Source organism: Acyrthosiphon pisum, chromosome X, assembly GCF_005508785.2.
Source record: "Acyrthosiphon pisum isolate AL4f chromosome X, pea_aphid_22Mar2018_4r6ur, whole genome shotgun sequence".
NCBI classification, from domain to species: domain Eukaryota; kingdom Metazoa; phylum Arthropoda; class Insecta; order Hemiptera; family Aphididae; genus Acyrthosiphon; species Acyrthosiphon pisum.
In genome coordinates, this window is record NC_042493.1 from 72,160,404 (window position 1) to 72,272,352 (window position 111,949).

Genomic DNA, 111,949 nt, shown 5'->3' on the forward strand with positions numbered 1-111,949 from the left:
TTAGATTAGATAATCGAATATTAGATTATAAACAATCGAATATTATATTATGAGTATACGTTTGTAAACGAGCATCGAACCAGCCGACCAAACTTCTGCAGCCAATATTAATTTTTTTCGTAGTTCGTGCCTATTGAATTTATTCCACTTGTTTAGTCATTCTAAGAAGTAAAAAAATCTCAATATAGGTCGACTTTAGTATTATACCTACTGAAGTTTAGACTTCGTCACTTTGGCATATTAGCCAGCTATAGCTGATAACTGACACGTCATATTAAATTATGGTACCTATAAGCACACGGTATATCTAATAAGTAATATACGAGAGGCTGCCGATTTAGGTATAAAATATATTAATGTCACAGAAATTGTCGAAGAAATATTAAATTTTAAACAAGCAGCATTATCAGACATCAGTATATTTTCAAATGTTAAATTTACTTAATTTTTAAATTGTCTACAAATGATTCATAATTATAATTGTCAAGAATCTTACCAATCTGAATATTAAAATGGCTATAAGCATATTATCATCCATGCCAATTACAACAGAAACAGGTGTGAAAACAATTTCAGGAAACTATTAATTTTATTTATTTATTAATAAGACGGGCGGAAGCCCAGTTTAAATACAGAAACATAGATAATATTTACATTATTAAGATTACAAATGATAACAACCTTACAGCAATATACAATTACAACAGAAATTACAAATAAGCTAGAGTAAATAAGAGAAAGAGGGGTCAAGATTCGCTTGTCTCATACAACGAGTAAGGGGTTCGTTAGACAGATAGTTGGCGCTTACTGTTGGATATAGCGAAAGGAGCAACGTTACGAGTATGGCGTGCAGGGACCCTGAAATGAATATGTTGAAGAAGAGAGGGCGAATCGATTTTCCCACAAATTAGGTTTTGGAGGAAGAGTGAGTCGTGAGCAGAGCGGCGATCTGCTAGCGAAGGTAGATTCAACCTACGCGATACCGGGCCATAATCATGTGGGGGATGGTAGATATTAAGCTTAAACCCAGCAAAGCTGAGAAATTTACGTTGTACACGTTCAATAGATTAAATTAAAACACACAATCAAAAGTGTTTGTAAATAATTAAAACGGCAAGACAATTAATATTTTATTTATTGAATGATTACATATTACTATGAAATAATAAAAAAAAATAATAATAATAAATTAAAATCTAAAATTTTATATTGAAATTTAATACAATTTTAAAAATTGGATCAATTAGTTGAGTTTAGTTACTTCATTCTAAAATAAAATTAATAAAGTTGGATTTACTTAGATGGGGGGAGTCAGCCCATTGTTTAATTTTCACCTCATGTTGAATGATAATTATCGCCACGATACTGTTAACGGCTCTATCGAACAGTATTATAATTCATTGGTACGCGTTATAACAAACTTCATTTCCACAGACCGAAATGAAGTTTGTAATAACGAAGAAGTTCTGCAGCTGAATCTCTCCCGTAGATATATTAAATTTATTCGTATTGACCCCCACGCTATATAGTATTTTCTTGTAAAAGAAAGCTCAGTATAGGTATCGTTCGGTACCATACCTATAGGTATAAGTACTCCTATTTAGACATTGCCACATAACATATTGTATTTTGGCCAGCTGCAGATAACAACGATACCAGCTATTATACATTATTGTATAGGCAGGTAATAAGAGATCGTTCCATTATAGATTCAATCGAATTTCGATCAAAACGGCTATGCGATCACAATATATATATTATGTACGTATGCAACCGTGATTTTAATTAAACCTATACACATCGCTGAAACGACCTCCACTCGGTTCGATAAAAACACGCCCACGAAACCCTGACTAAACTTTTTATTATTTTTATTCCAGATAAACCGTTCAACTTATTATATATTCGTGTTTTTTCCTATAACATTATTATTACGATTAAGCAGACGTTAAGAGAGAGGCTATATAATTATGGATATTTTTTAATCCAGCTGATTCCAAAAGTTCAATACCGATCGCACCGCCGATACTAAAAAATATGTTAATTAATTAAAATTGAAGAGGAAATCGTCCAGGAAGTATAACACAATAATAATATTATGCGTATTCGTAGACCGTAGTGGGTCAGTGGGTGTACGCACTGTTCAACTGTAAAATGTGTGGATGCATATACCTAAATGCCACCTACCTATTATAGTATTCCATTTTAACAATAAAAAAAACTGCTCTGACAAATGTACATCATTTATTTATCGTCTTATAATTCACGCCGTAGAAAAATAGTCTAACATAATATATAGGACGTTAAAGTATTGTCGTTCACGCGTGTCGGGCTGGCCACCGTTCTAGACGAAAGCCAGAGATGATGATGTGTAGGTATAAAATAATAATAATAGCGTAGACCTATCGGCTACGCGTATAATATTATAATATTATGACCGAACGTTAATAAGACGAAAACGCCCAACTCGACGGCGAGACCGTTCGGTTTTCATCAAAAGTTTATGTATAACATTATAGTGGCCGCGTGCGTTCGTCTTACTCGTGAAACGTTTATCATCGTGATAAAAACCAAAAAAAAAAAAACATCTCTTACACATCGGACACGAAATCAAACACGAAAATTACACGTTATTATGCGGTAGGCGCTTATTATTATTATTATTATTTATACCTATATACAGGTACTCGTTTCGTTTATCCGGTAGAATTGTACCTATATTAGAACCGGGAACCACCTAGACACGTCACATATTTTAGCTTTTCGGTCGTCCACTTGCGCCCGGCAATGGTAAATTTAAATTAAAAACAAAACAAATCTATATATATACAAACCGTAATGCTGTACATAATATTATTATTATTATTATTATATATAAACGGCCGCGTACGCATAACGAATTAACAACCACATAACTAATGATCTCTCCGGCGACTCCGGTCGGTCAATCCGTAACAATCGATATAGATTATTAATATACCCACACAAGGGTCACGTTATTCGGAGGGTTTTCGGTGTGCTTCCTATTATATTATAGGTACGTATATTGGACCGCCGGAGTAATTGTTTCCAGTCTAAAAACATTTCGTCCGTGTGTAATACACTATAATGTTATTCCTACGCGTTGTATACCGCGAGCGTTAATACTATAACACGCCGTATTAATGATTTGGTTTTTTTTTTTTAGAAAAACTAATTTAGATGTTTGGAATTTGTTCCGACGCTTTTGTATAACACTGAAATGTGTATCTAATATTTTTGAAAGGTAAACTTTAAAATTGAAGTGGTATTTTTGAATGCATATATGAAAATTATAAATAAGCAATAGGATTATAGTATATACTCATCACTTATGGTATAAGTATAATTGCGTATATCGTGTGATTTTATATAGGAAATAAAATTCCGAATTCTCATATGAGTCAGTAAAATGAAATTTTATAAAATAAAAAAAATATATATATATATAGGTAATAATAAAGATGACGACGTGCAGTGAGTGTACCTATATCATTTTTTAATGTAAAATATATCAACGGTAGTTGATATTTAACTTGCCTATAGGTTTATGACTTTTGTCAACTAAATTATTACTTATGGACTCTGTACAGGCATATTCGATGTAATGTAAAAAATAATATGTTATGACAATTGATAAGGCTGTTTTTCACTGTGCTTAGAAATGCGTATATGAATGAGAAGGACAATTATTTATTTATAATATATATATATATATATAGGTATATAGGTAAGCTTGTATAAATTTGTTTGAGAGATATTATTTTATTAGTTGCTTCAGTTTGAGGTCCTATATTTTGTGAAAATGATCTGTTCAATTAATTGTTTTATTTTTTGATTGATTTTATCGAGTACTTAAGATATGTTCATATTTTCAAAATAATAAATAACATACAGCGTAGTTGATTTTGGCAATACACAGTGGCGTACCCTGGATTTTTAAATGGGTGGGGGGAGGGGGAGGGAAAGTAAATCATAGAATTTTATATCTATTACCTTATATTAGGTCGTTATTACTATATCCGGTAACCACGATAACCCCTAGTAATAATTGATAATACGCAAAATGTTTCTTCAAAAGCGTTTTCAGAAATATTATGATTTGTACTTTGCCTTTTATTATATAAGTTTATACCATAACACTGTCAATGAGGGGGGCTTCAAGCCTTTTTATCTCTCCCCCCTCCCCCTGAGCACGCCATTGGCAGAACAAACCTATGTTGATGGGTACTAATATTATAAATGTTCAGTAAATAATAACATATATAGGCGGGTGCATATTATAACCTTGCAATTGGGTTAGGTACCTATATGAACTATTCAGTTTAAGACTTTAATTTTAAATTTAAAGTATAACTATTAACTCTTGACGAGAAGTATGATATAATAAGGTAATTATTATGTATAATTTCGTTTTGTATTATTCTTGCTTTTTCACATCTAAACGTAATTTTTACTAAATGATCTCCCCTAAACGTACTTTTTACATAGTTATTGAATAATTTTCGGGGGATACCGAATTATAAACGACCAAATAACCTCACAAATAACCTCACAAAATGCAAGCGTCTAGCACAATACTATTGAGAGCAGTACTTTATAGACCCTAGATCATTATTAAAAGCAGGGCTTGCAAATGTTATAATAACGTTATGATTATAACGTTAAATTTGACAAAAAAACGATCGAAATTTGTAAACGTGGGTAATAATAACGAAAAGTGATAATCAAAAATAATTAAATATCGAAAAACAAAACTTAATTTATAGAATTTCTTTGAACGAAAGTCGAAAAATAACTTAAAATCCATTTATTTATAATAACGATCAACTCAAAACTTGTATAACGTTTAATTCTAAATAACGATAAATGTAAGACTTGTATATAACGTTTTAATTCTAAATAACGATAAACGCAAACATTTTGTAACGTTTTAATTCTGAATAACATATAACGAAATTTTTTTTTTCAAATGCAAGCTCTTATTAAAAGTAACACTAGTAACGATAATTTAAAAATAATTAATTTTATCATTATTTAAATGTATAATTTACCTTTTTTTTATAAGTCTAATAATATGATATATTAAATCTAAGTAATGAGTATTTATTGATATCCATAAAATGTATTTGTCATTTATGACGTATTCGATTAAACATTAGGTAGGTACAAAGTTTTTGGATTTTTTTTTGTAAAACTCACAGGTGGGGAGTTTTTCAGTAGAAAAGATAATAGTTTATGAACAGTACGATAACTGATAATTATACGTATTGTATGAAGTCTTTCATTTTTCGGTGGTCTGTTACGATGAGACTTGGCAGATTTTTTTGGTTGAGTGATTTGAACCCTCTTGTTAAGATCATTCGGCCAACACACTAGAAGAATTCGGGGAAAAATATTCACATCTCGCATGATTGATTTCAAAATAAACGTGCGCATGATCGACTTCCCAACGAAATTTTGAAACACTGTTTTGAAGTAGCTGTGCATGTTTAACGAAAGAGTAGTCATACCTACCAGTCGGGCACATAATAATATACAGTCGGTCATAAACACAAAATCCAAAATATTAACGAATGCAATTGTCTATTGTTGTGTGAAATATATAAATGCAAGTGTGGATATTAAAATGAAAAAAGGGGAAAGTAACTAATCGCTCTGTACGTGTAGAGTATATCTCTATATTAACAAATGAAATAGGTATAATGTATATCCAAATTTTACCAAAGAAATTAAACAAAATGAAACAACCGAAAATAAAAATAAAATAATGTTAACACAACCGCAGACTAGTGACATAGTTGTTAAAGACTTTCTTCTAAACAAAAAAAAAAATCAAAACATGAACAAAAAACATTATCATCAATAATATAGGTATACATTTGAATTATATCTTAGATACTTGATACTAATAATATTTAAAAAGTATAGAATAGAAAATTGTCTGAACACATTTACTTAAATATTTTACAACACGTTTTACACTGGCTATATAACGATTGAGAATGTTTAAACCTTTTTGGCTGAACGATTGTAAACACTAAAAATTAACAAAGAACTTACCACTGACCCAAAAAAAACCCTCAATAAAGAATACTATTGAGAACGAATTTACGTGCAACGTTGCCATATAACTTATTATTTATTATTTATTTGGCCATTGAAAGTACCTAAAATGAAAAAAGTCATAAATTAATATTTATAATCTTATACAAATATATAGGCACCTAATAATATGTAATATATAATATATTAATATGAATAAAACATGTACAATAATATGCAGAACATATAAAAAATATGTAATATACAGAATGATTTTTTAAACATGATCACCTCCATTTATTCTGATTTTTAGAATTTTTTAGTATACCTGAAGAACATATTTTCAAATTTATGATAATTTTGTACTACTCAAGGAGTGTGGTTATACAAACTTTAATTTTTCAAATGAAAATCTTCCTTAATTATAGGGTGATTCTCGTTAAAATGTTGATGTATCTAAATCAAATTTCTAATAAGTAGTTTCTGAGTTATTAAAATGTTCATACTATGTTTAATAATCCCTAAATATGGTTTTACAAAAATATAAACTATATGTAATATCAGGTGTAGTATTCTGAGTATTCATCAAACTTAAATCATTTTTACAAAGATATTTAAATATCAACAGATTATCGTGCTCTAAAGTCAAATTATCGTTCGATTAAATTTTGCAAAGTTGGAAAAAAATTAAATATCGAGCGTTCTCAATTTTACCTTTCTCAGTCGTATTTTACCGTGTACACTATATATATTGGAGTGTATATACCTGCTCGCTTTACGATATATGTCATCTCGTTGACTAAGGATATAGTCATAAGGGTCGTCCTGCATGTCCTTTACAATGCGACCGGCGTATACGCCACCCACGTGTAAATATATTATTTATATTATGTTAGATGATTATGTACCTGTATATATATATATATATATATACATTTTTAAAGTACAATGCCGAGTATTAGAGTTTCATCCACTCGCAATGTTTGGAGGGGGTTGCAGTGACTCGGTGCTCCACTGTATGAAATCGGACGTACGGGCTAGCGATAGATCAGAGTAGTAATCATACTTACTTCCTCCTTTTTATCCTATATACTGCAGCGTTTCTCGAATTGTAGGTCGTGAGTCAATTCTTGGCGTATTGCAAGAAGTTTTTTGAATTATTTAGATTCTAGGAAATGTATTCATTATAAGCTCACCACTATTATATTCATTATAATTTATAAATTAATTCAGTAATAATAATAGTAACCAAATTTTGTTTTTAGAACTAATTTTTAATCTTGTAAATAAACTATGTGGTTCGGGATAGATTTTCGGGGGTAAAATTGGGTCATGGTCCTAAAAATATTGAGAACCACTGCTATATAGTATATAATAATGCATTTAACTCAATAATCATTTATGGCATTTTTAAATATATAGGTACTTAAAGATTTATCAAATTTTTTTTTCAAATGAGAACCACCCTTTCTCAATCGTAAAGCAGACGATTTTTTTGAAAATTTTCAATCGAAATTTGATCTGGAAGTATCTGAGTTATTAAGCAATCAACATCATGTACTTAAGATTATTAGGAATAAATTAGTCAGATTTGTATATCCTTTAGACTTCGTAAATTATTTAATACCCGTTTTATACTTTTTTCTCAGTTATTTTAGGATTTAAAATTAAAATATCAAAAATAGAACCTTTTTATAGAACCAGATTTGAATCTTCTCTACAATTTTGTTCAAGTGTTTTTACAATAAAACCACTACTGACCCATGTTCTTGGAACGAACAAACATGTTTTTAAAGGAATTTTTCGCGTATACCTACGTTTTGCTAACACGTCCTTTTAATAATGGTTGTATATAAAATATTTTATATTAAATGTAATACATAGAGTTTACACATTTAGTCTACTACCCTAGTACATTATAATATTATACTTGGACACTTTTATAATATACATAATTAATAGTAGGTAATATAAGATTAATTACTATAATGTTCAAATTATCATTAACACTGATATAATTTATATTAAGCCTTTATAAATAGTTAGCTATTATCACAGTCTATTAAGAATTATATTATTACCCTTAAGTACCTATACTGAAAGCTTAATAGCTCGGTAACTACCTACTCATTTGAATTTCGACATCAACATTTTCAGAAAACCATTTCCTTAACAGTTAATAATAAAAAAAAAGGAAGTGGTCCTAATTTGAAATAAATTAAATATGTTTGTATCGCTACCTTGGCACTACCATTGAGTAGTATAAAATTAAAAATACTGTACTTAAATATAGGTACTTAAAAAATGTAGAATTTTCAAAAGTTCATTGTTAAAGGAAAAAAATGAGGGCCGATGTGTTTGTCAAATCACCCTGTATTCATACAAAAAGCACGCACAACCGTGCTTCGTCTGCCGCAATGATTTTCATTAATTTTCTATTCGAATCACACGGTTCGGTGCGGATGTCTTTCGTTCAAGGTATTCGGTGTCATTGTATATTTTGGCATATAATACGCATTGCGCACACGCAAACTCTGTAGGTCATTGATTATTCTTCAATTCAATTGATGTTTTCGAAACGAGAGCAAAAATATATACATAGCTAATATTATAATAATATTATAAGATAAAATGACTGCAAATGTGGTGTATTGCCGATATTTTTAAATTATATTTGTTCGTCTTTATACTATATTTGTATTCAATACATGTCTGGTTTCAAACAAAATCTAATAATACTATTGTACAACTAAAGTATACAGCTACGTTAAGGTAAAAACACATTTTCTCACTCGTCAAGAAATTCTTAAAATATTACACACGAAAGTCAAACAAAATATACTTCGTAATACGAATAGTGTATAATATTATGTTAAAGAGGTACGTAACATATTATTATGAATAATATATTAAATAATCTATACGTATATTGCATAATCTTTAGGACAATGTGATATATTTACTTTTTTGGACTGAGATCGTGAAATCTGAGAATCTCTCGTTTCAATATAATAACGCACATTAATGAATAAATAAATAATGGTCCTTCCTAATCCTCACGCTATTTTCCAATTCTATAATAAAGACAATATTAGGTGGATCACGATTCACGGTACCATACATATACAAATGAGTTTTTACGATCTCGCAAGTATATACAGAATACAGGTAGATACTCATCAACTAACTCGTCTTCGCGTCGTTTTATTATTTCAACAATAAAGTAACGTCTATATAGTATTATTAGTTTTATGATTACTATATGAGTTGTAACTTGTGTTTTTCATTGTGTGAAATCCGAATTTCAAAAAATGTTCATGTATTATACACATATACTTATTTATACTACCATTTTACTACTAATAATACGAGTTTTTGTTAGTGGTGTCTTATACTCTTATTGTTATAAAATATTAGTCACTTTTAAGTGAAAAAAAAAAAGGTGAATACCGCTTTGCTGTACAGTATGTTATAAGTGGGTCACTGCTTAATGGATGGTGTTATTGAATTCAATAATATAATAGCATTGTATGCGTGAAAAACGATTTTGAGTGGAGACGGTCTGTCGGTTAGCCTTTTAGCCTATATCATAATTCATAATAATATTTTTAAATTACAACAAAAAAACTAAGTTATTCGGTTAAGCATCTAATTTCGTAAAACATTTAAACTTAAAATAGCAATAAAAAAAATTGTGTTTGTATAGTTTTAGATTTTTTAGTGACAGTATGAACTACTTATGAGATACCTTGTTTTAAATTTTCAATCCTTAGCTGCTTAATAAACGTTTTATACATTTTTAACTACAATATAATTTAAACATTTTCGAGATTTTGACGAATTTGTAAAATTTAAAAATTTAAAAGTTTATAAAATAAAAATCATGCATATGTATCTTTAATATGCTTTAACAGTGAAAACTTATGAGGAACATTATAATATTATATTTTCAAGATTTTTGATCCAATGACAAAAATTGTATTGATATCTAATTAAAATTGAAAATAAGTCAAAATATTTTGAACAATTTATCAAGAACAGAAAATGATAAAATAAACATCTGGTGGAAATTTAGTGAAAATTTCAAATATCTACGGTTATTCGTTTTTAATCATAACAAAATAAGAAAATCCTTGAAAATGCCATGTCAAAAAATTATAACTTCAAACGCTCATAAAATATTAGTTTAAATTTCAGGAGACTTTTTTTGTTAAAGGTAGGAAAACTTATGAGGAATTTGTGGAACTTATGAGTTTTTCGGTCCAACAAAAATATTTGTATCAACAATAATTAAAAAAACCTATAAAATTCAAAATTGTCTTATGCCTATAAATAGCTCATAAAAGAGTCTCAATATTTCGAAAATTGTATGGTGTATATAAAGTACTAATATAAATATTCAATGACAATTTAATCAATCTACAGTTAATTTTTAGATATAAACTAAAAAACAAAATCGATTTTTTTTTTTTTTTAAACCTGTTTTGTGTAAAAGCCAAGTATTCCTTCATTTTTTGTTTATTTTCTTGACGAGTTTGAAAACTTTTAATCCTCCCCCTGTAGTACCAACTAAATAACAAACAAAAAATTCAAAGTACTTTTCAAATTTTCGTGACTGATTAGTTATTTTAAAAATTCTAACTTTAGACGTTTATAAAAATTATTGTGATTTACGCTTAACTTTTTTGAATTTCCAACCATTATCAATAGCTTATGAATAACTTAAATTAATTGTTCAAGTATTTTGATATTTAAAAGTATCTACGGTTATTAGTTTTTTAGTTACACCAAAAAATCCAAATCAAATATGTCAAAAACTGATTTTGCACGAGAATCTCCATTTTCCCTCAGTTGCTTCTTTTTGTTTTTCCCGGAGCTTTTGAAAACTCTTGAGAATTTTCCATCTTGATATATTCTTAAGTTCCAACTAGATTCACTTTTCCACTATTCCACTTATTCCGACTAGTTATCGTGTACACATTAAACATATTATACAAACACGAAAAAAACACACCTCATTGTCAAATACTCAAATCAATATACATTCATCGCTCAGTTTAGAATCTAAAAAAATGTGTAGGCACCACTTAACCTATTAGGTTACTTATAGTTATAGCGTTACATAGAATCGGCTGTATTCTTTATTTAAATTACAGTATACATATAGGCATACTTACCTTGTAATGCAGTGGCGTGGCGAAGTGAAATATTTTATCAGGCAATTCATTTTTTGAATGATCTACCACCCCTTGATTACTTAATATGATACTTATTACTGGAGTTATTATTCTTATTGCCATATTCAGATGAAGTCAGTGTTGTACTTTAATTACATACAAAATCCAGTACTCACCTACCCACATACCTAACACTTTAAAATTATCGGGCAACTGCTCTTTAAAATCTCAGTCAACACGCCACTGTTGTAATTTTACTGTTACAATATAATTACTCGTAATTCATATGGTAAATAATATGTATTGAGTATCGTAATTTGTAATATTGAAGGTATTGTGCAGTGCGGGCAACCAAGTGTTATCAACGTTTCTAAGACTACAGAAAAAAAGTAACCATTAGGAATTATTTATTGAGTTTACCGTCTTAATAATATTGGCTGTACGTGTTTTCGTTAGACCTAACTACCTAAGGGCGTAGGTAATACGAAAAACAAAAGGATCTTCGATTCTTCGCAGACACCCCGCCTGGACTATGTGCAGGCGCCTCTGCGCCGCGGGAGTTAAGACGAATAAGTACTTAAAGCGGCTAGGATATAAAGCGCTTTCTAAGATAATTTACCAATTTAAGGAGGTGGAGTTTATATATAATGACATTTATAAATTATCCTACCATATTAAATTGGTAAATCTTGAAGGGACACTGCGTGAACACGCCTATTTGCTCACATTTATATCTATACAGTATACACATATATACAGAATCGTAAATTTTATATAAATTGCTTTTCCCGACACTGACGCTGATAGATAGTAATGATATTGTGATAACGGAATGTTTATTATTATTGTATGTGGATACAATATCGTGGGTATACATCAGATTCTGTTTTACTGATCGTATTTTTACTTCTCGACGATCATAATATTATATAAGTTTGATATCAAATACAATAATAATTATTAGGGACCAGATATCGATGCTTTAAAAAAACAGCAAAAATTCCCTAAAAATGCATTTACGACATAAAAAACGCAAAAATTACCTAAAACAGAGAAAAATGTGAAAATGCAAAATAAAAACAAAATGTATAGATTTGAAACACATTTTAAGCTAGAAAAGCATCATCTATCATATTCAAAATAAATATTCAAAATTTATCAACATCCGGACCCTAGCAATAATTAGTTTATTAATAATAGTTTATTAATATTGCTGTATTAGGTACTACAACTCTATACAGATATTATGGTGTGAAGTAGGTAGGTATGTCATAAATGTAAAGTTGTATTGCAATTTTTTCGATTAATTCCGATTGTATTATAATTAGTGCACGGATTTTAATGCACTAAAAAGTGTCAAATATGCCATATAATATGCAGTTAATATAGTGAATATATGCAATAAATATACAAGAAAAAAAACAAATTAAATAACTTATAATAACAGTTATTGACATCTACTTTTTAAACAAAATATTTTGTAATTTGTAATTTAATATTATTAAAATGAATAATCACTTAGTGCCTACAAAATGTATTATTAAATATTTGTATGATTGACCATATATTATTTCACACGTTGTTTTTAAATTTTCGCTTCAATATGTAATATACATTTTGAATTTTTTAAAAAATATGCAGAAACATGCAATAACCATTAAGTGTGCAGTTGTACGCAAAATAAAACCACCTTCGAACTTTTAGAATTCGTAAAGATTACTAACGAAAATCCAAAAAATGTTGAAAGGAAAAGAATAATAAGCATTTGCATAAAAATCTACGATCTAATTACTTAATATAATATATTATGACGTGGCGTTGTTCCTGCACTCTGTCAGCGATCTCATTAGTTAAGGTTTCGTGAGAAAAAACATAGGTAATACTGTACGTTATACACGAGTGATCTATATTTGTTTTTACTAAATTTGAAGCGTCTGACAATCGAATGCAATACAGACAATATTATGTCAACGTGAGCTGAGATATACGAACGGTATTTATATAGTAGTAACCAGAAACGATTAATCACACGTTGTTTGAATGTGTTTCTCGTCATGTCAGCTTAATATATTATTCATAGGTAGGTATATTGAATTTGATTATAGGCATTATAATAGGTATAATATCCCATATTTTAGTACACATTATAATATTATATTGTTATGAGAATATTAGAAAACAAAAGACATTTTATGATGTTTAGTGGCGTATAGAATTATAAGCAGAACCTATAACACACTCAATCACACTGTTACAACACTAAACGTCATTGCACTTACTAGTTAATATTATAGTAGGTACTACATATACAGCCGTACAGGTTATGGTATTATAAAGATATCGTATTATCGTAGAATTTAATCACAAAAGCAGCACAGAAAATTAAGTGCGAATAGGAGCGAAAATATTTTTCTTATGAGGTGCCCATTGAAAACTAATTATATTTTTCTTGTTTTTCAGATTTAAAAATGTCTTACAGTTAATAATTATCCAAGACTAATGGAAAATTATTTTCCTGAGCAGAGATATTATCATTCGTATAAATAAATACTAAATATAAATAAACAATGTATTAATATATTGTATAACGATGGTTTGATTGGAAATAGTTTTATAATAGAATCAGTTTTTCTTTTTTTCATTTGTCCAAATTCGTTGACGATTTCATCAACGAATTTAACAATACTTTTATGCATGGGCAACAACGAACCTGTCAATTTATTTTGTCCCATTCATGGCCTCAACCTGTTTTCAATCAATAAAAAAAGGATAACAATATTGCTACATTTTAAATTGCATATAGAGTTTGTGAAAAAAATAATTATAGCTTTATTCACCATCACTATGCTCAATACTAATATTTAGTAATTATAATTTCACAAGCCAATTACATTAGAAAGTAATAAAACATCTTATGGATAACAATTTAGTAAATAATGCGTATTATATATCAATTACTATACAGCCGCATTATTGATTAAATATTTAAATTGATTTCAATACTACAATAATCAGTATCACAATTGTAACGACTATTAAATATTTCATAAATAAATATAAATGCATTGAAAAATGGATAGTAGAAAAATCATTCAAGTTAAGCATAAAAGCATTACGGAAAGTGGAGTACGATTGTTTAGCAGAACCGACCATTATTAAATGCAAGAGAAAAGTGTGTACCTAAATATTGATAACAAAAAATAGATAATAATATAATATTTACACCCATTCACTTTAAGTATTTCACCCGTTCATTTTAAGTTATTTTTTTTTTTATATATTGTAACTAATGCTCAACTTATTGTAAATTACTATAGTTACTATTGTGTCACTATTGTAAATATATTTGAAATTGGACAATTTGTCCGTAAATAAATAAATAAATAAATAAATTCCGTAAACATTCTATGCTACAACCGAGTAGATAACTAAATTAAATAATTACAATGAGTACCTTAAAACTACAAACCACGGTCTAGACAATTAATAAGTACTAACTGCTTAGAAAATTACATACAAATTAAAACAATACGATAATCATATCTTCATTAAGTAACTACTATAATAGCTATAGTGATAACTGATAATACTATATGTTTAATATTATATTATACGAAACGTTTTTTAAGCTCACATGGATCTAACAAAAAAAAAAATATACGAACGAATTTACCCCGTCGCACCCCTAAAATACGTTGTTATTATCATATCATTGTTTTACTGGAATACATAATATTTTATATCGATAAAAAACTGTTGGCGACTGTCACTCACATTAACGTCCCTCCCTCCCTCCCGCTAAGACCCACGGAGAAGGCACGACGTAAAAAATAATAAATCCCATCATCGCGGATCCAGAAGTCAACGCGTTATCCGCATCAGCTTATGATTTATATTATAATCTACACGCCTCGACCTACGTTTCGTTAACAATTAAAAAAAGCGAGGGATTTTTTTCCCCCGGCTCATATCATTGTGTTTTTCCGCTAGACCGAAACGCTGTGGTCGTGATGGGTAAAAGGCGCGCCCGCGTATATAATATTATATTACGGGTTGCAGGACAAGATTATTATATTTTATTGTTTGCAGTATATTTGAGGCCAATTTTTGGGGGTAATGTGTTAGGGGTTGGGTTATAGGTGTATACCTATCTTGAACGAGTACACGTAGTAATATACAAAAACTGTAAATTAAAAGCGATATCAAAAGAAAATGGAAGGAAAAACACATTTGTACCTCTCAAAGTAAATCGCGTACAATATAATATTATATTACGCGTTGCTCGCAAAAGAAGATTATTATAATACTATATAGTATTATCGTTTAGATATCGGGGCCAATTTTCGGGAGTATAGTAGCTCGGTTAGGGGCTAAGTTATATAGGTAGGTCTTTTACGTGTGCATAATAACAATAATATAAACCTACGGTGTGAATTGATAAAATATATATTCTCTGCAAAATAAAATGAAAAACACACTTTCAAGTATTATTTCGACCTCTCAAAGTACGATTTAGGTGTAGGTTCCATAAACCGCGCGAACCTTATTGCAAGATTTGCGATATTTAAGGCACACATAACGCACATTACCTAATACGATTCGACTTCGTATCATAATATAATAATAAGCCGGCCACCGTATGTGTACCTATATTATTATATTATAATATAATATTATTATTATGCATATTAAACTTGCGTCACTATATAGCGTGGTGTAGTCGGCATTTCTCGTTCGCGTTCATATCACAAATTTTCTTTTGTCACACGCTCGTGCGAGCGTGCATTCGTTTCGGGAGGTTTATTTCGTCGTTCTGTTTTGTTTTGATATATATATATATTTTTTGCTTGTCGTAACTAACAATAAACGAACATATACGACGCATTACAATAACAATAACGTATTAAAAACATTATACATATACATACCTATTTATATTGTATAGGTACGTTTTCTCGGAATGCAAAATTATATATATACCTATATAATATGATACGAGCGAGCGCACAGTGAGTTAAAAAACGCAATTAAAAACGCTGCTAATATTACCGAGGTACATTACCACGTATCATATACCTGTATGTATGTAATTCCCGTGTGTGAAATATACCTGCCGAACACGACAGCGGCGGCGCATAACCGGGGGGCGACCCGCTGGTTTTCGGCCCGGCGGCCCATTACCAGCGATATATATTATATATCTATACAAAAATAAATATATATATAGGTATACAATATAATGCCTGTATAGGTATATAATATTATATGCCTATATATCGTAGAGTATAATATAATATAAAAGACACATTCCGCCGACACGTTAAATTAGCTTTTGGATCGGACGGGCCTATATATATATATATAGGTAGGTATTCTGTGCAGTACAGCTGCTGCCGGTGAGCCTATTTCATTTCTGTTTGACAGTTAATGAAGAACGAAAAAAAAACATACATATATATGTATATATAAACATCAAGAAAAACGTATAGGCCGATTGACGCAGTCACGTGACTGATAATATTGTACGTCATGTAACCGTATATGGGTAATAACAAGTACCTACCTAAACGTATAATATCACTTATTACATTTACGACATTATTATCATGTAAATCAGTAAATATATAATATATAATATTATAATAAAAGACAATATTAATAATATAGAGATCAGATTTTGATCATTATGGGTGATGTATGCAAATCTCGCTTACTAAATAGTATAATGGGGAGTTCCATAAAGAATGAACTGATTTTGAATATGTATACATTTTTATTGGTAGGTAAGAGATATTATAAAAACATGTGCAGGACACTCTCACAAAAGTTTTACGTGCTTTAGGCGAAGATTAGGTTGAATTTTTATTTTGTGGGAGGGGTGGCCAAAATCTTCCTCCATAAAATGAATCAAGTAATGACAAAAAAAATAACTATGATTTCAATTTTTGGGGGTGGTGGGTAAGCTTAATCCGAGCCCTGCCGGGTATCATCACATGGATGATATCAAGAGGCTATTCCATTTTGGTAATTCCTGCCATAGCATATCAGGTGTGACAGAAGCTACCGTAGCTGTTTTGGATGGTGGAATAATGGAATGAAAACTAAGTTATAACTGATTAAATCTATCTGATTTATATCATTCGCTTCTAAACTCTATAGATCCATATATTGGCATTTGTATGAACGTCCAATACAAAAAATAACCGGAAAAAAGTTTCTCAATTTTTTTATTTTAAAATGTAAATGACCAAAATTGATACATTTTTATGTGGTACGCCCCTGCAATATTATTATAAAGTATAATTGCAGGACGAGCGAGATTTGCACACGCACCACCCAAACATTTTAAATTATTGGGCGGAACTTACAATATGTTATTATATTATATTATATTTGAATGACAATAATGTTGTATAATTACTTAGCCAAATACCTTTAAACGTCCCTCAAACTAATACTCGCGTGTGCTAAAAACGTTCTTTGCAACTACTTATCGTCAAAATTATAGTCTTTTCGCTCTGATCAACAGAACGTTAATCTCAGGTAACTCAATAAACGATTTTATTTTTTTCCATAATAACTTAACCAGACTAAAATCACTCATTTAATTGTAGCAGTAGGTACTTATTAAATGTATTAAATGTTTAAGATCTATAGATAAGCATATTATGTTGTTACGTATAATTTTATTTATGTTTGTACAATTTGAAAATAACTATTCTGAGCCCAAATAATTGGGCGTATACTTATTAATATATAAATAATTAAAATATAAATGATGTCGTAATAGTGATATTATATAAGACATACTTATTTAGGCATATAGCCACACATATTATATTGGATAGGCATACATTAACCACCCTTTATGCGCCACCCTTTAATTTTATTGTAGCACGCTACAATATAAAATTGTAATTATAATATGACATGATATAAATTATAATAAATTAATATGATGTGAGCCGTTATTATACTGTTATGTTATTTGAACTTATTTCGATGGTATTATTACATGGCTTACATTTAAAAAGAATTTCCGTTTTATGTTATTTACAATTAAAACGTTACACAATTTTCGTGTTTATTATTAATTAGAATTAAAGCGTTATACAAGTTCTAAGTTTATCGTTATTTAGAATAGTGTTAATACCTATTTAGTTTATTCATAATAACTAATGTCTGTATGCATGAAATAAATATTTCTACGAAACCAATATAACTTTTGAATAAATGGATTTTAAATAATTTCGTTTTGCGTTATGTTTTGATTAATGATATATTGATATATAACATATTTTCTGAATCGTTTTGCGGTATTTAATTATTTTTGATTATCGCTTTCCATTAAATAATTATTTACAAATTTCAATAGTTTTTCGTCAAATATTACATTATAATCATACAATTATTATAATGTTTGCAAGCCCTCGCTGCAATAGTATAATATTATATTACCATATACGACATTCAACATTTATCTCATGTTTATTGTATACGGGGACGACTCCAATTGGCTTTAGGTACAATCTTGCAATTAAAATTAGTACCTAAGTATGTACTTATATTATAAATGTCTATACGATTATACGATACAATACATATGCGTTAGAGCCTGCAAACGATTCGATTGAAACGCCACGGATGCCACGTACGCCAATTTAAGAGAGCAGTGGCGCCAATTGAGTCTTTTTTTAAGATGGGTGCCAACATTTAAGCAGTCCAATTTTTTTCATCGTCTTTCCAATTTTTTTTCATCAAAAGTAATTGTATGCATTTTATGTATAATTAGTATGGAAGGGTAAAATATTTAATATTTGTATGAATTAAAAAAATTGGGAAGTTTGAAAATGGAAATAGCTGTTGTTCTTTATACTATTATCTAATTTTTCATGATACCAATAAATAATAATGTTATAAATGATAAATATATATTATATACATTAGGTATTTAGATATACATTAGGCTATTCATATTATATTATACCAAACATTATGATTTTCGTGGTGTATATGAACTTCAATGCACGGCCGTGATTGTAAATTTTATGATGGGACAATAAGACGCAGAAGAAAATAGTGGTGCCGAAATATACCATGTCACCCCCAAATACCGCCACCGTATAAAAGGACAAACAATTTAAATCTTTAGTCGTCTTTTCAGCGCTCTTGGCCATACTTCCAATGTGCACCATGGTGACTAAACATCACGTTTCATAATACGTTAACAACAAACTCCGATATATTTTCTATCCGTGGCTATAATAAGGGTGGTACTGGACTTGTGTGACCTACTATGGTATACTCGAACTGTACAATATATTATAACAGAAAACGGTAGATTTCACTATATTGGCGCCATTTATGAGCCTCTGGCAGACGCCTGTTATTGTTATTTGTGATGCATTCGTATAATAATATTATGATTGTCCGATGGTTTGGGTGGTAATTCGTGATAAATACCAAAACGAAAATTAATTGTAGATAACTTTCAGATTAACTCAAGACAACAGCGTTTTTCAAGACCGATAATTTGTCTTCTATAGCATTCACAAAATTCGTCTACATTTATTATTTACTATAATTTATATTACCTAAAGGTATTTCGTGCACCGGTTGTGCAATTATATGAATTGATTAGAAAGAGAGGGTCTCGATAGGAGTGCGTGTGACAGAAAGTCATGGTCCATGGTAGTCATTGGCGTATCTGAAGAGAGCGATGGGCGGTCCCATAGGGAATGGGCCTTGGTATTTTTTTATGTATTTATAATTTATTGTATCTGTAATGGTACAATTATCAAGTTAGCATTAAGTAAAAATAAGAAATAAATTAATACTACTGTTAAAAAAGATGAATATTACTCTTAAAAAAAATTCACAATTATTAGTTGATTACTTATGTGGGGCACTGTGGCGCGGAGGGGAAACCCTCCTAATCATGAGTTATATTAAAATAATTAAATCACCATACCCCCCCCCCTTCATCGTTTGACAGGCTTACAATACGCCACCGGTGTGAGTTTGTAAATGAGCATGAAAAATCGTATAGGCATCATACCTGTAGACCTCGTACGAATTGTTTCGGCGCAAGTCACTATATATATTATAATGATATTAATGTTATGTATATAATATATAGGTAGGCATGTGTGTATAATACATAATAATATAGAAGCTGTGAGCAGCTGATGCTGCTGTCGCAACGACCGTATACGTTGTTGGAAAAAAATAAATATTAGAATATATTTGCGACTCAAAACTGCGGGAAACCGAAACAATATATTATCATCATTATGATATCCACTGCAGTACAATAATAATAATATTATTATTGTTGTCGTCGACGTTTACTCTTCCTTTGACAGTTCTATACGCGTTTACGTGACGTGTATAACGGCGTATAATACACGTGGTATATTGGTATATACGTAATATCTATACCACATACCGCGGGTGCATAATATTATTATTATTATTGTATTATCTGACTCCTCTCGTTTTATTTCTTTTTATCCGTTGTCATTTTTCTGCAGGTGGACAGTGGAGTTGAACCAGTCTCGTCTTTAACGCAAAGTCACAAAGTCAAACCTCTACGGTAGACGATAATAAATGATTCTCATCAGATCGAAATACCGCGCTATATATAATATACCTAGTACCTAAATGGGTTAATACCGCTGATATTGTTATACTGACACAGCAGACCGAATCATTCGAGATTAGCTGAACAAGTGTCGATATCGTTTCCGAGCTTTAGTGCATCGCGTGGTTTGTGTGGGAATATAATTTTAGGCACATATTATTATATTATTATTATTATGTACTTACAATATATATATTGTATAGTATAGCTAAAGTGAAATTTCGAATGGTAAAGTGTTCACATAAATAAATTATAATTAATATTATACTCAGCTGCAGGTGTAGTAGGTACATATAGGTACATAATATATATATATAGTGTCATAGTGTACAAGTGTGTGCACTTTTATTTTTATTTACCTTTTGTTTTAGAACAATGTATTTCGGATGCCGCCCTAAAATAATACATTTTAACAAATACAAATACTTGTAAAGAATGTAAATGTATATATATATAAAAAAAAGCACAATCATATGGTAGGTACTCGTCTTATAAATTTTAAAGGTATGATAATATAGCCGTATAGCTATATAGGTACACTGTAAATAAATAATGCGAAAACATAGTATACATATTTTATAAGCTTTGATATAATATAATATAATTAAAATGACTCGAGTACGCGCAGAAATCAATAACAGTTTCTACTAATTTCCCTCTAGTAATATGTAGGTACCTATACATTTTAAAAAGTACTCACATAGTATAGGTACACTTAAATAATGTCAGAGCTACAAAAATAATTAATAGTTTAGCTAATTTTTACTAAATACACTTATGATTTACTCATAGGTTGAGCCACGGGAGTTGCGGAGTATACATCTATAAATGCCACAATCGCCTCAAAAGTCAAAGGACCGCTTTAGTTAAGATTGAGGAAAAACTTAGAGGCATAATTTAATGCATTGATGTGAGAATGAATTCTGAGTACAGCACATTTAAAATTTTTTAATACAACTTTACATAACACTGTTTGTTGACAAAGACGTTATTGATAACATGTGTGGTGTCAGTATATGACTGACTACGTGGTTATTGCTTGGCGTATATCATGATATATTTATTTATGTTTATATATTTTTAATTAGAAATTATGCAGCCAGTTTTACGATTGATAAACAAAGTTAGTACTTACTGCATTGTATATATATATATATAAACTGTTCTTATAATAATTATAATTATATATATTATGTCTATAGGTCTAATATACAAATATTACATAATTATTTAAGTGCACTGTCAGACCAATTTTGAATTACAATATTCAACTATTGTAAGAGCTCAATTTAAAAACGCATATTAATGATTCTAAATTATATGTTTACAAATTAGATTTTGATAAATATTGTTTATAATCCTAATATAATTATTTTGACTATGTTTTAACATAAATATGTTTTTGGGCTGAACGGCTGGATAGGTACACATTTTGTTGTTTCTGACAGATTTTTCATAAGATATCCATTATCGTGGTTATACTCATCAACAAAATGTATAGATTTTCCTTATAGAAGAAAAATATCGAGTAGCGTTTAGGATAATTCAATAATTGAAACCATATTTTATTTATTTGTAAAGTAGGTATAGTAATAATATATTAAAATCACTATATTATAATTTATATTACTATAAAAATGATTTACCCAAATTGCATGATTTAAATATAACTAATCATAATTTTGTTTTGAACTTAACTCTAAAAATCACAAAACGCAACTTTTAATTCATTAAATAAGGTAAAATAAAAATGCTGTGCGTTAAATTTGAATTAAGATAATTTTTGTCAACAACTTTTATCTATATCTAATTGAGCAGCAAATTCGAGTAGGTATACAGTGTATATTGTATATAAATAACGTAATAAAAATGTAATTGATTTGTTCAGAGTGTGCACAAATGTCAAATAAAATAGCCGTAAAATATTTAAATTATGTAATATAACTTACACAAACGTTTTATAATGTATAAGGTATACGTTTCAAAATATTCACAAATATTTGAACGGTTAAGGCTATATAATATTATATAGTGACAGTAACGAGTAATAGTAGGCACCTATAGTAGAAAGTCTTGTAAAAAAAACTCGAGACATTTATTTTGTAATAGTTCGAAGGAGTGTAATGTATTATGGATGAGACACTTACAAATAAGAAGGGGAGTAAATATATTATTTACATCTATATCTGTATATATATGTAGAGCCTTTCAAATTGCATGTGGACAAAACTGTAATAAAATTGCATAATAATCTAATATAAATCTCCCTCCCTGATCACCTTCTGCGTAATATATGAAATTTAGAAGACCTGCTCGTAATTTATTATGTTATACAAAGTTTTATGTCTTATGATATTATATAAAGAGACATAACTAGGTTCTAATTAAATGCGAGACGAACACAAAAATAATGTTAACCTGAACATAATAATTTATTTGTTCATTATTTAATTGTTTTTATATTTCAAATCTTAATAGGCAATGCCTAGTTGAAATTCTAACATTACACCTACAGAATAACCGAAAAGTATCCAAAATATAGTAAAAATAGTAAAAAAAACTCACATTCATAATGATAAAAAAAAGCAGGTAAGTGAATGTCCCTCTGCTGTACAGTAGATTACAAGTGGGTCATTGTATAATGGATTGCATTAGACTTGAATTCAATGATATAATATCATTGTATAAGAAAAACGATTCTGAGCGGAGATGGGTTGTCAGTCTGGATATTGTGTATTGTTATTATTTATTTTATCATGTAAGTTGAATTAATATATTAATATTATAATTTTTTATTCGTTTCTATGGTAATAAACAAAGCGTTAGAAATTAAAATCCCATTTTTAGCGTTTTTTCGTAATTTTTCGGTGGTTTTTCCCGCGGCATTAAATAACTTTTGAGAAAATTGAAAAATAACCTCTTTAAAGTACCATCTTGATCCAATTTGCTAAAAGATAAGGTACTATAATATGTTGAAATTAAAGCACTCTTTATGGTAGAAATTTTGTATACAGGATATAAAAATAAAAAAATAAATAAATAAACACCATTGTAAAAACAATAGCTTCCTCGCTCCGCTCAGAATCTAAATAATAATAATAATAATACATTTTAATTTTTTATAATATTAAACAAAAAATAGGAGAAAAGATTTATTACCCAGTAATTACCTCTCATTCTGGTTCTCTGTTTTTTTTGTCTCTATCTTTTTTCTCCCTCTGTGTGTTAATGTATAGGGGATTCTAGGGCCCCACACGAACATATTCATTGAGTGGGGCTTATTATATCTACATAAAAAATAAATAGATTTAAAATGTATATACACGTCATATTATATTTTTGTGAATCCATTTTTAATTCGTGAATTTAAATATATTTTTTAATTTTCTTCTCAGAATTCTAAAGTACCTACAGTGTAGGTCCTACACCATTACACCTATTAATAGTTAATATTACAAGCATTGACTAAAGAATTTAAAAATAGTTTTGGTTATCAATACTAAACTAGGTATGTAATACTATGTATATTAGTTTCTAAAAGAATTTTTAAAAATTAGTTTAGTAATTAATATATATTTGAGAAAACTATTAACCAATATAAATAATTTATAACTCTTATAAGACTAGTCATAATAATTCCTTTTTATTTTGAAACCTATTTTTGAAACATTGTAAAATTCTGATATCAAAAAGTTTTTTTAGTGCAAATTCTTAAGTTTATTTTGGTACCAAAATCATGTTTATACGACCAACAATAGCATCACAAACACCATGGTGGTAATGTGTATCACTTCATGAGCTCATTATTATTATTATTTATTATTGATATAAAGAAAATTCTGAAATTAGTTGCTAGTTTTAAATGTTAGATTTTTTAACTATAAAATTCACAAATGAATGTGCATAATAATTTTTGGGTAAAACAATATCATAAAATATAAATCATAATAAGATACTAATTTTCTGATATACTGTTTATGAATATTGGTTTAGTAAATCGATTTTTAAAATTCTTTTTATATTTAGGTATTTTGAGGTACTTTTAGAGAATTTAGTTTGAGTAATCAACAATACTATTTTTAAATACCAAAATGTAATCTCATTTCTCATTTTTGGATAAATTTTTCGTAATAATCAATGTATAATTTTGATTAATATATAATATGTGTAAATGATTAACTCCAATACACTAATAAAATCAATACACCTCGGTGGTGAATTAGACCAAACTATTTTGTATTTTATTAATATATGTATTTCTTTAGTAATATTGTAAAATATGTAATGTAATTAACTGTATTTTTTATTTCTGTCTCGATTTTGTCTAGTAAATTATTATATTGTTATATACTTATATTGTTTCGTCGAAGTAATTTTAAAATTAAATTTTTATCAGTTTGAAACTAGATTTCAAACTATATTCAAGTGCTTATCTTATTATAAGTGGTTGAAGTCGCTCAAAATAAGTGGAGGGAAGGAAAATGTAAATCATAAAAATTGAAAGAATGGAACCCCTCCTCGTATTCCATCACCACAATTTCGACCACGGCTTATTATATAATATTTATGTTTTCATATTTCATTAAAAAGTTTCGGACTTTGTATACGTCTAGGCTGCTATGCCTAATGTAAAGTGTCTACAAAACGGGACAATTTCACTGTTTTAATGCTAGTTTTATTTAATAGCAAACAAAATAATACTAATATTAAACATCCAAAATGTTTAAAACACTTAAATTTATATACTACATACTTAAAAATAACACGCAATAAAGTGTTTAGACATGCATCTCTTTATAATCTTGTAACAATTTTTGAATAGAGTTCCTTTGATGTCGTTTATAAATGTTATCTAAACACTAAATAATATAGAAATTGATAGAAATTCAACTGGTATTTGAATATAAACAGATTATGCACCAATCTAACAATAGATAATAAAGAATTATTTATTAGCTGTGTGGAACTAACCATGTACTACTATAAACAAAGGAGAAAAATATGTTTTTCACATACCCATGTTATAAGTGATTTATTTTTAATAAAACGTTGACGCAATAAATAAATTTAGTTTCGTTTTCAAACAACCAACCAACCACCTACTTGTACTAACATTTCAGTAAGCAACAATCGTTACAGAAGAAATCGGTTATCGTTTACCTGTCTAGTGCCAACAATAAATATAATAATATGTAGGAAACAATTTTTCCTTCATATTTTAAGCTTTAAACTTTAAAATGAAGACAATCTTAGCTAAACTTATTTAGCTTATAATATTTGTGTATATTTCTATATTGAACACTTAGTCGCATATATATACCTACATCATAATCACGGCATATTACACTATATTGCTATCATGGCCAATGGGCATTTATAGTATATACCTACCTAAGATCGTAAGACAATATATCATTCTATAAATGAACTTCACATTTTAATATTCAATTGTAGTTAGTATACATTTAGGTCCTTAGTTACTTGTGGGTTTTTTTATACTAAATATTATAATAGTTGTGTTATGGTATAAAAAGAGGAGAAATGGAAGTCTCTAATCAGTATATGCGCCATTATAACATTGATAGTGACGTATTGATCATAAGTCATAACTCACTCATAACCAGGGCTGTGATTTGATATATTAAAAAAACCAGTAAGGCAGTAAATATCCATGGACTTTTACTTCTAAAAATACTGAAATATGCTAAATAAACTTAATGACATGGTAGGTACCAACCAATAAATAATATGCGTACAATACCTACTTAATAATATTTAATGAAATCCATAAATTAAATTAAAAAATAAAATAAATATTATGCTTCAAGAAAACAATTTAATTTTTTGAAATAACTAATGAAAAATATTTATAATATTAAAAATGTTTCAATCTTTAATATTCAAATATTATACCTATATTTACGTAAAACGCAATGTTGCCATATCCATTATTACCTCCAAAATATGCAATAAAAACCAGTTTTATGCGCTCATATATGCTTACGCTTGTGTTTAGAATGGTATTGAATTGCATCAAATATGTATATCTCACTTATTTTGTATTCAGAATTAAATTCATCGATATCCCGTCATAGTCTTGCAGTTTGCAGATGGGTAGTTCATATTATTAGGGCACGCGATTGAATTTTTTACTGGTAGGTCTAAAAGAATGTTCATCAAGCACGAAATTCGTTTCATAAAAGTACATTGTAGAATTAAAAATTAAATTTTTATTTTGTATTTTTTAGCATTTTTAGTACGTTTTATATTTTGTTTATTTTTATCTACAAATAAGTAAAATTCGATCAAATTGTATCTCGTCTCCTCTAATGAAAAAAAGCTTTAAATGTTGTTGGCAAATTTATTATTATATTCCTATAATGAACTCAATTTAAATAAACCTCAAAAAAAATTTAAAAGCGATAAGGTATTTAGTAAGAATACCTATTAAAGTAAAAGTAAAATTATTTATTGTTATCCGAAATCACTTTTTTATTTAATAAAGTCATTTTTTATCAATATAAATTATAAGATAAGTGCATCATGTCCATTTTTCTTGTTTTTAGCGTTAAAATCCATGTCCTATACTTTGTTCAGTGTTTATAAATTATAAGTTAAGAAATGTAGTCGGCAGGGGCGTGACAGTATTACACATTTACACGGCAGGTATACCCATAATAATTGACTGAATGAAACGGGTGTTGCCTGACTGCAGTCCGACTACGATTCTTAACTTGAACAGAGCATACTTATAACTAAATTCATTTACGCAGTCCAAAATTGATGCAAAAGATACATAACATTTTGGTACATCATCAGTGTTCCGAAACTCGTAGCAATATATAATTAATTTTCAAGACCATCTCTTGTACGGTTGTAGTCGTGGATACCTACATTTGAGGTTTATGTTGTACCTATATATTATAACACGTAACTAATAATATAACTCTGTGTCACCCACGCGTTTGAATAATGAGTTTTTATATTTTTGTCACACGGGAAAATACCAACAGGATATTTTCTCGTTGGGTTCTATAAAAATTCCATTGAAAACACTTTTTGAATAACAACAAATATTCACTATATATATACGGTTAACTTGCCGTATGACACCACCGGTACAGTCCGACAACAATATAATAATAATAATACAATAGACGCGTATCACGATGAACGCAATATAAAAGCGCATAAAAAAAAACACGAAGGGATGATAAACAACAATCGATGGCCGTGGAGAAGAGACGTTTGCGTCGAAACCCTTCGCCGTCAGTGATACCTATATACACTGGCGATATAGAGATACTTAACCAGTATGGCAGTAACAAATAACAATTAACCATGTATACCTATACTTTATTTAATTTTTCAGTGTTTCGACTCCGGTCCCGGATCATCCGCAGGTCACTACCGACAGCGCCCGAACGTTGGAATGTTTAGTATTAATCAGGGACTTAATTCCGATTCTAAAAGAACTGGAACCTTTAAGATATTAAGAACCGGAACCTGAATCGAAACTTTTGTTTTAATAAATAAAGTACCGGAACGGAATCAGAATTTTCATTAAAAAGGTTCTTTTAGGTTCAAAAATAAAATAATTGTATTTATCATAATTTAATGGTATATTGTTTCGTGTATAAACTATGTATGAATGTATGATCATATGAGTTATCTAATATTTTTCATACTATTAATTAAACCCGTATTCCATAATTATAAGTATTTAAAATTATTATACTTTTCGGTACATAAAATTATCTGGAATCGGTAACAAAATTATTTGGAACCGATACCCTTATTTTTTTTTATCAAAAAACTATAACTGAACTGGAACAGTTATTTTGTTTTTGGAGAACCAGTACCGGAACCGATACCGATAAATTCAAAAGGTTCCAGTCCCTGATATTAATTTATCATTAATACTATTTACCACAGATTAATATTCTGCTTAGATAATAATAGGTATACATACTGCGTTTAGTGCTTATATACTGCAATATTGATCAATATGACCATTACCCCTCCATCCGCCCTATGTGATTTGTATTACTTACCACTGGCGATGAGCCTCTTCCATATTTTTAAGGGGAAATTGTGTACTTACAGAGTCCGATATTTTGCGTGGTAAACATTCGTAGCCGGTGAAGAATAAATAAGATTTCTATACAGATTTTAGTAGTTACACGTTGAGTAATACCTATATAAAAACACCAGCTATAGCTATAGCAATTTTGAAATTCAGAGCCTATTTCTGTTTCGGCATTGTGACGGACTTATTCCCAATCGGTTTTGGTTATAAGTATGGCTGCATCGTCTGCATAAGAAAAAAGTTTGCCATATAGATATAAATTTGCTAATGAAGTTATATATATTAGGTATAGAATGGGTGATAAGACTGTTCCTTGGGAAACTCCAGTGGTAATGATAATTTCCTTACTATGCGAGTTTGATATTCTCACTAGTTATTTTCTATTGGTTAAGTTTGATTCTAGTAGAAGTAGTGGGTTATTGACTATCCTGATCGATTTTAAAATATCTATTAATGTTTGATGAGGGATACTGTCGAAAGCTTTTCTAAGATCTAAGAAGATTCCTAGTGTTCAGTTTTTTTTGTTTAGATATCCATTGATGGCTGTGTGCCTGTGTGAAGGCATCTTCGGTTCCAATTCTTTCTCTAAATCCAAACTGGGGTTTGGTAGTATTGTATTTTCTTCTAAATAAGATAATAATCCAGTTTTTATGGTTCTTTCAAACATTTTGGAAAAAATATGTAATTAACTGATAGGTACCGAGCTATACTTCTGATCAAGTTTAACGAGTTAAAAAGTTTAAGTTAAGTTAAAAAGTTGATTTAACTTTTTAACTTAAATAGTTACTTTTGGCTTTTCATTTACTTAACTGATAACTTACTAAATTACTTTTTTATTAACGAAATAATTTTTCATTTTAAGAAGTTAGTTAAGTTTATTTTTTTTGTTTTTAATTGTATTATATTTCACTATTTCAGTCTATTTCGTTTTCATGTCAAAAAATATTTACCGTGAATTGTTTTAAGTTAAAAATGTATATCATTCGAATCTAACTTATATGGAAATACTGTATAATGTATTATACAGTATAGGACATAGGTACACTATAGTTTATAATTTAGTTTTGGATTGGAAAAAATTTAAGTACGCTAGCTTTGTATAAACAAATTAACTTTTTTTTAACTTAATAAAAAGATAACAAAAAATGTGTATTAACTTTTAACTTAACTGAGTTAACCTATAGTCAAATTAACTTTTAACTTTTTGTTATTGGTGCATATTAAATGAACTTAACTGAGTTAATAAACATCATTAACTTCCCCGGCCTTGGTAAAATCTCATTGAAATCATTTGAATTTTAATCGAACACATCCATTGGACTGACCTATACTCAATGACGACGTATGTACACTCGACACTTATACTATACAGCAGAGCGGTAACCTATATATACATTATACATACATGTATATTGTATATATACTTGCCCACTATTTAGTTTAAGCACATTTTCACAATTTTTTATACCAACTTGGTATAACGCTGATGATTAAAATCTTACTATGCCTTTTGAAAAACTCTAAATACTCCTTCGGTTTGTTTTTTTAAACACGACGAGATTAGTTTTTCTTAATCGGCTTAGTATGGCTCTTTAATAATACAGTCATGTCTCGATAAATCGAGTGTTGATAACTCGTTAACTCTTTTTCTTGCCCATTGATGTTTTGGCGAATGACTCAAAAAATATATAAGTCGAATTGTTTTTTATTCCTGTTGCGATTTGAATTATCGAGACTAGACTGTATTGATGTCAGACGCTCGATCGTCGTTATTTCACACTCGTCGATCCCGTCGGAAAATCCATTCAGGACTGAGGATTTCTATCTATACGAGGGGTGTATATAGGTACAAAGGTTACCTTATGTATCGAGGTAGGTATATCTATGAATAACAAAAAACAAATATTCATTTCAGTAAATCTTTTTTTCTTTATTGATATTATAGTATAATATTGACCTTACAATAAAACGAATAAGTACAAAAATATCAATATAATGTGTAAATAATAATATAATATATTGTTACATGTTAAAAGTTCGTAAATGTATAACCACTGCCTAACGATATGATGCGGTGGTTATCTACTTACAAATTATTATAAATGTTCAGATAAGTATAATTTTTTTTTTATAATAAAGTGCTGCGCAAATACTTTTCACGTCACCGCAAATTTGCAAAATACGACTAACAACAGACATTGAAAAACGAAAAAAAAATGTATTATTTACTTTTATATAATATGTGTATAAAATAAAAATGGTGTATTAATGATGGCAATATTATACCATATTAATGTCAATTTTGTTTTGGTACTATTATATTATGGCACAGTAAAAAAAAGAAAAACATAGCAAACATGACCAGATTGACTCAACTTATACATCTAATATGAAAAGTCTATGCGTTTATTGTATATGACCGACATAGATTTAAAAGAAAGAAAACGTAAGCGTATTTTCAAACGAAATTTTAAGCGTTTGAGTCTTATCTAAGTCCTATTGTTTTCTTTACGGGAACACATAAAACTTGGCATTCGATGTACGAATTCGTTAGTCTATAAATATTTGTACTAATTATTACCATTAAAAAAAAAAAAAAATAGTAAAAAGTTAAATAATCATAGCTTGATTTTTACGGCTTGTATTAAAGAAAGCACATGACAACATAGTGAATATAATAATAATAATAATAATAATAATAATAATAATAATAATAATAATAATAATATATCATATACATATACATAAAACTGTAATATAACATTGGAAAAAAAAAACAGTGTCCTAAATCTTTACTTTATATTTTCTTTAATATGCTTATCAACTATATCATATATATGTATGCATATGGAAGTATGCATGTAATACATATCTGTAGACATAAACCTAATACAGAAACAGATGTTGTATGTTCTCTACAAGACCAAAAATATTAATATTTACGATTACGATATACTTTCAAAAAAAAAAAAAAAATTTATAAATATATAATAAATGAATAAAATGAAAACATGGTATTATAATCTATGTTATATTCCAAATATTTATTTGACTATTTCGGTTGGTAACAATTCTAAAAAGTATTTCCACTTCCTTATAGACACTCAACAGTCGTAAAGGCTGTAGAAATAAATCGGGAGAAAATAAAAGTTGAAATAGCCCGAGAGGAAAAAAAAAATATATTTTAATATATATATATATAAATGTAATAATAATAATAATAAAAATAAAAACAACTGCGTTGATAACAGTGCAAAACTATAGAGATTAGTAAAATCTTTTTTTTTATGTTTTATTATTTATATTTATATAGAATTCAACTTGGGTAGTTATATATGTATATATATATAAATATATAATATAAATATGTATGTATTAAATAATATTATATAAATTTTTCCCTAAACAACTAAAATTCACCAAATGGCATATATTTTATTATATGTATTATACATGTAACATCATTATAATATTACATAAAAATGTGTGTATGTGTTTGTGGTGCGACTTACATTCTAAAATAATTATAACGAGGCCGAAACGTTACGTTCCCCCCTTTTCCCCGATTAACTATATCGGATTTTGCCGTCGGGACGGAGTTATATTATATATTTTTACACGCGGTTCGGGACACATCCAGGACTTACATATTATAATATACGTTACTATTACTATTTATTATTATTAAGTATTATACGACTACTACTACTACTACTGTGGAAAAAAAAATAATAATAAAAAATAAATCAACTTGGAACTGAGGTATGTGTGTAGTGTGCGTGTATAAAAAACACGTTTTTTAAATATTTTTTCGTGTTTTCTACCTATTTCGTCCCTCCTTGTCCGAGCCGTTAACCCACGTCCCGTCGGTATGTATATATATATATATTATAATCCACACAACAAAGCTAATTTGGGGGGAGTGGGGAGAGACAAATCTCGGGAAGCCAATGGCTTCGCGCGGATTTGAGGCCTGTGGAAGACGTGATTTCTATCGTTTTTTTTCGTAGATTTCTCTCCGAATTTTTAAATAATGGATAATGGAGAGGGGCAATGTGAATAATAGAACAACGGTGTATGCTACATACTTAAAAATACATGTTATAAAACTCTTACCGTTAACAAGAAAAAAAAATATATAATAATAATAAAAATAATAAATTAATTAAATTATATCGGTATTCCCAGTGGAGCATATATAAATCTTAAATTACGTTAATTAACCTTTTTAACCATATGTCTGTATTGTTATTTTTTTTGTACTTTTGAAACAGAGTGAATATAAAAATAAAATTCGAATGTGTTGAATATGCTTGAAAACTTAATAACACGTTCTCCGTGTTGGGATCGGAATCAATATAATATGTATAAGATATGTGATCGTCTTTCAAAACTAATATTAATTATTGTAAAAAAATATTATGTAAAGTTGTATAAATTATAAATGTTCGGGAATACAAAGAAAGCTACAATCGAGAGTGATATTTTATTTATTAATGGAAACTTGAGCTTTTTATTTAAATATATATATGTAAAAAAAAGACTGCCGACACAAGAGATCTTTAAAAAAAATGTCGCACCAACCATGTGCTAAACTCTGGATCGGCGAGTCTACCTTAAACGCTAAAAAAAAAAGTAAATAATAATATATATATATATTATGATAAAATAATATGTAATAAAATAACTATCTATTTTGATATAACTTAAAGATTAATAAAATTTTAGGAATCTGTTTGTTATATAGGTAGCCATACCGGCACTTTGCTGTACATTTAAATTGAATCTCGGTGACGCACACGAAAACTAATAAAATATAAAACACAATTTTGTACGATATACGTTATAAGTATCGCGTATACGCCCTCCGCGATCGGTTGTGATTCACAGAATCTATTTAGGATGGGTTTCTATGAAAATTTAATCTTTAGGTTTTGGATTATGTTGAGCTTTTTAATGAACATTGGTTTTAAGATATTATATGGTACATAAACAATCACCATTACACTGTTTAATATACCGGAGCTGCAGTGGATAATAATAATAATCTTATTATAATAACATTATATGTACGGAAACATGAAGCGTATTTTATTGCCTTCCCCATTAAAAAATAATAATAATAAAGTCAAAATAATCATAAAACCTAATCTTAAGACTACTAATCATCTTATTACAGTTTTTCTGAAAGTCAAAAATCTTACCATATGCGAGTACCTTAAACAGTATTATATAGGTATGCTAGAGCGTTTTATAAAAATTGTTGTTGTGTGTAAAAGTGTTAAATAAATGGACCGATGATTTATCACCGATTGATTTTGGAATAAGTGAAATTTTCTGAAGTGGATTACATAAAAATAATAATAATAAAATAAAATCGGAATAAAAATTGTTTTGTTTTTTTTTTCAGTGTTGTTTTTTCCCTCGTAAATATATTGTTTTGTAAGTCTGACGACGATCTTAAATCCAACAGTTTGTGTTGTCGTCCGACTCGGCAGTCTTGTCGTACGGCTTTTCGTACATTTGGTAATCCATTTCTTTACGCTGTCTCTTGTGGCTCTCGACCATTGCTTCGATTTGCTCTTGGCATGTCTTCAATTCCTCCTGGGGGAAAAAAAACGACCATCGCGCGATTAATGAAAAGCTCTACAAACGCATGTCAGTCGGGGGAGGGGAGGGTGATCTTTTAATCGTCAACCAACGTAGTGAAGGTGGTGGGGGCGCAGAACAAATGAAACGGATCGATAATTAATATCGCACTAGAATAAAATATTTCGGCGGTTTGGGACGTGTTGAACGCGAAGATTTAATAAATTCATATCGTCATCGGTGGCACGGACTTACCAGTAAACACCATTAGCGCGAAACACGAGGTCTGCAGGAAGAGTTATTATTATTCAGTGTATAATTTTAATTACATATCATTATATATGTCCGTATTACTATATTATAATCGAGTGTGTGTGGCGACGATTGGTGGGAGGGGAGAGCTCGAAATTTAAATATACGTGTAATGGCGACGAATTGCGACGGCGGCATGGCAAAAGCAGGATTGTGCTGTTAATTAACAACCGATTGAAGTCAAATGAAAACATCACACGCGGGCTGTGATAATGGCAATAATAATAATATTAATTATTATTTTTACTATTATAATTATACCGTCGTCGTATTGTAAATTATAATATGCATAACTGAGGCAATAGGTATATAGTTGATGATGTATGTTATGATGATATTATAATATTTCCGTTTGTTTGCTAAAACGAATGTTTAGTACACGGCAAACGACCATCGGACATTTAATATAATATATAGGTACCTTATACACGCACGAGCACGCGATTATCATTATAATTTACAAATCGTCGGGGAAGGAGGAATCTCGTATAATGTCAAACAGACACAAGATGTAAACATGATATTATTATGTTAAATCTAGAGGAAGAGATGAATTTTGGGGCGTACCCGTCTTATAAACTTGAGCAGTTATGCAAACTCTATTTGTGTCAATAGGCTGATTAGGGCGGTATCGGCGGATTACGGCAGCGTTATTGGTTAATATAAAGCATTACGATTTATATAGGTACCATAACCATCGACGTTGTATAAAAGTCATGAATCTATGAAGTTAACGCTAATTTTTTTTAATATTCGAATAGTATTATATAATTATTAATATAGGTAATTCAAAAGATTATAATTTTGAAGTTTCCTAATGTTATTTATTCCTTTCTTGAAGAGACAATGCATAATCGTAATTTGGCTGGTTTATTTGAGAGGTCAAGGGAGACAGTTGCGCCCCTACATTTTATAGTATGGGCAAAGATATTGTTTTGCCCCCTGGCTCAGTTACAATCTCTAATTTATTGAATGTTACAAAACTTCTTTTTTTAAAAAAAAAACATTTGAGATTGAATATTATTTTTCTGTGTGCATTTTAATTGCTAATTATATTTTAGTCTTAAAGTTCTCTATAATATTGATAGTATGTACTAACTTGATACTATATTTTAACTATTTTTATAATCTTACCAAACTTCAAGGACGCATGTATTATAAACGGATTTATTTTCGGCAATAATTTATTTCCTCGATTGAAGGATAGGCGTGTAATTTTTCTCTCCTACTATATTTTTAGAGACAATAGGCGAAAAAAATATATTATATTTCTCCCCACTCAAAAAAAAATTACTTTAAGTTACACAGACAAAATCGTCATAATATTATTGAATGTCACGTGTTTTCTTAAACATGTTTCTTACATTTATTTCACCTATATTATATTATTATAGTAGGTTCGTATGTTTTATCGCCCCCGTTTAGTGAACACACGATATTATAATATTATTGTTGAAAAACGCTTACCTTTTTAGAACCAGTGATGGCGTGCAGCTTAGTGAACAAGTCGTACTTGTAAATGGCCGCGTATTCCAGTCCATTGAGAGCAGCTGCGATGCTGGCCCCGGCGATCACGCTGGGCTTGTACGAGCAAAATTTATAGTCTGAAACACCGCAAACGACATACGTTAATATCATGATATATTAAAAATAATAATATAATATTGTGTACTGCAAGACCTCTATAGACTATATAGTAATGAAACACAAACACAATATTATTTTATAACGTTAGAATACAGACACAATATGGGATTATATACATTATTATTCTATACAATAAATTATGCAAATGCGCAGTGGGTACCCTTAGCATTAAGTATAATAATATTATTATACTATGATAATATTATAGTGTTTTGTAAACGTTAGTGGAAAAATAACGGAAAAGACTTAGATATTTCGCGGACGCCTTTACCGCGGATAGGAACTCATCGTCGAGGAATACATTTTGACAAACAATAAAATATAATGTAATATTATGTTTTCCTCTCACGTCACCCTTCGGCCGAAAACCTCTATTAAAAAATACGACGGAGACCTATACGAGACGACCGTGTACACGATAATATATTTTCAACGTTTTCGTATAATATACTTTATACTATTATAACGTTATTATTATTTATTATTATTACGTTATTATTATTGTTATTATTATCATTATTATTATACACTCAGCTATACCGAGACGCGGCGATGGTCGCGCGGCGCCCGGAGACATGATCGGCCGTCCTCCCCGCCGCAGCAGACCGCAAGAACAGACCCCCTCGCGCCCGTTTATTAACGGCGCTACTCCGGGGGGCACTCGGTAACGAGACGAGATGTTTAGATGTATAATAATATTGTTATTACGACGCGTATATACATTATTATTGTTATTAATATTATATATTGTGTGAGCGCGTGTGAGTGGACGCGATGTGGAAATCGACCGGTGCGTGTACAATATTTAAATATATTACATATCATATTTATAATACACTCGCGCCGTCGCCGTTGTTGTGTGCGCCATGTAATACAAGTGTTGTTTTTTCGGGGACTCGGACACAATCCGTCAGCGGCCGGTATACCTATTATGATCTTACATTATGTAAAATATGTAATACACGCCGTCGGAGATCTGCGCCGCTACAATAATAATGATGATACGATAATAGACGCGTGTGAGTACAACTACGTAAAATAATATATTACATGGAGCGGCGTCGAGTTTGTCGACGACAATAATAATAAAAAAAAAAAGAACTTGTCAGTGAAAAAAAAAAATGTGTACAGTTATGCATATGGTGTTGTGTGCAATGATACATATATCGGTCATAGGCGTATCTAGCGGATGGCGGAAGGGGCTTAAACCCAAAATATGTTCAAATGACAACATTATCAGATTGCTACTAGGGCACGGATGATTTGCTATACAACTTTTTAAAAAAGGCTTATTTTTGACTGATTTGTATCATATCGGATCATTCCCTAAACTTTTTAAAATGGTTCAAGTACGCGGGGTATAACATTGCCCGTTTGTTCAGTGACATGTGACAGTGGTCGTTTTCGGCTACCTATGCGAAGAATCAAAAATTGTCTCTAAGATAAACTCTATGTCTTAAGACGGGTTTTAGTACTTGGCAATTTATTTTGGCTAGATATTGTGAATATGGAAAGAGATATTGATTTAGACAAAAAGATTAGCCTTGCTAAGCCTTGTAGCTGGTAGGCTGAATAGAGCTTTAGATCTTATCGCGCGTCTTTTGAAGGAAATTTGCGAATTGCACGCGCACAGAATTTCGTCAGGATGAAATGCTGCGGGATCGGTGACAATGTAGTTTTTAGACTGTTGTTTTCACATTTCACTCCAATTCTCGTCAGAAAACGCACGCGCTTCGGGTCTATTCGGGATACACATACACACACACACACACACACACACACACACACATACACAAACATAGTCTAGACGCCCGGGGCCAAAGTGGTTCGGTCTCTCTCTCCTACACCGCGTCATCACTCACTCAAAGTAGCTCTCTCACTCTATATCCCTATCCCTCTCTTTTACACACAAACACTCTCTCTCTCTCTATTTCTTCCGTCGTATACGTGTATAATATATAATGCCGGTGGTCTAAATCATATGTTGCGCACCGCATTCTTCTCAACGACCGCTGCCGCCGCCACCACCACCGTCCTTTGTTTCGCCAACTCGATTTTTCTCCATGCTCGCGCGCGCTAGAGAGATCACACACACGCACGCGCACGCTCTCGGTAGGTCGCTCACTTGGGGATGTCGGGTACGTGACTGAATTTTTTGTATTAACGAAATATAAATAATTATATGAAATATGCGTCACGCCATAGGAGGGAGAAAAATATGTGCCTGTGATTACTTAATAAATCTCGACGATATGGGACCGCCGCCGAGTTAGTATATATATATATATGTGTGTGTGTGTATATATAATATAAAACAATGCGACACAGCGCCATAAATTTCCACGCAGACGCGCGAGCGTGCACCGGTACTGGTTAGTGGCAGAGTTGTAGTCGGTGGCGGTTGTGGTGGTGGTGGTCGTCGGTAACGGTGCAGTGGCGGTGCGACGGTGTTATGGTAGCGCATAGCGTTGGGAGCTGCCGCCGGACGAGAGATAAACGATCGAGAGAACGTCGTGTGACAACTGACAACCCCATGACAAGAGGGGAGGTGGTGACGTACCGCCGCGCCGTTCTCCTCCTCCAGCGAGACGGAGACATCATAATCGGCGGCGGCGACGGAATACCACCGATGAATCTCCGCCCTTATACCACTACTACTCCTCCTACCAACCACCCACCACCACTGATAGTATAATGCTCACGGGAAACGATACGTAATAATAATAATATTATATAGAGGTCGTCTTCTTCTCGTCGGTGGCGCAAAACAAATTAAAACCACCGCCACCACCACAGCCGCAATCATGATCGGGGAAAAAAACGAGCTTAGCAATAACAACTCGCCGTCCGTGTGCAGATCGTATACGGGAAAGAGAGAGTGAGATGGAGTGAGAGAGTGAGCCAAAAACGGATTCGAATGTGTGCTGTAGTGTTTGTTTTCTTATCGAGAGATCCAAGTGAAACCGCAATTCCGGACACTATATATATTGGGTAGGTACCTATACACGTCGTTTTGCTGTTGTTGCGTATATTATAATATATTGTATGGGTCGACGGGCAACGGTCAACCGGGCCCGGGGTACAAGTTTTTTCAGCGGCCATAGGCCGTTGGCCGGGTATATATTATCATTATAATATTATTATATACTTTTTAGGTATTTATTTTTTTTACTCGAATATTGCGCCGTACGCATTCTGTATGGCCATGGGATGATCAAACGATAGACGACGGTGCACACCGCCGCCTCTCTCGTCGGAGCGGTGTATAGGATAACCTACCTACCACTTTCCTATACCTAACCTAACTGTTGTGCGTATTATATAGGCGCAGGCAGGGGTCGTCTCGTTTACACGCGTCGTTTGGGCTAAAATATCGTCTCCCGGTTTCGTCCAAAAAAAGTCCGTACCGCATACCGCGTCGCCACACCAGCACCTCAGCCACCGTGTATTATAATATAATATATATATATATATTTATATTACCATATTATATCATGTATATCAACCACGACACCGCCGCCGCAGCCGTCTCGGATAGCCCGTGTATAGAGGCCAGTCACATAATTTCGTTGACTTTCGAAATATCGTTTCGCCGCGGTTCTCTTTGTACTTGTCCCGCGCGCGTAAACCGATTTCGTGAATGAAACGTTTGCATAATAATAATAATATGGTAAGCCCTAAACCGTATACCTCTACCTGTATACGTATATATAAACAATACATGTGCACCGACAGCTAATATTGAATATCCCGATATTGTATTTCACAAACGATTTGACCAGAATATTCCGGTCGTCGATTAATATCTAACTCTCGTCTCGGACGACAACAGGTGGGAGGGCGAATAATATTGTCTAATAACGTCGCGTTCGATTGTATTCCGATCGTTTCTCGTCGCAGTGTATACACTCGTCGACCGCATATATAATAGTATATTTTATAGAAATAATTAAATTCCTCGGGAACACCACCGAACGATGTTTTTTTACGCATGTCACGACACTGGTTCAGTTACCATTCGTGTACGTTGCTGATATGACGATCGTACATTATGCAAAGAGGCGGTGGAATTGTAGTAAGACCTGAGCTCAAAAAAAATAATTTAATTTACTCTTTGAATTCGACGCAATTCGAACAGCGTTTACGATGTGAAACGACGACTAGTCTTCGTGTTTTCGTATTTATTAGCTTTCGAATCATTTTTTTTATCTCGAAGCAAAATAATTTATGGCCTATAGGGTTTTAGCCTTCGGGGTTGTGATCGCATGATTATCTAAGATACTGTTAGCCACAAATGCACAGGGTTTGGTTACAGCAAAAAAACCTATAGTCTTGTGGTGGCAGGGTGCGCCATAAGAGGGTGGTTGGGTGGGAACGGTTGGGCGCGGAATGTTGAAGGACGATGGGGTCGACGGCGACGTAGTGGAGGGGGGCTGAGAACGACCTAGGGGAAAAGCGATCGTGCGCACATTCGTATAATAATAATAATTATATAACATAATAAATCCCATGCGTGGCCCCCGCTGCTGCTCTAAACCATGCGCAAACATCACGGACGGTTGTCGCAGTCAACCGGTGGGGAAACAACGGGTGGAGGGCGGTGGCACTACTGCATGGACGAAAAACGCACGTACACGGTAGATGAAAAAAAAAGGTCGTTAGCCAGGAAGAACAGAAAAAAGCACATCGAATAACACTTAAAATCGTACTGTCGTCGATATATATATTATACAATGACAAGCCCCTCCCATATACATCAATTAGCCCAATCCCGTGTACATGTTACGATGGACTATAAAACATATTATAATTGTGAGAGCGAAAATAATGAACTCACTCGTTCTCCCCAAAGGCCCCCCGAGGACGACGTCTGTCGGGCACGCGAAAATGTAAGCCCTTGCGCAAGCACGTCTAGTGTGTCTGTGTGTGGTTGGAAGTCGCCCTTGGACCCGTTGCCGCCACCGCATCGAATATATAACACAATGTAATACACAGACACAACACTGAGCCGCCAATCAAAATCGAGAGAAAACAACGAGCGACTCACGGTGGAGCTGTCAAGTCAGAGGACAACACACGCACGCACACGCAGTATTATTTTCATCGTGTTATTATTATTTTATGTATGTCAAAAGCGTATATTATTGGAGGCGCCAACTAGATCGTATTATCATTATTATTATATTTATTATTATTACGTGGTGCTATTGTGTTGTGTTTTGTGTTGTCCACGTCACGCGCATTGTATATAGGACAGTTAGTTCAGCTGGTTAGGCCGACCAACCTATGAAACATTTTTATGTACGTTTTACCTTTTTAGAGAGCACTGCACATACGTGGGGTGAGTTGACTAACGCAAACCTCGCAGCATAGTTCAATGAAAAAAATCTTCAAACTCAACATAATAGTTCAATACATTGTACCATCGAGAAGGAGGGGGGGGATTGTGGAGTAATATAAAACTTTATATAAATATAATATTTATCGAAATTATATAATATAGATGTATAATATTATATAAATAACAACTTATTTAAATTTTGCAAAACTCAAAAATACGATACCAAACCTCAAGCGAGTGCTTGATATATCACATGACATTCACAACATAATATTTATATCATACACACGGGTTTTAGTAGATAAAACTACATCTATAAAGATAATGTTAACCAAAATATGTACAAGAAAATCCGAATTCACTACATTGTAATGAACATGTGATGCGTTCGTGTTTTTCATATTTAATGTTGTTTTATAATGTCCAAAATAATGTAATATATTAGTGAATAGTGATCATTAAATGTTTACGTGTAAGGAATTTATTAAGATATATACACTGTTTTATTATGTAGTTGGTTCTAAAATATTTGATTATACTTTCTAGAATTTCATTATTTGATGTTTGAATATATTAATTTTGGTCGGAAAACCTTGAAGTTCGTCCAAACAACTTTTAGTTAATAGACATTACCGAAAACAGGAATGTTTTTATAGTTGTCCAGAAATACGATTCACTGATAACTGACCTGTGACATCGTAGGGTAGTGAGACGTAGCCTTCCAAAATGTGTACTTCCGTTTTAAATGTAACGTCTGATAAACTAAAATGCTTATCGCAATTAGACACGATAAAAAATAAGAAAAAAACCAAATAAAGTATGTAAACTGGAGATTTTACGGATAATAATCAGAGACGAATGATAACAGTATTTACGACAAATGCCGACAGTATAATCCCATAATATCTTTCTAGTATATATATTATATCATAAATTCTTTCCCGAGGGCCCCCACACATAAAAATGTACACATTTTATTATGATATACTCTTGTAATAAAATACACATGTAAGAGGCTCTCGCTTGAATGTTATTAGTATTTTATTGGTCACATTTTTGTGATATTACCTTGTAACCAGCACCGTCTTTGATATACAATTATACGCTTTATTTAAATTCGACACGAAATTTTTTTTTTTTATAAATTGTTAATAATAATAAAACACAAAAAAAAAACCAAGAGAATGCCTTCCGAGATATTTCTAAACGATTAAATGTGAACGGCAATATATATTTATCCAGGTTGTCCCTGATAATTTGGCGTTTCGGGTCTGGGTCATTTTACCTGCAATTCAACCCAGATAATAATTGGGTTAAGAGTATATTTGCAGTCATCACGGACGGGAAAAGTATTTGCAATAAAAAAAAAAAATCAATAAAAAAAATTGTTTCGTTGGACTAATATAGTTTTTTTTTGTAGATTATTGACGTGTATACATATCTATTATGTATAAAAATGTTTTCAAAAATTATGATTACCAAAGAACATTATAAAACATGGAATGTCTTCTGTCGATCAGAATTCAATATCAATATAATATAATACTGGGTAAATAACTGAAACAACCAAAAACGTGTTCACTAAAAATTATACCTCAGAATTATAATATTTTAAATTGATAATTAAAAAGCTAATCTCGGCATGTGTTTGGTTAAATTCACACATTCCTGTATATTTTTTTTATACGCACATAAAATTCAATACGTACATAATGAATAATTAACAATGACTACCGTTTTTTTCTGTGTCAATTTTACCCACACAGACGAATGGAATTAAATCAATGTGCTGATATTGGATTTGGAAAAAGGACCATTCGGGTTTTATTTAGCCAACTATACATAATTGTTAGTGTGGTACAGATATGATTAAAAACGATTGTCAAACGATCGTTATGCCATTGATTATAAATACTTGACTAAATGGTTTTGCGCCGGACTCAATATTGCGCTATTCATATAGAACCTAATAAAGTATATCATACAAATTGCATTTGCCTTATTTCTCGCCATGCGAATAAATAAATAAATAAATGAGCGTATAATTTATAGTAAGTACCTAGGTATAATGTAGCATTAGGTTATTGTCGAAAGTATGATAAAAAATTACAGACGATATTTTGTATACGACTTGAAAATACTGTCTCATGAAATTTCTTCGGGCCGTGTTTCTGTACAAACACACAACACATTATAAACATAAATACGGTGTGGTCGCAATGTTATAATATGTGGTGAGAATGTCAGTAGGTTTTCCACAAGATATCATTACGTGACCGCCATTTTGTTTTTGAGAGACATCCAAGGGGGTTGTAACGAGGCGGCAATGTGAAACCGTTGCACCGAGCGCAATAGTAATAGTAAGATATAAGTAGGTAGTACAATGCAACGCTAACAAGTTATTATTATGCAACGCACAAATCCTGTAAAAACAAGCGAATGTTTACGTTGAGCGTGCGTGTAAGAAGAAAAAAAGTGATATCACGACTTTTTTTTCGAAAGAGACCTTGAAGGGACCATAATATAATATATTATATTATGGTACTTTAGGTAAAGGTATCCACCAACTCCCGGACGTCTGGAATGTCAACAAAACCTGAACCCCGTTCAAGGACTATAGGTTTCCGAACAATGCCACCACACTGTCTCGACTATTTTCAGAAGTCCACCGTCGGCTGGCTATATTAGATCGCATTCCAATTTATCGGTAATTGTACGTGTGGCTTTTTTTTCATCTTCTTTTTCATTATATAATGCATGCGTATATACTAGATATTATTATTATATATATACGTACAATGTATTTATTAAAACCGAAAAGGAGAAACTAGTTGCCCGGACATCGCTACTGCGCCAGTGTCAACGTACTTTGCTTTATTATACGTAATTGACCCTCTTTAGATGTATAATCATATTATGGTATAAATAGTATATAATACTTAGGTATATATACATTTAATGTATTAATTACTAAAACGAATGATGTCGATCATAAATAATTTTGAATATATTATAATAATATATTATATACATGTATAGTGTATACGAATGTAGAGGTCCGACATTTGATAATAATTCAGTAGGTATAATAAAGTTGTCATGTGTGCAACAATGAATTAATATGTTGATAGTCAAAACTAACTATTAGGTATATTATTACCTCATTGGGAAATAACTTGAAAAATATTTAGTACCCCATTTACAAATCATGTGTAGATACTAAAAAAAAAAATTCCTGACGTCAAATATTTTAATTCTGGGTCTGAAAAGTTTAATAGGTTGAAAATGTCTATATGTAATAATGAAACGTTGTATATTTTTTACAGGACCGTTTTGTCAAACATATAATAAATATATATATACAAACACGACTAAAACGTATCAACAACTCAATTGATGTAAGAGGAACCACGGTTGTTCGACGCATACATAGGTTTTATAATATCCCTAAGCTCGTATTGTCATACCGTTATAAAATATAAACTCAATAACAATAAGACGAAACAAGTTATTAAATTAAACTATAATATAATATTACTTATGCAGTTTAAAATAATAAATTGTATGCGCGCGCGTGTGCATTTATTATATATGTATTATGTATATATATTATATAGGTATTATACCGGGCGTTATCCGAGCACAAACACCTTTAGCCGGCCAGATAATAATCCTGGGAAATAAAAACGGATAATAATTAACACGAATAAAATTAATATTCATAGTATAATAATGCCGGAGAGACCACCTCGGTCGCGGCTCCATATACGCGTAGTATACGTAATATTATTACTGTACCTCGTACAGGCGCGGAGTTGCGGGGCGGCCGCGTTTGATGCCATCAGCATGTGATGTGTGTGCCGCCGGGGTAAGACGACACACACACACACACACACACATGAGATAACGACAACGTGTGACAAAATAGAACGCGTCTACCGCCGACGACAACCCGAGAGAGTGTATTTTGTGGTCGGCAGCTCTCTCTGGGTACATATTATTATTATTATAATATTGTGATAGCGGGAATCACACGCAGACACGACTACCGAAATACCGCGTGGTAAGCGACAAAAACGGATCGACGGAGTCCATATTATTATGTTGTGATGATATTCTGAAATCCAAATCGTCAATGGACGGACGTGTCTGTCGAGCGAACAGAGTCAATAGTGTAAAATAAACAAACGTCGTTGTCGTCAAAGTGAAAAAAAGCGGCGCACGAAGGTTTATTATAATCGTTATAGCTGCGCAGCAATGCAGAGGTATACCTACAACTACAGCCGGTTAGTGATTGACAAACATATAGGTATATAATATTTATACGAGTGTTATGTTATTCAAAACCTTTATGGGAAAAAAATATAAAACGTGGATAATGTAAAAATTATAACCGTCGCTTTTGAGTAAAAAATATTTTAATATGGATTATCCGAGTATTAAGTAATATTATTTTTATTGACCAGACAGGAACCGGAGACGACAACCATTTAATTTACGCCGCTGCTATTGCAAGGCCCGATTACGTATTTCAGTTTGAAAATTATTTTTTAAATAGCTAACGTCAAAAGCGATGTTATTATTATATTTATTGAGCGGTTTTTTATCCACGCGATGCGATATAAGCCGAAAACTGATGTGAAAACTTGTGTCTGATAATAGATCGGAAATGGTAACATTAAAACGATACAGCATTATGATCTATGCACTATATGTATTTCGTAAAATGGGACCTCCTCAACCAGTCAACAAACCGGTTGGCGTCGAAAAACCGACGAAATGTCATTAAGTATTTTTTTTTTTTACCGTGACGAACAGAAGAAAAAAAAATCGACGGGCCACGAGCGACGGCGTCGACGAGCATTCAGCTCGATTTTACGGTTTTTCACTAGGCCCCACACGGACGTGCGTTGCTGCTGCCGCTGATACGACATACGACGACACAATATCACATAAAAACCGTGCAACGAGCACATATGTTGGCCGGGCAAAGATATTCCCAAGATGACACGTTGTATGTATATAATGCGCACATAAAACCGTTGTATGCGTACGGTGCAGCAACACATGTACGAGCGGAGAAAGACATCGGAGACCGTACTGTATGTTGTTATATATTATAATATATTATGAACAAAAAATTGAAACAAAAAAATATTTAAAAAAAAAAGCAGAAAAAAAGTTGAATATTATAGCGCAGTTACTCGGGTTTATTATTTTTTTCACCCTCCCGCTAATCGAAAGCGCCTGTTCGTACAACATAAGAGACGTATAAGAATCGCTGCTGCATTTATCTGTGTCTCACTATTTCTCTCTCTTTCGACGAATCCAAATACTGTTTGTAAAAGCCATAAAAAAAAAATTCAAGGCGTTCTCATTGAAATGCCGGGGCCTATACACATCCTCCATTCATTATTGTAAGTATTAACGATGAACGGCAGTAACAGCGAGGGATGAATATTTTTTTGTATATGTTACGACATTTACACACACACAGAGACACGAGCACACGCACGCACGTCGGATGACCCTGCATCATTGAACCAGTCATCGTCGTCGTCGTTGTCGCTGCATACAGCCTATATGTGCGACGCGTCTCGTCTCCTAGCTAATACTAGTTCCCAACGGAGAAGAAAAAAATAATAACATAATGACGCCTCCACAACCCTTATTTTTGTTTATATCCAAGTTGTTTGACCTTGCGGACAGATAATGAAGAACAAACCACCCGAAGAATTGTCGGTCGCACAAGTAGTTTCCGGTTAATAATGTAAACACAAACCACAATATATTATTCCACCGCCGCCATGTATCTATATTCTATGTATTTACGTCATATTATATACACGGTTTTATGGGAGGCCTGAATAATATTATATTTTCGAAATTAACATTTTTCACGTGTTATACACATTTCCTAGGGACATGACCGTATATTACAAAATAATATACGCAGTACACATAGCAAGGACGCGTTACGAGCACGACGACCGTTGAAATTATAATTTAAGGGGTGACGAGCGCGGGGTGTGTGGCATATAAAATCAAAACCATGACATTAAAACACAACTTACATAACCATCGCCGATACAATTATTTTAAGTACGCTTAAAGTGTTCATAAACGTTCAGAACGAATGTTAAGTGCGTTGTATCAACGATGATGCCTTGTGCGTGCGTGCTAGCGTATTAACGCCCGTCGCATCGCCGCCTAGTATTGTCTTGAAAATGTTTTATTGACACTTTTTGAGGTTACGTAAATTATTTTTTTTACATTTAGTATTATAACGACGACAGAGCAGTCCACAATATATATATAATACACACGCACGTACACACACACACACACACACACACACACACACACTGCAGGTATATACCGTGGCACTGCTGCAGTGGCAGCAATAAGCACATCAAAACGTTCGCAAAATGTGTAACAAATTGCAATCGGCAGCGGCCGCGTCGGCGACTTAATCGGTGGGAATAAGTATATAATATTTTGTAGATGGTGCGAATATGATACATACGCGTGCAGGAGGGAATGGAGGTGGTGGAAATAATAGTAATAATAACCATCATAATAATGTCGTCGTTATTATTACTATTTTTATTAAAAATCATTATCGTAAAAAAGAAAACCATATTTCATTCGGCACATTTCCTTTGAGATTGTTCCGTGGCGTTTTCTACGAAGTAATCGCATATAGACGTGCGAGACAATGAGACGCGTTTCGGACGATGCGAACGGCAGCGGCGGTTAGTACCTACACATAATAATATATCAGCTATATAATATAATGTGTACGATGGGACCACCTCTATACACGGATAAATGTCGTCGTGCAGCAAGAATCAGCCGCCTGCGATTATTTTTTTTTTATCATCATTATTTATCGTTTTTATTACGACGTGCGCTATATCGACCGTGCGAATCCGGCCAAGGATTAATATTGAAAATACGGTCCACCGGAGACGACGCGGACATCGTCTGATAATATATAATAATATCGCCGATCGCGTCTTTCTGCATGATAATGTATAATATAATACACCAAAAGGACGGAAACTTCGTTCGCACGCCGAAATCGTATGATAATATCGGCTGTGAATAGATAATATTGTAATCGTCGTGAATGCGCGGCACCGAAAAAAATGAAAAAAAAAAGCGTAGTGTTTACCTATGTTCTGATATCTATTATAATATCGTCGGCTATATTATTATAATGCGGTTGGAGCAGCATTCACAATTATTATTAAGCACATAAATAATTAATAACGAAATGCCGCTGCTCTAGCTGACTCGCTTACGGCGGGGGATGGATCTCGAACGCGACGAAACAACTCGACACGTTCACACGCCGTCCCACGATTCCCTTTGTACGACCACCGCTCCATCGACTTTATAATATTATATAGGCATTATTATTATTCTTTGTTAAATTTTGGTACATATATAATTATATGCAACGGCGATGGTCTTTGGTATATAATTTTGTCGTTTTATTTATTAATTACTATGTTACCACTATCGTGGAGTGGAGGTAACAGCCGTCACACGATTACAATATTTGAATTTTCATTAATTGTTTAGCGTCAAGCGAATCCTAGAGTACAAATCCGAAACCCTTATGCAGAGTTTTTATTCAACTCACATTATACCCACACAAACGCACTTGATGCCGAGATTTTTCCGAGATAAGATTGCAAGCACGGTTTGAACTACCACCATGCCATCGTAAACCGGTCCCTCCACATCATACTACCGCGTTGCAAGAAACCAAATAAGGTGGAGATAATCGAGTAAACGTATATTATACATATGCATAATACTCGTGCGTGCCTTTATTATATAAATAAATAAAATATAATTATTATTTCCTTCGAAATATTTATAATTCACTTGAAACGATAATCTCGTTTAAGGTTAAAAAAAAACTAAAAAAATTGAAATCCAACAAAATATATTTCGGGAAGGCTCGGGAACAACTGGAGAAGTCAAAAACACTTAATATAGTATGAATGTATGATGTAAACCCACGGACTTGGTACATTCGTGTGGCTCGGATTAGGTAAGTTCTCACAAAAAACAAATGATTCCAATATAAAATGAAAGTCCTCACACAAGTTCATAAAAAAGCACCTATAATACGTAAGCTTCTGCATGGAAATAAAAAACTGTTACGAAAGTTACTACAAAAGACAAAAAATCAGAAACGTAAATTCTCACACACAAAATTAAATGCATTACTTTAGGTACCTACCGTTGTATATTACGTAATATTAAGCCAGATCCATCTTAATTCAGATGTTTTTAAACCTGTAAGTAATGAATAGTTTCTAAACTATTTTAAACAAATACGCATATTAAAATAAGAACCAGCGAATTGTACAGAATGATTAAAAAATAAATTAAAGATATAGGAATAAAAAAAAACTAATAACACAGCATGACTATGTCAAGTGACTGAACTTTCGCAATAAGCTAAATAATATTGTATTTTGTATTAAATTATTATCTATAGATATCTATTATTATGTATAAATAAAATCAATAGCTAAATGATTTTTGAATCTACAACTTACAAAAATTGCTGGATTGAATGCATTTAGAATCAAGATGACAAACAAATTTAATCACACCAACCACATCATTATACAAGTCCCCAGTCCTAAGTATGATTTAAAGTGGTATGTGGAAATTAGTTTTAATTTAAATGGCATGAATCAAATTATTATATAAATATATAATGCATATAATGACAATTTATTTTTGTTAGATTTTCTTATACTCTCACCCCCTTTTAGAAATCCTAGGTACGCCACTGTACACAGCATATCAATTGCGATATAATATCGTGGTGTACCTACATTACGTATATAATATGTAGCAAAATTAATTAAATATGTGTATTATTGATAAGACTTACCTCTGGAGCACATGCCGATGAACGTTCCGCAGTGTTTGATAACAACGTCAACGAATGGCTTGGCGGTGTCCATGTGCAGTCTTTTAAGTATATACCATAGGAAGTCGTGAGCCGTGATCGCGGACACGTCCCATTTCAAGATGCTCAACAGGAGTAGCTCCCACATCTGTAAGCCAAACGACGGTCTTATAGCTTATACAATGTTTATACACACATATTAATAATAATAATAATAATGGTAGTAATAATAATCAATTAACCAGACATTTGACGACTACAACGAATTACGGCCAACAGAGTTCCCATCGTCATCACCGCGCGGTCGTCGTTACCGCTGCGGCAACAGGCGGTTGCCGACCAGCGGAGTCGGTGGTATGCAGGGAAACGTTTATAATAATATATACGTTCGTTCGACTACACTGTACTATAGCACACCCCGCCGGGTGCACACATAAATCACATACCGTTTAATAACATTTTTTTTCTATAAGCCCAATTATTAATGTAGGTACATTATACTCATTACCGTCCCGTAAGAGAGAAAATTATCGTTGCATATAACATAATAAAACAACGGGTGATACATATAGGCGTTCAACAGTGTGTATGATGGTCGTGGGGAGGAAGGAGGGTATATTGACGTTTCAAAAGTCAAATTCGTTTCAAACCGAACACTTGTAACATTAAATATAATAATGTTATATAATTCTCTCACATTTTTTACTTCGATTCTATTCAACCGTATACCGAGAATTCGAAAATAGCTGCGACCCCTAACACCGGTCGGCGTGCTGTGTGTGGAATGATGTACAATAAAATATACGCGAGAAGAGACCCTCTCGAGACCTACCCGACATCACTTACAAACGGATGCTGTCCGTGTGTATATTATGTTCTTCTCGAGAGTCGGGACAACGAATTCGATTCAAGACCAAACCAGGAAATAATAAATAAAATTACATTATGAAATACAATGTTACAACGACCGTCGCGGAGGAGGTTTCGTTATGTGGTTCTTTTGTGTTACACGTTTCCCGCGAAGATAATATAATATGATATGATATACAGATGCAGTGCGCCGGTTTTACTATGCTTGCACGGCGTTCCGTATAGACAATTTAAGTGCTTTCAAGAGCCTGCATTTTTGACGGGTTCTCTTTTCACCGGCTACAATAATGATTATTATTATCAACGTGTGACGTGATGATATTACTATATTTTTATTTTTGTTCTTGCGCGGACAATGAACACCACTACGGTGAAAACAATAATTTCATTCATATAAGAAAACGATTGTAATAATACATTACATACAAAAAAAAAATAAATATAATTAATAAATGTTATTTAGTTTGATATTTTTCAACGTTGAACTACACATTGTTTATCTAAAAAAATATCGTGGGCTTTGTGTTCATTATTATAATATAATCTAATTTATGCCGTTCCGAAGAAAACTGAGTGTAGAGGAAACATATATTTGGTCACATAAATTACTAATAAATCAGTAGACGGCCAAGACGATCACTAAATAAATTAGGGTCATTAAAAATAAAAGGTTCGTTAAATCACTTTTGTATTTATATTATGCGAGGGGTAACAACTTATTTTACGATTTAGAAAAAAATGTATACCTATAATATATATATATATATATAAGAATATCAATTTTTATTGGTTTGTAAACAAAATCCTAGCGTTTATATATTATTATGCAGGTATATATAAGTACTGTGTAAGGAACGAACCGTGTACACAAAAGATAAACACAATTGATTTCGAAAATCGTTTCCAAAAACTCCCGTGATTTTTTGGCATTCCTCGCTAATGAACTCGATGGTAGTAGCGAAGAGTCTGTGGTGGCGGATGAAGGGGAGGAGGCGGAGTTGACTATTATTATTGGAACCCATCGACGATTAATCACAAACCGCGTAATGTTCTAACGAAAGATCTATAAGTGATAGATCGAAATTGTAGTAAAAAAAAAAAAAGGAGGAGAAGAAGAAGAAGAAACCTGGCCCCCGAGCCAAACGTAAAGATGAATATTTTAGATAACATTGTCCGACGCCTATAAGATTTTTTTCCCTTTAATAGCTCGTCGCCGCCGCCGCCGTGTAAACACCACGGGGCCGTTCGATTTTGTATACAGACGTATTATATATTTAATAATATTATGTATATGATATATATCTACAACCGGCGGCCGACCGACCTTCTCTACACATACCTATTCTATTACTTACTACTATTATAATATCTTGTATAAAATATGATGTAGGTATATACCTCCAATAATATATAATATCGCGTGTGTGTGCCTACACCGTTTCCGTCGTCCCGCATATTATATACAACGATCGACGGAGAAATGAAAAAACAACGCGCATATTAAATTATATTATTATTATTCGGCGCGCGCACATATTATTATTTTTATATAGTATTCTCGTTTCTTCTGCTGTCCGCCATAGCCGTATTATGGAACCAACGAGAGAGAAAAATAATAGCGTATAATATGTAGGTATAATGTGTATGGGCACACTGATTATAATAAAAAACAATAAAAAGAATCCAAGTTGCACGTTCGGGTCAGTCCGTCGCTCGTTAACGTGGCTGTACGCACACTTATAGCGCAACACAATCTGTACACCGCACATGCCGCTGCGGCTATTATAATATTATGTACCCATATACATAAACATATTATTATTATTATTATTATTATTATATGCGATACATTATAATTCACGCGTCGGACACGCCGTGCAGGACTTCAGAAGCCGATTATATAGTAATAGTATGCGCGGCGCGTACAACGCACACTGCATGCGGCGTCATTCGATGATCGACAGGCTACGCCTCCGCACACATAATAGGTAGGTAGTAGGTACCTACATTCGGAATATAATGGGACGAGATGGAGACAGAGAGTGAGCTTCACTGACTGTGATATTATAACAGCGGTTTTCACGACAGTATAACATTAGATTAGTTGTAGGTATTATACACGCGCATATTTATTATAACGCGAATACGATTTACCCCGACGCCGCCTCGCACGCTGCTGGGACAGGGACAGATGGCGACTTTTGTGTGACGAAATCGATCCGGACACACTGAAGCTATTACATACTATGTTGTTGTAAGATCTTCGCGTATTGTCCTCGATGACCACATGATATTATTATATTGTAATATATACCAAGACCGCTGTAGCCGGCGCCCGTGGGTTTCCGTTGAGTGTCGCGCGGCGTTTGCACGTGGGCCTCTTCTTGTAACAAGCTCGATACCCGCGGCCGAGTACCTTTATAATATTATAGGTATGCGTTTAATAACGAGCAACTCGACTAGCGCATGCGCACTGATCCACCCGTTCCATTCATCACGAACCCGAGCCGTTTTCGATTGACGACTAAAGACACCCATTCAAGGTCGTCTTCTCTTCACAGTACCTATACACAATATGTATAATACAACCCTTTTTTTAATAGTGTTGTCAGTCAGGCCGGCGGCGGTCGTCTTATCCCGCAGCATTAGTCTAGGGAATATATATATATATTATGATATACCGTCCAACCGATGGTAATCGATTGAACATGGTTCAGCCTATCAGCTCTTTCTCTTTCTTTCTTTCTTTCTTAATTTCTGTGTATATCTGTCTCTTTCTCTCTATTCCTCTCTCACTCTCCGTATTTCTCTGTTTTTCTGTTTCTCTCTCAAACGCTATCCAGGGATCTCGAGGAAAATACGACATTTTAAGGAGCGAATTTGACAAAAAAAAAAGACGGATTCGTATATTATGTATGTGTATAAATGGGTATAGGCGGACACGGCGTTTATAAGTACATTATTTCCTCACTAAATCCCAGAAAATACGGTGTTATCGCGATTGAAAATGTCTTGTAGATTTTATTTCTCGATACATTTGCCAAATATTTATGTGTAACCCGATTTCCCATTACTTTCGTGACCACTCTCCTTGATATATTATATACGCACGGTCGGTATATTATTATGTTTGATGTCGCACAAACAACCAACAATAACTGCTGAGGTATGCAACCGCGATAGTGCTGAAAATGATGTTAAACAGGTAGGTAGGTATATATAGCTATACAAATACAGCGGCGGAGGATGAAGAGAGAAGGAGCGATGTGAAGATGGAGGAAGTGGACGAGGAGTAGGACTTTTTGGAATGTGCTCGGTCATATTAATGTACATATTGTGAGATTTTTGTGGAAAACGACGATGACGACGGCGGCGGCGATATTTGAACGAAGTAATAATAGGAGGCTTTATTGAAGAAGGGAGAAAATATGTTTACCGAGAACGACTCGGCGGCGGCGGCGTACAATCATCATGGGTGTGGTGGTTGCTGCACACTTGCACCACTATAATACGAGTATAATGTATATATAATATACATATACATATGCACAGAGGTATATACGTATGTGTCTACCTGTCGTCTTGTTATTGTTATTATTATCCCGTGGACCAGCCGCGCCGGTGGTGAAGCATATATGTAGAAAGCGTCGTCATATACGACCGTAAGCTATAAGGGGAGTCGTCGAGGTCCCCGCGCGCCCGGCCGCCGTCTTTCCGAGGACAGAGTAAAAAAATAATCACAACGAAGACGCCGCCGCCGCCGTCACATACTCACATGGTCGAGTCGTATCCTGGGTGTATAATATTATAATAAGCATTATTGGGCCTGGCTATGCACGGGAAAATATCATATGCATCACCCACAGAGGTATTATATATGTAATATAATATAGGTAATGTCCAAAGTCCGCATACAATAAGTAGTACATAATATATTTTATATAAGCAGAGCTGTCGATTCGTACGCTTAAGAAATCGAACAACGAGCGTTTTGTTCGACCAATAGTCGCCAGTGCATTGATACACTGCTGTTGTTGTATAATATAAACGCGTATAATACCGATCCATTCTACTATAGATTTTTTTCTATCTCCGTACATCCACATCCTTTTTCCTCTCTTTTTTTCCTCGTTTTGGTACTTCACGCTGGGGGGACTTAAAAACCAAAACACAATGACGAAAACTAAACGATCGAATACACAATAATATATATAATGTACCTACATATTAAGTCCTCGGCGAGGCGCAGGAGACGGAAACAAACGAGAGGACGACGATTTCCGAGTACTGAGAGAAATATTATGTTTGTTCACGAAAACGTGTGTTATAGATATACATATAGATAATATATATTATGTATAGGTGTACTACACACAGCAAGTGTTGTATAGATGTGATTATTTTCAATTTATTTCTAATGGGAAAAACTCGTTAGGTGTACCCTTTTGTAAATACATTACGAACGCGTTATATGTATATGGTGTGCGTGCGTGTAAAGCCTATTATATATTATTATACAATATTTATATAGATTACACCCCATACGGCCGAGTAAATTCAAATAAAGAAACGAAAGCGAGTTCAGAAAATTCATCGATAAATATTTTATATCAGTATACCTACCTCCTACTCAACAAAATATACACATTCTACAATCACTAACTAATATAGGTATATAAGTAAAACAATTAATTATATAATGAAAAATGAATTAATAATTATCTTGTTTATTTTAAATTTTTTTTAACATTTAAATGCATTAGTTGCATGTTTCATAATATGAAAAAAGTGATTAGGTATTAACAATGTAGGTACGATCGACATTAATATAAATTTGGCGTTTGACTACGACAATGTAGCAATAAGAAAATCAATTTCAGCGCATCTTAACATTTTTTTGGATTGTATGTACCCACGGTGCATAACCTCCCCACATAGGTACGCTGGATGATAAAATAGATCGAAATAAAATTCCACGAGCGTTGTTGTTGTATAAAATATAATAATAATGATTATTGTTCGATACAGGAAATAGAGACGGTGACGGTATAGATACATAACAGTATGTACTTGAAAATTATTCGATTATTGTTTTTTTTTTTTTTTTTTTTTTTATCATCATATTATAACCACAAACCACCGAAATTAAAGAAATAAAACCAAAGATCATTTATTATGGAATACACAATAATATTATGTTTTTTTTTTTTACTTTTGGTTTCTAAAGCGGATGTAACAACTATCATTGTACTGCCATTGGCCGATAATGCAGTGCAGTGATGTTTCGACATCCGCGACGATTGACAAATTAGAAGGCTAAATAATAATATATCATAATATATGCCGCCAACACATTGCATATAATAATGTTCATTTTTTTTTTTGTGTTAAGAACGACTATAATATAAACTTCCTCGTCATAATGTTATACGGTGTAGTATGTGTTGTCAGTTTTTTTTTGGCTAATATTTTCGGTTTTTATATGCGCAAAAAGCACACGTTTCATGTATATGATTATTACACTGAAGAGAAAATTATGCCTATATTCGGTATCGTCATCTGGTCGTTTCACAAGAGAAATCAGCAAAGTTATAATACTGACATAAATCTTGGATAATATTATAATGATTGACATAATAATATCGATGTGAATGTACGATATTTAAATTTTCTACCAGAGCGACGTACGATAGTTTCGGCTTACCTTACGGTCGCCTCGTTACGATTAAATTACGCACCGGAATATAGTTTCTATCCCCTTTAATCGTCATTGGCAATAAAAAACTAACAAGCTTCGTCGTTACGATCTCGACGAAACGTAATAATTGTATAAGACATGCATTCATCATTATTAAATACACTGCGGACGATAAAAATTGCTGGCTCGGCGACAATCTGAACCCACGAAAACTATTGCTCTGGAGGTATATTATGCCCTTTAAAAGTAATTCTTTCTAAAAGGACCCGATATTTATAAATTTGAAATTTCGTTTTTGAAAAATAACTACGGAGATAGACGCTAAATAAGTTTTAGACGAGTTAGAAATGTTGTAAATAGTTTTACTAATTTAATCAATTTGTAACCAATTTTATATTTTTATTACCGCACTACATTATATAGTTTAGAGGGGAAAGCCCCAATTTTTTTTTTTTTTGCAGATTATGGGTTACAATATAGGTTTGCAACACTATGCATAATATCATATCAGGACAGTTATATTATGCTATATACAGTATAACTGCGATAAAGCAATATAAACTTTCGACAAGCGTGAAGAAGAACACGAAATAGTTAACACCCGAACGAAATATATTATATAATAATCGTTCGATGGTCCGACCGACGACGTCCGCACATGACGCGCAGAGAATGCTAATGAGAACACGTTGCGCGCACGGTGTATACAATATTATAATAATAATAACTTATAATGGTGAACGTCGCGCGCAGACTTGTATCGTATTATATATTATTATTATTATACATGTGCGTACGACGACGGGGTCCCAGTCATATGGTTAATACCTAGTACCATATATATATAAAATATATATATATACAAATTATATACAAACACATACATAATATATATATATATAAATAATTCATGTATAAAATATATACACATTTATATATGATACTATATGGCCGCTGCACCGTGTGTGTGTGTGCGTGCACTTGGAATGCGTTTCATTCATAAAATTTATCTGACAGCCGCACCGCACCGCGCCGCACACGATCATCGTATCACCCCGCTCTCACCCCCCGCCATCACCCCTCCCACCGACAAAGACGCACTGCGCGCGAGCCAAGAGAGTCGGTGGCGGTGAGACGACGAGTGTATAATTATTATTATTACTATTATTATTATTATTATTATTATTATTGAACGGACCGTGCACATGACGCGCCGCCTCTTCGACCTCCCACCACCACCTAATCCTCCGCAGCCGCCGTGCACTACCACCGCGGACGGATCGAACGGTTTTGACGAAATCTCGACGAGACGATCGCCCGATCGGACCGCACACCGTGGCGAGATATTATTTGTGTTATCGCAATATTTGTAGTATAAGTATTATCATAGAATAATAATGTGTAACGCGATACCTACGATCGGCGCGACCGAGTTTCAGCAATAAAAATATGTCGGAGAGGACGTCGTCGTACACCCGCACGTGGTGTTGTCCCCATTCAACTAACACGCAGCGCTTACCAAAATCAGTCTTTCAAATGTTGTGTCCGTTGCTTGAATATCAGAGTGAATTGCCATTTGATCAATCAACATTTTCTATCTTTATCTACTAGTCCACTTGTTGGTTTTTTACAATAATTTAATTTTTAAACGAGTTATTATAAGAGTATGTAAAATATTATTGTTTAAAAATGTTCATAACTAGCTTAAAAATTTAAATATTGTAAACACACACACACACACACAGACGGCATAAGCGTTTTCTGATAAATGGAGCCGCCGTCAACCGTGCGCGTCTCGAGTATTGTATTTTTGTATAATATTATGATTATTATCATACCTCGTTATTGTTATTGTAATATGCGTAATCTAGTGTACATCGACGACGTTAATACGACGTTAAAATGACACTCGTCAGAGACAGCCAGATAAAAAACAAAATATACATTGAGGCCAATTCGCAATGATATATATTATAATTACTCACCGGAAGTGTCTCATCAGACGACGATCGCGCAAGCATTCAACCGACTGCACGGCGCACAATGAGAGGCTAGAATCGTAAATAATAATACAAAAAATGATCATGTAGCAGACGACAACACAATCGCATATCACGTGTTCAAATATTACCGAAGATCGAATTAGCGATACATTATTCTGATGGATATTATTATTTTTTGACTGTTTTGAGTTCAATAGTATTTTGAAAACGGTATTGACTGAGAAAATAATAACTCATCTGTTTCCTGACGTAGGTTCCCGAGTAGAATTCATAAACATTTCAGATTTCGAAAACAGCGCAGAAAAGTACAAATCGTTTAAAAAAACGTGTAACGCCGAATAATGCGATTATTACAGCTCCGTCCAACCCCTGTGGGAGACACCTCCGAATCGAATTTATAATCCTCTTTTTTATTTCACGAAAGTGATGTAACCCAAGAAGACGTATTTTGTTTGAGTGTGTGTATAATATGTTGAAGTCTCGATATAGTTTCAAAACGGCGCGGCACAACATGAAAAACAAAACGGACCTATTTTTAATGTGGTTTCATTTACGAAATGCACAATTAGGCTGACTTCCTGTTGGCAAAAAATTATAATTTATGCACAAAAAACAATCATCTATGACGCGGGAGGCCTTGTTGTGAACTTCTGAGGGACAAATTTTTGAAGCACTCTATATTAGCATTTTAGTTTAAATCAAAGCTTGCATTTGAAAAAAATTCCGTTTTATGTTACGACCACAACAAAACGATGAAACGTATTACGATATTCGGAATACTCATCATTATGCTTATTGGTGACAATTCATACCTTCCAATTTTGTACCAGTGCAATTAATGTCGATTGACATTTTTCTTAATTTTGTTGTTGTTTTCACGAATGTTTGACGAAGAAAAATTATATTTTAACTTAGTTTTGGGAAAACCGTTTGTCCTTATGTAGAGAGGGGATAAAAATACTTCGTCAATACTTTTAATGTGTTATAATATATTTTAGGACAGTAAATCAACTACAATAATATTGCAACAATAAGCACACTTTCATGTCATCAATTTTTACGTCAACGATAAAACCAGTCCGAAGATACACCATCACAACTGAATTGAATACAATACAATACGTGAACATATGGAAAATATTATCTCGCAGCAATTTCATTACTACTATAACTCTCGATATTAACCGGCATTGTTTATTTCTTTATTTGTTATCAATGTTTCACACGCTATAATAATAATAATACATAATATATGTATATGCATTGTCCATTGACACTGTTCAACAGAGTTTTGAAAAACGATTCTATACAGTTATATACTCACATACAATTTATTATATTGTAAGTGTATATCCACTGAGAGCCAAGGATACACATAATAACAAATGTGCATTAATGGAATTTCGAGAATAACAAGCAATCATAAATCAACGTTTCGTCCATTTGGGTTGTAGGCTTCAGAGTAGTTACAAGAAAACGACAGAAAGAAAAAATAAATAAGTAGGAACATCGTATGAGTTACCCCAGGGTCAGGTCGAGAGTAGAGTTGCACCCTTAGGCTAGCAACAACGCCCTTAAACATAATACACACACAAACACACCCAAAGGCCTTGTACAACAACAAAAGCCATATATTATTTAAAATTGTCGGCATTCTTTCAAAAACATTTTCCACCGGACCTTAATAATAATAATTAATAGATTCGGGGAAAAGCAAAACGACACGAATGCGAAAAAAATTACATCTGTTGCGTATTACTATACTACTACTACTTCTACCTACTAACCTAACATAACCTAACCTAACTGTGACACGACTATTACTACATATATATTAGATAATGATAGATATAAGCCATTCCTAGCTTAAAGAAGGTAGGTATAAATTTAAGATATATTGTATTGTTGTATTTATAATGTGTACAATTAATCTTTTATTTAAAATTTAATAATAAAAAAAAAAAATTCCTATACTAAACACCCATGGGGCGGCGTTCCCGAAGTTTCAGTATATGCCCCAGCAATACCATTGTTACCAGTTGTAGCAACCAATAGGTAACCATTCTGACTTGTCACTATGTAGTTTTGGATGAACAATGTACTAATAGTTGTTATCAAATAAATATTATAAAAATACCTACATTAATTATTCATTTTAAATAATTTATAATATTTTTTAAATTAAAAAAAAGACTTGTTCATGGTATAAAAATTATTTTACCCCCGTAGCTTATCAATCAGGAATGCTTCTGGTTGATGGCCTATCCATTATGTATTATCTATGTATTACTTTAATACTACTTTTACTACTATGACTACCTGCGTCGCGTATGCAACACACAACGCGCTGTTGTCCGTTCAAATACATAACTCCGGGGAGGGGGAAGGGGGTGTCGAGTCCACTACCACAATAATATGGTGTACTATTGCGTTGAAGTTATACTTTCAAAATCACTTACTCCACTCGGGCTCTATCCCTCTCTGTCACATATCTCTCTCACTATTGATTTTGTGTTATTAACGAGATGGCGAATGACGTGAGTATAAAATAGATAATAATTAAATTAATTAGCAATTTTACTCTGCAACCGTCGAAGGTCATCGCCGTTAAATGTTTGTACCATAATAGTATTGTTTTTATATGCATACATATATATATATATATATATATTATACAATACATAAAACATAGGTACTTGAGCAACGCTGCACATTGGAAGGTACGCGTATCGTATAACCCGCAGCCAACAGAACTGGTCTTCGAACGAATAATAAAACATAAACAAAAAAAATGTACTAACAGATTTAATCCCATAAATAAAAAAATAAAACCAAATTTTATATCTAAAACTGGTCACGTGCTTTTTTAGCACAACATTCCTTTGGAATCTGTACATGTATATATTGATCTCGAGAAGTGAATTCTACGTAAACTGTTAACATGTAATGTTATTATGTGCCCGTAATAAAATCGGATTTCAAATATTTTAAAGTGTTTCCCGACACAAACAGTGCTCTTAAATTACATTTTCAAAAGCGGCACAACGCTACACAGCGATATAGGTATAAAATTATATAGTTCGTTGTGCATATACATTACATTATATTGATGTGTACGCGTAGAGACGACGGAGGAGGTTTTAGAGTAGGCAACAGTAAAGAGCGGTATACTGCAATATAGCTGTTGTATACTATTACGATTATTATTTTATATTCGTCAGTGTTGTGGACAAAGGAAAAATAATAACGTTTTTAAGTGTGTGCGTCCCGACGGGAATGCCGTAACCATCAGCAGCGTTTGCCGTATAATATGAATGAAAGCCGAAAAACGATAAATACACTAGTTTTATGTGACACGTTTTTTTTTTTCGCCCTTCTTTGACCGTTCACGCACACAGAGACACGGGACCCCGACCGGCCGACAGTTTGTTTTTACAGACGAACAGACATCGTCCGGAAACATGAATGGACCTAAACGGGAAACATTTACGCAAAATCGTTACACACACCATTCATTAAACATTACAACACTACACACACGTCATAACCAATGAATAACACACACATGTGCCCCAGCAGCACCACACACGCATCCGCATACGAGACGCACACATTGTATAAGAACGTCGCATTTCGTATTCAACACGTAACGTCGATGCGTGCGGTGTATCCACACATGTTTATCGAATAAAATACCATTTTTTTTTTTTTTTAGACTGCGGTGCGTGGCGTGAAACTCCAAAATATGTACGCGCCGCATACCGTGGTGGCCGTCGATCACGTGGCCAAGACTTTTCGGCTGTGCATAACAACGAAGTTTGTAATGTATACCCTACGAATCGTACACGTATATTCTATTATATTTCTATTAAATTTCCTACAAATACCGTCGGGGTGAGATGAAAGATTTACAGAGAAAATATTACAACTTCTTCGAACGCGTTTCTTTAATATTTCTGATAGCTGTACGTCCGAAAAAATATGTTTGACAGTGTCGGATGCGAGAAGAAGGACGACGCGCTAACCAGAGGCGGCTGTGCTAACGAGATCTGCGTAGTCGTGAACTCGTGAGACACGTTTACCGTCAATTAGAGGGAAACACGACTCGCGCGTACCAAATACAAACACACACACACACACACACACACACATATATTCATCATTACACACGACTCTTAAGTTACGTATCAATTTGACGAACGGCGGCGGATATTAATGCGATTTAAAGTGCGCGCGCGTATACTTAGGTACTATAATATACGGTGCAACACGTAACGCCCACCGAAAACGAGTCATCGTGAGGATAGAAAAAAACCAAACAAACAACCAAGCGCCTGCTTAAGGACCACGCGTGAGACGAGAGATACGTATTATAGTATAGGTATTATAATATATTGTGCGTATACGATATTATTACGGCGGCGGCGGCAGTGGCGGTAATAATAACCTGCGAGGCTGCTGCTCTTGGTGTGTCCGAATCGATAAACATTGTACTCGCGCGCGACCCGACTCGGAGGAAGGCTTTTATTGAAAGGAAAGAATAAAAAAAACAAAGTGGCGCGAACGCATTATCACGATTTCCTTATACGTGGCGGCGGCGGCATCTAAGCACAAAAATAATAATAATAATAAAAACAACAATACACATCGGCTAGCGTGTATTACACACAATACGCGCGTACTATATACAACGACGGTCCTGGCCGAGAAATAATAATTTCAATAACAAACGACTAGTGGCGTCGGCGACAGTGTGAACTATATAGGTGTATATGAGTATAATAATCATTTCTTGTGTAGACGGTATTTTTTTCGGGATGTGGGCACGAAGGGGTAAACACGTATTCTTTTTTTTTTCCCTAGACGCCGAGCGCTAAGTCTGCTCTCTGGCTCCGACTATATGCGACCAGCGATACGTAGTAATAATCGTGGTAATAATAGTGTCGTCAATACACCCACCCGCAGGGCACAAAGCTACAACGCAGGACAACAACAATAATAATAATAAAAAAATAAAATATTCTGAAGACGCCCGACAGACACCACCAACACACACGCGTGTACGCACGCGACCCGACCCGGTCCTTTCTCTGCACGTATACTAGACTCCGGTCGGGTCGAATTATAATATTCGACTTATAGTCGTCGGCCCGAATGAAAAAAAGAAACAAAGTAAAAATTCCAAACCGAACATTTCGGCGGCCAGGAAAACACGACTACGGACGGCATCCGGTCGACGTCGCGCGCTTAAACAACAAAAACAACTTCGTCTGCGGGCACATATAAAAGGTAAACAATTTATAATACGACGTACGTCTGCGTGTTTGTTGTTTTACGACGACAATAATAATAATAATATAGAACCGATCGAGGAGATAAAAAGATTTCGTTTTTAACGGTACTGTATAATAAGTATAAAATATAATAATGTATTCCTATCGATGTTATTATTGTAATACCATTCTTACCATCGTCCGACGCATACCCATTACCCACCGATACTTGATCTGATCGACCGGGTTAATCGATATTCGATAAGTCTGGTCCCTAACACCACACACGGCGCGTATTATAAAATTGTCGACCTTTAAGAGGAAACGTATTTTTCCTACAATGACTTTGACAGATTGATTATGCTAAAACCTTACTCAACAAAGACGACGACGGAGAGTTTCAATGGGGACATTTTTTTTTATCAAATCTTAACGAATAATCCACAATTGTGTACGTCACGGTCGCGGTGTCCAACAGCGGCGGCGGCGCTTCGTTCTTGAAACGATTCGTTTCATCATACGTACTACGCGTTATTTTCATTTCTATTACGCCCTCCCGAATCCCGTCCCCGATCCGTCTCCTTTACAATAATAATAATTATTATTACCGCCGCCGCCGCCGCCGCCGCCTTTTGTTCGACAAAATCCTCCCACGACGACACGCGGTAATAATATTTCGGTTTTTCGACCATTCTCGTTTCGGTTGTTATACATAATATACATATATATTCTATAATATAAGGTGGTAGAAGTGTGAGCGCGCGAGCGAGCGATAGATTCTTCTCCTTCATAAACACTCTCTCTCGCTCTGTCTAGCACACTTTACACCCATTGTGGTGGTCTTCTGTGCGCGCCCAAATCACGAAGGACACACATAATATACACACACACTCGCACGCGCGCGGGAGATAGGAGGAATTTAAAAAAAAAACTGGCTAACGTTTCCTGCGCCGCCGTGGCGTGTACCACACGCCGCCACCGCCCTTTATTAGCATAACTCCTATATAAAAAAAAAGTAGGTACACTCTCTCACGGCGACGATAATCGATGACGGCGGCGGCGCGGTGGTAACACCACTCTTGGTTGATTATAATTTATTCAGATATTTTTTTTTGTCGCCCAATTTCGTGTTCGTCTGCGGTGGCGGAGTCTAATATCGCGCGCGGGTACACACAAACTCCGGAAATTTACCCGTCTCCGCCTCACCTCTGCACCACACCCGCAATTAATTACATCCAAAACACACCAGCGATATAGGGATTCGATCGTAGTATCTTAAGTATTTATTTTTCAATCGATACACATTATTTTGATCTCCCCGAAAGTATCGCGCTGACTGATGTTGTATGGAGATCGCACGCAACTGCGATACAAAAATAATACGATACGCGCGAAAAAAAAATATTATAATAGCTGAGCGTATAATACAAGCTACCAAGTCGGCCGGTCACACCACACACAAGATTCGCGCGCGTCGGAGTAGCCCCCACAACAATATTAATTCCCAACGACGGCGGAGAGATCTTATTTCGTCGCCAGACATTCACGTGAAATGGTATACCCCGAAATTACGCTTTCCCCTTTGACCTCCCCACACCCACCTTCGTGACGCAAGACTTACGAGTTTTTCGTATTTCTACGCGGTATGACCATTATTATTTCTGCAAACCCCAACCGGCCACCACGTCAGATATTTATTCCAAATCTATTACAATATTATGGACAATCGATTAAAATATGTAAACATTCTAAAATGGGTATATAGATGGTAAATGGAAATGGAACTACGAGGTAATCGCCGTCCGACTGGTTTTTTTACGTTTTTAAGGCACGAAATCACATACCTACACATACCACCACAGTACCACCATACGGCGTTCGTGACGTAGTTTTTAAATTTTATGTTTTCTAACCGATTGAATCGAACAATATACCAAGTAAAATACGCGACGATATAAATTCGATGAAACATATATTATTTTTTATCATTTCCACACACACGAACATAAATAAAATGTTTCTTTTATTCGAGCCAAATCGACCAAACGAATTTCAGTTTATTTGTATTTGTGTAATTCGTCGTTAAAATACGTTGGCGGTCTGTGTGCAACACCGAATACTAAACACTACGCCGATTTACTTTAAAAAAAAAAAACAGAAAACAAATTCAACAAAGCGTGTATTTCATAATTCATTATGTCTATTATGTTGTATACCAAAATGAATGAATTCACTGTGCATAATTGACAGTTTTTTTTTTTGCGAAAATAACATCGAGATTATAATAATGCGTTTGAAATAATATCCGACGAAAAAAAACCTAATAATAAAACCCGATTTCATGTTCATTCCTGATACCAAGATATTTATAGTTGAAAAATAACTACGAAATATGTTTGAACTATCGGATGCATAAAAATAAAATACACATTATTATTAGAACGAATTTAACAGGAAAATACCCTAAAATAATATCCATTGCTCAAGAAAACATAAAAAAAAAAAATAGATTCGAGTCATCGAACACAAACAAACAATAGTAAGCGGAGACGACACCAAAACAATGGGTTTGCAATGACAATTGACAATGAACTGTGATGGAGACAAGAAAACACCGACCATCGATAATGATAACTTTAACGTGAAAATATAACGAGCAGACGACTTACCAACAATTCTTCAGAAGTAATAGTATTGTCCGTGTACAGAACCAAAAGGTCGACGGAAAGGCAGTCGGACTCTCGAAGTTTAGAACTGACCAACAGGCAAGTGGTGCCCAGCAGCTGTAGGTGATTTTTATTGATCGGATTTACCGACAGGAACCTGTCCATATAGTTGACAGCCAATGGAAAAATGTCTTCTTGGCACTTTTGCTCTTCGCAGACCTGCGCAACAAAAAATAACACACAACGTTTATAACACAAAGTAAAATAGAATAATATATACTAATTATGAACATATATAACACTATAAGACGTATAGAATAATCAATTTAATAATATATTTAATAGCACAACGTAGTTTTTATAATTAATACCTAACTAATAACGTTTTCGATTTGAGTACGAGACACATAATTATAATATTATAATCATATTATTGAGCGTATGAATTATACGCATAAGTTGGTAGGTTTTCGGAGAACGACAACGCAACCGTTCAATTATAATAATAAAAAATAATTTCAACGAACTGTACTCGTGTACTAAGAATTCCAAATAAACCAACACCTATTATTTTTATTACCATTTTTATCGTCATATTATTTTCGACTAATTTGTGAACGCAGTTTATTTACACGAGTAATTCTTCACTCGTAATCACCGTTTATCATCTCTGAACCGGAAAAGAATATTGATAAAAATAAAATGTTTGATATATAATACGTATTACATGTTTTTTCCACAGTACGAGCAACCTTTGAAGTTTGAATACTACATAAAAATCATAATATACGTATACATTATATATTAGGTTTTTTTACTAAGTTCAGCGTGTACGGCTAACTCACTAAAAATCAAAATATCATTCTTACGCGTAGTCAATTGGAATAATTATTAGAAGAATAAGCGAAGACTTAAAATATTATATCCATTGTGTCGTAAACGAAACACATCACACAACCGTCAACGGAATAATAAAGATCGATTATAGAGATAAGTAACATAAATCCATATGAACATTTATAAAAATTATAATACGGCACCACGTTGCTCAGTTGTTTGATATTACATAATTTACATCAGTTGTAAAACAATATAATTATGAAATTATCTGTTTTTTTGTCGAAAAAACCGGTGTCGTGTCGCCTCAAGTCAAATCGTCGTTGACGTTGACGAGTAATTACAGGGTGCCAAAGTCGAGACACGGTTACACACGAAACACGTCGCTCCCACCCGACATAATAAAATTCAACACGTTTTTGAAAAAAAAAAAATTCAGGAGAGGACCATCCTCCCTTGTTTTGATGTGTGATGGTTTTATTGTCTCGGACAATACCGGTGGAGGCGGTCGCGGCATTCACATACGCCGCAAACACTGTGCATAAACAATACGCCTTCATGTACCATTATAATAATAATATGTAGGTACTATTGCGTTGCATGGAGGTAGGTATATTATGTATTATAGGTGAGGTACTCGACTACAACACAAGACGCGAAGTGGCTGCGAGCTGCAGTGTTCTCGTTCGTCGAGTGAAATCATTAATGGGGTAGATAAAATATAAATAATTTTTACGACAACCATGGGAAGAAACCGACGGCGGCGGGTTTTTGTATATACAATACACAGTTTCCGGGGGACCACCGTTTTGTTATATGGGACTATAATATGTTCTCAGTATACGTATAGGACCTGTAACATGCACACTGCACCGCGTAACGACGACAAGTGGCGGCGTTTTCGGACATTTCCTTTGGACCGCGCGTGATATATGCGTCCGGTCGACCCGTTCGCAGGACACGAAAAACGACTATACGAAGCACTAAATTAAACAGAGCGCCGCCGCACACGTGTGTCACGGGGTGCTGGCGGCGGCGTCTAAGACGCGCGATCGAACAAGGCGAGAAATTAATTTATAAATTAGGTAGAGACCTGGACTAAGACTTCGACGACGATAATAATAATAATAATAATAATACGTGGGAATGCTATGCTATGTATATGTGTGCGTGCAGCAATCATAACGACTAGGATATATATATACTACCACCGATGGAATGTGCCTCCGGGTGGCTGGCTGACTGGTCGAGAGTATTTATCCCAATCCCAATCGCGAGGGATGATATATACATAATAGCGTTTCCTCGCGCCGCCGTGGCGCGGCAGCAGTCAATTACCCAAGGGATAACAACGGCGACCATTGGCTTAGCCTTGGAGGTGGCTCGGAGGTGAGAGATTTTATTGCGAGATTGATGAGCATCTCAGGCTGTTTATTATAATGTATAATGCGTTCGGAGAAGATTGTGGGTGGAGCCAGGTCGTAGTCTTCGCAGCGGCGGTGGTACCACTAACCGGGTTGTTGTCAGAGAGACGAGGGGCCCGGATGCCGACAATGGACGTTGGAATGTTGTTAAACCCGAAACGCATGTACACGTAATTGAAGGATAGGGTTTTCGGGTTGTTTCTTTTCGGTTTTTTATAGTGCGTGTGTCCGTTCCGTTTTACGGCGCCCGTGGTGGGGAATAATAAATTAGAAAATTAAAAACCGACGACTTTTATATAAGAAATAGAATTTTAATCACCGACGCCGACGGTCGGTCGGTCGGTGTATGCAGCAGACGAGTAACCGGAGAGGGGAGACTCGTTTGTACCGCGTGCAATGTACTTACCAGCGCGATGATCGAAATCAATCTGTGCTAGCGGTGGCTAGAACGGAAAGAAAAATCACACACTCATTTACGTGAAAATTAATCGTCGTCGTTGTCGTCGTGACTGTGGCGATTTCGAAAATATACAGAAAATCCCGAAGAACATCATTGATCTATCAATCGTAGGTGTCCGAATTTTGAAAACCATAGAATTACGTTTTAATTAAGTTTTAATACGTGACGACGACAGGTAATTTACGAATAATTTGTACTGGCTTGCTCACAACTATGACGAAGACGACGTCATATTATTATAATATTACTCGAAACTTAAAATCAAACGGCTTATAGAACAACATTCTGTGTAAATTACTAGCAAGCCGCAGGTTCTAGGATCGCGTGTAATTGGCACGTTGCCACCGGGCTATGGGAAATAAAAAACACTTAATCAAAATTTATCACTCCCATTCAATTGATACCTATGTTGTATATATATATATACACATGCAATATGCATAAGAATATCGTCCGGGAAACATACACACGTGTAAAGTATATAAATGAAAAAAATTGGAAAATATAGCGAAACATCATAACGTGTTAATATATTATTATTATTATTATATTATTAGGATATTATATATATATATATATACCTGATAGGACTTATTGGGTAATGAACTCGCGTCGACTGGTTATATGTATATTACGAAAAGAGAACAGGAAAGTAAAATAATAATAAAAAAAAAACATTAAATGCGTTTGTGTACAACGATACGACATTGTCTTTATGCCGAAAATTGTATGTGTGTGGCAAAAAATTTCGTTATTTCGACCTTGTCTATTCGCGTGTAGATTTTTTGCGCGTCTACCCAAGGTCCGTACGTGCCAATTGAGATATGTATCCCACGTGGGAAGGGATAGTACGTACTTCCGCAGATGGAGGGGAGGTATATATAAAGCCTGTCAACGAATTAAAACGTTGGACGACATAATAATGTTTTGTGCAATTATTTCGTGTTTACATTATTTACAAAGCTCCATTTTGCCTGCTCGTCTTTGGGAGATGCGAATTTTTATAGAAGTGTCCACATAAGTTAACTGTTTTTAATTTGTTTTTTAACTCGACGTCAACATGGGTTAACCTAACTAATCGACGACAATTTCGAAATTTCAAAAACGCACTGAAAACTTATTATTTATTACTTATTATAATACTGTTACGATAATAATATAATATGAATTATTGTTTCGTTCTTGAATCGATTCGCGCCAAACGCGCCGCGCTTATCAATATCGACGCACGACGCAAAAAACGCATTCTTAATAATAAAAAATAAAACCCACCGCCGTCTCGACCCGAGTAGAAAATCGTTGCCGCCGGTGTACGAACACGCGCGTAACGTATACCACCATATACGCATAAACGGTCGTTAATAATAAATAATAATAAAACATATCGAGTGACCGTATCCCCCCGTCCCGTTCCACACACCACTCATCCTGTCCACTATTCGTTGGCCATTCAACGACGATGACGACGAAATAAATTATATTAATATTATATTATACAAAAATATTACCCATGTATAGTCGACACACACACACATCGACGAATACCGATTTTACTCAAGGATAATATTATGTGGCATATAATATTATTATCATCATCATAACTTCCTAACTGCATTGCGACGGCGGCAATTAATGCATACACGTCCACAGAAACGTTCCGAATAAAAAGAAGGAAAAAATTCCGAAAAATAAAAATTTAAAATGGTTAAAAACAATAAGCAAACGCGTTCGGTTGGAAATTCAAGCAGTCCCACCGTCGGCTGCCAGATGACGGATTTAAATTTTAAATAATATGCGTCGTTCAATACGTTTATATAATAATATTACGTTCAGAAGATTCGAAAAGACCTATTAATTTTGTTTTCGTATCGTTTTTTTTTCTGATAATACACAACCTCAAGCCTCCAGCCCGTTATTAGTCGTGTGTTGCGTGCAAATAATAACAGGTGTCAATAACTCGTTGCCCATCGGTCTAATCGTCGATCGTCGGCGGCGTGGCGACGATGACGACGACTAAATTTTTCGAGATTCGCAGCCGACACGTCTTTATAATAATAATAATATGACATTAGGAGTATTTTCGGCACACGGAACACTGTCTGTGAAAATCCCAACAGTATAATCAAACGGAGATCTCGTGCGCGGTGGGTGCGCGCGTCATCGTCAACAGCCAAAAATAAAAATGTTATGACACGTTTTCCGAACAATATAAACGCGTGGCCTGCCGTAAACACGTCAAGCGAGAACCGATAAGGATAAGATAGTCTCCGTGGCGCTGTTTCTCTCGTCGTCGCACACCGAAAACCCATTGACGAAAAGAACACAAACCGGGCGCGTTTTAAAGCCAGCAGTGCCGCGTGGACTAAAAATATACGCGATTTTATATTATAAATCGTTATCTACGGCAGTCGCGACAAAAGCGACGAAATTGTTTAAATTATGACAAAAACGTAATATATTATATTATTATCATAACGATAATGGTAATCATCTACGTACGTCATACCCTCGAGTCCAACACACATTATGTGATACTATTGTAATATTATGTTCATGACCCACAGTTTTACCAGTCTTGGCGGCAGACGGCAATATAACTGTACTTTTTTATCAATATCAAACACCGAAGAACGTCATTATTACAAACTTCACACACAAACTTTTGGGCTTTTTAATGATTCGACTTTAGTTGCAGCACTATTTAAAACTAAACCAATATAATATTACAATCATGTATTAATTACTCCCAAATCTGTTAAAAATTGTATAATCAAGGGTCGTCGAGAATGTCACGACTGTAGATTAATATGAATCACTTTTTCTTGGTATCTGAACAATAATTAAAAACGATTTTGTTGAAAATGAACGTCATAAGACATAACTCTGCAGAAAAAATGCTCCGGGGGGGGGGGGGGGGGGGGATTTACACCCACAAACGCGTATTACGCCTGCAATGCAGTTATCGTTCGATTATAATAATATACAATGGGCGAATAATGTAGGATTAGCGGTTGTATGGGTAAGCACGCCCAGACCAGAGCATTCTCGATTGTTATTTACGTTCCAGCGTATATAAAAACGAACAGATCGACATTTTCCATGAGCGCGAAACAATAAAATGCATTTTCCAACGTACACGTCGCGTCAGCGCGATTATTGTCGGAACAGTAGACCACCATTTTCGTATAATAAGCGCGAACGGTTTTTTAATTTCTTTAATGCACGTCGATTATTATATATCTAGCGCAATTTTCACAACTGCACCGACGCGCATATTTGTGACGTATACTACACAATATTATAATTATCAACGTCTGTGATTAATAATAATTGTCCTTACACTTCCGCAACATAAAAGACCCCCCCCCCGACCTACACCGACATCACACTAACTACCAACAAGACTCCTATCGCTAATAACGTAGGGTTACACGATGTTTAACAAAAAAAAACCAACTAATTATGAACAAGGACGGTGAACGAAGGACCACTATTGAAATTATTGTGTTGTTGTCGACGATAAAATCAGGAAAAAGATTTGCCGTCCGCCACACATGGGAGGATATCCTAAACGGAAAACGCAAGCGATAACGGCAGTCGGCAAGGACCGTCGCACCACCAGTCATTTCAGTTCCGATTCAATTTTTTGGATGTACGAATGTTTAGTTACATTTCGAATAAATTCACACTTTGTCCATCATCGCGGCGGGGGTTAGTGATCGATGACCGGTGACGTCGCGGTAGACCGGAAATAAATTATTCGTCTGGGAAAGCGCAACATTGATTACGAGTTAGTGTACAAACAGCTTTGGTAAAACGACGATGAACCAAAACGTTAATAGTATTATTGTGCTTCACCAAGTCGGTGCCAAAAAGAAATATTTTTAAAAGTAACTGTACAAAACACTTAAAGCCAACCATCAGTGTATGACGTACATATTTTTTTACGTAAGCAGCAATCAATTGCCTACTCCACGTCGTAATAACATAAATTATACCTAAGTTGCCAACGTGTTAAAAACGGAACAGATAACTAGAAATAAATGAAAACGCCAAGTCATCATACAAATAGATTCTTTTTAATTTGTTTTCATTGTGTTTATGTCATGTTTACATTAAAATACGTAAATATTAAGACGGTCAGGATGGCGGCGACAATTAATGAAAAACCCGTCGCTTAGCAAACAAAAATGAAGCTTTTCTCAGATGCACGTCGAATCGTGAGTAATAAATAAACGCGGGGAAAAAAATATTGATATCGAAACACCGGAGAGTGTGTGTAAGAAGATCACACTCGTTAAACACCGTTCCCAACCGCGACCACCACAAAAACCATTAACCAACACTAACCACTGTACATGACCACATCGCTTACATTATGTATTATAATTTATAATTTATATTAAACCCGCAATGACCGTACAACAAAAATAATAATAATATACCTACGCCGTTAACAAAAAATTGTGCTTTAAACGAATATTAATAATATAGCAACACTCTTCGGGTGTGTTGCACATCTCGTATGTCGTCCCTCGCAGACATATCACATATTATATACGGTTGACAAATGTCCCACACATACAAATAGGGCAGGAGGTAAAACAGATATTATCATGATATTCAAGATAATAAAGATTAAAGAAATGGATAAGCTATAGGAGCAGTAATTTATTACTATCAATTTTGACGTTATATTATGGTGTAAATATGTTTCATTATCATTTTAAAATATATCGACGATGGCTAATATGATTATATCAGTGATTTTATTTGAACATAACCTTAAATAGTAGCTTATGCAACAGAGAGAACATTCATAAAATATATTTTCCCTCTCCCACAAAAAAGACAGCGACCCCACAAAGTGTTAATGGCATACCCAATACCCATGCATATATTATCTATGATAATATTATGGAAGTCATCGAGACGATTTTTGTTATTCACAAATTCAAAAACAATAAATTATTTCATCGATGTGAAAACGTTTACGATCAAATATATTATATTTTGTTCGATCACGTGGACTAACCAGATAACGATTGGGCGGTTGACCGTATTATGATTTCGCGTTGGTCGGATGCGCGCCGTACGAGTAGCTTTATTTTTGGAAACCCATATTATTATATTTTAAAACTTAAAAAAACTATCAAACGCATCGTATAATATTATAATTATTCTAGAAACAATATAGGCAGGTATATAATACGGAAAACACAAAGACCTGCGTGTGAGAAAATGAAGAATTTTAACAGGATAGGTGGGTAACGACGTTTCCGATCATCGACTGAGAGTGGATCGTAGAATAATTAATATCGCTTTCGAAGTGTAAGACGAGTTCTGACGAGGATACACAACGGGTGAAGAGGAAAAGATGCGGTGTCCGTATGCGTGGCGGTGATCGGAATCTGTACCCAGCTCGGCTGAGAGAAAAATATAAAATAATAACAACAACAACATTATCTCGTCTATATCCGATGACGCCGCCAGAACACGGCCGTGCGCATCCCTGTAATTAAAACGCGTCGCCGCGACGTAATTATTTATCAAAAAAATCCGTCCAGTTTTCCCGTTTACATATCATTATAATATACGTTGCGCATCCGACCGAGATCGGGTTACCCGAGGCAAAAACGTCGTTTTTATACACACGCGTCGGCGACCACGACTTTGTTTTAAAAGAAAATTGTTCTTCGTCCGACAATCGTTAGGAAATTCGAATTTTGGACAATTAGCAGGACGTGAGCGGTACACTGCAAGCTCGTGGTACCGCGGCGTCAAAGGTCTTTTGAAGTAGACGTCGAATCGTCCCTCCGAACTGACGAGAGCGGACGGCCGTTTTGTCAACACCTTTTTACAAGCGTGTAGCCACATTTCCGTGAAAGAAAATTAAAACGTGAACACCACCTCTTTGGCCGGCTCGTCGAGATCATGTCCATGATAAATTATTACATTTATTAATCACGCGTGCCGACAATCATCATTAGTTAGACGACAAAATCAAACGGAAAATAATCAGTTTTTTTATGTCATACCGACATCACTTATCACACACACTGACTGCTAAAAAGGGAAGATCGAAAATATCGATAACAAAGGGCGGTGGCCTGGTAACGCGGCAACCAGTTTGGTCGGCACTCGGCGGACCTAATCGTTTTTACATCCGTTAAAGTCATTTGATGGATCCATTCGTTTATGGTTTTTTATTTCCATTCCTTTTAGCATTATCGACGGGGGCGGCGGTCTGTTCACGCCGCCACCACCGTCGTTATGTATATTTGTTTTACTCCTAGAAAAATGAATGTGAAGTAATCCAATGGTCGTCAATGGGAAGGACAACAGGAACCGAGATTTGTCACATTTTTAAAGCGGCAATTAAAAATATCTTTCTAAGAATAAACGTTAATACCAACAAAGGCAAACAAATAAACAATTGAACTATTTTATATTTATAGCATGATATTAATATAAATATTATTGGGATTTATTTTTCGATCGTTGCCGTCCTTCAGCTTTACGCGATCTCACTACAGTTTTAAAATAAGCCCGACTGACTTGCGGGGTTCAAATATTGTATGTACAGGAAATCCCATTCGGCCGATTTTCGTTTTTATAAATAACAACACGAGTTGATTTACGTGCTTCGAGCTGTTAAAAAAAAAAACGACGCGACGAGAAAACCGAAATAACAATTATTATTATAATAAAACAGTGGTGTTCAGTGGGAGGGATGTGTGCATTAATGGACTGGGTCGTATTTTGTTTCTTTTGCTTTATCATGTTGCGCCGCCGCCACATACATCCCAATAATAAAAAATAAAACCCGCTCTGCTGGATAAGATATAATAACGAGATGGCGTTTAAACGGATTTCAACGGAATGTAAAATAAACTTACAGGGGTACACACTACACACGCACGCACACTTTATTAGATTTGATAAAATACAACTCGGCGACGACCTACAAGTACACGCCACCACGGCCAACCACCGAGCGCTGGTCTCAACACTGAATGAAACCCAAGCGACTCTTTTTATAATACCTATATGTGCAACACCACATTCTCTTTCATACCCGAGTCTCAAACAGACTTCGATGTTTTAAATTTTTATTTTATTTTTCTGTTTGACGTCATTACAAACACGACTGCTGCACGCGTTTAATATGTAGTATATGTATTGAAGATTATTTTATTATACAGATCCATGAAGATTTTCTTTTTTAAATATCATGACGTATAAACAGCGTAAAACGTTTTTTATTTCTTTCCATCATTTCGTTTAAATATATATAGCAACATATTATAACGGAGAGAATTACACCAATGTCATAAAATATTTTATTGTGATGGATTATTATTGATGAATGATACATCATCTCTGGCGAAAAAAAAATCCCCGTTAAAAACGAATCATTCAAGTGCGTCAGAAAACTAGTAAGTCCCATAAATACGGTAGGACGATTATTATTTTGGTACCAGAAATCAATCAAAGTCTGTTTAATTAACGATCCGTTGGCAATTTTAATTTTGAATCAGTCTAATAATTCGTTGGACAATTGATTCATAATTGTTATTAGACGCACACGACGAATGCCCAAATTGCTTGTAACACACAACTATTATCTAGAACGAAATTAATACTTGATACTTTTGCGAAGAACATAATATGCTCACGAACATAATATGCTCGTTTTGAGTTTTTTTATCAACAACTATACCTCGTCAACTGACGAACTATCAGTAAAAGCAACTATAATATATAAATAGCAAATATTGTCCTATATAGAATGACAATGTTTGCTATTTATAGAACTATAGTGTCATAATATAAGTTCTAAAGTAAATAAAACTATAGCGATAATGTTAAAAAAAATCGTAGTAACGCACGAGGCGATAGTTGTAGATAAAATACAATAATTATGTAATGTAAGCTGCTGCTGCCGGTGAGGTATCGCGGGCGCGCGCGCACACATACCAACACTAGGAAACACGTTTCAGGCACACGACGACTTTGACGACAAAGTACACAGTACTACACACACACCACGCAGAAAAAACTTCAAATTTGTCTTTTTATTTGTTGTTTTTTCGCGATAACTGGTTTCGGGAATGTTTTTATATACCTACTATTTGCTATGACAAACACTATACCAGTAACCACTAACCAGCTACTCCACTCGCACAGTGTGACAACGTCGCGCGTACATTCGGAGAGCCTGGTTCCCTCCCCTACCACCCCCACCAATCAAACCGTAGAAACCGAAAAACCTCTACATATTCGCTTCTCTGCCTCATTAGCGCGACCATCCCGGAGACCCGGAAGGCCTCGGGTTGTAATCCCCAGGTACACAATGGGTATGCACAACCAATACACCAGTTTTGTATAGGTACCGCGGACCGGACAATCGTGAATATATTTTGACGACGAGTCGATCTCATTATTATTATTATTTATTATTATTAGTTATTACTATTTATTATTATTATTATATACAACGCTCGTACTCGGTGGTCCGGTTGGTCGGAATGAGTGGGAGTGAGTAGGAAGGATGATCTCTGACCGACGAAGAACAACTCAAGAACCACCGTCGTCGACTTGTTTTAATTAAATCATTAATTCATATAGTCATTCATTACACCGCAAGTTATAATCTATGCGACGCTGGACAAGTATATTGTATGGATTGAATAAAAAATCTCTGTGGAATAAAAAACATTAATAACGTATTTATAGCTGATGAGTTTATATTTTCATTGATAAATTTGGGTTAAAAAACAGGGTTTACGGTCAAAATTATTTTTTAATTCGTGATATGAAATGTACTGGGATACAGTTACAACATGCTACGAAATTTCTCGGTTGCTATTTATAAGCCAAAGAGATTTAGAAAATAATTATTTCGGTCATAGTTCCACGTTCAATATGTTATTATGTATTAATTATTATATTAAATCTAAAATATGGTTTTCTTAAATAATATTGTTATGTGTTATGACTTATGAGTGTTACTACAAACTTAATATGAACGATTATATTTTGTTGAGATATTTTTTGCTGTTTAGAATTTTATCATCGTTCATAATAAGTCAATAGCTAGTGTGCAGTAATATAGCTGATAACTTGCAAACTATTTAACAGAAGTGAAGTCACTGTTCGCCATTATGAACGCAACGTAAAACGGGCCATGAATCATGGCAATAACGAAAAAATAAAATTATTATTGAAATTTGAAACATATACAAATTTATTGCAATCGCTCGCGATCAGGTTACGAAACGCATACACGAATTTTCGGACAAATCAAAAACTGGCAAAAATGACTGTTTTGAAAGTCTAAGCTGACCTGGGGAAACTATATGTACATTTTTCTAGTTTCTTATCTCGTCCGCCGTAAGATATAGGTATCATAATAAGATAATGTACTGTGTATGAGCGTTACACAAAATACATTTGGTTAAACATCAAGGTATATTATTTATTATTATAATTTATAATTTATTATATCATACCGCATAGTTCGATATTTTCAGGCGTAAGGTTTATGAATGGGTTAATTTTTTTTTAGTAGCCAAAAATATTAAAACGAGAGAAATAAAATACAATTTCATCGCACCAGACAAATTAAAAATTACACACATACACCAAAGAAACGCCAAATCATTCGTTTCACGTTTTTATTATAATATTGAATTAATTTTTGTACATGGCGTCGGTTCACTCATCGATACGCACAAAATGAATGTTGAAAATTTTATCTTTAAGTCAAAATTACACGACCCGTCAATGTTCAATAATAACGATTTGATAACTAATCGAAAAAAAATAGCGCAAACGACAAACGTTTACATTTAAGACGATAAGGCCACGAAATGGGCCGAGAATAACTATATATCATTATTTTTCAAAACAATTTCACGAAAAAACCGTATCCGGCAATAATCAACAAAATAATTATCTCTCATTGGGTTCAGTTCGAGTGTTCGATAAAGAAAATGACTAATTTTTCTTATCGCATTCACCAAACGAAACACCCGCACCGACCAGTAAAAATGTAATGCATACAAACAACGTACGTAGCAAATGTGAAATGACGATAACATTTCCATAAACTATTAATTAAAAAATATTAATAAGAAAATAACACGAATTCAGGAAAATAACACCACCATTATAATAATGTTATTACTTATTATGAATTTATTACCCATCGACTATCATGAAACCCATAAACCATAACTACTAACTACTAGAATCAACATGATCGTTTCGACGGGGTCGCCCTTACATTGCAGTACTTTTTCAAAAATACACATGACCTCCTATTTATTAAACACTGCGCTGCTGTCGTTCTAAATGTCATTATTAATTGTTTACGTGTAATTTGTACAATCAAGTGTTATAACTATTTAACTAGAACATAAAATAATAGCGATAATTGGGTATAATAATATGTACAACACGCATTTGAATACTCCTCGAATTTACAAAACATAATCGTGTCATTAAAACCGAACGAGCGCGCGCACGTTTGTATATGATGTTTATTTATGTATAATATTATATGTGTCTACGTGATCGAAAACTTCAATTTTGTTTTCGTTGCCTCGGGATGCTCGAATTTTCGTTCCCGATAATTGTAGTGGCGGTGACGATTATTGTAAATTGAATAAGTAAATGCTGTAAATGAACACACTTAAGTCAAAAAAATATATTACTTATTTACAACTAATTTGCTGAGGTTGTACAAAAAATTATTTTTCAAATTTTGCCATTTATTAAAAACACCAAGTAACAGTTATAATGACTATGTAAATTCATACAGAAAGATCCTGCCTTTGACAACAAATAAAATTGCGAGTTTCCAGGAAAACGTAATAATTTAAGATAATATAATTTGTGTGCATCAAACGATTTGCCATCCGCCTATAGAACTCTTAAAATAACGTAAACAGTTCCACGATACAAACAAATTCAATAAATATTATCCTATCAAGACCCTGGGACTCTAGGGGTCATGCGATGTGGTGTCGCCAGCACGCAGCGGCATAAATGGCGTTGTGACCGATAAGAATATAATATTTCTATACAAAAAAAAAAACGGAACATTTTTAGAAGTTTTTAGGCTGGTATTGCATTTCGTTTTAAACAAATATCATTGTCTCGAGGCTAGCATAATAACTCGCAGCCAAACTTACCCGCCGTTGGGAATTCTTACACGTGGTCCAACAATATTTCTCATGTCACGCTAAAGCCGGTCAAACGAATAACAACGAATTCAAAGAAAACAATGTACTCACGCGTGCGAGGGGACGCCAACCGAGTAGCGAAATTTTTTGCCATTTTAAAGCAAATAAAAAGCAAAACACCGATCATCGTGTTTATTTTACGTCACACATGGAACACACGATGGTGGAAAAAAAACCAAAAAAAAAACGACATTGTGACGTCTCTGCAGAGCTTAGGTAGTTCTAAACACAAGACCGACATCGACTTTCTGTATATGTAGCGAACATAATATTATTATTATTATTATTACAGTATTTCATTCAATTGTTCAATAGATTTTTTTATTTTATAAATCACGATTTATGTTCAAAACGTCTTTTAAATTATTCGTCACCGGATACACCACAACAGTCAGGGTCCCGGGGTTGCATTATCACGGATAATAATATTACCCTCTTCGATACCCCGCTGGGCGCTGCTGAACAGTTATATATTTTTTGTGATCGACAAAAACGCAGTTTCGATTATATTTGTCGTTGCTGAGGAAAAAACCCTCGAATAATACATAACTTTACTCTATATTTGTTAGAGCACGATATTATAATATTACTACACAGACTACTGTGACAATAATGTTATACACGTGTGCGATGAATGATGGATACCACGATAATATTATATATTATTATTAGAACACAAGTTGGCGAACCACACACGCCGGTGTCGTTTCACGTACAGTCGAAACTATCTTACAAGGACGATAAGGTCCCTGACGGAATACATTCACGGCGGATTACTAAATCATTAAACGTCGATACATTTCAAGGTGGCGTAATGTGCGTGTATAAACAATTGTTTATCGTTTTAAATGCTTCGAGGATGGCAATATTACCATACACTACTTTACAAACGTCGATAAATTAAACGAGCAAGGATTCTCGAAACGAGAACGCATATCATTATTATAATATTATACAACAGTATACAAACAGCTGATATTATGCACATATCGTAACATAGTAACATACACTTTAGACTTTAGAGTGACGAATATTAACGATAACACGACACGCGAGTGTTGTTGAATAGCGTTGAATTCAATTTTACACAGAACCTAATTTACATTTCCCACAAAAATATAGCCAAATAACAATATCATCAACGTATCAGCTCAATATGTTATCGCTTTTGAACAACCAATGAAGGGTCGCTTAAAAAAAAAATTATAATTATTAATTTTATGTAACTCTTGATTACCGTTAATACTGGTTAATTAAACTAGACGGTTATAGTTGCGTTTGGTTTCAAAGATTAGCTACGATTGTAAAACAGTGTTTTTATTAATGGACAAAATGTTTCTACAACAAATCAATGGGCATCTTCCACCAATGCGACGTACGTTTTTTCGGGTGGTCTGTTCTCACTTGCGCGTGTGCGCGTATTATATTACATAGTAAATAAATAATGATAGTCTACAGGACCACTTTCGAAACCTCCAATGAACGACGACGACCTTGTGCAATTTACAGCTTAATTATGTATTATGTAAAGAATAATTATACTAATGGTATGATTACACGTTTGTGTGAAAATATTTATGGGTTTCAAATATTTAACACCAGGAAGACTCTTTTATTTCACGGTAAGAAACGACGAAATCACGACAAAAAAAACAGTCACAATAAATGCTATACTGGCTCGTTAGACTTTAATGCATCCCTCCACTCATTTTCGTCAGTAAATTGAACTCAATAAGAACGAAAAGCTAAAGATCATCTCTGCAACGAGTAAAACCGTTTTATATTTGAATATATTATAATATTATAATATACCCGTAGTTGTACAGCTGACTAGAGTTTGTCACTTTGACCACCGGTAGGTTTAGTGACATACCTATATATACGTTCTTTTTACATTTTAATAATTTCATCGAAATGCCGACGAGACCTTCGGGGGACTTGACACATTCATAAAAATGAGCACCACAGCCGAAAGGAAGTGACGAAGGCCACTGAAAGCATACGACGGCCGCGGCAAACTACTTGTATATTATAATGTTATGGTTTTATATGGGGACAAATAACTGAAAACAAATAAAACTTCGTACTTTGCACTCTTTCCCGGCCAGCTCCTTTTTTTCAAGTCTACCGAACACCGAAATATAACATTTTATGAGCACCGATAAATAAAAAACAATGTGTTCCGCCCCGAATTCGAAACGTTCTAGTAAACTAGAATCTGTTAACACCCTCAACGTAAAACAACTTCTTTACGACGCACTCTATTATTCGACCTCCGAGCAAAGTTCAACAACCATCGTCGAGCCTTCAACGTGTCCAAGCACGACGCGATTTGGACGATTTTCGACTGGAAACGCAGATGTTTCGAATAGTTCCCCTTCCTCTGTACCACCACAGGAACTACGCGTCCTCATCGTCCACAAAACCGACTAAAACGCAATAAGGTGTATAATATATTTTTTTTTTCGAAATGCACACACGCACACGCGGTATGTAGAAATATTCAAATGGAAAAATTAAAATTATTTCACTACGAGTCGGGTGTGTGTGTGTGTGTGTGTGTGCTGGTATTATATGTGCGTGTGACACATGCGTAACGATGGCGAAGGCGACATGAATACCATTATTGATATTATTATTTGTGATCGTAGTCGACACACACGACACGACGACTGTGTAGGACAAAAATTCCTAGGCGTGTGTTCCGCGCGTAGTAAACATTTTACGCGTATGCCTATATCCGGTGAAATAATGGTGTTGGATTTCGTACGTATCGCGGATTTCGAGGAAGAATATTATAATAATAGCATATCAATTCGACGAAGAGCGTAACAACAATATCGTATTATATGCACACGGTGGGAAAGCGAAAGAAACAAAAAAAAAAAAATAAGAACATTGTTGTTTTTTCTCTATCGCCCGAAGAGTTCGTTGCCGCCACCGCCGCCAATGATGACTTTCACGAAACCACTCGATAATAATAATTATTATTATTGTTCGTATGTACGATTATTACCACCGCCGCGATATGATAATCAGCTGTTTTGCGTCAGAGGAACCCGCGCACGTGTATATGTGTGTGTGTCATGCACACTTCGTCCGATAACCCGAGAACCGTAAGAATTTGATAGCGCGCGGTCTTCTCCTCGCCACGCCACTTTGTTGTTAACCTGTCGTCCGCCACCGGCGACCGGGCTTCCCCCCACCCCCACCCTAAACTAAACCGCGAGATTGGAACACGACGACCGTATAATTTGCGAACAATATAATATAATATAATATGAATATTTAGAGACGAGCCGGTTCGCACTCGTACCTGCACACTCGGTGTACAATGTTACCCGGTATTATGATCATGGATGTGTCGTGACGTGCGCGCGCATACGGAATCTAACGCGGTCGGGGCGCGGGTGCATGGACTCGTATTGATAATAATAAACATAATAGCCTAATAAGACATCGAGTCTGCCTACCTATGTTTTCGAAATTAAGACGAGACGTATGCAAATCGACGTTGCGGCGCGGAGATAATAATTCTTGGAATCTCGCGCGCGTCTCGTATGTTTTACAATATAATATTATTACCGTCGTAATTAATTCCTATGACATTTTAAGCGCTGTAGCCGATGTCTACACGCCACGACCACAACTACAGCTGACTACACTGCGGGCCAAACGCAATTATGTAATCAACCGCAGTTATCTCTGCGAAAGTAAAATTTGAAATGAAAAAACAAGAGTGCGTCCGTACATCACACCACGACGAGCACGGCCATAAAATTATACGCTCGATTATTAACGCGACGATCGATATTATTAATATTATGATAATGAGCACACACAGGTTCGCGCGATTACGCGATAACGATTTCGGATACGAACCCACGAGTACGCCCATTATCCGTGCCGAGGTATAGGTACGAATGTTAACGCTGAATATTCTTTTCGCTAAACACATAAAATAATATTATCATGCCCGTTATGTTTACTAATATATTCCCGCACGAGTGATCAAGGTGTCGGGTGGTGATGCACGTTTATGAAATATAATATCTATTAGCTGTATTAAGGATGTTATTCAATGTTAACCGGTGAGTGGGAGGTGATAATTTTCCAATATACCTGTATGCCACCTTTCCTACCATCATAAAACAAAATATACATTACCAAACTACAAAAAAGCACCGTATTAGATTAACATTAGACTCAATTAAACATCTAAATAAAATGTATAACCAACATTCAGTTTTCAAAAAATGTTCCATACCTTCATTTTTTATGTATTGTAAAGGGAACTTAATGTTTGTAGGGGAAATTCTATAATCTATAGGGGTGATAAACCTATTTTCGAGGTATTTAAAATTGTTTATATGGTTGTACGCAAAAGTAGTCATGAACGAGGTACTATAGTTTAATTGTAAAACCGATTAACCGAATATCCGAACTACAATATGTCAATATTTTGTAATATTTTGTAATAACAAACATGATGTTGTGCACACGTATTTTACATTTGTGAAAACTATACAGGCGGGCGGCTTCAATGAGCTGTTTTTCACCCCAAAACTCGAAAATCCCTCAAATAACACTATACAAATTAACCTATTCGTCGTTAATATATTCGTTCCCGAATCCCGGGATTTTTTTTCGTTAAGTGGGGGTGGAAAGTGGAGTTTAGTAAAATTTGTACGCATCAGTGGTTAAATTAAGCACAAACGGCGACATGATACCTTTTTTTTTCGACACGTGTTCACCGTCGAACATTGACCGGAGGGGAACACGGCGAGGGTCCCCCCACTCCGAAATGACCTCGTAACAACGCGACACCGCATACCAAATGCGTGTGTGCGAGCGAAAACAGCTGAACAAATTATACTTTTTTTTTTTACTCTTTTAATTAGACGGATTCGTCCGATAAAAAAGAATAATATAAGAATATCGCATTGTGACGACTACATTGTGTATGTGTGTGTATGTGTCCTCTTCACTCCTACCACAGCGACTATAGCCTTCCCGACCGCGCGCGCCGAACGTCACGCAGTGCAGTTTTTTTCGGGCGGTTTGACTTTGGCTTCACCGGCACCCGATTAGGTATGTATAATAATTATTCCGTCAACACTGAACCAAACGATACCGCCACGAAAGTTTCGTCGAATACACGTCCCGACAACGCATCGATGGTGATCTATATACGCTACCAATATATTATATTATACAGATACCATTCGGGAGAAAAAAACACTTCATTACATGTTTCGTGATCACTCACATATTAAAAACAATATTATACAGAATAATATTGGAGAGTACGAAAAAATACCGAATTATATTATTAATATAGTTAGGACGGTTTTTAGGAATTCAAATGCGATAATAATATAGTACACCAAACCAAAATGTATAGGTATATTATCAGTTTCACGAGCCCGGCTCATTATTTTAAACGATGGTCATTAAGTAGGTACTATTTTAATTGCAATATGTTTGTCAGTGAGAAAAAAACTTTTACGATAGATTTCTTGTTTGCCTTTTAACAAACCAATTAGTAATAACAATTATTATTATCGTGATTATTATTTTTACAAAGTAAAGTAGTTAATGTATTCCAATGAATATTAAAAAAAACCGGTTTACATTTAGTTGACAATTTAATATTGTAATAAAATATTACATATTTTTAATAAGGCTTTTTTGTAATTTAATTATAAATGTTTGAAAACGTGACCATCAAACAACACAATTACGTGTGACCAAAAGGATTTCTGAATATGGAAATGTTTTGGGAAACTGATCATACATTTTTTAAATTAAAATCAGAAAGTAAATATGAGTTTTTTTTTAATATATAAAAACAAAATGGAGCGTATTGTGGTGTCTAACAATACCCAAACTTGTAAAACTATTACACAGGGAATTGACCTAACTCGTTTCCCGAGTCATAAACTCTTCTTTTCAGATAAATATTTTTAAATTACCAACTGGTTCATCAGAAAAAAACCATTTTTTGTTCCACTCCTACAACACGCTACCTTCAATTTACAGAACGTCATAAAATTAATAGGACACTATAATAAAATTATTATTCGGGAACATTACGTGTGTACACACACACACACACACACACACACACACACACAAACGCAGTCACTAGCATTTAATGAATACGTGAAAGGTATTTATACACATAATATATTATATTACAATTATTAATAAAATCTTATTAGTTATTACACACATATTTTTGGCAATAAGCGGAGGGGAGAGGTACAATTTAATTCACCGCCTCTAGTGTGTAACCTAACCAGCAGTTTACCCAGGACCGGCCTCTTTGGGCGTTATATACGACGATTGCGTATAATTTAGACGGGATTTACCTACCATCATCGTCGTTATTGACACCACTTTTGTTTTTACATTTATAATACTCGTCGAAACTGGAAATTAGATAAATAACACGAAGCAAAAGAAAATGTTACACGGATTGGTATCGCACAATAATTAATTGGAAACATTTCAATTCGTATGTAATATTTTTAATTTAGAGTTCAATTTCTCATATTTGGAAAGTTAAAGCATAGGATAAGGTCCAAATTCTAGTAAGATTTTTATTTGTCTCCCGCAAAGTCATGAGAATTTATCTCAAAAAGAAAAAAAGCGAAGCTTTGATGATGTAGATAGGCTTCCTTTAGGATTTTTACCGTTATCTACCCCTCGCAAATCGCAATTGAACCGTCAACGTGATTTACAATCGAAAATAACCTGCGTGTGTTCTTTTTTTCACAAAAGCATAGTTTAAACGTGGACTTCCAAAAACATACTCCGAAAAATCACGTTCTATAAAAACAATTTGGACCTTTTGGAGAGTATACACGCCCTATCACCTGTCTGATGGATTCCTGTTCGATTGAGTGGCTGCTACAATGAAGTCTGGAAATCATCTGGAAATCGTATTTTTATCGAATTCACCGAAGTTACTAAAACGTGTTCGACATATAATATATAATATGTGTAATATTACAAACATTACAATGTTACGGTGTAGCCGGCGAAAAAAGTTGTCCTTTATATTATACAAAGAGTGAAACACACATAAGCTAATCATGTTGCATTTTTTTTTGGATTTTAGCCAAAAACAAAGCGTGGGGCGATTATTTTCGAATTCGCTACTGGTGAAAAATATAACGACCAAACGTTCATAATGGTAAATACATACGGTTGGTCGGACATGAAAAGCTAGTGTTTAATTAATAACATTATTAGGTAGGTTATCTTTATTTAACTTAACGTGAATAAAATACCAAAATATATTTACCGAAACATACCTAATATCATATCAAAAACATTTAAAAAACTTGAATAAAATACTTACACTCCAGCAGTCAATGGCATTTTTAAAAAGTTCATTTTTTATGAGAATATACTAATAATTTATATGTTATAAATTTCAATAGTTTAAAATATTATATTTCATTAAAGTTTAAAAAAATTATTTTTTTCCAACATTTATATTATTTGTGATTAAGATCGATGATGCGTTTCAAGACAACCGCTCTATATTCGACTACATTTTAAAATCTTACAATATTTCGGAATAGAAACCAGTTTTTAATTCGGTAAGATAGTATTTAAACATCAAATAAATACATACTATAAGTAAATAAATTATTAAATACCTACCTATATTTATTTTATTAGTTTATTAAATATTTGTGTATATTTAAAATATAATATTTTTTAGTTTTTATTGATAGTTATTTTGTTTTGGAATTATTTTAACATTAGGAATTAAGATATAAAAGTGATAGAAGAAAAAAATAATAAAACAAATCTTAAGGAATTAACTAAAACCTAAATAAAATGACAACTAAGTATACGAATATGTATAACATTAATGGAAACGAAGTTTGGAGACCTGATAAAAAATGAATAATGATAATGTGATAAAAACATGATAGGACAGAATAAAAATGAACCTAAGTTGGGTGTGAAAAATGGTATGGAGTAATAAACGTGTTTTAGATAAAACATATTATCTAGTCTATGAAACAATATGACATTATAAATCATAATTAATTGCCTACTACTAATATAATATGTTTTCCACGGGATTTTATTGTATTAGCTTATTGCACTTAATATTAATTTAGTTTTAGTTAGGTTTAATAAGTACCTATATCGAGCTACCTATATAAAATATAATATTAATTAAAAACAACTGATCAGATCAATATTATCATCTAGTAGGAAAACAGTTTTAAATACAGACATCTATATTATATAATTTTCGTGTCGATAACCGGTACGATTGTCACCAGTTGACTTTTTCAAAGCATGATTGGGAATAGTGCGGGACCACCCGACCACTTGTTGCGTGTAAAAAACAGCTGGCACAACGCCTCGAAAGCATTATATAGCAATATAGGTATGCCTTTTCCATTCAAACGATTCATGATATAACCCTTCTACAGGTCGGAGTTAAAATAATATAAAAACGCTCTTACACATTAAAACTAATTAGCTAAAAATGTCATAAGTATTGTGATTTATACCAAATTAGTAAACTATGAATAATATCTAAAAATAATTTTTGTTTAAATTATTGTCTAAAAACTTAGAATAACACACCGGAACCGATAAATGTCCAATACTTCGTCGGAAGTTTGTTCTCCACACAGGGTAGGAAAATTGAAAATAGGGACGCAATTCGTACGCTATACATAAGTATAATATTTACAGCTAATATATTGGGCTATTACTACAAATACAACTTACACCAATAATATAGTCAAGTACTAAAACTACTAATTACTAAATACTGACCTCCCACATCCAATCAACCACGATCTTCCTGAGGTTGGCCGTGAGGTCCGTCTGGACGGTCGCCAAATAGTCGGGAACCGGCAAGCACCTGATCTCAGACTTGAGCATGGTCTCGAACACGCGGTCGTCCAGCAGCAGTGTCGGGTCCTTTTGAGCGACGCTCTTCGAAGTCGATTCGCAACACAACAGGTCCATGATTGATACGATTTTGCAGTGAATATATCTGAATCGATTTATATATTATGGTGTAGGTATTAGGGTACCTATGTGTGTGTGTGGTTATGCGCGAGCGAGGTGGACACCGTACGGCGAGAAGGAACAGAAAACCACGAGATTATTATTTTTAATTTAGAGTAGTGTTATTTTTTTTCTATTGTATCTCGAAAAAAAAATGATCGACTTGCGACAGAAGATCGACGACGACTGAGACGTGGTAATACGCGAGGGTACGGTATACGACAACAGCGTGTGTGTGTGTGTGTGCGAGTGGAGCAGCGTATGCGTAATGAAAGCGCGTTGAAACGTCCGAACCCGGCAACGGACCAGGTCAGAATGCGTGTGTGCTGCGCTCGTCGTCAGTATCGAATCAGTATCAGTGGGACAGTATTTGTGCGTGCGTGTGTGGTGTTTATACGCGCGTGTGTGCGTGTATGCGTTCATGTGTGTGTACACGTGTGTGTGTGTGTGTGCGTGAGTGCGGGTATGTGAGTACGCGTGTGTGTGAGTGTCTACGTATAGCGCCGGCGAACCGTACGCAGTCAAAGGAGAGGCGCAACACACACACGCGCACATGTAGGTACACTTGCCCACGATCGCGTTTACATACACTCGAACACGGACGCGCGCGCGCAGGCAGACCCTCGACCGTATGCGGTGGTAGGTCCCACCAGCGATATATAAAAATTCTTTCACATGCCGAAAAAAAAATAATAGTAATAATAAGAATAAATAAAATACGAACGAAAAAACCCAGGACAGCCGCGCCGCTGAAGCACCGGTTTCGTGTCGTCGTGTGAGCGAGTGCGGGAGAGAGAAGGGGCGAGAGCACGTGAGAATGAAAACGAGAGTGTGGGGGGGCACCGTATACGCATTACAAAAATTATTATTATACAATTACCGCCGCCGTGTATATTGTATATTATACATATTACACAGCCACATATATAGGTAGGTATATACAGCGTACCTATACACCGTGCACCAAAGCACATCAAACTATATACCGTAACCGCTGTATACCACGTCACTACGTCTACAACAGTTAACGCATATATTATTATAATATTATGCACACGTCATTCGATTTTTCCATATATACAACTCGGAAACATTCGACAACTCAAATAGAAGAATCGTAGGAGCCCCGAGAACTGGAAACGTTATTTCCTTTCAAAACGACGTATAAAAATATTTATTTTTTTTACCAAAAACCAAAACTATGGTCAGTGTCTTGAAAAACCTTTTGTACCATTGACACGTTAAAATTAGGTTTATGAGATTCCCCCAAGTATCCGATTAACTTTTCGACTTTAATATAGTATCAACAGTCCTATTCATTATTACAGGCATAACAAGCTAGTTTATACCAACTTCTAGATTTTATAATATAAGTTATACAAATATATTATACAAGTTGAGAGATTAATCAAATTTTTTTTCCAAAATATTTTTGTTGACGGCGATAGTCAAGTTTTGATGCATTTTTCGAGTTTGGAACATCGGATTAGCTTATTCGACATTTAAAAATCAACAACTTTTTTTAAAATTTTTAATCTTTGAATATTGTAAAATGTGAAACTTCGCATTTTTATATTCTTTTCAAGTCTTTAAATGTAACAAAATGTCCTCGTGTTAAACAAACACGACCGCCGAACAATTTGTTTTTCAAGGCTTTTATTCAAATACATCTGTTTACAATAATAACGCAATGAAAAAAAACCCATTGAATAACAGAAAACGTCGTATAGTTGTCGTCCGTCGATAACAGGACCGGTCAAGGTTAAAACTGTTTAATCCCTGTACTAAATAGTAAAATATATTAAAAGCCTATCAAGTCATTTTTATCTATACTTCAAAAATCACTTTTCTCCTTAGTCGCTTAGTCATTAAAGACACTTATCGGTTCGTACCAAATGTACAATTTAATATTTTAATTCATGTTTTTTACATATCTCCCGCAACTGCATTGACAAAAACGTGTTGAGTCATACAACTAAAGTACAAACACAATGGCTTTGAGATAATATAACGAAGTATAATATGATAAACCGTGGTTATCATACTATTATATTTTATTACATGGGAAATTAAATATTGTAGTATTTTAATTTTAGACATTTTATTAGTAGAGTGTAATTGACAACCATTTGAGTTTTGACCACATGTATGGCAACCTCATGTCGACAAAGTTGAACAATATTGAGGAACATGGTATAATATATTAAAACGATTAACACAGCGTTCCGCCGATTAAAACACCGAGATTTTAATGCGAGACGTGTTCAATTATGATAGGCGTAGGTTAGTGGCACCTTTATTCACTTTTCGCGTTCAGACACTACTTTCAGCCGACAACGGAGATAAACGCTTCGATATTTTCGAAGAAATTAACCATAATATGATAATGATGTGCGAGAAAAGTGACCTCCTCCCCCAGTTCAAATCGATGCGTCAATAATGTGTTCGGGAGCCTTTAGAGCCATATGATTTTAATAATTTCAAGATTTTTCACACGATACAATAATAATAATAATAATGCGCGTATCGTGGGCGTCGTCGGTACAATATTCATTTTTGATTTTTCCGAGAAAAATAGACAATTGAATGTGAATTAGATTAACGACGTTGTCGCACATATCATTATTATTATTCTTGTGATTGGGTCAGGTATTATAATATAGGTCGTATTATAGGTGGTGAGCATAGTGTGGTGCCCGAAAATAATTGTTGGCGACACAACGTTTGTGTATTATATATTATACAGGACGTCGCGGTTAAATATATATCGAGTCGACCGATGGCAATAAAACGCATGGCCATACACATCGTCGATTTTCTTTTGTAGTGTAATTTTATGGGAAATGCTTTTACGGTGTGAATAATAATACAAACGCGCCCGTAATAAATTACACTATGCGTCGTGGTTTCGATTTTCAAAGGGAATCGTATAACTGCATAATAATATCGTCGTTGTACAGTAATAAGCCGTAAACGGACGAACGAATGGCCCCGATCCCCCCGAATGTACCTACACACCTAACCTATATTAGTGATATTATTGTATTAAAATTAAGGCTCGGAAGTTGTAAGAGTTTTGCATGTTTGACTATGTTAGCTACAGACCGAGCCAGAAATGCATTCTACACATAATATAATATAAGGAATAGGTGCAGAATAAAAGTTTAAAAACGTAAAATATATAAAATGCATGTTAAGTCAATTTTAGAGAAGAAGTTTGTCTTGTATATTTCTATGCAATTTTAATATTTTCTAAAAAAATAATGTTTTTCTTTTATTTACGCAAGTGCCTATGTCCGTAATGTGTTTTTTACTCAATTGTTAAAACGCGGGTGTTTTGTTTTCCTAAAGATTTGTGCTAAGTAGAAGGAGCCAATTTTTTCACTGCCTAATACAGTAATACCAATAGGCAATAACACAACTCTTTGATATAGCCTGACTACGGTATACCTATGCGGCTATGCCACAACCACATATTATTATTTGTATCCAACAAGTTTTCTCACCAAATGCCATTAGTATTTTTAATACAAGAGTAATTTTGTAATCTACTAATATACCATTGTCCATTATGTAAGTATATAACTAATAATATTGTTAATTTTTTTCATATTTTTTATATATGCATTTTTCATCGATTTTAATTTCCAGAGCATTTCTGAACCCTAAAAAATTATGATTAGGGCCCGGATGTTGATCCATAAAAACCTATACGAATTCCCTAAAAAATTTTAGAATATGATAATGACTTAAATATTTATAAAACGTAACAAATAAAATAACTTACGTTAGTAAAATTATTTATTGATTTTAAAATTACAATCACAATTTATTGACGTATATACGTGATTTTGATTTAACTTAATAAAAACTGTTTTTTAGCGGTTTTTCGTAATATGTCGATGGTTTTTCTCTTGGCATTAAATAACTATTGAGAAAAATTATGTCTTTAAAGTACCATATTGATCCAATTTGCTAAAAGATAAGGTACTGTTGAAATATATTAGATATTTTATATGTTGAAATCGAAGCACTCTTTCTCTTGTTGTATATAGGATAAAAAACACACATCATTGTAAAACTAATACATTCATCGCTCCGTCAGAATCTAAAATTAGTTATGTAAATTCATATGTTATTGAAATCCATATTTTTAACTTATGAAAGCATCGTCTATGATTTTCAAAAAAAGATGCAAAAGTCATCAACATAATATAGAAAATATATAGAGCGGAAGTACGCAGTACAGAAGGTACGAGTACAGTAAGTAAATAGGCAAATATAGTACGTATACAATAATTATTGTCTATTGACAACAAAGAAAAATTGTATCGGTTCGTTTGGTTAGTGTAGACTGTAGATAATAATATTATATTGTACATATTTTGTATAATGTAGGTAGTAGGTACACGCGATTGCGTTGCCATTACAGAATTACTTTTAAATAATAAATTATTATACAATAAAATAATTAATATTATGTGTGTGTACAAGACGTTAAAGACTGTGTATATAATAGTATTAGGTATAGCCATACTACGTAGGTTGCAGGTACATACACCGGTGGGAATGAAATTAACGACGTGCAGGCAGCAATGCAAAACTAACGTTAGCACTCATTAAACACAATAATATTATAATTTATAACATGGGTACCGAAACCAATGTCCAAAACTACTGAATATTATTATGCAATACACTTAATATATTATACAAAAGCACATATCATTATAAACGGTCGATTATAATAATACGAAGCGCGTCTTTGATAACTGGCTGGCTGGCTAATAAACACAATTTTATTCTCATAATAGTATACGCTATACATGATAATATGTATTCCGGTATTGTATACATATATAGGTTTTCCAACTGTTGATTATTTTAATGAACGGTTCGCTGTGGCGCGGTGACACTGGATGTGACACCAAATTTGATAATTTACGACGAAAGCTATTTAATGGGCGCACAACATTCGTCGTTATTATAGGACTTTCTACACGCATCTATCGTGGTTGCAGTCTTATACGTATTTTACGTAATATATACTTTATATTATATGCTCATCGTGTGCATTATTTTAAATTACAATATATCAGGCACGTTAAAACAATGTATTTTTTTATTTTTATATGCACATACACATAATAATATAATGTTATATAAACCGAATCGAAAATATATTTTATCAAACTGTTTAAAGCTATTGGCTATATTCACCATACTAGCTAGCAAGCACTTCGTATTTTGTTTAAAATAATAATCTAATAAATATAATAAGAATGATGAAACGATTCTTTCTATTAAACGTAGGTACTTATACCTACGCCGTTAAATAGTTTCTGATACAAAAAACGTATTATTAGTTTACATTATTATGGTAATAGTTAACCATTAAGTTGAGTTCACATTCTTCATTCTCGCTCAATTAGATCCGATTTTTTTTCTTTAATGCATATTATAACGAACGTTCTTTATATTTTATACTAACCTCCGACATATTTTCACGTCAATGTGAATTCAGTGTTTTATTAGATTATTGAAAATAATAAATTCAATTGTTCGACTGCATGTAGGGCTCGGGCAAAGCACATGATATTATAATAAATAGGTTACCTTAATGTATTTAAATATTATGTTACTTAAAAGTATGCGTTTGATGTATTTCAAGGTGACGAAACGAAAAACTAAGATATTTCACAAAATAGTATTGACCGCTTACTATGTATTGTGCATTGGTACCTATGTCGTGTGTGTATATAAAAAAGAAAATTCAATTCGAACAACCATGAAAATAATTTCATGATAACATTAGGTATATTTTATTAAACTATAATATTGTGAAAAAAATACGACGGTTCCACATTGTATTAATTGTATCGTACCTACTAGAAATAGGTTCTATATGACGTGATGAAAACGCATTATTTAATATTATATCACAAATACATCACACCCGATAGTTAGTAGGTGCGGTAGATAGGTACACACACGTGTTTAATATTTACGCCGTAATGTCGTCTGATAATACACAATACATTTAAAAATATCATGAGTATAACTTATAATAATAATGTAAGTAAAGACGGTAAAGTTTTTGACTTGTATAGTTGTATGGTTATGAATAAGTCTAATTTGTTACCGTTTCAATGTAACAGCTGTACACACGGGCACAGTTGTATATGAAATAAACTCGGTAAAAGATTATACAACTAATGTGAATTATATTTAACAAAATAATATAGTGACTATATATTATTATTCAATGAAACTGTACACGAATCTTTTGGACAAAACCTGTTTTCACGTAAAAAAGGGTCCACGGCATATATATTGTTATTTATGTTACGAAGAATTCAAGCTACAAGGGACTTATAACAGAAACTTGTTTTCGTTCTCAAGACGCTCAGTGATTTCCATTATTATCAACCAAACACTGCCACCAGAATTAGTGATGCTAATTGAGTTACAGAAAACGGAATTGAGAGGCGAGGTACTCAGATGAGTATAATATATTGTCAAAGTTGCTATTTGGATAGCTATAATAGAAACCTAACCTTCCACAGCGGTCAACAATATGCACGACGCACTTAAAAACAATGAGATTAAAATTCTACATTTTAAATTGATAATTGATTATTATTAACAATTGACCTTTTTAATGGTTATGATATATTATTAGTTGAGCAACATAAAAAAATATTTATTTTTAGACTGGTGGACTGCTACAAACTATAATATTACTCGTACGAGGGTACCTATTTTAGTGATTTAATTTTATGACTTGAAATGGAAATGGTTGAAATTTAATAGTATAAAGTACCTACACTATACAATATTCATATTACGTATAATACCTCGGGATCGTAATTATTTTGAATATTATTATTATTGTTCCTTTTTGTAAACTTGCCACAAACATAATTGTCTTTGTTTTACTTTTGTGATTTTTAAACAGTATACATAAATGTAAATTAGTAAATTACAAAGAAGTATGTATCTACGATCTACCTTAATTCCATGTGTAATTCATGTTGTTTGATTTAAATATTTTATGTTTTGGAGAAGTTACTATAGTTCTCTGCAGCCCTTACGATAGTCGACAGGGGTATACAGGAATTTTTTATTTATGGGAAAATATTAATTCTACAAAATAATAATATTGCTTATAAATTCAATATGTTAAAAGTATGGTAAATATTAATTTATTATCATAAGTAGGTAATTATAATATTGTTAATATAGCGATAAAAATTAAAATAAATAATTTACAATGTTGTACTTTAACGAAGCTACTGTTTTTGGATAATATATAGGTTTAAGTCGATTTATCATAAAACATATTAATAAATAAATAGTACTACATTTGGTCGTAGGTAGCAATTTCCCGTGGCTTCTCTCGCATATAAGTAATTTTAGTATGTTAGTTTAAGTTATACGAGTTTCAGTGTCAAAGAGCATTTATTTCAAGTTTCAAGTAAATTTGACCATAAAAGTATTATTTCCCATACAAATTTTGCCACCTCTTTTTTGGGATCGAATTTCTAAAAAAACACTTTTAAACTATGCTTTCGACATAAAATCAACACCCTCTCTAAATATCAAATGTCTATCCATGCAATCGACTTTCGATCGCGACAAATATTTGACCTATGTCGTTAAATTTGATATTTTGGAGTAGTTCCTTGCCTCCTTAACACATTTTTATCAAATTCAGTGAAAACGTACCAGATACTCACTCTCGCGTTTATATAGTATTATTTTATATAATATGGATTTATTATTTTATTATTATTATTAGCGTAGAACCATTAAATAATTTAAAATAGTCCCTGTAGAGACATAAATAAATAGCTCTTCTAAAATTAATACAATTATTAAGATCTGGATTGGTTTTACATCGGATAGAGAAGTTTGTATTTATGGATAGTTTTTAATTTTGAGATTAAATTTATATTTGTCAATGTTTGGGGCTTGCAATAAAAAATTAAAACCGAAACAGAAAAAAATTGGAAACCAGTATTAATTTCAAAAACCGAAACTGGAAAAAATTGGGTACCGGTATTATGATTAAAAAACGAATCAAATATATAATTTAAAAAACAGTATTTTTAAAAAAAAATTTGGATCTTGACATTTTGGAAAGTTTACTTTACACAAAAGGCGATTCGAACGCTCGATCCAGCGATTCATAACAATTAATAAACTAAGAATAAACGTGCCTCGAAACCGATTTTAGACATCGGTATAAACCGTTTAAAAACTGAAACCAAATACAAAACAAAATCCGAAAAAAATTGGAAACCGGTATTAAATCCAAAACCGAAACCAAAAAAAATTGGAAGTAGGTATACAAAATTGAAACCAAAACCGAAATTTCCTGATACCAGTATTGAAAAATTGAAACCAAAATCCTAAAAAATAAAAACCGGTATAAAAAATCGAAACCCAACAGAAATTTTTTCAATCGTTTTCAAGCCCTGGATTTGTTTCTACTAGGCTCTTCATTAATCGTAATATTACCTGATACATAATATTATATCGGTGTGTGACAACTATGAAATAGACAATTATACTTTTTATAAGAGCTTTTTGAAGCGTTTATTGTTCTATAAATTAATTTGTACAGCACAACCTTTGGCAAATTGTACAAAAATTAAATTTATTTAACGTACGGAATAGTGTTATAAAAAAGGTACCACCGATAAGCACGACATACGCAATATTATTATACCATCTATGTCGTGTCGAATTATGTAATTATTTTTGATACACCAATTATTAATTCGTATTGCATTTTAAAAATATATCTGTAATCCATCAATCGTCAAGTTTGGACATGACTTTCTTTCATAATAAAATCTATTGTAAATTGTAATAATTTATAATTTCAAATTCTAGTCATCAAATATATGAAATGTATTTGTATCCACATTGTATGAGTTTCTAACTACATTGATTACTATTAATGATTTATGAGGTGAAAAATAAAACTGTTATATTTTATATTATCATATCATGATGATTATTAATAATTACTATTCTATTACATATTTTAGAATAAATCGTATTCGAACGGGAAATCCAATTAAAAATAAATTATGACTCCTAGAACTTAAGTTACATTAAATCACAATGTTTACCTATATATTATAGAAATAACAATAACACATTGTCTACAACAAGTAAATAAAATAAAACGTAATTAAAAATCATAAACGTTCAATATTTTACGATAAATCATTTTTTAACAATTTAAATCTACTGAGGGCGTAATGTATTTTAATACATTTCATTTAAAAATGCGAGATTATGATTCTGATATTGGGCTTTTATTTAATTGTATATTTGTATATTCTACTTCTACTTTTACTTCTATTTCTACTGATTAGATTTCGTGGGAATGGCAGAATGATTGTTTGGATATAGATCACTTTTTGGGCGTGTTGAAGTCTATTGAAGTGTTAGAAATAGAAATGTTGTACTATGTATCATCGAGGTATAAAACTAAATAATAAAATAGATCTTCACGATGTACACGTGTGTTTTGTTCTTGTATAGTCTGAGTTTCTGATCAAGTCCAATATCTAATCATTGAGTGATTTGTGACATTGTTACTTTTGACAAAATATTAGATTATGAGCGGAGCGAATAATGAATTGATTTAATAACGATGTGTGTTTTCTTATTTTTATTTTACATTGCTTTTAGTTTTGTTTTTGACGTTTGTCACACCTTTAAGATAAGTAAAAATGTTCCGATTTTCAACTTTGAGCGTGGTTTCTGGTAGGAAATGGGATCTAGTTGGTACTTTGGAGAGGGTCAATAGAAAAAAAAATTACCGCGAAAAACAAAACGTGGGTCACTGTAATGGATGGAGTTAAATTTTAATTCAATGATATAATATCATTGTATGAGAAAAACGATTTTGAGCGAAGACTACCTACGATATTACTAAGTACTTATATTTGATGATATAATTGTGAATAATGTAATTTATATATTATAACCTATTCACGTGGAACCTTGTTTTAAATTTTTAATCTTTAGATATAAAAGTTGAACATTTCATAAATTTTAAACTACAAAATAATTATAAAATTTAAAATTTGATAAATTTTGTGAAAATTCAAATTTAAATTGCTTATAAAAAAAAAATTGTGCCTATATATTTTTAATATTTTTCAACTGTCATTGTAACAATATAGTAGGAACCTCGTATTAAATTTTCGAGCTTTTTTACCAAACAAAAAAATTTTATTGATATTCATAGAAAAAAAAACGAATTAAATAGGAAACTGAAAATGTCAATAAACAGCTCAAAACAAGTCAAAATATTTTGAAAGTGTTATGGTTTATAGAAAATGCTTACATAAACATTCAGTCAAAATTTCATGTATCTACGATAAATTTTTTTAGAGGTACACAAAAAACCAAAATATATGTGAAATTCACCATATAATATTTTAATGCCCGCAGGTAACTCCATAAGATATATTGATATTTTTTGTAAATTTTTAAATATTTTATGTAAAATGTTTTAAGAAATAGATAACGAATTACTAGATGCATAATGACTATCTCGTTTTTATTTCACTTTGATTTTTTCTTTTATAATATTTAGATATTATGATGTATGATATTGATACCTATTTTGTTCTTTTATTTTTAAAATTATTATCATTATTGTTATTTACGAAGGATAGCGATGCTAAGATAGAGGTGTCATCAAGGATACATAATAAGCTAATAAAGGATATCATGGACTAGAAAAAGTCCTTATATCAAAGATCCTATCCAAATTCCTAAAAATAAAGATGTACCTACATGACACTACTAAGACCAATTGTTCTATACGGCTCGGAAACACGGGCACTGAGAAAAACAGAAGAATCGAGATTGATGATATTCGCAAGAAAGTTCTACGAACAATTTACGTCCCAGTCTTCTAAACCAAAGAATGGAGAAAATCACATAACGGTGAACTCCAAAGACTTTTTCAGAAGCCGAATATATAGTTAGAATATGATTGCCTAATGAAGACTAAGATGGACAGGTTGTGCTTGTTGGAAACAGAGAACGTTAGTTAAGTGGGTGATTGAAGAAAGCCCTACGGGAAAAAGGCCTTTAGGTAGACCTAAACTAAGAATGGAAGATTGTGCGATGAAAGAAATAAAGAAGATAGAACCCGTTACCAGATGGAGAAAAGCAGTGGAAGTCAGAAATATATGGCAAAGTTTATGTTTAGCAGTATGGTCTTAAAGACTGAAACTAAGAAATAATAATAAAAAGAAGAAGATTATAATTATTATTATTGTTATATTTAAATTTCTGATAATGTACGTATATAATTTATGAAAAAAAAAACTGTAATTGGAATTTATTTCCGTAATAAAGAAAATATTATTATTATATTCTTAAATTACAACAATAAAATTAAAATTGTTATTCTTGGTTTTAATATGTAATTTTATTCAAATTTGAACTTAGAATGTCTGTACAAAATAACAATGTTGATATATTTTATGGTTACAGTATGAACTATTTATGAGAATCATTGTTTTAAATTGTCAATCCTTAGCTATACAAATTGAACATTTTATAATTTTTGAGCTACAAAATAAAGATTTCGACAATTCGAAATTCAGACGCTTATTAAAAATTATTGTAGACTTACACTCAATTTTTTTTTTATTTCTTTTAATAGCTACTTACGAGGAATTTTGTATTACATTTTCAAGTTTTTTGACAGACCAAACCATTTTTTATCGACATTATTTTTGAAAAAAACTAATAATAATCAAACATTTTATATACCTAGAAATAGCTCAACATGGGTCCAAATATTTTGAAAATTTTATGGTACATATAAAATGTTCATATAAACAATCAGTGAAAATTGCATGTATCTACGGTAATTTTTTGACGTTACACCAAAAACCAAAACCGAAGAAATTTTCGTTTTTCCTTAATTTTTTTTTTTGTTCTTCCAGACTTTTGAAAACTACTGGTAATTGATCTCCACAATGCACTAACTAGATTCACTTCACCATCAGAAAAGAAACTGAGTTGAAAATCGAAGCATTATTTCGAATCCTTATCGTGAACACAGACACAAATAATGAAAAACCTGTGTAAAATCAATACACTCAAAATCTAAAATTAAGTGTTTTAATGTTTATGGGACATATGGGACATTTCAAGGAAAACCAAGTTTGGTCCTTTTGGACAAAATTGACTATGTTCTTTTGGTGTACCTACCTAACTCAAAAACAAATAATCATAGACACCTGAATTTTTTACAAAATGTTTATATTAGAATTTTCTATACTTTAATTTTGTTTGGTATAATTTTAAAAATCTTTTAGTTCTTTTTTAATTTTCTTTTTTAATTTTATGCTATTTCCTAGGTATTTGTAGGTATACCACAAACCCGTTCAAAAAGTTCTACTGTAAGTCGGCATTGGCTCAAAATTAATAACAATAATATTTGATACAAATATTTATAAATTTATTTTTAAGATGAAAGTAATGAGTATTGGGTATACAATTTAAATATATTTATTTTTATAACTTATGAGATAACCACGTTACTACCGAGTGATTACCATTCAGCATCTAATTATACCGTTGTGCTATTTTGTGTTATGTATATTGTCAAAGGTGGGCAATAACTAGTTAAAAAGTTAATTTTTTTTTTACTTTTTAACTTAACTAGTTAGTTTATTTTCTAATCAACTTATGAACTTAACTAGTTTAATTTACAGTTGAAATAACTTAGCTTTTCTCGGTTGATTTTAAAAAAATCCATAAAGTTAAAAATATTTTGAAATTTTTCGTTTATACGTAAATATTACTATATCAGTATAAAATAAAAATAATCCAATACAAAAACACAAACATTTCTGATCTTTATCTTGATAACATAATTTCGTGTATATTAATATATTTTATTAAGTTATACATTATATATTATACGAGTTGCAGTTATAAATGTTTTTAATAAAATTAATAATTCTAAATTACAAATTGACAATATTGTTATGTTTTAATGTTATATAACTTATAATATACGTATATGAGGGTCATGTACTCATCTTCACGTATTATGACATTCAATTGCTATAAGAGATAAAAAAATATATTTGTTAAATTAGTAAATAATAGTAAAGTAAAAGGGTATACAGCGTACATTATGAAAAAAGTTCAATAAAATTGTTTTTTATAATTTATAAATTAGAAACTAGAAAGACACATTCACTCTTTATGTGATTTACATACTAATTTAAAAAAAAAATGTATTAACTTTTTTTAAACTGAGTTAAGTTAATATTTTTTTCTAAATTAACTTTTAACTTATCGATCTTGTGTCCTCTTAACTTAACTTAATTTGAGTTAATTATTTTCATTAACTTACCCACCTTTGCATATTGTATATAATTGACTTGTTAATATTTATAGGTAATAGTCGCAAAAACTGATAAGGTTCCAACTTTAGGTATACGAATACGTTTTAGGTCAACTATTAAAAAAAATCGTTATTCTAAAATGAATAGTCAAATTATGAAAAATAATAAATATACAGAGTGATTCACCAAGCATGCTCACTCCCATTCTATTAAATTTTAAATATTAGACGTTAAATTTTTTTCATTTTTAACTAATACCCAATTTAAGGACCATATTTTCAAATACTTAAATTTTTTGTATCAATGTTGTATAATTTATTATTAATTAAGGAGTGTTCTGATGGTAGGCCTACTTCTTTTTTCAAAGTAAGAAACATGCTTATTTCTTGCTAATTTTTAAGCAGATGAAGTTTTTGAAAAAGTTTTTGTATCTTAATGGAAATTCGAACGACTATGTATGAGTTTTTAACTTTGCGTAGAAGTGATAATATGTTTAGATTTGGAAGATAAAATTGGCTATTTTGATTTGGAAATTATAGTAATTAATATTAATCTATCCAGGGGCGTACTCAAGAATTTTTCAAAGGGGGTCCAAATTTTTTTAGCATGTAAAAATTATACAATCAGTGGTTTAGCTCTTTTAAAAATTCATAGTTAACACATTACACGTCATGATATATTTTTACTTTGGATATTTTTGTATATTTTTAAGTATAATGGATATTATTGCATATTGTTAGTACCTATAGAAACTAGAATAATGCATGTTGTTTGGAATATTTAAATGAAAGTAGTGTAAAAAGCTAGATGCCACGCGCACGCCATATATTATGCTCCTAATTTAAATTTCATAAAATCATGATTTTATCTCTGACAAAAAAAATTTGAAAATGAATTAAAAATTATATGAATTTATTTAAAAGTAATACTAACAATTAGTATAATATTTTAGATTACATAAATAGTAAATTTATAATTTTTTTTTAATTATAAGAAGCTTCATTTTTACTCGATGATATTTCGGAAAATATTATTAAATTTATTATATATTTTATTATTTTCTAATGTATAATATAAATCATATCTCTATAAATTATTATTAAATGATATATTTATGTATGATATATGATTGTTAATAACTTGTATGTCAATAGTAACGTAGAATAGAGTGAATATGTATATGTGGTTTAAATAGCTTAGAATTAATCTGCTTTAGTTAAAAATATATTTATTTTGGGCATCTGAAACTATCGTTATTAGTCATTACTCATTACTTATTACGTATAATATTATTTACCATACACAATGCCGTTTAAGTTAATGACAAGTATATATAAAAAATATTATAACTATTATTATATAGTATATGTGGTTTGTTTTTGCCAAATACTAGTTCAACATACCCCACGACCAAGTGAATACTAAGTGAATAGTATAGGAAAAATAAATTTCCATTATCAATATAAATAAGTGTATATAATAAAATATCCTGGAATATAATATATAGGCTGGTAGACCGCCTATACTCAGTATCGTTTTTCACCGTATACAATGATTTATCATTGAATTCAAATTGAACACAGTGACCTACTCAATTACGCGGTATACACTTTTCCTGATGACTGGTTAGTATAAATTATGGGCTGTAAGCTAATATTTAAATGTTGAAACAATCTATACAGATTACGTCGTATTATGTCTAGTGTCTAAAAAAAAATTAAATATTTAGTGGTGGAGAAACTTGACAAATAAAGCATATTATACAATGTCTGCACTCGCTGCGTGGGCCAAGGCTCAAGACCCAAGTCGTTATGGATAACAAACCCTATCGATATTTCAACTTGATTGATTTTGTAATATTGTGTACAAGGGATACTTTATAATCATATTATTATAATATAGATAACCAGAGGCAGTTTTAAAAGAAAAATGGAACAAAGAGATCATGAGGAGTTAAGAGGAACTTTGTATTGTGACCGGAAACTCGCAGGGCGTGGCACCGTTTAACAATTATTATTATTATTTACCTACTAATGTGGAGAATATGTATAGGTACACTATAGTTTCAGTACTTCAGTCTTAGCTATAATATGCATATTTTAAACATTCAACTAAATAATAAATTCTTAAAAATATTAAAATGTCATTAACATATTCGTATACAATCTGTATACCTACGTTAAATGTGACCCATATAGAATTAATAATCATGCTTAACAATTAACAATGATGGTAATGGGAAAAAAACAAGATTCGTTTATTAAAAAAAAAAAACTAAAAATGGCTTACGATTGAAAACTACAAAACAATAACAAACAAATGAAAATCGAATCTATAAAGAAATAATATGTTAGGTTTTTATTGTATCAGAAATGATCAAGAATATAATACTTAATATATTAAAGAATTTTAGTGATCATCATATCAGTATAATAAAGCAGCAGCATGGGAACATTTTGCTAAACAATTATTTTTTAACAACTAGGTAATGTAAACGTTTTATCCGAGAAAAAGTATTCTATATATTATGAAATCATTTATTAAATTTAACAAAGATTTGTTAATGTGTTTAAGCATACTAATACCAGTGAACTTAATTAGTGTTTAATGGAATTTTATGGTACTTAATTAAAGCAACATAAAAAGTATTAAAAATTAAAAAACCATTTACCAAATCACTTTTACGAAGGCCTGGTACCTAACCAACTACCAGTGTACCACTGAGTAAACGAGTAGTAAAACAAAATTACTCACTCGAATCACCAAAACACGCGCACACACCACACTGTATTACAACTATTTTTTCTGATATTTATTTCGGTGCACGCTTCTTGCGTCTGAAGTTATATAATCATTAATCAGTACCTATAGGTAATTGCGCCCGAATGAAAAAAAGGTCATATATGTAATTAGTGTCTCAACTTGCCTTTTTTTAAAAATTAGTTGCGTCCCTATAACTACCTATATAATATATCGATACAATAATTTGACAAACGGAGCGATATTAATCATAATTTGTACTTCCTATTAGTATATAATTTCACAATAAGCACATAAAAATAGTCATAATAACTATAATCAAATAAAAATTGCCGGAAAAAATATGTTTCATGTGAGACGTTTTCTTAACACATAGGTATAGGTATATTACTACATTCAACATGATATGCTATATATGCTATGGCTGGGCGCAAGTCGGCCACCTATCGAATTCACAACATCAAGTTTATAATTTACCTTTTGGGGAGATGTAAGTACTTAGCATGCAGCGGTTTATTAATTTCTTAATATTTACAATCAATATCAAATATTTAAGCGTTTATAAATTTCATTTTTTTTTTAAAGTTTACCGTGGCACACGATTACACTCTTTTACAGACGTGAACCCGCAGAGTATACTTATGGAGTTCATATTATGATTTATTATAATATACTCTTGTTCTTGTATAATAATTGTACAGTTGCAGTACAATAGTGAAATCCAGCGTATTCGAAGCGATCGTTAAATTTAGTAATTTCGTTCCTTGTTATAGAATCTCACGAACGAGACACCTCCACGTGTTTTGTGTAAATTATTAGGTCAATTATCAGCCTAATGTGTGTAGTTAATAGTTTTATATGTAATATATTATAACCCATAAAGTAATATTAGTATTGTTCGTACAAAATAGTAATTAGTTATTCGGTACACCGACATACACACGTTATTATTTTAAACTAATGATTACCTACCTACCTTTCTACGTACATAATATTATAATAATAATAAAAGCTACTCGATGTAGTCGTTGGGCGATGGCACAACGTTTTACGTTATCGTAAATGTTAACAGTGGCAATTAAACTTACTTACCTACTGTTGTTAGACTGTATCCACAATATTCCATTCATAATAATAAGATGCATTAAATTATTACAAAATAATATTATATAGAATGGTCCCGTTTAGTGCATTGTACTTTTTATTATTTTTTTTATCAATTTATCGATAATAGGTTTCTTGCGTTTGAAATGTTGTTTAATGTGGGTTAAAAAGAAATACATGTTATTGAATGATAAGACTATAATATACTAATATAGGAATAGTAATATAATGTTTAAAGAACTTATTATGTTATACAGCACAAAGACATCATCAGCAATGAAATTTAAATAGTTTTTTTCTTTAATTGACTATACTCTACGTCTGACGTTTGTACGAATCATTTTGGTTAATTAAAAGCCAACAATAGCCAGAGTAAAAATATCTGTTTCCATAAGATCAAGGCGAACTATAAAATATATTAAAAACACAAACACCCATGTAATGTAGTATATACGTATAAACTATAAAGCAATTAATTTGTGTGGGTCAAAAACATAATATTATATTATATTATATTATACAATAAAATACTTATTTTAATCGATCGACAATCCTTTGGTAATTCTTTATGATATAGAAATACGTGATATAATATGTATATGAATTAATTTTTACATAATTTCTTTTAGGAGATAATAGCAAGATTCGTTTACCACTAACAAAATTGGTTGTTGATAAGTGAATTACATAAGTACCCAAGTCACATCATCATGTCATATTTATTATTACTTGACCATGTTACAGTTGCATTAAAAGATATTTTTATCACAAATTCACAACAATTAGGTACCCACGAAACAGCGTATATACCTACGGTTATGGAAGAGCAAAATTTTTTTTACTTCAGTTGCATTGAATGATAATAATATATTAAAAATAATTCCAATTTTCATGATTTTAATAATTATAGGCAGTTAGATATTGATAATTTTATTTTTCACAATAATATTCCCAAAAATTACAAAATTATACATTTTTGAATATATCCTATAATTTTTGTTTTTGATTAGTACAAACGAATAGAAAAATATCAATAATAAACTTTTATATTTTGGCTTTATGAAAGGCATACACATTTTAGATAGGATATATAAACGCCACGGCTGTTGACCGTTTGAGCACAGATTTTTATGAAGGTCATGACACGCTAACGTTGGTGTACATTAAAAAAGCAAGCAAAACGCTAAAAAATACAACTCGTTTGGACCAAATTTGGATACAAAACATTTATCGTTTTTATAAAATAGTTAATTTAATATATTTTTTTATTCACTTATTCGTTATAATTTTTTTTTTCTTGGTGGGTACCTACTTTTTGATTCAAGTAGATTTGTTACGGATTGCAATTAATAAAAAAAATTTGGCCATGCTTATACATCGTCAGGTGCAACTCAATAAAATTCTATAACTCCACATACTTACGGGCAATACAGTAGTGGTCCCCAAACGTTTTTACCTAAATAATTTATAGCACATTATTATAAAATACCTTCTAAAAGTTGTAGCACAATTTCTATATATATATATATATATATATATTTTGTGCTTCTGAATATAACAAGACATTTCAAGGTCTCTATAGGCCCCCGAACGAATATCAAACGATACTCACTAAAATACTAACTTGTATTTAAATTCTGACACAATTTAGACAATAAATCTCAAGAAATTTCTAAAAATGAATTCAATTAATTGATTTTATAATGATATATTATCTTCATGATAAAAATAATGTAGGTAAGTACTTGGAATTTAAGTATCTTAACTCCTAAATGGAAAATTTTGATTTTTATATGAACTCAAAGGAGAAAATCAAATAGATTCTATTAGCTTATGTTTAAACTTTTAAGTCTCTATCTCTATTGTAGAAAAATAAATATGATCTAATTAACAATTTGCATTATTAAAGTCTCTTATAGTTTTAAATTACCTGTGAAAAAGACTATGTTAATTAAAAAAGCATTGATTATATTCTAAATACATAGACTTAAACAAAACAAAAAAAGGATGATAATTTAAGAAAATTTAAAAACCTTTACCTATATTTTGTAAAAAATAAAAATTATGTTAATTATTTATTATTCATGAAATCAAAACTCATAAGTATTATAAGACACAAGTCAGCATTAATTAGTTGTAAAATATTAAGTAAAATAAATTATATTTGAAATGATAAAATATAACAATCAATTACCAAGTCAGGCAACAGTGGTTTATGATAACCTGCATAAAACATTATCAATAATTAATGTGCCTAATTAATATTATTTTTAAATATACTTATCTGGCTAGTTTTTTACTAACAATAATTGTTAAACTTATATTGAAATTCCTCCAGTGGGAGAATTCTCCATTCTAGGAATCATATCTTTTTTTACTTCATTATAATATTATATATCACATGTAGGTACTTATTTTTTTGATATATAGTACGTCAGTAGGTACATACATTATAATATGTGTAACAAACTGTGCGATAAAAAAAACTTTAAATTAAAAAAAATAATAAAAATAATAGGTACAATTATGTTCATAATGTAGTAATATGTCAATTGTATGATGTATAGGTTAGTTCTAGGTAGGTACACTACCTGTAATCTTTAATATGTGTATTATAGTCTACACTTACACATTATACATTTATATAACATGAAGAGCAGACAATTACAATTTAAAAAGTATGATTAGTATCTTTATATATATATATAGGGTGTTTCATGAACATGGATGAATATTATTTAGAAATGACTTAATTAATGAAGTTTTTTCTTACGAAAATATATAGTTATTATATTAATGTCCTGTATAATATATACCTACTCCGATTTAAGTGTGAGATACAATATCGGGCATATGCGCACCTTGGCTACGATGACAAACGTGAACGGCACTTTTCCCGTGTTTATATAAAGGGTTTTCAGTAATAAAATTCGTTGGTCGACATTAAGAAGCACCACCGTCTATGATTAATACAAATACACAATACACTAAATCTCGTAAACCATTAACAATCTCAAATTGAAAAGATACAACAAAAAACAACAAAAATAAAAACAGAGCTGCTAAGAAATTGAAAAAAATACCACTCATTTAAATTCCGTCTATGTTTATTAAACACTCTATATTATTAAACATATATAAATATTTTTTTAGATTCTGAATGGAGCGATGAATGTTTACTTAGTCTTAAAGGCCAAGTTTGTATACAATGAAGTTTTCGTAGCTTCTGTGAACAAATAAAATGTGTGTGGCCTTTCCTTGTGTTGGGCCTGTGTTGAACAGGTTTCACCAAATTTTAATATTGATATAATACATTTATACATTTATAATGTGATAAATACTTATTCAAGGATTAGTATAATTAATATACATATATAATATACATTATACATCATTATGGTCTACGAATAAACAAAGTATATATAGGTATTGTTTGTTATGCGTTTGGCATATTATTTTGAAACTTTCTTAAATTACATTTATCAAATGAATTACTTTCAGGTATTTCATTTTTTGGTGTCGCCGAGATGTCTTATTACGTATTTTCAAAGTACAAGAAACCATCCTGTGATTGTGAGCTGCAAAATATATAATACATATTATTATATATTACTAGCTGTCCCGACACGGCGTTGCCCGCGTATTAGTTTGTTTTTTTGCATTTTCGTAGCCGTGTATTATTTTTATTATGTATTAGTCATTTTTTTTTTTTTTATTTGTAGTTCATTAGTGGTTTCGGAGATCATAGCATATAGTAAACATACAGTAATATTAATGTTCACGTATAGTGAACATTAATATTCATATAATGTCACTAATAATAACCCACAGGATTAAGGATAGAACATAGTCTGCAATGAATGAGTAAATTACAAAGTTCTTTATTGAAACTTTGGGTCATTATTAGGCATCGGCAACAACGACCCAATCATATGATACACTTGGCCTTGTATTTTAAATGTGGTTTCAAAATTACGTCAATTAGGTTTGGTATCGCAAATTTTGGTTGCCCCAAATGACCAGCAAGAAGAGATTTTAAAGGTTCCGGTGGAGTTGGAAGAGGTAACAGTACCACTTTTACTGATGCGCAACACATGTCGGTTGCTTCATTGCGGAATTTTAAGGCCTGACAATATTCATATACTTTGTCCATTGCACCGATTGCAATATTAGAAATGCGCAGAGTAATTTATGTCTGGAGCATATTCGAATGCAAGACGAAAAAAATTATACACGGGTTAATATGCGATTCTTTTGCTGTCTCGCTCCATCTTGGGCTCTAAATGTGTATATATTCTGTTCACGCACCACTCTTGTTCTCAAAATGTTTT

The 111,949-nt window shown here is 32.7% G+C and overlaps 1 protein-coding gene across 1 annotated transcript; it reads right to left on the minus strand.

The window, feature by feature from the left end:
• Positions 1-34,369: 34,369 nt before the first annotated feature.
• On the minus strand, positions 34,370-90,664 carry LOC100167546 (cyclin D2-like). The gene is made up of 5 exons (NM_001162284.2): positions 90,109-90,664; positions 67,319-67,534; positions 50,788-50,953; positions 36,341-36,477; positions 34,370-34,576 (listed from the first exon to the last, which is right to left on the minus strand). The coding sequence occupies exons 1-5, from the start codon at positions 90,301-90,303 to the stop codon at positions 34,433-34,435; spliced, it is 858 nt and encodes a 285-aa protein (NP_001155756.1). The 5' UTR covers positions 90,304-90,664; the 3' UTR covers positions 34,370-34,432.
• Positions 90,665-111,949: the final 21,285 nt, after the last annotated feature.

Coding starts and splice junctions, on each gene's coding strand:
- LOC100167546 (NM_001162284.2), bottom strand. CDS start 90,303: ATGGACCTGTTGTGTTGCGAATCGACTTCGAAGAGCGTCGCTCAAAAG. Junction 50,954..67,318: donor TTACTTCTGAAGAATTGTTG/GTAAGTCGTCTG, acceptor TTTGGCTTACAG/ATGTGGGAGCTACTCCTGTT. Junction 36,478..50,787: donor CATCGGCATGTGCTCCAGAG/GTAAGTCTTATC, acceptor GCGGTGTTTCAG/ACTATAAATTTTGCTCGTAC.